The 144,179-nt window shown below is 41.4% G+C and overlaps 1 protein-coding gene across 2 annotated transcripts; it reads left to right on the top strand.

Moving 5' to 3' along the window:
* Positions 1-24,903: 24,903 nt before the first annotated feature.
* cd2ap (CD2-associated protein) lies at positions 24,904-143,314 on the top strand. 2 transcript variants are annotated; one of them, XM_060917367.1, is made up of 19 exons: positions 24,904-25,185; positions 48,980-49,140; positions 73,104-73,272; positions 74,311-74,411; positions 75,230-75,350; positions 81,721-81,887; positions 91,654-91,735; positions 93,676-93,770; positions 95,103-95,201; positions 98,103-98,156; positions 100,264-100,300; positions 108,117-108,179; positions 116,267-116,420; positions 116,531-116,640; positions 124,076-124,191; positions 133,035-133,115; positions 141,097-141,266; positions 141,651-141,714; positions 141,959-143,314. In XM_060917367.1, exons 1-19 carry the CDS (start codon positions 25,182-25,184, stop codon positions 141,998-142,000), a joined length of 1,890 nt encoding a protein of 629 aa, XP_060773350.1. In that variant the 5' UTR covers positions 24,904-25,181; the 3' UTR covers positions 142,001-143,314. The 2 variants fall into 2 exon arrangements, with proteins under 2 accessions (XP_060773350.1, XP_060773349.1); XM_060917366.1 differs by having other exon boundaries at positions 91,654-91,741.
* Positions 143,315-144,179: the final 865 nt, after the last annotated feature.

Raw genomic sequence — 144,179 nt, 5'->3', positions numbered from 1 at the left:
TCCATTAATTATCTTCACATTAAATAAATTAATAATATGCATAACTATTGTCTCTGTATTTAGTTATGGCTACAATAGGATCAACATTTATTTTACTAATGTCAAATTTAGCAAGAAATTTTTTCTTTCATAGGAAAAATCCTTCTTTTTTAATGTGGAAGGATCTATCCCACTGAATGGTTTCTATATCCACTTCTTTTGAGTGTACTTCTTGGTTTTAATAACTTGCTTGTTTGCTGTACACAAAGATGGCAATAAGTTATTGTGTTAATTGATTAGACTCCACTTTTGGATCATTAATCCCTTTTGATTGAGAATGCCCTGTATGCATGGTTTGGCTTCTGGCACATCCATACAGTTAATACAATATCTACAATTTAAAACAGTTTATTTTTACTGCATTTATTTAATTCCTGGGGTTCCATCTGTAACAAGGACCAATGTTGTGTTCCATTAATACACTTTATAATAGATTATTAGATTCTAATAGACTAGATGAGCCAAAAATAATTGGGGGCCTTTTTTAATGGGCCCCGAATTGTTACAAGTATGAATAGGTGGGCCTCAAAGTAGAAAAGGTTGAGAACCCCTGCTCTATAACGTTACCATTTAGGTTGAGCCTATAACTAAGTATCATCGAGAGACTCTTTCCAGAATGATACTGAGGAAAGTTGAGAGATTTAGGTGAGAGGGAGATAAAGATGAAGAGAGGGGTCACAACATTTAGAAGTAAAAGTGGTCTACATGCATGTACTGTTCATTGTTTAATGTGGCACAGGTGTTATTTATGTCACACATAAAACATACCTATATACACTTAAGCCAGGGTGCCGGACATAGCAGGTAATCTTAGGGTCCTAGGCAAGCACAGGTTCTCAAAGATAATTATCCATGCAGGAGCTAATGATATACGCCTTCGTCAGTCTGAGGTTCTAAGAGTAACTTTGTAGAGGTGTTTAAATTAGCGAAGGCGATGTCCGATGCTGTAGTATGCTCTGGCCCCATCCCAATGTGGCGTGGCAATGTAGCTTACACAGGTTATGGTCACTGAACTGCTGGTCGTCCAGGTGGTGCTCTGAAAACAGTGTGGGCTTTATAGATAATTGGGCTAATTTTGAGGGCACTGCTGGCCTGTTAGGGCGGGACGGTATCCATCCCACTCGGGAAGGTGCTGCTCTCATTTCCTGCAGCATAGGTCATAGTCTCAGAACAGGCCTAGTTCATTTCTGACAATCCAGAGCCAAGGCCAGGGAGCAGATGAACAGGCTAAACCGACTGTCTGCTAGCTGCATAGAGTCATCACTCAGGGTCCACTACATTGAGACTGTCTGTTCCCTAAGCTCAACAAAAAAGTAGAAATATTCAGAGAGTTTGTTCCAGTAACCTAATCAATATAAAATTAGATCATACTGACTGTACAGCCACTGCCAGCACCTTTGATCTAAAGGTGGGGCTGTTAAATATTAGATCTCTTACATCTAAAGCGCTAATGGTTAATGAACTCAGTACTGATCAGGAATTTAATGTACTTTGTTTAACTGAAACATGGATTAAGCCAAATGAATATATAGCATTAAATGAAGCTAGTCCTCCTGGATACAGTTATATACACCAGCCTCGTCTAACTGGTAGAGGAGGAGGCGTCGCGGTTATTTATAATGATTATCTAGGTGCACGGGCGCAGATAGAGGGGGGGAAGGGGGGATTCGTCCCACCCAGATTTAAATTCACCTCGTTCGGTCCCCCCCACTAATAGGGAGGAAAAAACGTCTATGCTGTCTTTCTTTGCATAAGGCAAACCTCACGGAAAAATCAAAAGACTAATTGCCATTCGGTTTATTGAGGTGCACAGCAGTGTATACATAGTTGCAACTGCGCAGACTGCACAGGTTGCGAGCTCGAGCTTGGTTGCTATGGTTACAAGTTTGACAGGCATATCGGGGACAGCGCCTCCTAGTTCAGGACCCCAACACGGCATGATGAAGGGTGCCAAAAGGCAGAAAACGATTGCATCGTTTTTTCAAAAAAAAAAAAAAAAACGACTGTAAGTAAACTGTGCCTTACTTTATCATATCACCTTGCAATTTTTTGATAGTCTGTTCAAAGTAATGTCGTAGTGAAAGTAAAATCGTACGGAGTAGAGAAGCCTTTCTGGTAGCCTCCTTCTTTCGGTGGTAGCTCAGAAGGCAGTTTTAATGTTTAATCTGGCGTTCCCTGCCATAATTTCAGCGAGCATATTGCTTCATAAGGAAACTTTGCGAAGAGTTGTTGGCTGACTGCCGCTCACGCAACACACAGGCATAGTTAGAAAGTCAGGATGCACTGGTTTACACTTTACACACACACACGTAGCCCAGCCTCTCGCTATGTTTAACAGTTGGAACTTAGCGGTTTTAAAACTAGTTTTGCAGTTTTGCAATTTCTGTGCGTGATGATAATGTGTAAACTTTGGATTTCCATAGGCTATGTTAAAATGTTATCATTGTCCTGGCCTGCAGGTAGTTCCTGGTGATGGCAGTGAGGGAGGTGAAATAACATGTATACACACTACCGTTCAAAAGTTTGGGGTCACCCAGACAATTTTGTGTTTTCCATGAAAAGTCACACTTTTATTTACCACCATAAGTTGTAAAATGAATAGAAAATATAGTCAAGACATTTTTTCTGGCCATTTTGAGTATTTTGAGCACCCCACAAATGTGATGCTCCAGAAACTCAATCTGCTCAAAGGAAGGTCAGTTTTATAGCTTCTCTAAAGAGCTCAACTGTTTTCAGCTGTGCTAACATGATTGTACAAGGGTTTTCTAATCATCCATTAGCCTTCTGAGGCAATGAGCAAACACATTGTACCATTAGAACACTGGAGTGAGAGTTGCTGGAAATGGGCCTCTATACACCTATGGAGATATTGCACCAAAAACCAGACATTTGCAGCTAGAATAGTCATTTACCACATTAGCAATGTATAGAGTGGATTTCTGATTAGTTTAAAGTGATCTTCATTGAAAAGAACAGTGCTTTTCTTTCAAAAATAAGGACATTTCAAAGTGACCCCAAACTTTTGAACGGTGGTGTATATATATATATATATATATATATATATATATATATATATATATATATACACACACACACACACATATATATATATATATATATATATATATATATATATATATATATATATATATATACACACATACACAAAATGGAATCATTTGCTGACAGCTCAGTCCCCCCCAGTTCAAAAATCCTATCTGCGCCCCTGTCTAGGTGTAACACAAAGACCTGGTTATAAATTTAATACATTTGAAGTTCTTCATACTCATATAATGTATGTAGCCTCAAAAAACAGGTCTACCCAGTTAATTCCATTACTTACTATTTACAGGCCCCCGGGGCCATATTCTGAGTTACTTTCTGAATTTGCAGATTTTATCTCAGATCTGGTTATTTCCTTAGACAAAGCTGTAGTTGTCGTAGATTTTAATATTCACTTTGATAACCCAGAAGACCCTTTGAAAACAGTGTTTGTGTCCATTTTAGATTCAGTAGGAATTAATCAGAATGTCATAGGACCGACCCATAATGGTGGTCACACTCTCGATCTAATACTAACATCCAGGTTAAACATAGAAAATATAGTCATACTTCCACAGTCTGACGTTATCTCAGATCATTATCTCATCTCATTCAAAATATGTCTGAGTAATAATATATGCACCTCACCACGCTACTGTATTAAACATATATTCATGTCAACTACTGCACAGAGCTTTATAAATGATCTCCCAGAGTTATCAACTTTGACTGGGTCACTGTCAGCCCCTGCAGAACTTGATCAGGCAACTGAATGCTTAGAGTCAACGTTCCACCATACTTTAGATAATGTAGCTCCTCTTAAATGGAAAATGGTCAGAGACAAAAAATTACCACCCTGGTATAATGATGACACTCGCACTTTAAAACAGACCACTCAAAAATTGGAATGTAAATGGTGTCAAACAAAATTGGTAGTGTTCAAATTAGCATGGAAGGAGAGCTTCCTGAAGTATAGAAAAGCTCTTAGTGCTGCGAGATCAACATATCTCTCCTCCCTAATAGAAGATAACAAAAATAATCCTAGATTCCTATTTAATACTGTAGCAAAATTAACCAGGAATAAGTCCACTATAGACACATGCACACCTGTAGTATGTAGTAGCAACGACTTCATGAATTTTTTTAATGATAAAATTGAGAATATCCGACAAAAAGTTCAAACTACTAATTTAAGGTCAGACAATGTAAGTGACCCTGTAGTTAACAATATAACTGTACCAGATCAGCAATTAGAATGTTTTACTCCCCTTAGAGAAACTGAATTACTTTCATTAATCTCGGCATCAAAAGCCTCAACTTGTGTACTAGATCCCTTACCTACACGTCTATTCAAACAGATAATACCTGAAGTAATTGAACTGCTTCTAAAAATAATAAATTATTCTCTTATGATTGGCTATGTACCCAAATCCTTTAAACTAGCAGTTATCAAACCCCTGATTAAAAAACCTGACCTTGATCCCTGTCAGCTGTCCAATTATTGGCCAATATCAAACCTCCCCTTTATCTCCAAGATCCTTGAAAAAGCTGTGGCACAGCAGTTATGCTTATATTTACATAGGAATAACATCCATGAAATGTATCAGTCAGGATTTAGACCTCATCATAGCACGGAGACAGCTCTGGTTAAAGTAGGAAACGACCTACTGTTGGCGTCTGATCAGGGCTGTGTCTCGCTGCTTGTGTTGCTTGACCTTAGTGCAGCATTTGATACAATTGATCATTCCATTCTTCTGAATAGACTAGAAAATGTTGTGGGAGTTAAAGGAATGGCCCTCTCCTGGCTCAGGTCTTATTTAACTGATCGCTATCAGTATGTTGATGTAAATGGTGATTTTTCTAGACATACTGAATGAATGAATGAATGAGTGAACCCTTTATTATCACTAGTCACAAGTACCAGTGAAATTGACCATCAACCTGTCCTTACATACACACATACACACAATTGACAGAGGGGGAGTAGACAGGACAGGAAGGCAGGGATGAAAAGAAAAAATACAGAGTAACATGAGGAGAGGGGAGGAGAAAAAAAGCAACCCCCACGCTATGCTCCTGTGAGGAGTACAGTGTGGGAACATTAAAAAAACACCTCAGCACATAAGCACAAAAAAACACAAGTACACTTTACAACATGAAGACTTGGGACTTGAGGGGGAGAGGGGGGTGGGGGGGCGAACAGGGGTGGGGTAAGGGGGGAGGGGAGGAGGTAGAGGTAACCCAGCGCAAGCAAGCAGCCTTCCGCTCCTGCAGCCATGATGGCACTGGTCACGCACCCGCTTGTCACACTGGGGGTAAAAGCGGCGACTGCAGGAAGAGGGGGGAGGAATACGAGAGCGTCTCACAGCAGTGACCTTCAGGGGGAGATGTCCCAGCAACGGCCTTGGCCGAGGCCAGTGCTGTCTAAGGGAGCCGAAAGCAGATAAGATTGATATTGTTTGGTCTGGCAAGCAGACTCATTCTTTTACATGACCACTCTGTCTGTCCATTCTGTCCATTCTGGTCTCCGAATCACTCCATTTCCTTTGCAAAGCCGAAAGCTTCTCCATGATGTTATCCATGTTGTGGTTCAAGTTCTGAAAAGCCACAGTCTGAGTGCCGACAGCTCTGCCCACCGCTTCAATCATGTCGGGCAGCTTTATGGGGCTTTGAACAGCTGTCACCATGTCCTGATTTCCTCGATAAACCAGGGCAATGCCTAATCCAATCAGCAAAAGTCCTGTAATCATGGTTCCGAATAGGTAGATGTCTTCAATGTCCTCCACAGAAAGAACCGCCAGGCACACGACCCGCCACCATTCCCACGCATCCATCGTGTAGCCAGCCGCGAATGTTCCAGCAGGACAGGCGGGTTCCCCCGAACCCAGGCTTCTCGTCGAGAAGACTGTGTCAATTTTGGTAGGAGACCAGTTTATCAATTCCATGATTTTTAGTTTAGAGAGCAGTGCGGAGAGAGTCTCTCAAAAGTATAGACAGACAGACGAGACGAGACAAAGGTGCACAAGCAGGGAAAATAAGGGAGAGGAGAGGAGAGGAGAGGAGAGGAGAGCAAAGAAATGCGACCGCCTTCCGTGAAAGCATGGGGGGAAAAAAAAAAGTAAAGTTTGGTGTTTCACAAGGTTCTGTCTTGGGTCCACTGCTTTTTTCTTTATATATGTTCCCCCTGGGTGATATTATTCATAAACATTGTATTAGTTTTCACTGTTATGCTGATGACACACAGTTGTATGTTTCTGCAAAACCTGATGAGAGACACCAGCTTAATAGAATTGAGGAATGTGTGAAGGACATTAGACACTGGATGCTTATTAACTTCCTTCTGCTTAACTCTGACAAGACTGAAGTACTTGTACTAGGACCACATGCAGCTAGAAGTAAGTTTTCTGATTACACAGTAACTCTGGATGGCCTTTCTGTTTCTTCATATGCAACAGTAAAACACCTTGGAGTGATTATTGACCCCAGTCTTTCATTCAAAACTCACATTGAAAACATTACCCGGATAGCTTTCTTTCATCTCAGAAATATTGCTAAGATAAGAAATGTAATGTCACTACATGATGCGGAAAAACTAGTTCATGCTTTCGTTACGTCCAGGTTGGATTATTGTAATGTCTTACTGTCTGGATGTTCCAATAAGTGCATAAACAAGCTCCAGTTATTTCAAAATGCAGCAGCAAGAGTCCTTACTAGAACTAGAAAATATGACCACATCACCCCTGTCTTATCCACACTGCATTGGCTCCCAATCAAATTTCGTATTGATTGTAAAATACTACTATTGACCTTTAAAGCACTGAATGGTCTCATGCCACAGTACCTGAGTGAACTTCTGGTCCTCTATGACCCGCCACGCCTACTTAGATCAAAAAGTGCAAGCTATCTGCTGGTACCTCGTATAGTGAAGGCTACATCAGGGGGCAGAGCCTTTTCTTACAAAGCCCCACAGTTATGGAACAGCCTTCCAAGTAATGTAAGGGAATCAGACACAGTCTCAGCATTTAAGTCTAGGCTGAAAACATATCTCTTTAGTCAAGCCTTTTGTTAATGGTGTTTATGAGGTAAAGGTGTAGATCTGGAGGGTCCTCAGACATAGAGTGTTTTGGTAAACTGGGATGTTAGTCCCCCACTCGCTTGCTCACTCTAGTTTGTTGATGGTGTAGTGGCTGGCTGCTTTATGTCCCGGGGCTTCCTCATGCCTGTGTTATCTTCTGGCTCTCCCCTTTTAGTTATGCTGTCATAGTTAGTTGCCGGAGTCCCTGCTTGTAGTCAGTGCAATATGTATACTTTTCCTACTTATTCAGGTGACATTTGGCATACCTAACAACCTGTGTTCTCTCTCTCTCTCTCTCTCTCTCTCTCTCTTTCTCCCCCCCCAAATCTGTCCCTCTGAGTTACATGTCGGTCCTGAGGATCGAGATGCTGACCTCTTCTGCTCCTCGGACCTGCCTGATCACACCTGGAGGACACTCTGGACACTTACAGTAATGGCTGAGGACTACAGTTGACTTGCTAACTTTAGGACTGCAGCTGTCATGAACAGTTTTGCACTCAAGTTTCCATCAATGAAGAGTGTGGTAATTTCCCTGTGGGTGGGTGGAGCACAGAGGACGGCAGGACAGAGATCAGGTGAAACAAGGCTTTTATTGCCACACTTTTCAGTTTTAGCAATATGTGTCGGACGCACAGAGACCCACACATCAGCGTCTCGTCCAAGGGTGAGCTCCTTCCGCTCTCGCTCTCCCTCCTGATATAGGGCGCGGTCACTGAGAAGACACACAAACGCAGGTTAATTGCTCTCAGGTGTCGTGATTCTGCCACTTACCTTCCCTGACTCCGCCCTCCTGTCACAGACCGGCGCTTGACCACGCCCCCGCTGCCACATACCCCCACCGCCCGACTCAGGCCAGGCGGCCTGGCGGCCGTCCGGCCTGCAGCCGACTCCCCCCCCCCTTGACGGGAGAGGAAGTCCGCCACGACCATCTGCGCCCCCGGCCTGTGGACCACCTTGAAATTAAAGGGTTGGAGCGCCAGATACCAACGGGTGATCCACGCGTTGGCATCTTTCATGTGGTGGAGCCACTGGAGGGGCGCGTGGTCCGAACAGAGGGTGAAAGGGCGCCCCAGCAGGTAGTACCGGAGGGCGAGAACCGCCCACTTGATGGCCAGACACTCTTTCTCTATGGTGCTGTAGCGCCCCTCACGCACCGACAGCTTCCTGCTGATATACAGGACAGGGCGGTCCTCCCCCTCCACCTCCTGGGACAAAACCGCCCCCAGCCCTCTGTCCGATGCATCGGTCTGCAACATAAAGGGGAGAGAAAAGTCAGGGGAGTGTAGAAGTGGCCCCCCACACAGTGCAGCCTTTACCTCTGAGAAAGCCCGCTGGCACTGCTCCGTCCTCTGGACCGGATCTGGTGCCCCCTTTTTAGTGAGATCAGTCAGCGGGCTGGTGACGTCCGAATAATTAGGTATAAACCTACGATAATAGCCAGCCAGCCCCAGGAACTGTCTCACCCCCTTTTTGGTCTTGGGCCTCGGGCAGGCCGCAATTGCTGCCGTCTTATTAATTTGGGGACGCACCTGCCCATTGCCCAAGTGGAAGCCCAGGTACCGTACTTCCACCCGCCCAATCGCGCACTTCTTTGGGTTGGCTGTGAGCCCCGCTCGCCTCAGCGACCTAAGGACGGCCCTCAGATGTTCGAGGTGCCGCTGCCAGTCATTGCTATAGATGATTATATCATCTAAATACGCTGCCGCATATGTGGTGTGAGGGCGGAGGACTCTGTCCATCAGCTGCTGAAACGTCGTGGGCGCCCCAAACAGCCCAAATGGAAGGGTGACGAATTGGTGTAAACCAAACGGTGTGGAAAAGGCCGTTTTTTCTCGGGATAGTGGAGTCAAGGGGATCTGCCAATATCCCTTCATCAAATCCAGTGTCGAATAAAAGCGAGCAGTGCCGAGTCGATCGAGCAACTCATCAATACGAGGCATTGGGTACGCGTCGAATTTAGACACCGCGTTGACTTTCCTATAGTCCACACAGAACCGGACCGACCTGTCGGCCTTGGGTACCAAGACCACCGGGCTGCTCCAGTCACTGTGGGACTCCTCGACGATGCCCATTTCGAGCATGGTCTGAAGTTCTTCCCGAACCACCTTTTTTTTGTGTTCGGGTAGCCTGTAAGGGCGGCTACGCACTACCACCCCCGGGGGCGTCTCTATGTGGTGCTCTATGAGGTTAGTGCAACCGGGCAGGGGCGAGAACACATCCGAAAACTCGGTCTGCAACTGGGCGACCTCCGTGAGTTGGGTCGGGGAGAGGTGGTCTCCATAGGGGACTGGAGAGGTACGTGATGCCAATGTTCCTTTTTGAACCTCGGGCCCCAGCTCCGCCTTCTCCGGAACTACCGACACCAACGCCACGGGGACCTCCTCGTTCCAGAGTTTAAGCAGATTGAGGTGGTAAATCTGTAGCGCCCCACCCCTGTCCGTTCGCCTCACCTCATAGTCGACATCCCCGACTCGCCGTGTGACCTCAAAGGGTCCTTGCCACTTGGCGATCAATTTGGAGCTCGACGTGGGCAACAGTATGAGTACCTTATCTCCCGGAGTGAACTCTCTAAGGCGCGTACCCTTGTTGTACAGGCGGGCTTGCCATTCCTGGGCCTGCCGCAAATTCTCCTGAGTTAGGTGGGTGAGCGTGTGGAGTTTTGCGCGCAGGTCCATAACGTACTGAATTTCATTCTTACTTTGTGAAGGTCCCTCCTCCCACTTTTCCCGCAGCACGTCCAGGATGCCGCGCAGTTTATGCCCATATAATAATTTGAACGGGGAGAACCCCGTGGAGGCTTGGGGGACCTCTCGCACTGAGAACAGCAAGGGTTCGAGCCACTTATCCCAATTACGTGCGTCCTCACTTATGAATTTCTTAATAATATTTTTGAGGGTGCGGTTGAATCGTTCTACTAAACCGTCCGTTTGTGGGTGATACACGCTGGTGCGGATCGGTTTAATCCCCAATAACCCATACAGTTCGCGCAGTGTTCGTGACATAAACGTAGTGCCTTGATCAGTCAGAATCTCTTTCGGGATTCCAACTCGGGAGATGACGTGGAAGAGTGCCTCTGCAATACTGCGTGCTGAGATATTGCGCAGAGGCACGGCTTCCGGGTATCGCGTTGCATAGTCCACCAGAACTAATATAAAGCGGTACCCTCGTGCTGACCGATCTAATGGCCCGACGAGATCCATCCCAATTCTCTCAAACGGGGTCTCGATTAACGGTAGAGGGCGCAAAGGCGCTTTTGGAATGGCCGCTGGGTTTACTAACTGGCATTCGCGGCATGCCGTACACCACCTACGGACATCGCCACGAATCCCCGGCCAATAGAATCGGGCCATTATTCGGGCTAGTGTTTTATCCTGCCCCAAGTGTCCAGCCATGGGATTAAAGTGAGCCGCCTGGAATACCAATTCCCGGCGGCTTTTCGGAATTAAAAGCTGCGTGACTCGCTCTTTAGTTTGAGTGTCCTGCATCACTCGGTATAATCTATCCTTCATAATCGCGAAGTAGGGGAAGGACGGGGTGGCGTTCGGCTGGAGCGTTTGACCATCGATTACTCTCACTTGGTCAAACGCATGCCGCAGAGTCTCGTCTCACGACTGCTCTAATGGGAAATCCGCGAGGGATTCCCCAATAGAGAGAGGAGGAGCTGGCGGCTCCTCACTCTGACGCGGAGATGACGTAGACGGCTCTGTGACAGCTGCTCCCGCCAAAGCGACACCGGGACCTCCCCCTGTCAAATGGCAGGACCCACTCTCTACTAGGTGTGTCATTACACCCCGAAATCCCAGCCAATCAGTCCCCAAAATTAACGAGTGGGTAAGGCGAGGATTAACCGCCGCCTTCACTATAAATTTTTCCCCTCTGAAAATAATGTGGACCGACACCAAAGGGTAGCTGTGAACATCCCCGTGCACACACAACACCTTCATCCCTTGTGCTCCCCCCAATGCCTCGTTTTGAACCAGGCTTTGGCGAATTGAGGTCTGATTACAACCAGAATCCACCAACGCCTGATATGTAGCCCCTTGGATACTCACCGGTATGCGATACGCTCCGGCCCGATCGAGGGTGGCCTCTGGCGCGTCGGGGATCCGAACCACCGCGCCCACTTCCATTGCTGTGCACTGCTGTTGAAGGTGGCCCGGCTCCCCGCAGCGCCAGCAAACCGGCCCGGGCTTTCCCTCTGCACCGGTGATCTGGGGCTCACTCACCTGAGGTGGGGGAGAGACAGACACAGAAGGGAGAAACGGGAGGGCACCGCGGGTGCGGCGGGCCGGCTGGGGTGGTGCCGGCCCCCGCCTCCGCGGTGGGGGAATGGGGCGAGGACGGGACACAGGAGGAGAGGGAGAGAGAGAGAGAGAAGAGGAGAGAAGAGACGATGCCATCTGCTGTCCTGCCGCCGGGACAGCCGCCAGATGATCCTCCGCCAGCTCAACTGCCTGATCCAGCGACGCCGGGCGGTGGCACTGGACCCACTCCGCGGTTCCGGCTGGTAAGCGAGCAATGAACTGTTCCAGTACCACCTGGTCGACTATTCCCTCGGCGTCGCGATTGTTGGCCCTCAGCCACCGCCAGCAGGCGTCCCAGAGCTGCTGGCCGAACGCGAACGGCCGGCCGACTTCCTCCAGTCGCAGCGCGCGGAAGCGCTGGCGCTGTTGCTCCGGTGTGCGCCCCACGCGCTGGAGGACGGCCCAGCGGAGGTCCGCGTCGGCGGTCCGGCGGTCGGCGGGGAGCTGTAGCGCGGCCAGCTGTGCCTCTCCCGTGAGCAGGGGGAGGAGGCGCGCCGCGCGCTGCTCCATCGGCCACCCCGAGGCTTCGGCGACCTGTTCAAACAACGTGATGAATGCCTCGGGGTCTTCCTGCGGGCCCATCTTGGTGACAATGAGGGGAGACGGGCCCGCGGCCGGAGCGCTGGTGGACCCCGCCGACGCGAGGAGATGCCGGAACGCCTCGCGATCTTCCTGCTGGGCCAGCACCAGGGCTTCGAAGCGCCGCTCCTGCTCCTTTCGGAGCGTGACGAGCGCCTGGTGCTGGCTTTGCTGAGCCGTGGTGAGGGCGTGGACCAGATCGGCGAACGGGGAGGATTCCATGGGGCTGCTGGTTTGGTGCTCCACTGTCCCGGGTTTCGGCACCACTGTGGTAATTTCCCTGTGGGTGGGTGGAGCACAGAGGACGGCAGGACAGAGATCAGGTGAAACAAGGCTTTTATTGCCACACTTTTCAGTTTTAGCAATATGTGTCGGACGCACAGAGACACACACATCAGCGTCTCGTCCAAGGGTGAGCTCCTTCCGCTCTCGCTCTCCCTCCTGATATAGGGCGCGGTCACTGGGAAGACACACAAACACAGGTTAATTGCTCTCAGGTGTCGTGATTCTGCCACTTACCTTCCCTGACTCCGCCCTCCTGTCACAGACCGGCGCTTGACCACGCCCCCGCTGCCACAAAGAGTTTATAACATCAACGAAACTGACTTCATGTTAAAACTGTTAATGTTATAGTCAGGCTGTCTGTTGTTGCCCAAATGAGGATGGGTTCTCTTTTGAGTCTGGTTCCTCTTGAGGTTTCTTTCTCATGTCGTCTGAGGGAGTTTTTCCTTGCCACCATCGCCACAGGCTTGCTCATTGGGGATAGATTAGGGATAAAATTAGCTCATGTTTTAAGTCATTCAAATTCTGTCAAGCTGCTTTGCGACAATGTTTATTGTTAAAAGTGCTATACAAATAAACTTGACTTGACTTGACTTAACTACTGTGTAGTTACAATACTTTATACACTATATCTCAATATATCTGTACACCTGACCATCCCGCCCATATGTGGTTCTTCCCCAAATTGTTTTCACAAAGTTGAAAGCACAGAATTGCATAGAATGTCTTTGTATGCTGTAGCTTTATAATTTCCCTTCAGTGTAACTAAGAGGCCCGAACATGGTCCAGCATGACAATGCCCCTGTGCACAAAATGAGCTCCATGAAGACATGGTGTCTTAAGGTTTGACTGTAAGAACTTGAGTGTCCTTCCCAGAGCCCTAACCTCAACCCCACTGAACACCTTTGGGATGAACTGGAACACCAGTTGCACCCTAGGCTTCCTCACCCAACATCAGTGCCTGACCTCACTAATGTTCTTGTAGCTGAATGAAAACTCTCCACAGCAATGCTCCAAAATCTAATGAAAAGCCTTCCCAGAAGATTGTATGTTATTGGAGATTTGAGCAAAGAGAGACGAAATCTGGAATGGGATGTACAAGAAGCATATGGGTCTGATGGTCAGGTGTCCACATATAGTGGCCATATAGGTGGCTATATAATGTACCTTTACCTTTTAAGGATCTCTTCAGAGGATCTCCCAAAGACCCAGGACACCCCTTAAGTCTAGAACACATGGACATCACCAAATGGTGAGTTGCTTTGCAAGGACTTTACTGCAGCCACCTTCAGTCGCTGCTTGTTTGTGGGTCTTTCTGTCTTCATTTTTGTCTTCAGTAAGTGAAAATGCTCAATTGGGTTGACTCACATGGCCAATTAATAATATTCCTTGGTTGTTTTCATGTTATGTTATCCATCCTTATCCATCTGTATTGTGAAGCACCATCCTGTCAGTTTTGTAACATTTTACTGATGCTGAGCAAAAAGTATAGTTCTGTACACTTCAGACTTCATCCTGCTACTTCTGTCAATAGTCACACCATCAATAAACACCAGTGACCCAGTTCCATTGGCAGCCATATATGCCCTTTTCAACCATGTGTGACAGATGATGTGATATGGTTTGGATCATGAGCCCTTCCTTTCTTTCTCCATACTCTTCTCTTCCTGTCATTCTGGTATAAGTTAATCTTTGTTTCATCTGTCCAAAGAATTTTGTTCCAGGCTTTCTAGCAAAGTCTAAAAAGGCCTTTTTGTTCTTGAGTGTTAACAGTGGTTCCCATCTTGAAGTAAACTCTGTATTTACATTCATGAAGGCAACTCTTGATTGTAGTCTTTGAGAAGCCAAGCCAAGAAGCCTTTATTTGTCACATGTACACTCAAGCACAGACTTAAGCACACAGTGAAATTTAGCCACTGCATTTAACCCATCTGAGGCAGTGAACACACACATGCACACACAAGTGAGCAATGAGCACACACATACCCAGAGTAGTGGGCAGCTATGCTACAGCACCCAGGAAGCAGTTGCTCAAGGGCACTTCAGCCCAACCTCAGGCCATAGCTGCCCCATCTTCACCTAACTGCATGTCTTTGAAATGTGGAGGAAATCGGAGCACCCACACTATAAAAAATGTCCGTAGAATTAACAGTGAATTTATGTAAAATCATGACATAAAAAAAACTGTAAATACAAAAACAATGAAGCAGTGTGTAATTTACATCAATATACTGTAAAACTCCTAACCAAATACCACTGTTAATTTAATAGTAAGAATATGTTGAATTGATCATATTTTTTTGTAGAATTTACAAATTGTTGTAGTTTAAACACAGACAAACTGTAATACTAAAACAGAATGTGATAGTTAAAATTACATCATTGCCCTGTTAAAAAAATTTAAAAATGTCAGTAGAGGCTCTCCGGCACATTTCGTAAAACTCTAAATCAAATAAAATATCTGTCTAGTAGATCATTGCTTGTAACCATAATTTTACATTGAATCCCGGTGAAATGTTCATGCAATCATTGTTTATTGTACAATGAATATTCGTAAAATTAACAGTTATGTATTGATTATTGTACATTGAATACCTGTAAAATTTACATTTAGTTATCATTAATTGTACATGGAATCCCAGTGAAATGTACAAGTTATTCTGTAATGTTGTTTACATTTCACTGTATTTTTAACAGGATTATTCTGGCAACCACAGCTGCCAGATAATTTTCCCCAGTATTTTTCCGTAAAAATAAGGGATTTTTTTTTTTTTTTTTACAGTGCAGAGGAAACCCACACAGACATGGAGAGAACATGCAAACTCCACACAGAAAGGACACTGGGCTCGAACCCAGAACTGGCCAAATTGTTGATTTGGCCACTCCTAAAGTTTCTGCTATCTCTCTTATAGGTCTGGGGGGGGTCAGCCTAATGATGGCCTACTTCACTTGATACGTCTTTAGACAGCATATCGAGAGTTTTCATGAACAGCTGCCAAATGTAAATTAGAAGAGAGCCATGGGACTGCAAAGACCTGGAGGGGCTTGATCCACCTGTATTACAAGGCAGTCTGCTTTGAAGTGTCCTGACTCCTTGCAGCCCCAACAGACCTGCTCAGATCTGGGGACCAGCCATGACACCCTGAGTAAGAGAGTAGAGAAGAGAAAGAGACTGGTTAGAAGGAGAGGGGATAAGGATTTTGGCATTGTCAGAAAACAGCATGCAGAGGATCTTCTCAGCTCTGGTGATCACCTCCCCTACTTCCCTATTTTGTCCTGGGGACAGGAAGAACTGTGTGTTCTGGTTCAATCAATTTCAGAAATATGGTCATCAGCCAGCTGGATGACTCCAGCCAAAGTGTTGGTTTGGTGGCACTGGACCCGTTCAGATGTACTGGCCAGACGCTGGGTGACAAACTGCTCCTCCATGCCACCATTTCAATGACCTCTGACTGCTGTGCGTAAGGTATCAACCAACACTTCTGCATGAATGTGTATGGCCAGTCCCCTTCCTCCAACACCATCAAGCGGAATTATCTGTGTAGCATATCCAGGGACAAACCGATCTGCTTGAGCTCTTCTGACAGCCAGATAATCCAGCTGACTCTTTCTTGGGCAGCGAGCTGCCAGCTGTACCTCTCCAGTGAGAAGAGCTTGGATGCTGCACTTCAACTCACTTTGGCCAAGCACATGCCGAGACTGTGCATTCAAATATACCAAGGTATGCCTCAGGATCATCCTGAGTGTCAATCTGGCAGGGGAAATGGAACTTATTGGTGGAGGAGTGGGAGAAGAGGAAGGCATCAATACTAGCTTCTTTAAGATGATGCAATTCATGGCATTTCTGTAGAGAGTCACTTCAAAATGAGCAGAAAAAAAATCACATTCTGTTCTACTTAAATTTTACGTTGCAATACAGCAAGGTACTGTAATTGTATTTACTTTGGACATTATTTACAATATACCGATTTTCATTGGACCAGTCAAAATTGGAGGGAAAACATTAATTAAACACCAATATGCTGTTATACATCCATGTTCAGGAGAGAAGGGTCACGTCTTTGTGGTAGTGATGGGCACCATCTGGTGGACACGTGCACTAAGGAGCTTAAGCAAAGAAACAGGGCAAAGCCCTCACATGCAACATGACCTTCTGCTGAGGGAAATCCTTGTAAATGGGTTAGTGACTCAGTGGAGAACAGATTAGTTAACTCAAGCTGAAATTCTGCCATTTTACATCTTTAAATAAACTGGTTAAGAGAAGAACTTCTATATTCTTAATCAATTGGATGCAGTATGTTGTACAGTGATTTGAGGTTATATTGGCTATATTTGCTATATTGGAAAATGGGCTTACTGAGTAGTAGCTGACGTATGCTAATGGATGTTTTGTACTATGCATAAGTCAGTGTTTACTTCCATCACTTGAAGAGTATATCTGTTTATCAATCATTCATTAAGTATAGTGAATATACAGAAACTGGAGTTTTATTAAATTGTAAATGTTTTGTATCATATTATGTCCATGTCCTGTGGCTGCGTATTATCATTTATACTTTGTATTTTGGACAATAATGTATGCTTGAATTTATAGGTTTGTAGTTCCTTTTTGCATGTTCATGATTTTCATCTCTTTATTCATTCTACAATAAAAGACCTGAATACTGATAAGCCAAATGGACAAATGCTACTTAACAGAAATAGTGACCTCTGCTGGAGAACAATTTGCTTGGACCCTCCTTCTAACAAAAACTGGATTATCTTAATTATAGGATGATATAATTTTAAAAGCATGAATATGATGTGGGGGCGGCACGGTGGTGTAATGGTTAGTGCTATCGCCTCACAGCAAGAAGGTCCGGGTTCGAGCCCCGTGGCCGGCGAAGGCCTTTCTGTGTGGAGTTTGCATGTTCTCCCCGTGTCCGCGTGGGTTTCCTCCGGGTGCTCCGGTTTCCCCCACAGTCCAAAGACATGCAGGTTAGGTTAACTGGTGACTCTAAATTGACCGTAGGTGTGAAAGTGAGTGTGAATGGTTGTCTGTGTCTATGTGTCAGCCCTGTGATGACCTGGCGACTTGTCCAGGGTGTACCCCGCCTTTCGCCCGTAGTCAGCTGGGATAGGCTCCAGCTTGCCTGCGACCCTGTAGAAGGATAAAGCGGCTAGAGATAATGAGATGAGATGAGATGAGAATATGATGTGACATCATCATCAAAGTCATTATCATACGCCTGTCATCAATGAAGTGCTTCTGATTAACTCCAAATAAACACCAAGAGACCTACAGCAACCTACAGCAAAAGGGCATCAGAAATATTTGGAAGTACTGGTCACTCCCTGCATGTGTAACATCTCTTACTGTATATTCTTCAGATGTCTGGGCTATGGAGTAGGGGGGCTAGATAGAACCCTTTCTCACAAGAAAATATCCAGGCCTGCCTAAATCACCCTATAAACCCTGTGGCAAAATATGTTACAGTCTGATGAGACCAATTAGAACATTTTAGGCAGATTTCAAAAAGATATGTTTGATATAAAAACAAGACTCATAGAACACCATACTCATGGTGAAGCATGGGGTGGCACCATTATGCTATGGAGCTGCTTCTTTTCAGCGGGGACTGGGGCTCTAGTCAAGACAGAGGTAATCATTGCCCTTCATACAGTTTTACGGCACAAATCCTGCAGGTCTCTGTTAGACAGCTGAAGATGAAAAATTTCACCTTCCAGCATGATAATGACCCAAAGGATCTGACATGATTTGTCTTGGTTTAATTTTTTTTTTTTTACATCACAAAAACTGGCTATTTTAACAGGAGTGCGTAGACTTTTTTTTAACATCCACTGTATATAATATCTATAATGGATGACTCATGACTCCGGCAAGGAGTTCTTATAGGGAACTGAATATTAACACCTCTGATGCATCAGTGAGAATATTTATTGCAGAGGTTAAACACTAACTGTGTAAGAGCATTGATTCATTCAGACAACACAGCTACTCACTTTTCTTTACTAAGAGCCTCCAGGCCCTGTCATTTCTTCAGATGACTTGCATATACTACACATTCAGGTTCGCCCCATTAGTGGCTCAGGGTTGTTGACCTTCATACTCTGTTCACGTAGAAGTGGATTTCACTCTCACTCATTGGACAGTACTGTTGTAAAAGCTAAAATTAATTTTTTAAAATAATGTTTTTTCAACCCTGAACCTAAGAAAACATTCGTTTACATTTAACCAATCAATAAATGTGTAACCTTTTTTTCGCAACTTCACTCACCGGCCACTTTATTAGGAACAGCTAAACACGCTGTTTTATGCAGTTATCCAATCAGTCAATCCCTTGACAGCAGCACAATGCATAAAGTCATGCAGATACAGTGGTGCTTGAAAGTTTGTGAACCCTTTAGAATTTTCTTTATTTCTGCATAAATATGACCTAGGGCGGCACGGTGGTGTAGTGGTTAGCGCTGTCGCCTCACAGCAAGAAGGTCCTGGGTTCGAGCCCCGGGGCCGGCGAGGGCCTTTCTGTGTAGAGTTTGCATGTTCTCCCTGTGTCCGCGTGGGTTTCCTCCGGGTGCTCCGGTTTCCCCCACAGTCCAAAGACATGCAGGTTAGGTTAACTGGTGACTCTAAATTGACCGTGAGTGTGAATGGTTGTCTATGTGTCAGCCCTGTGATGACCTGGCGACTTGTCCAGGGTGTACCCCGCCTTTTGCCCGTAGTCAGCTGGGATAGGCTCCAGCTTGCCTGCGACCCTGTAGAAGGATAAAGCGGCTAGAGATAATGAGATGAGATGAAATATGACCTAAAGCATCATCAGATTTTCACACGAGTCCTAAAAGTAGATAAAGAGAACCCAGTTAAACAAATGAGACAAAAATATTATCCTTGGTCATTTATTTATTGAGGAAAATGATCCAATATTGCATATCTGTGAGTGGCAAAAGTATGTGAACTTTTGCTTTCAGTATCTGGTGTGACCCCCTTGTGCAGCAATAACTGCAACTAAACGTTTCCGGTAACTGTTGATCAGTCCTGCACACTGGCTTGGAGGAATTTTAGCCCATTCCTCCATACAGAACAGCTTCAACTCTGGGATGTTGGTGAGTTTCCTCACATGAACTGCTCACTTCAGGTCCTTCCACAACATTTCAACTGGATTAAGGTCAGGACTTTGACTTGGCCATTCCAAAACATTAACTTTATTCTTCTTTAACCATTCTTTGGTAGAACGACTTGTGTGCTTAGGGTCGTTGTCTTGCTGCATGATCCACCTTCTCTTGAGATTCAGTTCATGGACAGATGTCCTGACATTTTCCTTTAGAATTCACTGGTATAATTCAGAATTCATTGTTCCATCAATGATGGCAAGCCGTCCTGGCCCAGATGCAGGAAAACAGGACCAAACCATGATACTACCATCACCATGTTTCACAGATGGGATGAGGTTCTTATGCTGGCATACAGTGTTTTCCTTTCTCCAAACATAATGCTTCTCATTGAAACCAAAAAGTTCTATTTTGGTCTCATCCATCCAAAAACATTTTTCCAATAGCCTTCTGGCTTGTCCATGTGATCTTTAGCAAACTACAGACAAGCAGCAATGTTCTTTTTGGAGAGCAGTGGCTTTCTCCTTGCAACCCTGCCATGCACACCATTGTTGTTCAGTGTTCTCCTGATGGTGGACTCATGAAAATTAACATTAGCCAATGTGAGAGAGGCCTTCAGTCGCTTAGAAGTTACCCTGGGGTCCTTTGTGACCTCACCGACTATTACACGCCTTGCTCTTGGAGTGATCTTTGTTGGTCGACCACTCCTGGGGAGGGGAACAATGGTCTTGAATTTCCTCCATTTGTACACAATCTTTCTGACTGTGGATTGGTGGAGTCCAAACTCTTTAGAAATGGTTTTGTGACCTTTTCCAGCCTGATGCGCATCAACAATGCTTTTTCTGAGGGCCTCAGAAATCTCCTTTGTTCGTGCCATTATACACTTCCACAAACATGTGTTGTGAAGATCAGACTTTGATAGATCCCTGTTCTTTAAATAAAACAGGGTGCCCACTCACACCTGATTGTCATCCAATTGATTGAAAACACCTGACTCTAATTTCACCTTCAAATTAACTGCTAATCCTAGAGGTTCACATACTTTTGCCACTCACAGATATGTAATATTGGATAATTTTCCTCAATAAATAAATGACCAAGTATAATATTTTTGTCTCGTTTTTTTAACTGGGTTCTCTTTATCTACTTTTAGGACTTGTGTGAAAATCTGATGATGTTTTAGTTCATATTTATGCAGAAATATAGACAATTCTAAAGGGTTCACAAACTTTCAAGCACCACTGTACAAATCAAGAGCTTCAGTTAATGTTCACTTCAAATATCAGAATGGGAAAAATTGTGATCTCCGTGACTTTCACTGTGGCAGGGTGTTGGTGCCAGATGGACTGGTTTGAGTATTTCAGAAACTGCTCATCTCCTGGGGTTTTCACACAACAGTCATGACTTTACACAGAACGGTGCAAAAAGAGTGAGCAACACTTCTGTGGGTGGAAAGACCTTGTTGATAAGAGAGGTCAGAGGAAAATGGCCAGATTGGTTTGAGCTGCCAGGAAGGATACAGCAACTCATAGCAAGTCTTTACAACCTTGGTGGGCAGAAAAGTGTCTCAGTATGCAACAGCAGAAGACCACTTTGGGTTCCACTCCTGCAACCAAGAACAGGGATCTTAGAATTAACAAGAAGTTCCTATTAAAGTGGCCAGTGAGTGTAATTAGTACATACACAAAATTTGGTTAAATAGTATCTGTGCTAAAGAGTTCCTTAAAATATTTTAAATTAATAATTAATGCAGGCGGCACGGTGGTGTAGTGGTTAGCGCTGTCGCCTCACAACAAGAAGTTCCGGGTTCGAGCCCCATGGCCGGCGAGGGCCTTTCTGTGTGGAGTTTGCATGTTCTCCCTGTGTCTGTGTGGGTTTCCTCCGGGTGCTCCAGTTTCCCCCACAGTCCAAAAACATGCAGGTCAGGTTAACTGGTGACTCTAAATTGACCGTAGGTGTGAATGTGAGTGTGAATGGTTGTCTGTGTCTATGTGTCGACCCTGTGATGACCTGGCGACTTGTCCAGGGTGTACCCCGCCTTTCGCCCATAGTCAGCTGGGATAGGCTCCAGCTTGCCTGCGACCCTGTAGAACAGGATAAAGCGGCTAGAGATAATGAGATGAGATGAATTAATGCCCAAACTATAGTTTGGGTAACACGGTGATACTTTCAAAGCCATGTCATCAGTCAGTACCAACAGGTCGCTGAAAGTACAGAAAAAAGAAACACAAAAAACTTGTCTTCTTCCCAAGATCTTCAGGAAATTCAGATGCTGCAACTTCCTGTTGAACATATGAGATGTAGAATATTCAACACACTGTATTTCATGATGTTTGTCCTTCGGGGTCAAAGATGACCATGACTTCAATTTGGTGGTCCTTTTCTAGCCCCTTCTTCCATAGAGGTGAGCAGAGCAAATCCTAAACAGGGCTGCTCAGACACCCAGGGGGCTGCCGAACTCCGGTGCTACTTCGTTCCAGCAGAGAGTGACCCTATGCCCTGGGCCGCCTGTATGCAGGTTCGTGACTACAGCTTTCACTGTTTCTGTACCTGCTGCTTCGCCACTTGCCCATTGCCTCAGGACTTGAATTTGAAGTCATGACTTGCGCGTGACTTGGATTAGAGTGAGGGAGAGTTATGCAGCCATCAGCCTCACTCTCTCATCTCGATCTAACTGGGTCCAGGGACAAGACAGAATCAAGACAGCTGGAACTAGGTTGGGATACAGTGGATGGCCAACAGTGCTCTACGTGTTGCACTGTGCCTTGATCGCGCTCCATGAACGCTTTGCTGGGTCTGCCTTTCTGCCCATTGAACCACCTCCAGTGGTCTCCTCCGCACAGTCTGCCAAGTCCAGTCTTTGGTAGTAACCCTGACCAGGGGGAGTGAGGGGTTGCTAGTGCTTGCTCAAGGCACCACCCTGGGCTAGGAGGGAAGGAAACACCTTACTACTCTATTGTTTGGCAGTCAAGGACTGTATTTCATCGGGTTAGTGTGTTCGGATAACCTATAATGGATGACTTATGATGAAGCACTGGATGTTGAATGGATTCACACTTGAATGCAAAAATAAGATATTTTGATGATTATACTGTATTTCAAGGTAAAGTGTAGTTATAGTGGGCTGAGATGGGTAAAAACAATTCTATATGCTGAAGATATTTTTCAAATAATGCTTTAAATTGTTTATTTGAAACATGTCTACAGGTTGTTGTGAAGTTATACACTGTATCTTAGCTTAAATGTAAATGTAATTGCAGTGGGATATCCACTGATGCACCATCAGCACAACCCTCCACAGATTCAATACAGTAGAAAGAGGATGTTACTTGAATTACTAAGGTCATGCCCTCTGAATGTCAAAATTAATGAACTGCACAGTTCCTCGAAGCAAATGAAAAAAAAGCTGTTTCATCACAATGCAGGCGGCACGGTGGTGTAGTGGTTAGCACTGTTGTCTCACAGCAAGAAGGTCCGGGTTCGAGCCCCGTGGCCGCCAAGGGCCTTTCTGTGCGGAGTTTGCATGTTCTCCCCGTGTCCGCGTGGGTTTCCTCCGGGTGCTCCGGTTTCCCCCACGGTCCAAAGACATGCAGGTTAGGTTAACTGGTGACTCTAAATTGACCGTAGGTGTGAATGTGAGTGTGAATGGTTGTCTGTGTCTATGTGTCAGCCCTGTGATGACCTGGCGACTTGTCCAGGGTGTACCCCGCCTTTCGCCCGTAGTCAGCTGGGATAGGCTCCAGCTCGCCTGCGACCCTGTAGAACAGGATAAAGCGGCTAGAGATAATGAGAATGAGATGAGATCACAATGCAAGTGAAATTGTTCTAAACGTCACTGCAAACTGTTTAAGGAAGAGTGCAAGTCCTAGAACACATTTTGATTGGAGCAATTTCAGAATACTGTCAACAGCTTGAAACTCAAATTACATGCAAAGCAGTTTAGCTGCACAGAGAGGAGGAGTTCTGCATGCAGCAATCCTGCCATTTCACAGGGCACATTTTAGATCTGCTTCAACTACTGCTGTTTAGTATTTTTACGCTGATTACTGTCAATCATTCACACAATTACAAGCACACGGGTGAAAAGAAAGGTTTATTACAAATGTATATGAAATAATTTTTTTTCACATTTCTGTAGAGTTTGATGGTAGATGGACATGGCGTAAATAAACGGTCTCTTCAGGGGAATCAGAAAGTACATCCATCTATTTATCTATCTTTTTGTCTCTTTGAAAAATGATGTGGGAAAGACGCTACATGAAAATACTACCTCAGGCTTCAGGGTTTGTTTATTTATTTACTTATTGACTTACTCAGGGGCGGCACGGTGGTGTAGTGGTTAGCGCTGCCGCCTCACAGCAAGAAGGTCTGGGTTCGAGCCCCGTGGCCGCCGAGGGCCTTTCTGTGTGGAGTTTGCATGTTCTCCCCGTGTCCGCGTGGGTTTCCTCCGGGTGCCCCGGTTTCCCCCACAGTCCAAAGACATGCAGGTTAGGTTAACTGGTGACTCTAAATTGAGCGTAGGTGTGAAAGTGAGTGTGAATGGTTGTCTGTGTCTATGTGTCAGCCCTGTGATGACCTGGCGACTTGTCCAGGGTGTACCCCGCCTTTCGCCCGTAGTCAGCTGGGATAGGCTCCAGCTTGCCTGCGACCCTGTAGAAGGATAAAGCGGCTAGAGATAATGAGGATGAGAATGAGACTTACTCAGGGGCGGCACGGTGGTGTAGTGGTTAGCGCTGTCGCCTCACAGCAAGAAGGTCTGGGTTCGAGCCCCGTGGCCGGCGAGGGCCTTTCTGTGCGGAGTTTGCATGTTCTCCCCGTGTCCGCGTGGGTTTCCCCCACAGTCCAAAGACATGCAGGTTAGGCTAACTGGTGACTCTAAATTGAGCGTAGGTGTGAATGTGAGTGTGAATGGTTGTCTGTGTCTATGTGTCAGCCCTGGGATGACCTGGCGACTTGTCCAGGGTGTACCCCGCCTTTCGCCCGTAGTCAGCTGGGATAGGCTCCAGCTTGCCTGCGACCCTGTAGAACAGGATAAAGCGGCTAGAGATAATGAGATGAGATGAAGTAAAGCACTGTTTGGGAGGCAAAATATTATATGTCTATTTTTTTTCCTTTTAAAAAGAAACAGATGTGGAACATTGTACACTAACAACACCTAATGCAATTACAATGCTGCTGAAACATACAATCTGCTTCTGGTGGTGTTTGTTGGTTGGTTGGTTTGTTTGTTTTGTAGCCTGTATTTAGCTTCACCTGGTCTTAATTTGTTTGAATTGTTTACATTGCTGCCTATATATATATATATATGATATCCAATTATTATATATTTTTTTTGTTGCTATTTGTAGGAGGCTCCATGGCATTCCAGTGTGTGTATGCGCGCGCGTCTTAGTCTCAGTCTCGCGTGATTCCACAGCTGAAATATCGCGAAGTTTTCTTGCTGTTGTGGCTCCGCCACTAGTTTCAGGGAAATCCAAGAAAGGTGGAGACTTCGGGATAACTTCCTGTACTGTACACGTAAAGCAGAAAAAAGGACCCCAGCTCGGAAACAACTCCTAAGTCGTTTTGAAGGGCAAAAACTGAATGGATTTATTTCGCGAATAACAACAATAATCAAAAGAAATCCACGCAAGCGCAACTCCACACAGTTGAGGTACACGGATAGAGAAATAACACACACTGCTAGCATCCGAGTTGCTAGCTAACGTCGGCTTAAAGGACGTGAAGACGCTCGTGCATCAAAGGGCAGTATGGGTAAGTTGAACTGTGGACTCAGCGTCAGTGTTCCAGTGCATTGTTGTGTTTTGTTGCAGTATAATGAGACTTTAAAATAGTAACAGACTGGGCTGGACTGTTCCATTACATGCTGGATGTTATATATTTATTTAGTACAGAACGTCAGTGTACATACTGTGTGTGTGTGTATGGATATAATGAGAGAGAGGGAGAGGGAGCACAGACTGGCTAGTTCCTGACTGGAACATTCCACCTGGTGTTACTGCAGGGATAAAGGGCTGTTTGGGGGGAGGAAAGTGTGCATACATTTTACAGAAAAATGTTTGACATTCACATAAATAGTGGAAACCCCCCTCATCTCAACTCATTATCTGTAGCCGCTTTATCCTGTTCTACAGGGTCGCAGGCAAGCTGGAGCCTATCCCAGCTGACTACGGGCGAAAGGCGGGGTACACCCTGGACAAGTCGCCAGGTCATCACAGGGCTGACACATAGACACAGACAACCATTCACACCTACGGTCAATTTAGAGTCACCAGTTAACCTGACCTGCATGTCTTTGGACTGTGGGGGAAACCGGAGCACCCGGAGGAAACCCACGGGGAGAACATGCAAACTCCGCACGGAAAGGCCCTCGCCGGCCACGGGGCTCGAACCCGGACCTTCTTGTTGTGAGGCGACAGCGCTAACCACTACACCACTGTGCCGCCCTCTCTCTCTCTCTCTGCATCCAGAAGATAATTCAGGTAAACATACAAATAGTGCTAGAGTCCAAATTAATAGCGGATTTAACTTTACAGCCTCGTAATATGAAATGATTTGTTTTTTCTCTTCCCTTCACGCTGTCTGCTTTGTCCTCCTGCAGAATATTGGATTTATTATATGGACTGTCAGTGTTAATTCGGTGTTCCTCTGTGTAGAGGGACGGATTATTAAACACGCCAAAGTTCACTTTGGCCTCGAAACACCTTGACTTTCAGTTAACTTCCATTTGATTCTGTCACAAAGCAGCTTTGCAGAAATCTGACAGCGGAGAGGAGGAAAAAACAAAACAAAACCCTGAGACGATGTGACCATAAGGCGGATCTCAAACTGTTTGCATCCGGAGACCTGTTTAAATGTAAAACAAGTTCCACAGACCCCCTCCGTTTTTAAATAGGGTGTTTTTGAGTGATTTGAGCTTTCCACTGATAGAACACATTTAGATTAAGTCCAAGTTGATGCTAGTGCTTGGACCCCTAAATATGATTAGTAAAGTAGGTTGTGATTTCCACTACTACAACACACACAACACCACTGACCCCTTGGCTATGTTTCACAGACCCCACAATCGTATCCCTTGTAGTCAGTCCGTACCAAGTGTGTTGAAAGAAGGTTCATTGTGATCATTTATGATTCCAGCAGGATTTTTTAGGTAGTCTACAGTACGAAGGTGAGATCATCTGCTGAAGAAAAGGGTCTATTTGAGAAGTGCAAATTTCAGCAGCAGAGAGTGAGATTCATGCGTAGACACTGCTGATTTCAGTTTGCTGGAAGATCAGGGTTTGAGGTTTACCAAGCATAACACATGTAATAATTATAACAGGAAAGCATATAACATGGAATTGAGTGACATTCCATCTCAGGGCACCATTTACATGTATTCACACACCAAGTGGCAAGTTAATAGGCATAGCTACTTTGCGTACCGCCATGTTTTTGGGGGGTGGGAGGAAACCCACATGGATATATACACAGAAACGCTACAAAGGCAGGAATCTGAGCTCGGGTTCGAACTAGCGACCATGGAGCTGTCAACCTATTGAAACAGTTAAACAGTGTTTTTAAGTAGAGTTGGGAATCCTGAGGTCCCCTCATGATGATTGTCCCATTATGTGATTATCTTAATGCACCTCAGTTCTATACATGATGGATTTTGCTGTACTTCAGCTCCAGTGTGTAGAAGCCAAGAGTTTTCAACAGTGGCCGACAGGTGCAGATCTTTTGGCATGGAACTGCAGTTGTAATTGATCAAGGATTCCCTTTTTTTTAAATCATTTTGCTTGAAGTGTGCCTGTTTTGTCTCACTGTCATTTTCAAAGCTGAGGGCACAGGTACGAGTTTGTCCATCTTCACATCCTCTAGCTAGCTTAGATTGTTTCTAGTGTCGCACACTAGCCTACATCTTTGTTTCACCAACCAAATGGTTTATAGTGGCAAAAATGAAGCTTTATTTCCTTATAGCTCCCCTGCATGTTTTACTTAACAATAAAACTTTATCATGACAGTTTATCCATTTTAAAAGTTGTGCTATTGCTAAAAATGGGCTTACCTGGGTGCGGCCATTTGTACTGAAACCGTATATCTGCTTGTGATGTTGCTTGCACGCTAGCACACCATTTACCTTAGTAACACAGAGCCGTCGACTCGAAATTTTCAGTCCTTTTTTTTTTTTTGCAGTGCAAACGTAGAAAATGTTCCTGAACAAAAAGCAATTCAACCGTGTACGTTTGATTCAGAGTATGAGCCCGGGGAGGAAGATACTGTGAAAGTGTTTCCAATGATACCGATAAAATGCAGTCATTTTGCTGCTTGCTCCTTCAAAGTAATATCCTTTATCAAATTGGGGATGGCAAAACACGATTTCCCTTTGAGATGTTTGAGCTTATTTTTATATCCAAACACTTGGCATCTTCATGGTTGTTTACAACAATTTAAAAGCGATGTAGAAGCAATGTGTCCACTAGATCTCAGCCTCGCTAAGTCATGTGGTGTGTAAGTTATGTCACAATCTCCGATTCTCTCGTGTAATTTGCACTCGGAGCACGATATTTGAACCTTGGAGAAAGTAAGATGGCAGTGCTCAGGGAATTTTTATTTTAAAATGAAAAGCAATCTGTACACAATATACAGGTACAAATATGAACAAGTGAACACTTGAACATGTCTTGCATGAATATTATCTGTCAGTATAAAGGCGTTTTATTTTTTGGGTTTTGTTTGCCATTAACAGAGATGCCTCCATCACCCACAAGTCTAGTTCTTCTTGTTCCAAATTTGTTTGCCTCAAATACCATTAGATTGTACCATGACCATGTTTGGATCAAAGCCAAAATGTAATCAGTTTATCTTGCGGTAGCAAGGGTAAGTCCATACAAATCCTACATTTAACAGTTTTATTTTTCCGCTATTGCACAAACTAGAGTTTCCTCCCGATGAACTGACGGATGGAGCATTGGCAAAAATCTTTGAATACGATACAAATCTTTGATAAGACATGCTAACTAGAATCTTGCGTTGCGATTTCATAACTTGACTCAGTTGTAGACTAAGGCTGGGCAGACACTGTGTGATTATTATTATTATTTTTTTTTTCCAATCACGGTATTTAGCTGCTGCTCACACTGTACGAGTGAATCGCAGGGGTAAACAGCACGCAGCTTACGATTCCTGTTCTCACACTATACGATCTGATGCTCGGATGCGATCTGACTGCTCACGCTGTACTTCCATACTTCCAGATTCTTGTATCCGGAACTGCAACGTGATATAGTGTTGTGACGTTTGCGAACGAACCGATTCTTTTGAACGGCTCCTAGGCATGAACGATGAGAACCGAGTCTCGAGCTGGGGGAACCGTTCTTTCTATCGTTCTTTTTCTGTACTGTGTTTCAGATAGTTTATAATGTTGTGTGATATTAATGATAATATTGTGGGAAAACTACTTTGCACGGACGTTCATTTAATTTATTCTATCGTCATTTTGTTTGTTCTATTTTTGTGTATTTTATTTATTTATCTGTTTTGTATCTCAGACTTAAATATTTTTGTAAAACAAGTGTTTTTCTATAAAATATTCTTGCGTTCTTGATAAATACTGTATGTTCTTGAGTGGGTTCTTTTTTTTTTTTTTACAGAAAAGCCGTTCTGCATGGACATTCATTGAAGCCCTCATTGTTTTTTTTAATGGTTATTTATGAGCGTTTAGGGGTTACAATAATGTAAGTCTAGGTTGCATTATATAAAAGGTATGTCCAGAAATATTGATGTCACTGTCTAAGCAGAGGGATCTGGCTTCTTTAGATGCTGTCTTCTTAAAACTGAATAAATATTTAAAAAAAGAGCCAAATGAGCCAGTCTTTTGAACGGCTCTTTTCAAAGAACGGATCACAAAGATGCGGATCCCATCAAAGAGCCATAAATTCCATCTACGTGAAGAAGAGGAGGAGACCGGAAGTGCTGCTCAGTGTTTGTTTTCTCTTCCGTATCTGTGTTCGTGCATGTGTAGTGTGACAGGTTGAGGTAAATCGGCTCGTGACACTGCTTCAGCAGTGCGATAGCCTCACGAGGGGCGATCAGGATTTCAAACGTTTGATTTTCATCCGATCGATCGGGAGGAGGTCGTGAGGTGTTAATCGCTTGTCATTACCCCATGTATACTACACGATCCGAGACGCACGATTGAGCCAAAAATCGGCCCGATCTCCAAAATAGTCGCACGAGTGAAAATCGTGTCAAAATCGGGCTTCCACAGTGTCTGCCCAGCCTAACCTACATGTTTGCCTGTGGGCCCAGAAAGGATCCAAGCATGATGCCTTCATCACATTGCCCAGACATGACACAGGGCTGATTTTAACAGAAAAATCCGATGTGCAGTATGGGGCTATAGTACTGTAATGAGTGCTGTCGGATGTACATTTTTTTTTTTTAAATATACCATCTTCCAGTACAGTAAAACCTGTAAAAACAGTAAAGCTTGCACAGCTGCATGGTTTCCTCCTTTTCCTGTGATCTTGAAGCACCGTCACTTGCACTCTAGAGTCTGGGTAAAGGTGTGCGCTGCAAGTTCAATTCATTATCACAACGTCCAAGTAATGACATTCTTTCTCTTCATTTTTTAAAATCCTTTCAGGAATTTTAGAGCTATAGTATCTTTATTTTGAAGAAAGCTTGGAGCATGTCTACTTCCGTACTTTCCTCACCATTCACAAATTACAGCTCCTATAAAAAGCCAGACTGACCTACACATGCACTGAAAGCAGGAGCTCGGGTTTTTATATCTGGTGTAAAATGGGCTTAATCCGACTTTTGGAATAACGAGCAATCACCAGTCGTTTATGCTGCGTTTAAATGACCTCAGTGGGAAGTTGGAGCTCGGAACGATTTTTATGACCTCCACGCATTCAAGGTGTGGTGTGGTGTGGTGGTGATGCCCCCATATTGGTCTTTTGTTAATAACATACTAACAAATGTAAGATTTAACAAACTTGCTTGTTACCTTGGGTTTGTCCAGCTATACTTTTTAATCCTCTTTCTAATGTTGCACATCATGTTTGACTTCAATCAAAAAGGCAGTAGGCATTTATTTGGCTCCTTTTCATCAGCATTCTCACATCCCTGAGTGATGTAATCATGCGTATTAATCTGCATAGTAAAATTTGTGCTACTGACAGTCTTATCAGCCTCAGATGGTGGTGTACAGGAGCGCCAGCTGTAGTTACGCCACTGTTCCCTGCATTACAGAACGGTATTCCTCCCATCATTAAAATAAAAGTGTATTGAAGCTGTTCTGGATGCTCGTGATGACCCAACACCTTATTAAGACACTTTATTATATGGCTTTTCCTTTAATTTGTCACCTGTCTGTATATGAAACCTACTAGAGTGTTACACTGTGAATGTGTGACTTTACTGGTGAGCAGAGCCAGTGTTGGAAAGGAAAGTGGCCCATGTCGAGATATAATCCACATGTGGGAAATTGGGGGCTGTCTGGAAGCATTTTTGCACTTCGAGCAGTGTCTCGTGGCACTTGTTCTCATCTCATTATCTGTAGCCGCTTTATCCTGTCCTACAGGGTCGCAGGCAAGCTGGAGCCTATCCCAGCTGACTACGGGCGAAAGGCAGGGTACACCCTGGACAAGTCGCCAGGTCATCACAGGGCTGACACATAGACACAGACAACCATTCGCACTCACATTCACACCTACGGTCAATTTAGAGTCACCAGTTAACCTAACCTGCATGTCTTTGGACTGTGGGGGAAACCGGAGCACCCGGAGGAAACCCACGCGGACACGGGGAGAACATGCAAACTCCACACAGAAAGGCCCTCGCCGGCCACGGGGCTCGAACCCGGACCTTCTTGCTGTGAGGCGACAGCGCTAACCACTACACCACCGTGCGTGGCACTTGTTAATTCAAGATTTAAAAAAAATCAGAACACTATGTAAAATCGCTGCCTTTTTTTTAAATTATTCTTTTTTTTTAAGCTATGAGCAAAATTTTAGGGATTTCTGACATGAATAAAACCCACCACAGGAAAAGAGAGAATAATTTGGATGTATAATTGGTCGAAATACCTGACAAGGAAAACATCTGGTTTGGTTTGTATGTGGTTGGTTTAGTGACACAGTAGGTACTGTTCTATCTATCAAGTACTTCTACAGGACTTGTCTGATTTAGCAAATACACCCAAGCTCATATTCTCTACGTAAATAAATGACATCACAACAAGCTGTGATAATCTGTTAAGGACTAGGATTGTGGATTGGCTTGTTTTTTATTTATTTATTTTTTTCTTATTTGGTTTAAGCTTTTACATAGCTAACTGAGGGCACAAAGCCAGCCCTCCGCTTTTTAACACTCCTTCTGCGTGATGTCCAATGGAATGTGAAAAATTTGCGATGCCTCTCCCTGCGTGTCACCTGTGCTTCTCCCAACCTTTGTTTTCTTAAAGGTCAAGTTTACATTAGACCGTATCTGTCTCGTTTTCTTCGCGGATGCACTGTCCGTTTACATTAAACTGCCTGGAAACGGGAATCCGTCAGGGTCCACGTGTTCAATCTAGATCGTGTCAGCTCCGGTGCTGTGTAAACATTGAGATACGCGGATACGCTGTGCTGAGCTCTAGCTGGCGTCGTCATTGGACAACGTCACTGTGACATCCACCTTCCTGATTCGCTGGCGTTGGTCATGTGACGCGACTGCTGAAAAACGGTGCGGACTTCCGCCTTGTATCACCTTTCATTAAAGAGTATAAAAGTATGAAAATACTGCAAATACTGATGCAAATACTGCCCATTGTGTAGTTATGATTGTCTTTAGGCTTGCCATCCTTCCATTTGCCAGTGGTAAGTGATATGCGCTGGGATCACACACACAGCGGCTCAGTCCCGAATCACAGCTTGTGCACTTCACTCGCGCGCTGTGAGCTGCGCAAGGCCGGAGTGCGCACCCTCCAGAGGGCACTCGCTGTTCAGGGCGGAGTGATTTGGAGCGCAGGATGCCTGCGGAGCCGAGCGCAGCGCTCGAAACTAACGGTGTCCCGACGTCCCGGGGACCATAAAAAATGTCATCGGGACACAAAATTATCATATCTGGGACAATCCCGGGACAATGGAAAAAAATAGATCTAGAAAAAAAGTTCTACATTAATATTATTTACAAAGCCGTAACACATACGTAGACATTCACCTAATTTGTCAATTTTAATTTTAAAACGTTAACAGCGAAAAATACATAGTAGCTACACTTTCGATGCACCTGCATCCGTAGGCTACAGAGCAGCGCATTCTGTTCTAGAATCTTCGGCCGGAGTCCGCATTATATGGGCTTGGAATGGAATTGCTACCGCACACGCTGCGCCGACTCTTGCCAGAACAAAAATGCTTAAGTGATTGAAGCGGACCGACCGCGGGGAAGAAACTGAAAGCCCAGACATAACGTCTCCGGGACCTTCAGGATCCAAAGTGTCATCGCCTGGTCTGCAGGCAACGCGAGCAACTGAATGAACTTAATGAACACTGTTAGACACGTTATAAAATACAACAGGAATGATGTGGATGATATTGACGGAAGATAGCGTTCAACAGAATAAGTGAGTTTTCTTGGTGTCTTTCTAGTTCAGAAAGTTTAGTCAGTCAGCAGCACAACTAGGCTCGGACCTGCCACTATGCTGATGTTGCTAACATTTGCACCCACGCTTCGGCAGCGAAAGTTCATAAAAATGGATAACGGTAATGGATAACGGAAAGTTCATAAAAATGGATAACGGTAATGGTGAAAATGATAAGTTGGCCTTATAAGTGCCAACAGATATTCAAGGTATAAGTAGATGAAATGAACATAAAAGGGGTCTTATTTTCAACTAAAGTGTACTGCAGATGTAGTGAGTTGAAACATTTTCTGAATGAGCTAGTTGGCCCCTTTAAATAAACGGGTATCTATTCATACAGTGAGATCGCCAAAGTTTAATAAACTGAAAATGCAATAACTGTAATTTTGAAGTAGATGATGTATAGGACATGTGTCGCTTGTGACTTATTGTAAAAATGATATAAAGGGTTCAAAATCGCATAGTTACAAATATAATAGTAACTTCATATGATGATATTAACCACTGGTTATTTCAGAGAGGAAAAAAATGGGGACACTATTGCTTCCATTCGGGACAATACAACACAGAATTCGGGACCACTGGGGGACACAAAGAAACAAAGTTAAATTCGAGCCCTGGCCGAGCGTATCCGTGTATTGGCGTTGCTGTGTGCACGCAAATCGTGTATTGGTGTTGCTGTGTGCACGCGAATCGTTTTTAAAACGTTAATCTGATGATCTGCTGATACGGTCTAATGTAAACATGGGCTAAAGGTCTCGGGTTGTGACGAGCCGTCTTTGGCTCATTATTACAAAAATCAGTGTCTGACCATGAACTTTCTTTTACTGTATCATTAATTAAGTTCTTAGTGTCTTATCTTAAATGGATAAAATGGCTTCCAGCTCAACAGGACTTTTATAAGCTGACTTGTTGTCTGTAGGACGCAAAAAGAGTTTCTATATTTACTGCAGTTATATTATTTGGCGAAAGGTGTGCCTTTTAAGATGCCTGTGATTAACCCCACCCTAGGCAGAATCGAACTTGACTCCTTTCCAAGCACTTCATACTTCCCTATGATGTGAGAATTGCAAGGCTTGTGAGTGTGTATATTCTTCCAAGTGGGCATTTAAAACGGACAATGATTTTATGTATATCCACTGGATGGTTTTTTTTTTTTTTGGCCTGTAGGGTTTTTAGGACAGTGGCTTAACGCTCCCCCCCCCCCCCCCAGGTTTCACCCAGTACTGACTGGTACATTTGTGTGCATGTAAACAAACACAAACCTGTTCCTCCATATAACTACACTTCACAAACATTGTACTGGTGACTGGTACAACACACTGTAGGTCCATGTGCTCAGACACAGAGTAGGCAAGCTGCCTGCAAACAAGATCAACTATTGCTAGTGTTGGTGAGCACTACATGATGTGTGAAATATACAGTTATGCCTAATGTGTCTGCGTATGCAGTAATGTACATAAAATTACATTTGTATCTCATCTCTTCTGTGATGAGGGTAATATGATTGGCTGGAGTGGAGAACACACCTGATGATGTACTTTGAATCACATTTGTGAATTGGAGCCTGGCTGGACAGTCTCAAAAACCACACACAAATGCCAGGGTCCAGCAAGTGCAGGTGTGTGTGTTAGGGGTGCATGATAAAATCAGCATACCAGTTTGTATCGATACAAAATTCAAATCAATACATATCACGATACGTTGAATGAAAACCGGTATATTGACATGCATTCGGAAAGCTTCATTTAGCATTCGGAAAACTTCGTTTACTTCCGTAATTGCATCGGAAGTCATGCGTGCGTGCATGGAAAACAAAAATAGCGATGGCAGATTTCACTTTCGGGCCGAACACACGATCTAAGTCAAGTGTATGGCAGCATTTTGGACTAAAGAAATTAACCAGGGATGGGAGAGTGGACAGAAATTTATCAGTTTGCAAACTTTGTAGCACAGAGGTAAAATTCTCAGGAGAAACATCAAATCTGACAAGTCTCATGTGCGGAGACATCATCAGACGTTCCTGTCAAAAACAAAATTCTCAATGTCAGTCAGTGTGTCCACAGTCAAAACCACCTGAAAAACTCTGTCCGTCGTCACCAGAGAAAAAAAACGCACACATCAAGCAGATTGACTTGTGCTAACGGGATACTTTGGTGGAAAATATAAATCCGAATCCGCACAGGCACAGTTCTTGACTAACAAAGTTGCAAGGTTTATAATTAAAGATCTTCGGCCTTACAGGATCGTTGACTCTGCTGAATTTTGATGCAGAGATTTTATATATATAATATATATATCTGCGGGCGGCACGGTGGTGTAGTGGTTAGCACTGTCGCCTCACAGCAAGAAGGTCCGGGTTCGAGCCCCGTGGCCGGCGAGGGCCTTTCCGTGTGGAGTTTGCATGTTCTCCCCGTGGGTTTCCTCCGGGTGCTCCGGTTTCCCCCACAGTCCAAAGACATGCAGGTTAGGTTAACTGGTGACTCTAAATTGACCGTAGGTGTGAATGTGAGTGTGAATGGTTGTCTGTGTCTATGTGTCAGCCCTGTGATGACCTGGCGACTTGTCCAGGGTGTACCCCGCCTTTCGCCCGTAGTCAGCTGGGATAGGCTCCAGCTTGCCTGCGACCCTGTAGAAGGATAAAGCGGCTAGAGATAATGAGATGAATAAGATGAGATATATCTCTGCATTTTTGAGAGTATTTTTTGACAACGGTTTGAAATTTTTGTTTTCTTTTTCAAGATCAAGGAGATTTCTCTTACCTGTTCAGCAGATTTGAGATGATGTCCATTTTGGTCTCGCAGTACATGCGTGGTATTATTTCTGAGAATTGTTTCCTCCTTGGCATTTGATATTTACAATCCAATTCATTGACAAGGCCTCGGGTGTGTATGTATATATACGTGTGTGTGTGTGTGTGTGTGTGTCTATATATAAGATGACTCTTTCCCTTTTATATTTTAAGCAAAAACAATTTTTAATTTTCATCTTTTACATTTTATAAATGATAAAAAAGGAAAAGGGTCCGAAGCAAAAGTTTGGGCACCCTGCATGATTAGTACCTAGTAACACACCCTTTGGCAAGTATCACAGCTTATAAACACTTTTTTTTTTTTTTTTTTTGTAGCCAGCTAATAATCTTTCAGTTCTTACCTGGGGGATTTTCACACATTCGTCCTTGCAAAAGGCTTCCAGTTCTACAAGTTTCTTGGGCTGTCTTGCATGCACTGCTCTTTTGAGATCTATCCACAGATTTTCAATGGTGTTTAGGTCAGGGGACTGTGAGGGCCAGGGCAAAACCTTCAGCTTGGGCCTCTTGAGGTATTCCATTGCAGATTTTGAGGTGTGTTTTGGATCATCGTCTTATTGTAGGCCCCGTCCTCTTTTTAACTTCAACTTTTTTACAGATGGTGTGATGTTTGCTTCCAGAGTTTACTGGTATTTATTCGAATCCATGCTTCCCTCAACCAATGAAATGTGCCCTGTGCCACTGGCCGCAACACAACCCCAAAGCATGATCGATCCACACCCATGCTTCAGAGTTGGAGAGGTGTTCTTTTCCTGGAATTTGGCATCCTTTTTTCTCCAAACATACCTTTGCACATTGTGGCCAAAAAGTTCTATTTTGAGTTCATCAGTCCACAGGACTTGTTTCCAAAATGCATCAGGCTTATTTAGATGTTCATTTGCAAACTTCAGACGCTGAATTTTGTGGCTAGGATGCAGGAAAGGTTTTCTTCTGATGGCTCTTCCATGAAGGTCATATTTGTTCAGGTGTCGCTGCATAGTAGAACAGTGCACCACCACTCCAGGGTCTGCTAAATCTTTCTGAAGGTCTTTTGCAGTCAAACAGGGGTTTTTATTTGCCTTTCTAGCACTCCAACGAGCAGTTCTTTCAGAAAATTTTCTTCATCTTCCAGACCTCACCTTGAGCTCCACTGTTTCTGTTAACTGCCATTTCTTAATAACATTACAATCTGAGGAAACAGCTACCTGAAAACACTTTGCTACGTTCTTGTAGCCTTCTCCTGCTTTGTGAGCATCAATTATTTTATTATTCAGAATGCGAGGGAGTTGCTTAGAGGAGCCCATGGCTGTTGATTTTAGGGACAAGTTTGAGGAGTCAGAGAATTTATACAGCTTTGAAATCTGCATCATCTGACCTTTCCTAACGAAGAATTTGAACAAGCCACAGCTCAATAAGCTAATTAAGGTCTGGAACCTTGGTAAAAGTTACCTGAGAACTCAAATGTATTGGGGTGCCCAAACTTTCGTATGGTGTTCCTTTTCTTTTTTTTCACTCTCCAATTGTATAAAACAAAAATAATACACAAAGCTTGCAGAAAATGCTGAAAAGAAATGTCGTCTTTACCTTTTATGCCTTTTGGTGATCAGTTCATCTTCTGCTCACTTAACTATTCACAGTAACCGACATTTTCAGTAAGGGTGCCCAAACTTTTGCATGCCACTATGTATGTATGTATGTGTGTATGTGTGTGATTTTATATATATATATTTTTTTCTTCTTTCCTTAATAATGAGACCTACCTGTTGTTGAACAAATATAAACACTTAAGTTAGGTATTGTTACTAGTATTTTAATATTTACAGTTGTGTTCTGTTCTCAACTTTACTTGTTCCAAGTTGCTAAAGTGGTATTACTTGTATTGTTGTCAGTGTTGTGATTTCAATATTTTTATTTATAAACTATTTTTTAAGAAATTAAGAAAAGGTTCCTTTATTGGGTTTCAAACCTGTTGGAACCTGAAAGTAGTTCAGGAGAGGTTGCATATTACTGTGTGCAAGGATTCCCCACAACGATATTTTTTGAGAACGGGTTCCCGAGTGGAAAAATCTGGCAACGGCGTCGTTGCGAAGTCGTCTGGATGAGTAGAACGGATTTGTTTACGATGACGTCACAACCACATGACTAGAACAAGCAGCACTCTCGCTGTTTTGTATGAACCACTGCATTGCATTCACTTTTGTATACAGCTTTTCTTTTAAATAAACAAGTAACTGAACCATTTCTTGAATTTTTTTTTTACTGGATAAGACTGCTTTTCAAAATGTTCACACACAATATAAAAAGTTATATAAATTATATAAAAATGCTTTTCAAAATGTTCACACACAATAAGAAAATTAAGTTGTATAAAACTATGCACACTAATAAAACTAATTTGTACACACAGAAGGCACGATTTCCTCGCGTAGTCGCAGCCATCTTGTTGTGTGCTTGTTCCTGTGAGTGCTTCACACTGGGTAGAAGAAGGGGTTTATGCACATGTTTCTACTTCTTCTATTGTCCTGGTGTCTCTGATGGGACCGTCTTACAGCGCACGTAGAGGTGTGGCATGTGTATTACATCGTTTTCAGCAAGCGTTGCGTTGCCATATGTACCTGATATTTTACTGATTCGTTGCCCATGTGGACGTGATATTTTTTTTAAAATAAAATCTCGTTGGCGTTGTCGTGCGGATGTAGCCTCAGTCTCACTGCCTTTTATGCGATTTACAAGTAGCTAGTTAGCTACAGATTACTGACTGTTATGTTGATTCACAACACAAAGTTTATTTTTACACTCTGTTTTGAGTATCTTTCATTGAATTTGAAAAAATATCACCAATGTCGTTGTGTTTGACAAGTTAATCATAAAATGTAAAACAGACTTCAACACCACATGCTTTTCCTTTACTATCTTAGTTTTTCTGTGGCTGTAACGTAAAAACGGGACTCTTGGAATATATTGCAATACATATCGCAATACACAACAAAGTATTGCAATATATCGCAATATGAAAATTCTCTGCAGTACCCAACCCTAGTGTGCGCGCGCACGTGCTCGCCTTCGTTTTCTGTTTTCAATTGATTACGCTTCAATATTATGAAAATACACTCACTAAAACGTTATAATATCAGTGTTTGTGGTCCATTCAGACTCTAGTCAGCATATAATGAAATGCAAGCTGTATATTAGAATGTAGCACTCGGGGATCGAAACGGGCGGTCGCCCACTTGCCAATGCGAGTTGGAAAGGGTACGGGCGACTAGTGACAACATGTACTCGACCGAGTGGGCGACTGGCTCACCATGCTATATATACCAAACTACTCACTGCCTCGATGGTTTCTATCAACGATTCTCGCCCATTTTAAGCAGAACTTGGTCTATTTTACCGTTTTTTATGATAATTTCAATAGATTTTGTGAGACATTTGTCAAGTTGGCATAGACGCGGGCACTGCCATATTGTTTACATGCGCAGTGTACACTGCTACATGCAGCATGGCTGCGCGAAGTTTTGTTTCTTCCTGTTCATTTTCGTTGCTGCCCGTGAAGACAAATGTAATTTGAACCGCTATTGGTCAGATAGATTAGACCCCCGCGAAGTTTAAAAGTCCTTGGCTTGACGTTTCTGACAGCTATCAAAACAAACGGATATCGCTCAACAAGTATGATGAGCCAGAGCAGCCTGCAGGTGATGAGAGGGAGTATGTGGCAGGAGATGTAGAGCCCCAGGAGAGACAGAATGAGGAGGTGGAAGATGACGAGGAGGCGCAGCATGATGTGGTGTATAACCCGATAGATGATGATGATGATGATCTGGATGAGGGTTTCGAAGATTGTGATGATAATGAGATGACTGAGGAAGAAGTTTATAGACAGTTGAAATTGATCACTCATGTATAATATGGTTGTATTATATGAATAAATATATAAAATCGGCTTGAAATTTGTAATTATAAATACGGACCAGTGCTACTCCATTTGGACCAGTACCTCTGAGAGGCACTGGTCCAAATGGACCAGTGCTCCCAAATTCCCGTTTCGATCCCTGAGCACAATTCAACGTTACTGTGACGTAAGGGGTGTGTCTGAAGTAGGGATCGACCGATATGGTTTTTTTTCAGGGCCGATACGATACCAATTATTATGGAATTGGGATGCCGATAACCGATATGTGTAAACATTATAATTCACATGAAATTAAACATAGCACACACTGACACAGACCTTCATATCCATGAAATGTATGTTTAATTGTAAAACTGAACATGAAATTTTGTGCAGGGAGATGCCAGCAGCATTTGTACAATAAAGTCAAACATTAGTTAGAATAAAATGAGAAATAAAATAAAATATTCACCAATAAAAAAATAAATCACTCCCTACTATATTACAGCTCACCATTTTCAGTGGAAAATAAATGAAAATACACTCTGGATTCTTTTACACTAAGAACTAAGTAAGACTTACCAACTTTCAAGTAGTTTTTAAATAACAAATCAAGTGTAGGGAGCTGCCTGCAGCATTTTTTAAAAAGTAAAATCAAACATAAAGTAGGCTATCACTCCCTATTATGTAACAACTTAACAAGTAACCACCTACATTCTAATGCTTTTAATGCCCAAGCCTAATATTCCCAATTTAGGAGGATTATATTGTAGTGAAGGAAGCATTACATGTAGTTTCAGTGAGACTAGTTGGTTGTAGGCTAATTCAAGTGCTTCCTTCCGTAAGCTAAGTTTGCCTGGCTACGCAGATGCAAATGGACAATTTTAACGAGTAGTAGATGAAGAATGTAAACATATAATGATGATGTGCTTTTGCAACTTGTGTGTTTGTGACTTATTGCGGCAAAAGCAGCGTGTCCTTACCTTGAAGTGGGATCTGCTTCTGCCCGAGTGCCCATACAGCCGCCTTGAAACAGTTCACAGCGTTTAGCTACGCGTGCTGATTGGCTGTATCCCTTGTGCCGCTTCTGCCCGAGTGCCTGTACAGCTGCCTTGAAACAGTTCACAGCGTTTAGCTACACGTGTCGATTGGCTATATCTCTTGTGCCAAACAAATCAGATGTTGTGGTGGGCGGGAGCGTGTTCTTGAACTCAGAGAGGCGAGTGCAGGAAAGGACGTGCAGTGACAGTCGCGTTAGGAACGAAATGGCTGCAAAAAGGCATGTTATCGGCATATCGGTGGAAATTATGGCCGATACCGATAACCCTAAAAATGCAGAATATCGGCCCGATATATCGGCCAGGCCGATTATCGGTCGACCCCTAGTCTGAAGCATAGAGCTTTTGCCATTCTGCTGTTAGCTTGTGCTGAAATAGGCTGATGCATGGGTGATGTGTCTGTAATGTCCAGAGAAGCCTTACAGCACACCTTAAAAATTTGGTGCAGACCATAGCCTGCTAACATATTAGCTTGTGAAAAAAAGCATACTAAGGAGAACTGTAAAAACCCATTGCCTCTCCTCCTTCGAGACAAAGAGGAGGTCAGAGGAGAACAGCAAGACTGGTTCGAGCCTATAGGAAGGCTACGCTAACTCAAATAACTAGTCTTTACAGCCATGGTAAGCAGAAAAGCATCTCGGAACACAAAACACTTGAATGGAGGGGCTACAACAGCAGAAAACCACATTAGTTTTACTTCCATCAGCAGTATTGGTTTGTTCTCAGTATAGCGGTACACAGCACAGAAACAAACCTAGCTTGAGTTTCACAACTAGACGCTTTAGTATTCGGAATGCCTCCGTATGTACATCCAAAGAGTTGTCTTGTGCCCCCCCCGACTATCAGTTAAAATGCCTAACCATACTGGATAGAATATTCACTGTCAATGCTCATTCATTTGATGAGCAACTATAGTGTTTTTTTTTGTTTTGTTTTTTTTTAATTCAACTTTCAGTGCATCTCCGGTCATATTGTCATGAGGTGTTAGATAATTTTCATGAAATGAAATTAAGCTCACACAAGTTTGAGCATTATTTACTTTGGGTAAATTCCAGAAAGCAGGTTTAACAAACCCTCAGTTTGAACTTGAACTCTGAACTGAGTGAGCTTGACATTTCCAGTCAGGATTGTGTTCAAGTGCATTCTGAAAATAGATTGGGGCAAAAGAAGTTTAGTATCCTGTAAATTAAGAAAAAAACACTCCTCTCCTACTCATGCTCCAGTCAATTATGACAAAAGAAATACTACTAATAAGCTGATTTTCATATGACCACGTTTCATGTGATTTACTTTACGATTTATAATTAAATGATTCCATATTTCTGTAAGAATAAAAGTGAGTCATCATAATTTCCACTTCTGTTAATCAGGCTTTACTCTGATCGATCGTTTCATGCTCCTAGTTCTCTGTACGCTTGAACTCTTTTAATGGAGTTTTGCGGGCGTCAGTACATACAAATGAGCTGTGTCGTGCACACGGTTACTAATTTCTGGGTGATTAGCATTATCCACATACAAGTACAAAGAAAATCTTTTTTGAAATCCTTTGATATTTTCACAGAGAACACTGCACAGTAGGGTGCATCAGTTGCCCTCACTTTCATAAAATCTGATGCATTTTTGTTTGGGTGTTCCTTTTCACCAATAAAGACATCCTGTAAAATTTTTTGACCATATTCGAAAGTCTAATGGTGGCACCATGAGGTTCATTTTTTGCCAAAAAAACGCTTATTTTATGTTTTCGCGTAAGGTTTGAATCACAATGTTGGACTCCCATTTATTGATTTCTTGTGAGCCAGAGATCATGTTAAGAACCTTTGCAAGGGATTGAGAAGCATTAATGTGATTCATAATACATTTGTATTGTTTAAAAGTAGTTGAACAATGATTCAATGAGCAGCTAAAACTCAAACTGTGCTTGATAATATATTTAGAATATGTACTAAAAACATGTGTCTAAGATATTTGGTATACTCTATAAGGTGCCATAATGTTTCATGAGAAGTGATCAAAATTTTGTCATAAAAGTCATAAAATAGCAGCTTTTTCCATAACTTTGAGCTCCTGGTGCCACCATTAAACTTTTGAATTTTGTCAAAATCTTTCACCCAGTGTGTTTTCTTACCAAAAGGAACATAAAAACAAAAATGCATCATGATCGGAGGAACTTTTCATTTTTAGGGGGCAACTGATGCACCCTACTGTACAGTCTACTTTGTTTTGATTGACATCAGTGCCTTTAGTAATCATTAAATACCTCCATGAGAAAATGTGCATGGTATCGGGCCCATGCTGATATCTCTCGTGGTAGATGTTTAATCATGTCTAATCTAGGTTAGCTCTGTTTCTGTCGCAGCTAATCCAGAGTCTGTGTAATCTCAGTTTCTGGAATCGAAAATGCTGGGGTTGTGGTTTGTTTGTTTTATTTATTTATTTTTAAAATAAGCCCTCATCTTCCCTTATTGTTTATGTGAGAAGAGGAAATACGGAAAAGCACAATCTTTATGTAGGGATTGATTTAAGCCTATATTTTGAATTGCACTTTAATTCTGTTCAGCGTTCTAGTAAGCAGTTTGTACTTTGGGGGGATCTTTGAAATGGCATCACTCATTCCTCGTTCATTGTTATGAACCAACAAGCTGCAGCTGGTTGCAGGTGGATTTGACCAGGATGGGAGAACAGAAGCAAGCATGACTCACTGTGTAACTCTTCCTCGTTCCTTCTTTCTTTACTCAGCAGATAAGACTTCCATGAGAGTTTGAAAAAGGCGGCTCCAGCTGAGGATTTATGTTTACATGGGCAGTTCAGTCATTTACTCAGTGCTAATCGTAGTACCACACTAACAGGCTGGTACTTTTCCCCGCACACAATGTACAGTGGTGCTTGACAGCTTGTGAACCCTTCAGAGTGTTCGATATTTCGACATAAAGAAGACCTAAAACAACATCAGATTTTCACATAAGTCCTAAAAGTAAATAAAGAAAACCCAATTAACATTATACTTGGTCATTTATTGAGGAAAATGATCCAGTATTACAGATCTGTGAGTGGCAAAAATATGTGAACCCTTGCTTTCACTATCTGGTGTGACAACCTTGTGTAGCAATAACTGCAACTAATGGTGCTTTTCCACTACCAACACGGCTGAGTTGGGCTGAGCCGTGCCGTGCTGAGTCGAGCTGAGCGGGGCTGTTAGCGTTGCGTTTCGACTACAACCGCGCTGAACCGTGCTGGCTGGAAGTGGGTGGACACATTGGGTGGAGTTAGCGAAAGTGGGTGGACGTCACGTGATGTCGTTAGGCACCGCAAACAGTGACATCAGTGACCTTTTAAGTGGTAGTCTCACGACCCGGATAGTAAACAATAAACATGGAGGACATGGAGTCGTTAGTGTTGCTGGTCTTGGTGCTGTGGCTTGTTGTCACCGACAACGCCAACAGATACTGGCAAGAGCGTATAGATGAGGCGAGGCGCATAATTTGTCGTAATTCTTCTTCTTCCGGGTTTACGGTGTTTACAGATGGTGGTTCCCAGCATGCTCGCGGGGCGTGTGTGGGCATGTGAGGACACGCCTCCTCACCAATCAGTGCACAGGGGAGTGTCTCCTCACGCCCCTAGCCCCACTCGGCACGGTTTGGCTCAGTTCAGCCCCACTGCAAAACGGTGCGAGTTTTGGGTGCCGAGTAAGGCTGAAGTGAGCTGAGTCGTGCTGCTCTGAGGTAGTCGAAACGCGAGCCGTGTTGGGCTGAAGTGAGCTGAAAAAGGGTAGTGGAAAAGGGCCATAAACGTTTTATGGTAACTATTGATCACAAGATCCTGCTCATCAGCTTGGAGTCATTTTAGCTAATTCCTCTGTACAGAACAGCTTCAACTCTGGGATTTTGGTGGGTTTCCTCACGTGAACCGCTTGCACAGCATTTTCTATTGGATTCCAAAAGGTCAGGACTTTCTTTAACCATTTGTTGGTAGAATAACGTGTGCTTAGGGTCGCTGTCTTGCTGCATGACCCACCTTCTCTTGAGATTCAGTTCACGGACAGATGTCCTGCTATTTTCCTTTAGAATTCGTTGGAATAATTCAGATTTCATTGTTCCATCAGTGATGGCAAGTTGTCCTGGCCCACATGCAGCAAAACAAGCCCAAACCATGATACTACCACCACCATGTTCCACAAATGGCATAAGCTTCTTATGCTGGAATGCAGCATTTTCCTTTCTCCAAACATAACACTTCTCATTTCATCAAAAAAGTTCTATTTTGGTTTCATATGTCCATGCAAGGGCTGCACGGTGGTGTAGTGGTTAGCGCTGTCGCCTCACAGCAAGAAGGTCTGGGTTCAAGCCCCGTGGCCGGCGAGGGCCTTTCTGTGCGGAGTTTGCATGTTCTCCCCGTGTCCGCGTGGGTTTCCTCCGGGTGCTCCGGTTTCCCCCACAGCCCAAAGACATGCAGGTTAGGTTAACTGGTGACTCTAAATTGACCGTAGGTGTGAATGTGAATGTGAATGGTTGTCTGTGTCTATGTGTCAGCCCTGTGATGACCTGGCGACTTGTCCAGGGTGTACCCCGCCTCTCGCCCGTAGTCAGCTGGGATAGGCTCCAGCTTGCCTGCGACCATGTAGACAGGATAAAGCGGCTAGAGGTAATGAGATGAGATGTCCATGCATTTTTTTCCAATAGCCTTCTGGCTTGTGCACACGATCTTCAGCAATCTGCAGCAATGTTGTTTTTGGAGTGCACTAACTCTTCCTTTGCAACGCTGCATTGTTGTTCTGTGTTCTCCTGATGGTGGACTCATGAACGTTAACATTAAGTGTGAGCAAGGCCTGTAGTTACTTAGAAGTTACCCTGGGTAGGGCTTGACATTAATGCTAGTCTGACTGGACGGGACAACGAAATGTTTGATCCGGACAAGTCAGATCTGCTTGAATTATTCCCAGTTCTCCCGGAAGTTCTAGGAGTCTCTTGCATAGTGGCTCCCTGATGCCCACAAACTAGATGCAATATCCCGGGGGAGAGAGAGAGAGAGAGAGAGAGAGAGAGAGCGTGCATATCCTGATTGCTCAGTCTCGCTAAGTACACCAATCAGTGTTCTGTGTGGGTGGGCTTTATGTATTCTCTCTCATCTTCGACTCGTTCAGTATCATGCTAGCTGAATGGAATACATCTGATAGACCACAAAAAAAACTTGTACCATTTTTATTGTTAGAACTTTGGATTGACAGAACATTGAATTACATTCGATCAGAATCAGCATTCAATACTGGCAAGTTAACCCAACCCCCCCGTTCTTAACGTTTTGTAATATCTATAATTGTTCCATCAAATGGGTATGAATAATAATAATTAATAATATTGGTTGGCTTTTTTTCATGGTGTATCAGATATATTCCATTCAGCTAGCATGATATTGAATGAGTCAAAAACGAGTTCAATATCATGCTAGCTGAATGGAATATATCTGATACACCATGAAAAAAGCCAGTCAATATTATTTAAATATTTCGTGGGAATTTTACAACCGTGCCGAACTCGCTTACAGTTTGGTTTTTGTTCATAACTTGATTCTGTCACCCTTATCATGTCCAACTCGTTTTATTTCTTTAAATTAATTTATACTTCACCTTTTACTGGATTCATCAAGATTTGACTTTATTTCCTCCAGAAGCTATATATTTGAGTGAGTTTAACTCTTAAAATTGGACATCAGGTAATGGGTTCTAACAACACGTGCACCATAATGGGACATTGGATAGTTTTTGTTTCTTGTTACAGTTAAAGTTTGAGTTTTATTGAAAAATAATAAATCATGAAAGCGTAATGATTATCGAAAAGCAAGTATAATTATGATTCACTTTCCTTTCATTGAACTAGTAAATAAATGGTAATAAAAAGGTTATGGTCAGGGCAAGTGAAAAATCTTGCTGCTTGTCTGACTGGACAAGTGAATTCAAAAGTTAATGTCAAGCCCTGCCTGGGTTCCTATAAGTCCTCGTGGACCATTACACGCCTTGCTCTTGGAGAGATCTTTGTTGCTTGTCTACTCCTGGGGAGGGTCTCGGTGATCTTGAATTTCCTCCATCTGTCTGATTGTGGCTTGGTGGAGTCCAAATTCTTTAGAAATGGTTTTGTAACCTTTTCTCGCCTGATGAGACTCAACAACACTTTTTTCTGTAGGTCCTCAGAAATCTCCTTTGTTTGTGCCATAATATACTTCCACAAACATATGTTGTAAAGATTAGATTTTGATAGATCTCTGTTCTTTAAGGCTACATCCACACGACAGTGGCAACGAGATTTTATAAAAAAAAATATCGCATCCACATGGGCAATGGTTCAGTAAAATATCAGGTACATATGGCAACGCAACGCTTGCTGAAAACGATGCAATACACATGCCACACCTCTACGTGCGCTGTAAGACGGTCCCATTGGAGACACCAGAACAACAGAAGTAGGACGCATGCGCATAAACCCCTTCTTCTACCCTGCGTGAAGCACTCACAGGAACAAACACACAACAACAAGAAGATGGCTGCGACTACGCGAGGAAATCGTGCCTTCTGTGTGTAAAAAAATTAGTTTTATTAGTGTGCATAGTTTTATATAACTTAATTTTCTTATTGTGTGTGAACATTTTGAAAAGCATTTTTATATAATTTATATAAATCAAATCAAGTTTATTTGTACAGCGCTTTTAACAATAAACATTGTTGCAAAGCAGCTTTACAGAATTTGAACGACTTAAAACATGAGCTAATTTTATCCCTAATCTATCCCCAATGAGCAAGCCTGTGACGACGGTGGCAAGGAAAAACTCCCTCAGACGACATGAGGAAGAAACCTCGAGAGGAACCAGACTCAAAAGGGAACCCATCCTCATTTGGGCAACAACAGACAGCCTGACTATAATATTAACAGTTTTAACAGGTATAACCCTCAACTGTCCTCATGGGGCCGTCCTTCACAGGAGTGGGGCGATAAAACTCCGACCAGACACAGGGCACCAGGATGGATCAAGCAGGTCCGAGGGGCAGAAGAGGCCAGCATCTCAATCCCAGGATCAACATATAACTTTTTATATTGTGTGTGAACATTTTGAAAAGCAGTCTTATCCAATAAAAAAAGAAATTCAAGAAATGGTTCAGTTACTTGTTTATTTAAAAGAAAAGCTGTATACAAAAGTGAATGCAATGCAGTGGTTCATACGAAACAGCGAGAGTGCTGCTTGTTCTAGTCATGTGGTTGTGATGTCATCGTAAACAAATCCATTCTACTCATCCAGACGACTTCGCAACGGCGCCGTTGCCAGATTTTTCCACTCTGGAACCCGTTCTCGTTTTGGGGCACCCAAAACGCCGGTGCCGTGTGGACGCCAGGCCGAAACGATAAACAATTTTTTATCAAATTCACCTGAATCCGTTGCCGTGTGGACAGCCTCTAAGTGAACAGGTGCCCATTCAACGCCCATCGATTGAAAACACCTGACTTTAATTCCACCTTCAAACTAACTGCTAATCCTAGAGGTTCACATACTTTTGCCACTCATTCATGTATTATTGAATCATTTTCTTCAGTAAATAAATGACCGAGTATAATATAATAATTTTGTCTCATTTGTTTAATTTGGTTCTCTTTATCTACTTTTAGGACTTGTGTGAAAATCTAATGATGTTTCAAGTCATGTTTTTTGGAACAGCAAAAATCAAAACCCATCTTGATTCCTGACAGCACACAGTATAAAAATAGCCACGGTTTTGCACTGTACCTCCAGTTCTCTTTGTAGAACAGACAACCCTCACCACGTGCGTCTCACCAACCAATATTTTCTCATTTCTCTATTTTTCTTGTTTCTATACAAAATGTGAAAAGCCACCTGATAGGCAGCTCTTGTATTTATTTTCGTATGAAAGCGAGATTTGTGGCTCAGGTTCACTTTGGCAGGGATCTTAGCAGGTTAAAAACTCGTGGGAATGTTCACTGACAGTCACACTGAAATGTTCCATGTTCATTTCTTCTCATTATCGACTGCAGTTATCATGTCGGATAAAATTGATATTGACTTAATTATTTGGTGGTGTTATGGAGCAGCAGTCCTTGGTTACATTTTCGAATTGAAGAGTTCTCATTTAACATGACATCATTTAAAAACGTATACCTAACGTGCTAAAAAAAAAGTCTGTCTCTCTCTCTCTCTCTCTACTATAGTTGAAGTGGTGGTGGAGTATGAATATGAAGCTGCACACGAAGATGAACTGACCCTTCGACTAGGAGATGTAATCAAAAATGTGCGACGAATAGAGGAAGATGGATGGATGGAAGGTGACCTAAATGGACGAAGAGGCCTTTTCCCAGACAACTTTGTTAAGGTGAATGTTTTCCACAAGCACCTTTCAGTGAATGTCTGCAGTACTTTTAACCTATTAAACACACATGCTGAGTTTAGTTTAGAGCTGGACCAGAATCTGCTTCACTGATGCCCCTTTTCCACCAGATCAGTTCCAGGGCTGGTTCGGGGCCAGTGCTAGTGCTGGTTCACAACTCATTCAACTTGTGAGCCAGCTGAGAACCAGTTTGCTTTTCCATAGCTCGGGGTGCTAAGCGGAGCCACGTCATTACGTCGCTGTATACGTCAGTTACGTCGCTGCGTTTGCATAAACCTTGGCGCGAACATCGAAGCAACAACAACAATAATGGCTGACTTCGCGTTTGTACAGCTGCTGCTTCTCGTCGCTTAAAAATGGCGACCTTTCGCGGTCTTGCTATTGTTGTCGGTCTTAACAACTCCGCCCCCCACTGACGTAAGCGGTTCTTTCCTCTGGCCCAGCAGAGAGTTTGTGCTAGCCTGGAACTGGTTTTTCTGGCCCCAGAGCCAGTTATTTGTCAGTGGAAACAGAAAACCCGGTTCCAAACTAAGCACTGGCCCCGAACCAGCCCTGGAACTGCTTTGGTGGAAAAGGGGCAAGAGAGACATTCATTAATTCATATTTCCTTCATTCTGTCAAATGACATAACACTGCAGCTGTAATGAAACTAGTTTATTTCATGCTTAGGGAAGCTGCCCAAATAGTTTTTAGATGCATTTGGTAAGATGATTCTTACTCTTCAATAGTTTAACAAAGTTAACACAGGGCAGCACGGTGGTGTAGTGGTTAGCACAGTTGCCTCACAGCAAGAAGGTTCTGGGTTTGAACCCAGCGGCCGGCGAGGGCCTTTCTGTGTGGAGTTTGCATGTTCTCCCCGTGTCTGCGTGGGTTTCCTCCGAGTGCTCTGGTTTCCCCCACAATCCAAAGACCTGCAGTTAGGTTGGCGTGGGGCGGCCTTGGGTTGAGGTGCCCTTGAGCAAGGTACTGAACCCCTGACTGCTCCCTGGGCGCTCTGGTGTGGCTGCCCACTGCTCTGAGTGTGTGTGCGTGTGTTCACTGCTTCAGATGGGTTAAATGCAGAGGATGAATTTCACTGTGCTTGAAGTGTGCATGTGACGAATAAAGGTTTCTTCTTCTTCTTGAAAAGCCGTCTCTAATATTTTTAAAGTCTTGAGGCATATTTTGAGACCTGTGGCAACCCAAAGCAGATTTTACACTGCAATTCCAGCACTCTTTTCGATTATTACTTGTCACACTGTTTAACATCTCATTTCATTATCTCTAGCCGCTTTATCCTGTTCTACAGGGTCGCAGGCAAGCTGGAGCCTATCCCAGCTGACTACGGGCGAAAGGCGGGGCACACCCTGGACAAGTCGCCAGGTCATCACAGGGCTGACACATAGACACAGACAACCATTCACACTCACATTCACACCTACGGTCAATTTAGAGTCACCAGTTAACCTAACCTGCATGTCTTTGGACTGTGGGGGAAACCGGAGCACCCGGAGGAAACCCATGCGGACACTGGGAGAACATGCAAACTCCACACAGAAAGGCCCTCGCCGGCCACGGGGCTCGAACCCAGACCTTCTTGCTGTGAGGCGACAGCGCTAACCACTACACCACCGTGCTGCCCACTGTTTAACATGATTCCAATAAAATTCTATAACGGACTGTGCGATAATATGTTTTTTGTGCCAGATTATACAATAAAAATCCTAGACTTTAAGGGGTGTCACTGCCACACTGTACTCTTCACTTTGTATATGGGAAGTTTTACAGTCACAGGAACAAAAGTGTCTCACAGGCTAAAAATTAAAAATGTAATTTTTGTGTGGGTTTTTTTTTTTCCCAGCAAAAAAAATGAACGTACATGTTCCAAAACAGAAAAAGACAGGTTTCACCATTTTTAAAATGTTTATGCAGCAAGTTAGTCCCCATTAAAATTCTGAATCTCACAAATTCAAATATATTTATATCTTGATTGCAAATGTAAATTCCACCTTCCAGATTTTTTCAAAATGAGACTACAAAATGCAGACATTTTGGCCTTTAAATTTACACTGCATGACACTGGGAAAGATCAACACAATGGAAAGGACATAATTTGATGGAAATTTGGACATGGTTTACTTCAGGCTGTGTAGTTTGTTTTTCACAGGGGAAATTGTGCACTTTGATCTAAGTCAATACTAATACTTTTTCAAAATGATCAATAAGTATTATAAAACTAAAGTGGGTTTTGAAAGATTCAAGCCTGAACTTGGTATCGGAAAAAAACTTTTTTTGTGTGTGTGTGTGACAGAAATGTCATGCAATTTTTAGAGCTTTGATGTCTGCAGTATTGCTCCAGCAAGAAAGTTAGCCTGAATACATATGATGACATGATCCATTTACATGGTAAATGTACTTTTATTGCAGATGTAACTTCCACCTTACACATTTTTATTCATAAAATTTTAAATACAATTTTTGTAAAAGGAGACACAAAATGCATAAATTTTGGCCTTTAAATTTACACTGGGAAAATATTTCTGTTCCGTTTCAATTTCAGTCTCCTTTTACCTCACTGCCTCAAAGACACCTGTGAAATTTAATTGTATCATTTTGTTTTAATTTTTGAGAGAGCTGAGAGTACGGAAATTGTAGTGGTTCCCATGGCTGTAAAACTGCCAATATTTCCCTGTGTGGGTTTTTTTTTTTGGTCCTTTGACAATCACATGCCTGACTGGTGTCTGGTGGTAGGCAGATCCTCCAAGGGCTGGAAAAGCTCATCTTGTGGGCAAGGATAAGTTATTTGGATGGCACTGCAATTACCTCTGCAGTTGCCTGGGTCTGCTGTGAAGACCAAGTAGTGCAGCACTGTATGGGAGGAGCAACAAACTCCAGCTCCCCATTAGCAGCCTCAGTGAGGGGTTTAGGGTTTCCCACACAAGAAAGGCAATGCTCTTTCAGGACTCCAGGGATGCTAGAATGGCTTCAGCAGGCATTTTGGTGTTGAAAGTTAGTAAGCGGAGAGCCCAGGAAGGTCTGGAGATAGTCTTGGCTGAGACGCAGAGCTTTGGTGAGCACAGTGGCAACTGGATGGGCAGGGCTGGGAGCCATCCTACAACCTTGATATGATAAGGCCCATGGCAGTGACATGCCCTCTGGTCCTTGATGAGGTGTGGGCATGTGTCAAGATGGAACAGACTACCAGGATGGTAGGTATGTGCCAGCATGGAGCCTGGACAAGGTGGGAGGATGCGCTGGAGAGGAAGATCTCCTGGACTGATATCTGGCAGGTGGAACCCCAGCAGATCAAGTTAATGGTTCAAGCTATTTATGATGTCCTACATAGTCCAGTAAATTGCCATATCTCCATGTAGCCTGGTGATTCTCCAGTATGTTCTCTGTGCCCTCTGTGGAAAGATTCGCTCGATGCACATCCTCAGCAACTGCCCAACAGCCCTGGGGAAGAGCCGCTACAGCTGGCAACATTACTAGGTGCTGAAGACATTTACAGAGGTCTTCTCCAAACCATTTCCTACCACAAACATGTCCATGACCAGAAGAACATTGACTTTGTTATTGTCTGTGCTGGTGAGCAAACTCTGTCATAGCCTAGATCATCAGTCCATCTGTTCACCTCTGTATCAGACTTAATCAGCTTGGGGATGCAGGTTCATTAAGGCCAGACATGGTGCCAGACATCAGCCTTGTCAAAGTAGACACTCCTTATAGAGCTGACAGTTCCCTGGGAGGACTGTGCGTAAGAGGCAAATGAGCAGAAGTGGTCCAAGTACCAGGAGCTAGTGGACCTGTACCAGAGGAGAGGCTGGAAGGCATGCTGTGAGCCCATTTGAAGTGAAGTGTAGCGACTTCGCTGGTTGTGCAATGTGCAAGGTCTACACTCTATTTGGCATCGCTGGGACTGCAAAAAAGGAAAGCCATTATGTCCACCATGGAGGCTGCAGAGAGAGACCCTCCAGATGGCTTTAGATTAGGAAGAGTGATCCATGCTGTTGGGACACAAACCACTGTCTGATCAACCCTGGCTGGGTCGTCTGAGTGAGGGTGTATGATGTTGAAGGGTTCAAAACCCATCATGTGTCCTAGTACATCCTAAGCTGTATCTTTTGAATCAGTTGTGCAACAAATCCGTAAGGAACCAGAGGCACCGAGCATGCATTAACTGCACCAGTGGATCTTGTCGCAGCCTTAGTCACTGGGCTGGCCAGTATGGCTCTGGAAACACCACTGATGTGTCCCAGTGCATCTTAAGATGTATCTTTTTGAATCATGGATGTGGTTATATTCTTCACCTGGAAAACCAAATGGACATCATTATCATTATTGAAGTTTGGCTTCGAACTGCAGCAGATTACTCAAGTGTTTCTTTGCAGTTTTGTTTGAATCTTTCTCATTTATTTTCACTTGTCAGACCATCTTTTCAGGATATGAGTGATGAAGCAAATGTTTTTGACTTGAGAGGATTTTTAAAAAGCATTGCCTGAACATACAGTGGGGCAAAAAAGTATTTAGTCAGTCACCAATTGTGCAAGCTTTCCCACTTAAAGAGATGAGAGAGGCCTGTAATTTTCATCATAGGTACACTTCAACTATGAGAGACAAAATGAGAAAAAAAAAATCCAGAAAATCACATTGTCTGTCTGATTTTTAAAGAATTTATTTGCAAATTATGGTGGAAAATAAGTATTTGGTCAATAACAGAAGTTAATCTCAATACTTTATATACCCTTTGTTGGCAATGACAGAGGTCAAACATTTTCTGTAAGTCTTCACAAGGTTTTCACACACTGTTGCTGGTATTTTGGCCCATTCCTCCATGCAGATCTCCTCTAGAGCAGTGATGTTTTGGGGCTGTCGCTGGGCAACACGGACTTTCAACTCCCTCCAAAGATTTTCTATGGGGTTGAGATCTGGAGACTGGCTAGGCCACTCCAGGACCTTGAAATGCTTCTTACGAAGCCACTCCTTCGTTGCCCGGGCGGTGTGTTTGGGATCATTGGCATGCTGAAAGACCCAGCCAAGTTTCATCTTCAATGCCCTTGCTGATGGAAGGAGGTTTTCACTCAAAATCTCACGATACATGGCCCCATTCATTCTTTCCTTTACACAGATCAGTCGTCCTGGTCCCTTTGCAGAAAAACAGCCCCAAAGCATGATGTTTCCACCCCCATGCTTCACAGTAGGTATGGTGTTCTTTGGATGCAACTCAGCATTCTTTCTCCTCCAAACACGACAAGTTGAGTTGAGTTTTTACCAAAAAGTTCTATTTTGGTTTCATCTGACCATATGACATTCTCCCAATCCTCTTCTGGATCATCCAAATGCTCTCTAGCAAACTTCAGATGGGCCTGGACATGTACTGGCTTAAGCAGGGGGACACGTCTGGCACTGCAGGATTTGAGTCCCTGGTGGTGTAGTGTGTTACTGATGGTAGCCTTTGTTACTTTGGTCTCAGCTCTCTGCAGGTGATTCACTAGGTCCCCCCGTGTAGTTCTGGGGTTTTTGCTCACCGTTCTTGTGATCATTTTGACCCCACGGGGTGAGATCTTGCGTGGAGCCCCAGATCGAGGGAGATTATCAGTGGTCTTGTATGTCTTCCATTTTCTAATAATTGCTCCCACAGTTGATTTCTTCACACCAAGCTGCTTACCTATTGCAGATTCAGTCTTCCCAGCCTGGTGCAGGTCTACAATTTTGTTTCTGGTGTCCTTTGACAGCTCTTTGGTCTTGGCCATAGTGGAGTTTGGAGTGTGACTGTTTGAGGTTGTGGACAGGTGTCTTTTATACTGATAACGAGTTCAAACAGGTGCCATTAATACAGGTAACGAGTGGAGGACAGAGGAGCCTCTTAAAGAAGTTGTTACAGGTCTGTGAGAGCCAGAAATCTTGCTTGTTTGTAGGTGACCAAATACTTATTTTACCGAGGAATTTACCAATTAATTCATTAAAAATCCTACAATGTGATTTCCTGGATTCTTTCCCCCCATTCTGTCTCTCATAGTTGAAGTGTACCTATGATGAAAATTACAGGCCTCTCTCATCTTTTTAAGTGGGAGAACTTGCACAATTGGTGGCTGACTAAATACTTTTTTGCCCCACTGTACGTCATAGGTGATGAGGTGTGTAGCTGCCTGGTTGTGCACTGAGTCATCAAGCTCACATGAATTGGGCTTCTTTGGACTGAAGGTTTTAACTCATAATTACCTCTGACCAGGAAAAAAAAAACAAATGAAATGCCCCCTCAACTCAAAATTCCTCCTCAGGAATCAAGGTAATCTTCTCGATACACATTTACTCTGGGTTCAAGAAGTGTTGTGTTGTAAAATCAACATGGCTGCTCACAGCAAGCTGTATTACAGTGGTTCTCAACTGGTTTTGCTTCAGGACCCACGTTTTTATGTTGGACATAATGTCGTGACCTAAAATTACACCAAAGTTGTTTATTTTATGGAAGCAAACAAAGAAATGCGTATTCATTGTGCACAATACTGTATTGTGCAAATATTTTGCCTGTGCAAATCAATGGGAAACCTGCAAGTGTGATTTTCTTTAAGTGTCTCATCAGGATTGTGTGATCAGGTACATCTGTTGATTTTAGTTTGAGTGCACAATAGTTACTTGCCTTAATGTGTGTTACCATCTGCTGCTTTGTCCTCATATGATCATTTCTTGTGTTTATCCTCCATACAGTGTCATTGGAGATCGAGACTTTTCCAACAGTTTTGTGCCGAGGGTCTTTTTGCATTTTGAAATGCAATGAGTGAGTTTGTATGATATGCAAAGTGATTGCTCCTGAACACTGCATATGTTTTTGATCATTAAGATGTGTCCATATCCCATCACTTTCTTTTGAAGGGAAAAAAAAAAGTCATCAGGCTTGTCTTTATGACTTGAGTGTTTTGTCTTGAAATACTTGATGGTTTCATGCTTTCCGCAGCCTATAACTCGCCACACACTGGTCTACACAATCCATGCCCGTCATATTTAACTTGCATAGTGCCCCCTCCCCCCCAGCTTTTTATAGGAGGAAGGAATTTCACTCCATTTATCAATGTTAGCATGAATAATTTACAGATGAATGAAAGCCAAAATTGGCAGCATTTGATTAGACACACAGCATGATATGACCAAATATTTTTTTTCTGGCTATAACAACAGCTATGGGGGTGGCAGTGGCCCCCACCATTTGAGAAACACTGCTGTGATTAGAATTAAGCTGTTATCTTTAACTTTGATTATTTTTGACCTTAAGCAAATTTTCTATTAGTGTATTGGCGTTTGTCATGAGTGGAGGACTATGAGCTCATGCAGGGGGAGGGGCTTATTTCATTCCCGTACTGTCAGAACACATCTTTCTGCTGGTCTATATGACACACAAGCCCCTAAATGTATCATTGTAATGGCTGGGTACAGATGAGAGGTGAAACAATTCAAAATCCAAACAAATTTTTCAATCTTGTTTCTACCGTGGTAGTGAAAAACAACAAATTCCTTTTTTTATATAAAATGTGTGTGCGCCCCCCCCAACAGTTATGGTACTGGGCTGCTGATTGGAAGGATGAGGGTTTCAGCCCTGGTGCCCCTAGGTAGGTGACACTGTTGGTCCCTGCCTGTTCAACCCTATCCACATCGACCCCACATAGGTGGGAAAAAGCTGTAAATAACCAACCAACTAATATTTTGAAAAATTTGAATAGTAATTTTGTCTGAAATGCCTCACTTTGGTGGCTTTCAAGCTTATTTAAAGCACAATGCAGGAGTAAAATTAAGTAAGGAATAATACCTGACAGAGTGCGGTTATAGTTATATTATAAATAATTTAGTGCATTTACATTTATACCATTTGGGAGATGCCCTTCTCCATAGCAACGAAGTGCGATCAGTCTGATATAAGGTTAGTATAGTATGAAACGGCACGGTGGTGTAGTGGTTAGCACGGTCGCCTCACAGCAAGAAGGTTCCGGGTTTGAACCCAGCGGCCGGCGAGGGCCTTTCTGTGTGGAGTTTGCATGTTCTCCCCGTGTCTGCGTGGGTTTCCTCCGAGTGCTCCAGTTTCCCCCACAATCCAAAGACCTGCAGTTAGGTTGACGTGGGGCGGCCTTGGGCTGAGGTGCTCTTGAGCTAGGTACCTGACCCCTGACTGCTCCCTGGGCGCTCTGGTGTGGCTGCCCACTGCTCTGAGTGTGTGTGCGTGTGTTCACTGCTTCAGATGGGTTAAATGCAGAGGATGAATTTCACTGTGCTTGAAGTGTGCATGTGACAAATAAGGTTTCTTTCTTCAACCGCACAAGACAAAAGAATAGAAAAGGAAAAAATAAACAACGTGCTAATTTAAGTACCTCATGAAGAGAGAGGTTTTTAGTCATTGTTGGAAGTCAGCCAGTGACTTCAGCTGTTCGAACAGCTCGGGGAAGTTCATTCCACCATCTGGTGCCAGAACAGAGAAGTAATGTTTATTTTCATTGTACCCTGAGAGATGGTGGGGCCTGTCGAGCAATGCTAGAGGATCAGAAGGAGTGTGGTACAGTGCAGGGTGTACTAAGTGCTTTTAAGGTAGGCAAGCATCAGTGTTTTTAAACCTGATGGGTGCAGCTTCAGGAAGCCAGTGGAGGGAACATAGCAATGGGGTGCTATGGGAGAACTTGGGAAGGTTGAAAACAAGTAGTGTAGCTGTGATCTGGATCAGTTGCAGAGGCCAAATGGCTGTCAGAGCAGCCCTCCAAGTTCGTTTTTTTCCCCCAAGGGAGCCACATGGCTCCTATTTGTCAAAATTTTAGGGGCCAAAATCAATTTTCTGGGAATCAGAACCATTTTTCAAGGAACCAGAACCTAATCTTAACTTTTTTTAAAAATAAAGCAAAACAGTTTCTGAAGTTTAAGTTTAATCAAACTTCAACAAGTTACAATTGCTCAGATCCACTTTTAAAACCATCATGACTGGAACAGTAATAATCAACAGAGTAACTTTTCAAGTTTCTTCAAGATAACATCTATAATGCATGTAGATGAAGAACTGACACTAACAGCCTTGGGTAGCTGAGCTGCAGGGGCTTAGCCAGGATTGGGAAGGTTGGGAGTGTTTTTCTGAAAGTAGGGAGTATAACTTGGTCGCGACTGAAATTTCATCTTTTTTGGTGCAATCTGGTGACTTCTGGAGCTGTAATTGAGCCTTAAAAGGAAATGAAAGAAAGCATTAATTTTAAGTGTGAATTGTATTTTATTAGGCATTTAACACACAATATATTTACTAACTTAAAGGTTATAAAAGTTTAAATTTAGTTTCTTTTTCATTAACCAGAACTTTACAAACCACTGTATCAATAAAATCTTCTACAAATTCCTGTAATAAAAGCAGAAACCTTAAATTATAATTTCTGGTGCACTTAAGACAAAAAAAAAAAATACAAATTGCTGCAATCAAGTCCTATTACACAGAATACATCTTTATACAACAAAGATAACAAATGAGATTCAGCCAACTCTGAAGATTAATGTTATGAAATGTATACAACTGAAAATAAGATACCTTTAACAAGTTTTGATTTTACGAAATGTACATAATGCAAATCTTACATCACAAAATGTTAGGAATCCTTTTGATTCTGTTAAGTGCAATAAACAGGAGTTAAAAATAAGTGAAATTAAGTTACAAATGAAAGGAAATTTTCCTATAGTTACTAGTTAATTGAAATGTAAATACTGTAAACAATACAAAAAATTCAATAATAATGGTAGTTTATGAAAGTACTATTTTAAGATAATGGAAGTCTTGGCGAAAGAGAAACCAATCGAAACCGAAAGAGTGAAAGTCGTTATCATGCCGTTACCATGTGAACAGTCTTTTGTGACTCAGTACGTTTACATGCACGTCCAAATCGAGCTGCTGTCGGTAATCGAGCAAAGGGTCCCAGCAGGGGTGCCAGAGAAATCCAATCCTACATGCACAAGTGAAATCGGGCTATTGTGCAAGGTGCATTGTGCACCCGAGCCACACATGGCGCTACACGCCCCATCGTGTTGGTACACTTCCGGTTGTTGTCATGAAGAAGAGCTATAGTGTTGCCAGATACTGCTGACGTATTCCAGCCCAAAACATGTTCAAATCCGCTAAAATGCACTTAAAACCCCCAATCTGGCAACACTGGCAGTTCCGTGTTCAAGTTGTTAGGCTTGCTCTAACAGACTGTATGGCTACAAACTGTCCGGCGCAGACCACTGTTTTGTAAGACAACTTATTTTGCACAATATTTTTCTAAAGTCCATTTTTTGCTTACAAAAAAAATATATATTTTTTGCTTACAATTTAACTTGTGTCTTAATAAACACACAAAAAGTTCAATTGTTTTGCTTTTATTGACATTCTTCAGATGTTGGAGATATATATATATACACACACAAATACAGTGACTTGTTTATATACACAATTCACAGCTATGCAACAGATGTATTTGGTGATACAGTAAGTGAGCTAAATTTTAACAGTGCAAACAATGCCACAAAAAGAAAAGATTCATGCCGTTGTCATGATTCGTTGTCATGCCGACCGAGGCTGTTGTGTTTCCCTTGTGGTCTCGTCACTCCCGGAAGGGGCAGTGCTGAAGTAAGTAGCTCGAATACGTAGCTCAATAGGGTTTACATGCACTAAGTAGCTCGGCAGAAATCGCATAATCTAGGTCGTGTAGCGCGATTCTGAGAAATCAAGTTCGGTTCAATTTCAGCCGAATGAAGGTGTATACATGGCATTTTGAACTTCGATTTCAGTCGAGCAACGGCAGAAATTCGATTCTCTCTATGTGCATGTTAACGCACTGACTGAGAAGGTGACAAGTTTTATCTTTCATCTAATTTAGGTCATTTGCAAACTAATAATATTTGGTAGTGGGCACAAAGGTAAGTGTAAAGTATAAAGTTTTCAATATGTTTATCATGCTTGTATGATAAACTCGAAGATATTTATCTAAATACATTACCTACTCGTTCTAAACCTGCCGCGCGTCGCTGGCGAAGCTCTCAAAACTCATAGTATTTTGCTTCCATTCAAGCCTTGTTTCGAAGCCTGACCAATAAGAATGCTACATTTTTGGCGGTAAATTCGATTTTCTAGATTTAACTTCCATATATGGAAAGCACACGCACCGGGCACGCCTTGGGAAACTGCTGACTGTCAACAGAAATGTCCATAGAAATGCACAAGATTACTTCACAAAACAACAAAATTTTGGTTAGCACGGGCTAGTATAAAATCTAGCTATCGGATCCTGCTGCATATTTTGCTTGTTTACTAGATTATTATTAGTATGTTAGTAATGTAGTGCCAGCATAATTGCCCAACACAACAACCTGAAATCATAATTACAATGAAATTCTTTATTTCCTAAAAATTAAATCAAATTTATTCCAGTATCATGTTTAATAAATTACTGTAATGCCAAACTACAATTATTTCTTCAACATTCCCTTGAGGAATTGACTTGATGATAAAGAAATTACAAACCTGTGTGGTAAACACCAAATGCCAATAATCCATGGACAGTCAACATTCAACTTTCCCCTCACTCCACCTTTTAATCCATGATTGACGTTTGCACAAAATGAAACTAGATCCTCCTTGAAATCATGTTTACCAATGTCAGCAAATTGCGAAGATATTGCCTCAATGCCATCCGCATGTGCGTGTTTCAACTCAACTAGACCAAGAAGTTTGTTGACGAGTTTTCCATCAGTGTCCAAGTAATGCACAATTAGAGCTTCAGTTTCTTTAATAGCACAGTCAATGGCACTGTCAAACATTACTGCTATGTATCTACTGTTGTTAATTGCAGAAGCAATGTCTGATTTAAATTCACTCGCGATAGTGGATTTTGTCTGCGTTAGTGGCTTCCAAATGCTGAAAACAATCATCTAGCGGTTTCCTGTGTGATTGCCGATTTAGGCAGATGTCTCTACACCGCATGTGTCTCTGACTGGCATTGTGTTTTGCGGGAGATTCCACCTTAAAACTCCCATACTTTTCCTGTAACGAAGTCCTTTTTCCAGCAACCAAGGGGTTTTCAGTACAACACGCACACATGATCTTTTCTTCGTTTTTGTCATATTGTAGGCATGTGTATGTGGATAGCCACTCATTACGAAACTTGTTTTACATTGGAACTGACTGTATTACTTTTGGTGGCCTTGCGTTTTGTGCTGGTTTCCTTTTGCTTTTTACGACTGCCTAAATAAGTAGAAACCACGAGGTGACAAATTGCCCTCCGCCATTTTGCAAAGCGGAAATGTGAGCGTTACCATGACCATGCTTTCTCCTTTTACATTATGGAAAAGGACAAGTAGTTACGAATAGACGGTGAAGAATTTTGATTGGATAGCGAAATATAATTTGGACACATTCGTTAATATTCGGAACTAGTAAACAGTAGACGCAACACCATTAGGCCTAGCTGTATTACTGTTGTTCTTTCAGAACTATTGAAACATAAGTTGCCAGTGGACTGGAAGTGTTAGGAGCCATCATGAGACTAGCAGTATAATTTAGGGTGCCAATCACAAAATTTGGTCGCATTAGCAACTGAATTGCACTACGTTCACACTGCAGGCTGAAGTGACTCAAATCCGATTTTTTCGCCCATATGTGACCTGTATCCGATCTTTTATTGACAATATGAACGACACAGATCCAATTTTTTTCAAATCCGACCCAGGCCGTTTGGATATGTGGTCCTAATTCCGATTCCTATCCAATCTTTTCATATGCGACTTCAGTCTGAACCGCCAGGTCGCATTCATCCGACTTACACGTCATCAACAAGCCACAAACGTCACTATTCTGCGCTGAAGTAGGCGGCGGGTCTCTCAAAGTTACAACAACATGGCGCATGACATCAATGCGACTCTGCACCCACACGTTCCTTTGAACGGAGGTTGCAGTCACTACCCCGCAGAACACCTGAGCCAAAACACTTGCCCTCTTCCTTCTCAACCTCCTCCTTAACATCAGGCTATTGTGCATGTTCTGGCTCCGTCGCAACAACAACTGCATCATCGCCAGGTACTCCATGCTGGCTACTGTCATACACAGGAAACTTTAGGTTACTTCCGTAAACACTGGCCATGCTCACTGCGTGTGACGTCGTCGTATCCTGCAATGCGCATGTGGAACACTTTTAGGTCGCTTTTCGTTCATACTGAGGATCACATACAAGTCGCATGTATTTGTTAATGTGAACGACCTCACAAAAAAATCGGATTTCACAAAAAAATCGGAATTGAGCATTAAGCCTTGCAGTGTGAACGTAGTGTTGGTCGCCACTTAGAGGGCGGTCTCAGAGGCAGACCTACCAGGAGCGAGTTTCAGTAGTCCAGCCTTGAAATGACAAGGGGCTGAACAAACACTGGAGTGGCCTGTGTGAATAGGAATTGGCAAATCCTTCTGATGTTGTAAAGGAGAAATTGGCATGAGTGTGTCAGATTAGCAATGCAAGAGGGAAAAGACAGCTGATTGTCCCTGGTTACCCCAAGGTTGTGTGCAGTGACGGAAGGTGAGATAAAGTTTTCCTGGAAGATCACAAGATCCTGGTGTGGGGATGACTCACCTGGGATAAACAGCAGTTCAGTTTTGCAGGGATTATGTTTTAGCTGTCAGACGTGATAAGGGAGGAATGGAGAGGATAAACTGTCATCCGCATAGCAGTGGTATGAAAAACTCTTGTGAGGATATTGACCTTGCGAAGAGATCAAGTATAGAGGGAGAACAGAAGAGGACCAAGTACAGAGGCTTGCGGGACACTGGTGGAGATTCTATGTGGAGCCAGTGGTGTGATACAGCACAGTGCAAAGCAGAGGTTGCTGTTACCACCCAGGAGTGGATTATTTTCATACACTCCAGCCCTGGCGGTTATGTTATTCCTCTTAATCCACAGTAGTGTACCAAGGATCACAAAGATTTAATTTATTAATGAATGACACGATGCACATTTTAATGGTGTATAGTCAGATTTAATGAGGGACAAGTGAGTTCCTGTTCTGACTTACACCCTCATAAACAGTCATTCTTCACCCCTCTCTCTCCTCTCTCTCATTTTCCTTTTTTCCCCACCCTGGGAAGCAGTATGACTTTTACAAAGCACTGACATTCTAGATTCCGTCCATAAACCTTAAATAAACGTCTCCTAAAAAGTCACCACATTTGTTTTTCATGGTTAAAAACACATTTTTAAAATCATGTTTTTTATTGGTCTTAGATTATGTGGAATGTCTGACGTACAAGTCCCTGTGTATGAGTATATTAAAATAAACTATTTATATTACATTGCTGTTTGTACCACATTGTTGTACAATAATGCAGGCTTTCGTCTAAACGGGGGAACAGGGGCGCTGCGCCCTCTTACTCTCGGCGTGCGCCCCCTTACCGACTCCGTGAAAACATCCCAGCAACACTACGTGACAATGTGTCTGATCATCAAATACATTATAATTGCTCCAAAAATATTCCAATCATAGTAGATACACCGCCAGACGATGCAAAAACAATCCGAATTGGAGTTTTTCAGACTGAGGCGCCATGTTGTTTAGTTGTTTACTTGTCGCGGATGCTCTCGCAAGATTTGACGTGGGTTACATACAAGGTCAGCTGACTTGTAGAGCGAGAGTTCTCGAGACTGAATGACCTTTCACCCACCGGCGCGGGAGCTTTTGACAGAAATAGTTCGCGAGTTGTTTTTGTTGACACTTGGGCATTTAAAGATGTCATCCCGCAGCACGGAACGGAAGAAAGCCAAAGACTGTCCGGGGCAGAAGAAGATTACTTCTTTCTTTTTCAATGTTGACAGACAATTTGTTACAATTTCCCTCTCAGATAGCCTCAGAATATCCCATTGGAGCATTTTTCAAAGGCTTTGCATGGCGGGGGGGGACAACCGGCACCATCCCCCCCCCCCCCCCCCGCTTCGCTCCCTCGCCATGGTGAGCGCCCTCATACTAAATTTTTCTAGAAAAAACCCTGATAATGCACACCTTCTGACCAATCGGAGCCTAGAAATCAGCTGTGCTGTGGTAATCTGTTTTATATAGACAGCTCTGCATTTCTATTTATTTATTTATTTATTTATTTAAATTTTTTTTTTTGGAGGGTATTTTATGTTAAAGATCCTGTGTAGACGGTTAGTAAATTAATTTGCACATTTTTGTTTAAGTGTTACCAAGTTTGCATGCGTGTTTTACAAATGCAAAACTTTAGTAAACGAGAGTCTAAGTGTTGGCAGTTAGTGTTTGCAGTGCTTTTTTTTTTTTTTTGCTTTTGCTCTTGGGTTCCTTTTAGAACAAAATGATCCAAGTTTGACAATATATAGTTGGGTCCATAAGTATTTGGACAGCAATTTATTTTATTTTTATTTTTTTTTTGTAATTTTGCCTCTGCACTCCAGCACAATGGAGTTGAAGTTAAGCAACCAATTCAGACAGTTTAACAACAATATTGCATTAACTGTTTAGGAATTACAACCATTTTTTACATAGCCTTAAATTTTTCACAGGCTCAAACTAATTGGGCAGACTAACATTATTGTAAATATAAAGATTATTTTTAATACTTGGATGCAAATCCTTTGCAGTTAATGACTACCTGAAGTCTGGAACCCATGATCATCACCGGATGCTGAGTTTTCTCTCTTGAGATTCTTTGCCAGGCCTTTACTGCAGCTGCTTTCAGTTGCTGTTTGGTTGTGGGGGTTTTTGTGTTCAGTTTTGTCTTCACGAAGTGAAAAGTATCTCAATTGGGTTGACTGACGTGGCCATTTAAGAACATTCCACTACTTTGCCTTAAGAAGCTCTTGGGAACAACATTTGACTGAATCTTAGCAGAAAGTATAGCTCTATACATTTGGAATTTATTCATATTTCTATCAGCAGTCACATCAATAAGCACCAGTGACCCAGTTCCATTGGCAGCCATACATGACCATGTCCACCATGTTTGACAGATGATGTGATATGCTTTGGGTCATGAGTGCTTCCTTTTCTTCTCCATATTCTTCTCTTACCATCATTCTGGTACAAGTTAAACTTGGTTTCATCTGTTCAAAGAATCTTGTCCCAGAACTAGGCAGACTTTCTGTTCTTGAGTGTTACCAGTGGTTTGCATATTGAGGTAAACTCTCTGTATTTACATTCATGATTGTTGATTGTATTGTATTGAATTCACATCTCCTGACTGGACACTTTGACAGGCCTACCTCCTTGAGAATGTTCTTGACTTGGGTAGATGGTGTGTAGGGGATTATCTTTACCAAAGAAAGAATTCTACGATTATCCACTTTAGTTGTCTCTGGTGGTCTTCCATGTCTTTTGCTGTTGCTGATCTCGCCAGTGTTTTTGTGTTCTGTTTATGAATGTACCAGATTGTTGATTTGGCCTCTACTATCTCTCTTATAGGTCTGTTGTTTTTTCAGCCTAATGATGGCCTACATCACTTTCACCGACACCTCTTTTGGTCCACATATTGAGTTTCCATGAACAGCTACGAATTGCAAATTCAACATATGGAATCAACTCCACACCTTTTATCTCATTATGAAATAATGAGGAAACGGGCCACACCTAGCCATGAAACTGCTTCAGTCAATTGTCCAATTACTCTAGAGTCTGTAAAAATGGAGGCATGATGTAAAAATGGCTGTAATTCCTAAATGGGTAATGCAGTATCTTTTTGTTTAACCCCTCAAATTAAAGCTGAAAGTCTGAACTTCAATCACATCTTGATTGCTTCATTTCAAATCCTTATGGACCAATACTAATTTGTGTGTGTGTGTGTGTGTGTATATATATATATATACACACACACACTAGTGCATCTCAAAAAATTAGAATATTATGGAAAAGTTCAATATTTTCCATCAGTTATTTAAGAAAGTGAAAAGTTATATATTATAGACTCATTACACATTAAACTAAAATGTTTCATTTTTCTATTTTAATCAGTATGGCATACAGTACAAAAACACACAAAAAAAAACCTCATCTCAAAATATTAGAATATTTCATTTCGAGTTTGAGTAAAACAGTATGCACACAGTGTATCTCTCGGTCTAGTTCAGTACACACAACCACAATCATGGGGAAGACTGCTGACTTGACTGTTGTCCAGAAGATGATCACTGATGGCCTCCACAAGGAGGGTAAGCCACAAAAGGTCATTGCTGAAAAGGGTGGCTGGAAAAGGTGCACAAGCAACAGGGATGGCTGCAGTCTTGAGAGGATTGTCAAGAAAAGTTGATTCAAGAACTTGGGAGAGCTTCACAAGGAGTGGACTGAGGCTGGTGTCAGTGTATCAAGACCAATCACGAACAGACATCTTCAAGAAAGGGGATACAACTTTCACATTCCTAATATCAAGCTACTCCTGAGCCAGAGACAATGTCAGAAGTGTCTTATCTGGGCTAAGGAGAGAAAGAAATGGACTGTTGCTCAGTGGTCCAAAGTCCTCTTTTCAGATGAAAGTACATTTTGCATTTAATTTTGAAATCACGGCTCTAGAGTCTGGAGGAAGAGTGGAGAGGCACAGAATCCAAGGTGTTTGAATCCCAGTGTGAAGTTTCCACAGTCTGTGATGATTTGGGGTGCCATGTCATCTGCTGGTGTTGGTCCACTGTATTTTATCAAGTCCAAGAGATTTTAGAGCACTTCATGCTTCCATCTGCTGACAAGCTTTTTGGAGATGCTGATTTCCTTTTCCAGCAGGACTTAGCACCTACCCACAGTGCCAAAACTACTACCAAATGATTTGCTGACCATGATATTACTGTGTTTGATTGGCCAGCCAACTTGCCTGACCTGAACCCCATAGAGAATCTATGGGATATTGTCAAGAGGAAGATGAGAAACACCCGACCCAAAAATACAGATATGCTGAAGGCCACTCTCAAAGCAACCTGGGCTTCAATAACACCTCAGCAGTGCCACAGACTGATCACCTCCATGCCACACCGCACTGATAGTAATTCATGGTAAAGGAGCCCCAACCAAGTATTGAGTGTATAAATGAATATACTTTTCAGAAGTTGGACATTTCTGTATTGTAAATCCTTTTTTTGATTGATCTTGGGGAATATTCTAATTTGAGATACTGGATTTCTGATTTTCATGAGCTATAAGCCATAATCATCAAAATTAAAACAAAAAAGGCTTTAAATATTTCACTTTACATGTAATGAATATAGAATATATGAAAGTTTACCTTTTTGAATAAAATTATGAAAAAAAGGAACTTTTTCATGGTATTCTAATTTGAGATGCATGTGTGTGTGTGTGTGTGTGTGTGTGTGTAATTAGTGTGCACATGTATGTATGTATGTATGTATGTATGTAATGTGTGTGTGGGTGTACCCCTCCTTTCGTCCGTAGTCAGCTGGGATAGGCTCCAGCTTGCCTGCGACCCTGTAGAACAGGATAAAGCGGCTAGAGATGATGAGATGAGATATAATATATAGCCCTGTGATGACCTGGCGACTTGTCCAGGGTGTACCCCGCCTTTCGCCCGTAGTCAGCTGGGATATATATATATGTGTATGTGTGTGTGTGGTATAGTTGTTGTCATCTGTGATTTTATATTTATTTATTTTTTCTTCCAAAAGTTGTTTGGTTTCGGGCCAAATTTTAACCGCTGTTGGCCGTGGACAACGGAAGCTCACTGACCCAAGATAAATTACCTTGACTTATTTTTCAAGGTCACAGAGCATATTTTATGTGATTTTTGTTGAAAATGTCATTTCATTTATTACAGTATCTACTAAAGATGTAAAGATTTCCCCCTAGATTTTATATCAACACGTGCTCATTTCCTGTGCAAAAAGCTTCGATGCCAGTCAAGTGGAAAGTGAGGCGTTCTGGACCACGGTCGAAAGCAGTTTGTTTCCTAAATAGCCAAAACCACATGTTCAAAAACACCAATGGTGCCAAAAGTTGTCATTTGCTGTGGGCTTGTGCAGGTTCTTCTTTGCTAAACAATTTATCAGTTTTTGAAAAAATTGAATTTAATGTATTTTGCGCATGCGCAAAAATGGTCAAAATAGCCATTTCACCATAAAATATTGATTTTGGCTTTATAATATGCTACAGTAAACTACCCCAAACATGGACCCATTCTACCAGCATCAAGCATCAAATTTGATCTTTGACCTACTTTTAGAGGTGAAAAAGGCCATTTTCTGTTTCTGACTGTACTATTTTCAAAAAAAATCATAAAAATAGCTTAATATTTACATACAGTGATCTTGCATGTTTTTCCTTGAGTGCATATTCTAGATTATTGATATTGAGAATATTGTAGCTTATTGACAAATTGATATTTTATCAAAATCTATGTATAAAAATTACAAAAATTCCCAATTAAAACTTTGCATTTTTTTTTTTTTTTTACTTTTAGCTGAAACTATTACCTCTACATAAATTATTCACTGTATATAATTTACATATGGGTCCGTCTCAGAAACTGGTCTCTCATTTGGGACGTTTATGGTCAAAAAATAAATTTTCTAATTTTACTATTTTTTTTTTGCATTTACCTAACAATGTTTCTTTTGTCATGTTTAATAAGAATAAAGATGGTATCTTGCTTTATCTGGCCTCCACTGTGAAGTTTTTTTTTTATTACAATTCAAATGCTTTTGTAAAATTGATTTACATATAAAATAACTACATCATGAAGAATTAAAGCCCCTCCTTCACAGATGAGTGAAAATATTGAATAAATTTCCTTTTTTTGATTGCTTGGGTTAAAAATGCCAAATTATGATGACTGAATTGATTATTCACTTAAATATGACTAATATGATACATTTTGGGTATTTGATATGGCGGAATAAGACACAATGGAAAAATCAAGAACACACCGGAAAGATGAGAATAACGGCGCTGGTAAAAGAACAGCGGCTGAAGGTCGCGCGGGTCTCTGCTGCGGCACGCGAGCAATGGGACGTCACTACCGCACCGGATGGAGTGGGGGCGGGGCAAAATGACTGGCCGTAGATTCTATCAAAAGTTCAATCTAAATTGACCATGGTTGCAGAATATTGGCCAAAAATACGCAAACACTACGAAATATGAAAGTAAGATGAAAAAGAAACATTATATTGTCTTATACTGCAAGACTAAAACAAAATAAAACCGTCAACTCACCTTTTCAGTGATAACGTCCGAACAGATCACTCGTGTAACAGAAAGACCGCAAATGGAAGCACGATCAACTTCTAACTGTTGAAGTGGAAAACTCCATTCTACACATGCAAATTGTTAATGTGTGTCCTTCCCCGCACACAAATAACACGCTATGGTAAAAAATAGACCACAACTCATTTTATAGCTCAGAAATTCATACAAGACCAGCTACCATCGTAACATATTCTGTAAGAAACACATTCTATACCTAACTTTCAGCTTTTGTTTTAAAAAACAAAATCACAAATTTATAACTAAATTTTTATATGGCGTAGTGATTTTAAGTTACTACTTTTGGTGAGGTCGTGACCTTGACCCTGAGGCTTTCCGTTTAGATCAAAACACACGATCGTATTGGTTTTGGGTCTGTGGAAAATGGAGTTACAGCGGTGATCAAATATTTTGCATGATGTTTTATTACGGTTATGATTATTCTGTGAGCGCACCAATCCTTAGGTGTATAAAGTTACAACTTAAAATACAATTAGTGATAACTGTAGACTTTTTTCAGTGGACTACAACCTTTTTAAGGGAATGCAATGTAGTCAACCATTTCTCGTGTCCCAGATCAAGCTGCCATTTTTCCACAAATTTGCAGAATTTTTGCCAAATTCTGAATATTCACATCAAAGATTTAGTTTTATCTGTATTATTTCTTTCATCATTTTACTTCAAATTAAAACCAACATCACCATTCAAAACCGTATAGTTTATTGACTGTGAGTATATTTTGTGGGGGACCCCCACAGCACCCAGATTCTGAGACAGACCCATCTGCTCTTTTTCTATTCGTACTGTCAAATTGCATGTTTCTCTAATATTTTCAGGTCTAGGTCAAAAGTCTGAAAAATTGTCAAGAGAGACAAAAATGTAGTTTTAAACCATGAAATAATGTTTTTGGCTAATAACATGCTATAATAAACTACCCCAACCCGCTCTACCTGCATAAACTGTCGGATTTGACCTACTTTCCGAGGTCAGATAGGTAATTTTCAGTTTTTTATGCACTAATTTCGTAAATTGTTTACATGTACAGATTCTTTAGGGAGTAAACATAATCTTCAGTGCATATTGTAATGGAAATAAATGGCAAACAGATGGAGTTTCTATAAAACTGATACATGACAAGAAAGTTCTCTTTAAAAGAGAACTGTATCAGATTTGATTGTCAGTATGTAAGAAGAGAAATTGTCAGGCTTTTAAAAAGTGTAACTAGTAAATAGTGCAGTGAAAGTGTAGGTTGGATGTAGTCTAAGGCCCTGTCCACACGACAACGGATTCAGGTGAATCTGATAAAATTGTTTATCGTTTCGGCCTGGCGTCCACACGGCACCGGCGTTTTGGGTGTCCCAAAACGAAATCTTTTGAGAACAGGTTCCAGAGTGAAAAAATCTGTCAACGGAGCCGTTGCGAAGTCGTCTGGATGAGTAGAACGGATTTGTTTACGATGACGTCACAACCACATGACTGTCAGTGCTTCACGCCGGGTAGAAGTGTAACGAACTCGATGTGAGTTGTCAACAAATCCTATAACTTGGTTCATGAAACGCGCTTACAAAATATTTTCACTGTGAATATTTATTGTGTAATGGTGCAAAGTGAGAGAGAGAGAGTGAGAGAATAGCCCTTAGGGCAGAGTCAATCCCGCCAGCAAAAATAGGGGAAAAAAAAGGAGCGATCTCGCCTCTTCAGATGTTTATTCCGGACCATTAAAGAATTCTGGAGGATATCAGAATGTTGGCGTACCGGCTTCCATCTACCCCCATTCATTCCTCTTTCCACGTCTCCATTCAAAAACCGAGCACGTGATTTAAAGGGACTGTATCCATAGGATAGGGAGTGAGAAGATGTGTGCGTGTGACAGTGACAGGGATACTGTGCGCATGCGTCTACTTCTATTGTTCTGGTGTCTCCGATGGGACCGTCTTACAGCGCACGTAGTGGTGTGGCATGTGTATTGCATCGTTTTCAGCAAGCGTTGCGTTGCCATATGAACCTGATATTTTACTGATCCGTTGCCCATGTGGACGCGATATTTAAAAAAAAAATCTCGTTGCCGTTGTCATGTGGATGTAGCCTAATGCCGCTTTTCCACTACAAACGCGGCTGAGTCGGGCTGAGCCGTGCCGTGCTGAGTCGGGCTGAGCGGGGCTGTTGGAGTTGCATTTCGACTACAACCGCGCTGAACCGTGCTGGCTGGAAGTGGGTGGACACATTGGGTGGAGTTAGCGAAAGTGGGTGGACGTCACGTGATGTCGTTAGGCGGCGCAGACAGTGACATCAGTGACCTTTTAAGCAGTAGTCTCACGACCCGGATAGTAAACAATAAACATGGAGGACATGGAGTCGTTAGTGTTGCTGGTCTTGGTGCTGTGGCTTGTTGTCACCGACAACGCGGACAGATACTGGCAAGAGCGTATAGATGAGGCGAGGCGCATAAGGCTTCAGAAATTCTCGCAATTCGTAATTCTTCTCCTTCCGGGTTTACGGTGTTTACAGATCCCAAAGTGCTCGCGGGGCGTGTGAGGACACTCCTCCTCACCAATCAGTGCACAGGGGAGTGTCTCCTCACGCCCCTAGCCTCACTCGGCTCGCTTTGGCTCGCTTCAGCCCCACTCCAAAACGGTGCGAGTTTTAGGGGCTAAGCAGGGCTGAAACGAGCGGAGTCGTGCTGGTTTTTGGTAGTCGAAACGCGAGCTGTGTCGGGCTGAAGTGAGCTGAAGCGAGCTGAAAAAGGGTAGTGGAAAAGGGCCATAAATGTATTGTAAGAAGAGTAACATTACAGAACTGTTTGTGGAGTGATTCGCTAGGTGTTTGTCGCTTGGTGCGAGGTGATTCAAATCCTTAGACAGCTTTAGGTGCTAGATGAATGTTGCGAGGCAGTTGTCGCTTGGCATGAGACTGTTAATGTTGTCTGTTTACGTTCGAAATGGAGGAACACTTGAAATTGTCACTGACAATTTCAGATCTCTTGTTGTTTTCTGATCCATGAGCACACCTGCCTGTGTGTTATCCTGTGCACTGTATAATAGTTTACTTGTTTGTCTTTCTCCATTATATTGACATCATCTTTGACTGCTTGGCAGTACAAAGGACTGGTGGTGGTGGTGGTGTTTTTTTTTTTTTTTTTTAAAGGAAATTAAGGAATTATTCCTCTGTACTGTATTTTAATCAATACAAAATGCAGTACAATATAGTATCCCGATGGCGAGCTTGCGTACAATTTGTGGGTTGTGAAGTGAGTTGGAAAAACTGTGACCAGTGTCTTTCCCATAGTAAATTATTGCCTCTTACGCCTCATTACCAGTTCTTTTCATAGCACCATATTGCCCTTTGCTCCCGGATAAAGCCTGTGATTTTTATTATCAGTGCCAGGGTAGAGTTTCCCACAGGAATGAATAACACGGAGGCAAGTTGCTTTAAACTTTCTTTCCATGTTATAGAGTAGACATGTGTTTGTTTGAATATGTGGCTCACGAGCCACCTTTTTATGTTGCTGTCCACTTGTGAATGGATTTATTTATTTATTTATTTTAAACATCAGTTTCCTCGTTTTATAATTTAAGAGGCTTTCACGTTAATCAACCTTCTCGACTATTTTAATGACCGAAGTAAAGTTTGACTTCCTGGAGCTGGAGTTCAAACTTAGCAGGATGTAGGAGGGAATGGATGTGTTTTTTTTACATCGAGTCCACTGACCCAAATTCTTTACATTGCTTTAATATGGTGCCTTCCTCTGTGTTCAGGAGTTGAGGAAAGAATCAAAAGAGGAAACAAAAGAAGCAAAGGAAGTGAAGGTGGATGCACAGCCACAGCGAAGGTCATCAGGAAACGTGGCCAGTCTGGTGCAGAGAATCAGCACTTATGGCATTCCAGCAGGAGGCCTGGGCTTCCAGCCACGAACGTCCAAAAAGAGTAAGTCTTTCCATCGTCTCTCTCAATCTTCTCACCAATGATGACCTCTGTAGTACAAATGAAGAAAGTGGTGAAATTTTGTCTTGGGTGAGGTACTCCTGTAACCCTGGTTATAATGACGGAACTGGTCTTAAATCGTGGTGTTAAAAGCTCTCACGGCTCATGAGTGAAATAAATATAGTACAAGCCTTCTCTTTCCGTATCTAGATCATAAATAATAAAAGCTGTGCAAAAATTGCAACAGCATACTTGGTCCAAAAGATTGTTATTGTGTTATGACACAATCTGGAGTGCGTTATTCCTCATATATCAGAACAATTTACCAATATTTCATCAGTTTGTAGTTCGATTTAATGTTGCAGAATGTCAGAGACAAGTTAGGTCCTGTTCTCATGTATGGTATTGCTGCGATAAACAGTCTCGCCCTCTCTCTCTCTCTCTCTCTCTCTCTCTCTCTCTCTCTCTCTCTCTCTCTCTCTCTTTGTCAATAAAATATAAAGTTCATCTTGTTTGTGTCATGTTTAAACATGGTGAGCTACTTTGTATAGCAATATGTCATAATGATCATTAGAAATAATGGGTTATACAGAAACCTATCTGCAAACTTAAAAAAAAAATAAATTTTATTAGTAAGATTTATTTCTGAGCAAAAATAAAATTGAGAAAAATGCAGCACAAATCCTCCTGTGTGTGTGTGTGTGTGTGTGTGTGTGTAGTGATTCTTTAAGGGGTTCAGAGGGTTACTATCCAGCTTATTGGAAACACTGTAGCTGATGCACTTGGGTACAAAAAAAGACTATAGTATGCTTTATATCAAAATCTGGAAGAAGTGTCTGAAAATAGTAATGTCACGCTGAGTTCAACTGCTCCCCCCCAGGCATTGTGAGCCGTATGAAAAAATGTGCTCCGACTGGTTGTGTGTTAGTACTTTGATAACCAGCTTTCTGAGCATTAGTCAGGGAGGATCAATTCAAAACATACTTTATTGCAGGTTGATTAAGCTGTTCTAGCCAGATCCTCTGTGTGTGTTTGCTGCAGAACCGAAAAAACGTCAGTGTAAAGTTCTGTTCGAGTACGTGCCACAGAATGAGGATGAGCTTGAGCTGAAAGTGGGCGATATCATCGACATCTCTGAGGAGGTAAGGGACTGTTCAGCCTTTGCAACTCAACCATTCGCCACCATGCGTGTGCTCCACTATGTATTGAACTTGGTTCATGCACATGCATACCATGGAGAATGTAACTGTGCAACTCAACCTGCTTATGGATTATATATTTGATGTGATCACCAGTCATGGTGAAATGTGTGTTTAGCATATATGTGTCGCATTTCTTTAAATGAACAGTCCACCGTACTTCCATAATGAAATATGTTCTTTTCTGAATTGAGACGAGCTGCTCCGTACCTCTCCGAGCTTTGCGCGACCTCCCAGTCAGTCAGACGCGCTGTTACTCCTGTTTACTCCTGTTAGCAATGTAGCTAGGCTCAGCATGGCCAACGGTATTTTTTGGGGCTGTAGTTAGATGCGACCAAACTCTTCCGCGTTTTTCCTGTTTACATAGGTTTATATGACCAGTGATATGAAACAAGTTCAGTTACACAAATTGAAACGTAGCGATTTTCTATGCTATGGAAAGTCCGCACTATAATGACAGGCGTACTAACACCTTCTGCACGCTTCGACAGCGCATTGATACCTTCACTCATGAGTGAAAAAAATACCATTGGCCATACTGAGCCTAGCTACATTGCTAACAGGGGTAAACAGGAGTAACAGCGTGTCTGACTGACTGGGAGGCCGCGCAAAGCTTGGAGAGGTACAGATCAGCTCGTCTCAATTCAGAAAAGAGCATATTTCATTATGGAAGTACGGTGGACTGTTCCTTTAATAGAATACAAGTAAGCAAGTAGTAGTTCTCTCTCTGTGTGTGTGTGTGTGTGTGTGTCTGTGTTTAGGTGGAGGAAGGCTGGTGGAGTGGGGTCATGAACGGGAAGGCTGGCCTCTTCCCCTCCAATTTTGTCAAAGAAATCGAGATAAGTGAAGATGATGAGAACAACGATGTGCCCAGTGAGCCAGGTACTGCTCGCTTATCTGTGTGAAATTTTGACTTTTACTCCGTTCAGGCATGTCGTAACAGGCCTCACAGGAGGCTCTTGGTATTTTTCTTGGGGCGTGTTCATGTTTTATACTCTTGTGCGCACACATGCGCGTGCACACACTGTTTAGTCTTATATATGACTCGGTGATTCAGTTGGAATCACTTCCCAGGAGGTTTGACTGTTGTAGTGTTGCTGTTGAGTGATTTTCATGCATGAAAGCTCTGTTTAAAGTGTTCAAAGAGCACCGAGTGCTGGTGGTTTTTTTTTTTTTCTTCCCCCCCCAGCAGTTGTGTTGTAGTCAAGACCACCTAAACTGAGACCAAGTCATAACCAAGACCAAAATATATCAAGATCAAGTCAGGACCAGACCAGTGTGTGTGAAGGGGGTGGGGTGACAACTGTTAACAGGAAGAAAAATTTCAAATTGACAGAGTCATGTTATTGATCACATTTGAAGCAGGAAATTTTACATCCAATCACAGCAATGATGTGAACAAATAAATCGGACAATGCACAGGCAATTTGGTGAAATCTCTACAGTTGTGGTCTTGACCAGTCTTGAAATAAAATCCCGAGCCTCTGTGTCTGAGTAAAAATGTGGTCGATTTCGAGATAAGACCTTCAAAAAGTGGTCTTGAGACCAGTCTCAAGTACTATAACACTGACGAGCAGAAAGGACAATTAGTAAGATGATGATATTTATCAATCTTTTAGTAACATTGGTGAAAAACTCCATAAAAGGTAAAGCACACAAAGGACTGGAAACATGAAATGACTATTAAATGGTGAAAGGAAAGGCAAAAATGGACATTATTTTGACTCCCTTCTATGCCAATAAAATTATTTGGCAGCGTAACAGCAACTGAAAATTTTTAAATCTAGAGAGAAATTACAGAAAAGGTGAATTAGGCGTAAATGAAGTGAGGTGAAAAGTAAAAGGTGTGACATGAAAACGGAGGAAGAAAAAAAAGATCTACACTTCTCAGGTAATCATGGACACCAAGCACGTCACAGGGAATCTACTACATTACAATGTTTTGAGTTTGGATCAAAAGTGGTGCACAGCATTTTATTTTATTTATTTATTTTGCATATAGCCATGACACAATCATTTGAGTTAAAGTAAAATTGAGCAAATCGATGGAGAAGAATGAGGAACTCTCTAAACTGTAACTCTTCTTTTCATTTAAAGCATTCCCAGATGGTTCGATGGACAAGGGTGTCATAGTTTGCAGAGGTGTCGTGTCAAATTTATACACCACAGAAGTACGACATCTTTAACTTATCATTTAAAAATGACACACATCAGTGTGAAAACCGCTATAGTGAGTCATGGAGCATAGCAGGCTTCAGCAGCACTGACCGGGTGATTGCCGGATGTCGTTTAGCAAACAAAACTGTCGGTGATTTCATGGCTGAGTGCAAATGCTGCAGAAAGCATGCTATTCTTGAATTGCACTGAGGAACCAACCTAGATTGCGATTTTAATGAGTCTTGGTACAGCCTTAAGTTTAGTTTGGTTTAATTTGTTTAACATGGAACCAAAAGAGAAAATGTCACTGGTCAATAAATATGGACATTCTGAAACTGAAGGAACATCACATTATATAATCACAATATATCGTGATTTTATATATGGCATGATTGTTGGTGCAATAAAGAAAAAACATCCAGTGAATGGCAGTTCTGTGGATGGAAACACCTTGTTGATGAGTGAGGTTGGAGGAGAATGAGCAGACTGGTTGGAGCTGACAAAAAGGTTACAGTAACCACTCTGTACAGTTGTGGTGAGCAGAAAAGCATATCGGAATGCACACCACTTCAAGCAGCAGAAGACCATGTGTTGGGTTCCACTTCTGTCAGCCAAGAACAGAAAGCTGAGGGCACAGGCTCACCAAAACTGGACCATTTTGAAAATGAAAAATGTAGCCTGGTCTGATTAACCTCCATTTCTACTGAGGCACAACGGATGGTGAGGTCAGATTCTGGCACCAACAGCATGAATCTGTGGTTCCAACCTGCTTTGTGTAACAGTCCAGGCTGGTGGGGGTGGTGTAGTGGTATGGGGGAATATTTTCTTGGCACACTTTAGTATCCAATCCCAAGCCCAATCAATGCCACAGCTTATTTGAGTATTGATGCTAATGTGCATCCCTTTATTACCATGATTTACCATCTTCTAATGGCCATTTCCAGCATGATAATGCAGCAGTGGCCTTCAGTGGTCTTCCCAGTAATCTGATCTGAATCCAGTAGAACACCTTTGAGATGTGGTAGAACAGGAGATTCACAGCATGAAAGTCGTCCTCTTATTCTACTTTTGGCTGCTCCCGATTTGGGGTCACCACAGCGGATCTTTCGTCTCCATTGCTCCCTGTCTTCAGCATCCTTCTCTACCACACCTGCCACTTTCATGTCCTCTCTCACCACATCCATGTATCTCCTCTTTGGCCTTCCTTGTTTTCGTTTGCCTGGCAGCTCCATCCTCAACATTCTCCTTCCCACATGCTCTGTATCTCTTCTCAGGATGTGCCCATACCATCTCAGTCTCATCTCTCTTAGCTTAATTCCCAAGCTCTCCACATGTGCTGTCCCTCTGATGTGTTCGTTCCTTATCCTGTCCAACCTCGTCACTCCCATCGCAAACCTTAACATCCTCAACTCCACCACCTCCAACTTTGCCTCCTGTCTCTTCGTTAAGGGTACGGTCTCCAATCCATACATCATAGCTGGTCTCACTACTGTCTTATACAGCTTACCTTTCACTTTTGCTGGGACTTTCCGATCACAAATGACTCCCGAAATCCTTCTCCAACTGCTCCACCCTGCCTGCACTCTCTTTCTCACCTCACTATCGCAGCCCCCATTTTCCTGCACAGTTGACCCCAGGTACTTGAATTCACCAACTTTCTTTACGTCTACTCCTTGCATCTTCACTACACTCTCATCCCCGTTCTCATTGATGCACATGTATTCTGTTTTGCTCCTGCTCACCTTCATTCCTCTTCGTTCCAATGCATCCCTCCATCTCTCCAAACCCAACTCAACCTCCTTTCACCACATATCACAATATTATCCGCAAACATCATGTTCCATGGCGACTCTTGCCTCACTTCGTCCATCAAGCTATCCATCACTATGGCAAACAAGAAAGGACTCAAAGCAGATCCTTGATGGAGTCCCACCTTCACCTTGAACCATTCAGTCATTCCAACTGCACACCTCACTGCTGTTTCACTGTTCTCATACATGTCTTGCATTCACTCCACTCTTTCTCATACAGTACCATAACTCCTCTCTTGGCACTCTATCATATGCCTTCTCCAGGTCTACAAACACACAATGTAGCTTTCTCTGGCCTTCTCTGTACTTCTCCATTAACATTCTTGAAGCAAAAATTGCATCTGACGTGTCTTCCTTGGCATAAACCTGTACTGCTGTTCACAGATTGCTACCTCTCTTCTCAATCTCGCCTCCAATACCCTTTCCCATAGCTTCATGGTGTGGGTCATCAGTTTTATTCCTCTGTAATTACTGCAGCTCTGTACATCTCCCTTATTCTTGTATATTGGGACTAGCACCCTCTTTCTCCATTCATTTGGCATTTTCTCATTCTCTAGGATCTTATTAAACAATCTCATTAGGAACTCCACAGCCGTCTCACCCAAACATCTCCAAGCCTCAATTGGGATACTATCTGGTCCGACTGCTTTCCCAGTCTTCATTCTTTTCATGGCTGCCCTCACCTCATCCTTACTAACCAACTCTGCTTCCTGATTTGCTGTCTCCAATGAATCTGACCTTTTCTCTCTTGGATTCTCCTCATTTAATAAATCCTCAAAGTACTCTTTCCACCTTCTTAATACACTCTCTTTGTTTGTCAGCACATTTCCATTTACATCTTTCATCACTCTTACCTGCTGTACATCCCTCGCTTCCCTGTTTCTCTGCCTAGCTAGTCTGTACAGGTCTTTCTCTCCTTTGGTCTCCAGTCTTTTGTACAACTCTTGGTATGCATCTGCTTTCGCCTTTGCTACCGCTCTTTTTGCCTTCTGTCTCGTCTCTCCTGTATAACTGCCTGCTTTCCTCGTCTCTCTGATTGTCCCAATTCTTCTTTGCTAGCCTCTTCTTTTATAATTTCCTGCACTTCTTTGTTCCACCACCATGTCTCCTTGTCTTCCTTCCTCCCACCCTAGCACCTTTCTTGCTGCCTCTCTTACCTAGTACAGCAGTAGTATTCCAATCTTCTGGCAGACTTCCATGACCACGCAATGCTCGTCTCATTTCTTCCCTAAACTCCTTCTGATGTTCAACCTCTTTTAGTTTCCACCACTTAATCTTAAGCTCCATTATTTCCCACTTCCTCTTTTTCACTTTCAAGCTCATCCTGCACACGACCACTTGATGTTGTCTAGCTACTGTACACTCTCCCCTGCCATCACTTTACAGTCTCCAATCTCCTTCAGGTTACCCCTTCTGCAGAGTATGTAGTCCGTCTGTGTAGCTCTTCATCCACTCTTAAACGTCACCCTGTGCTGCTCTTTCTTCTCGAAGTATGTATTGACTATTGCCAAATTCATCCTCTTTGAAAAATCAACCACATTTCTCTTTCTTACACCAAATCTGCCCATCACGTCCTCATCTCCTCTGTTTCCCTCGCCAACATGTCCGTTGAAATCTGCTCCTATCAGCATGCGCTCCTCCCTTGGTATACTTTCTACCACTTCATCCATCTTTTCCCAAAAAGACTCTTTCTCTTCATTCTCACATCCAACCTGTGGGGCATATGCACACACAACATTGATTACCACTCCTTGAATCTCCAACTTCATGTCTATCACTCTATCTGACACCCTCTTCACATCAATCACACTGTTGACCAACTCTCCCCTCAAAACAATACCAACACCACTTCTCTTTCCATCCACTCCATAATAAAACAACTTACATCCATCTCCACTGTTCTTGGCCTTGCTTCCTTTCCACCTCATCTCCTGCACACACAAAATGTCCAACTTCCGTCTTTCCATCATACCTGCTAACTCTCTCGCTCTGCTAGTCAGTGTTCCCACATTCAGTGTTCTTACCCTCAATTCTATGCTCCTTCCCTTCCATCTTTAACGCTGTCTCCTAACATGCCTCCCCCCTCTCTTTCTCCTTTTCCGTTTTGGCGCAACAGTAGCACACTTTCCACTGGCACCCTGTTGACCAAGAGTACCGGAGGCGGTCGTTGTTAACCCGGGCCCCGACCGAGCCGGTATGGTATTTCTCTCTTCATTCCGCATGTTAGATTTGGCACAGTTTTACGCCGGATACCCTTCCTGACGCAACCCTCTCCAATTTATCCGGGCTTGGGACCAGCATCAAGAGTATGCTTATGCACCCCCAGTGGCTGGATTATTCACAGCATGAAAGTGCGCCTGAAAAATTTGCAGGAATTCCGTGATGAAATCATGACATACCAGAATCTCAAGGGAATGTTTCCAACATCTTGTACAATTCATACCATGAAGAATTGAGCAAAGAGGGGTCCTACCCGGTATTGGTGTAGTGTTCCTAATAAAGTGCTTTGAGTGTATACTGATCCCTTGATCATTTGAGACTATAGCATGATGTAATGTGTTCTCCATACTGCCCCCTACATATGAAACTGTGTGTTTTGTATATATTTGTTATGGAAGCCGAGAGAGGCCCTTCATATAATCCTTTTTTTTTTTTTTTTTTTATTCACCTTGTTGTCCCGAGATAACGACGTAATTAATTCAGGATCTCGAGAAAACAAAACCGTTATTTCGAGATCTCGAGAAAACAAAACCGTTATTTCGAGATCTCGAGAAAACAAAACAATTATTCTGTGATCTCGAGTAAACAAAACAATTATTTCATGATCTCGAGTAAACAGCTGAGAAATGGTTCATTCAGGTATGCCAAGAGACTTGTGATATGCTGACTTTGGGGCTATTTCTCATTCTGTATAGACGCAACTTTGGTCATTAGAATGTCTGGAATAATCGATCACCTAATAAGGCAATATTTTGATCAGGGGTTAAAAAGCCATTTCTGCTCTGTTACATGTCCGCCAATTTCTAAGTCTTCGTTGTCTGACCCACAGGGGGCGCAGCTCTGCTAGAAATCTCAGCTGTTTTCTTGAGATCACGAAATAATTGTTTTGTTTTCTTGAGATCTCGACTTAGTTGTGTTGTTTTCTCGAGATCCTGAATTAATTATGTCGTTATCTCGGGATAACAAGGTGAATAAAAAAAGATTATATGAAGGGCCTCTCGCGGCTTCCGTAGTTTGTTTATAAGTGTATGCTAACAAGGTTTTGTTTGTGTATGCATGTGTAGACAGTAAAGAGGAGGTCACAAGTCCAACTTCCCCTCACGCTGGAAACGGGGTCATCGCACAGCCTAAAAAGATCAAAGGTGTTGGGTTTGGCAACATTTTCCGTGAAGGCTCAGTGAAGCTCAAACCTCGCTTGTTGTCATCTGAATCCGAGGAAAAGAAAGAAAAAGTAAGTTTGCTTTAACTTTGCAGCAGTATGTACATTTGTTCTCAGAGCTAGAACTAAACTGGATTACAACTAATGAAAGCAGATGTTCTTGTTTTTATTGACAATTGAAGGCACTTCCCACTATACATTGTTGCTAAAATATACAGATTAGCTTCATTTCTGGTCAAAAAAAGAATATTTCATGGTTCAGTCATTGATTACTATTCGCTGTAGTAATTAGCAGTCATTCAGTCTTGCGCATTGGCATGCTGCATAGTCAGTGTGTCTGTTTGGATTAAGGGGGCCAGCTCGCCCTTCCCAGAATCCAGTTCGTTGTTTTTGTTTTGAAAGCACATGACTGCTACCTGCTAGCTCTCCGTGCAGCAAAACCTCCACAAATTCACTCTTTACTAATTCACTAATCCCTTTGAAACCCATCTCAAATTTTTCTTCATCTGTATATGTTTATATTTATCTGTGGATCCAACCTGCTTTGTGTAACAGCCCAGGATGGTGGGGGTGGTGTAGTGGTATAGGGAATGGGAAAACTTTTAACACAATATACCATATCTTTTCTTTCCTTCGTGGCCACTGGTTAGGGTCCATTACAAAAGAATAACCATATGAAAACAGAGTGGATCAATTGAAAGAATTTGAAATCTAACTACTTAAAGGAGATACACAGAGACTTTATTTTTAAATAAATTTCTGAGTGGATAGTATCGCCATCCTTGACTCTTGTATGCTGCATAAATGGGAATAAAAAAATATATTTTTGAGAGTTAAAATCGACCTCAAAGTTGGCATTCGAGCTGCCCCGCTGAGCCAGTCAGCCCTGAGTGCGTGATATCACAGCGGTAACCGGTTTTAAGGCGGAGACCTTTTACAGCTATAGACCAAAGTCATATAAATAAAAATTGATGGTGAAAGTAAGAAATGCCATTACCGACTTGCTCAACTAAGACTGATTTGACTTAACTGATTGTGGGTTGACTCTCATTAAAACAGGATAGGTGTTATAACTTATGCAACATACATGTACATGCATGCATTTTCACTGATAAAACACAAAAGTCAAATTAAATAATCTTATACCGGTAACTTAAACCAGTGTTTCCCAATCACTGTGCTGCGGCACATTAGTGTGCCGTGAGAGATCATCAGGTATACCGTGGGACATTATCCAATTTCACTTAATTGTTCTGAAAATGTATTTATTTACTGCAAACAATTTGTCTTCGTTCGTCTATGCCAGCGACGTATAGTGACCGGCAGAACAATTAAATACTCTTCCAATAGATGGCAGCAGGTAGCTAATTAACCTGTGTATCTACCTGTTGCCATTCAAACAATAGAATTAGTAATGCTTCAGGTGTGACAGCGGTGATAGCAGGGATGAGAGTTTTCTGCTTTTCGGCGGATTTCCACTTTTTCTGAGTAAAAATCGACCTTTTTATATTATGCCAAATCCGTTGATTTTTTTTTTTCATTTATTGAGGGGGATTGGGGTATGTTCCTTTGTGATACTCAAGCGTAATTCATTCCTACGACAATGTTGCATGTTTACATTTTCGCTATCTTTAGTCTCGCTAAGTCTCGTGGTAGAATACGTGTTCTCTACAATGCAATTGGCCAAAACATCGATGGCGAGAGCATGATAGCCAATCATAACAGTTCTTACGAAAGAGAGGACTGACCAGCTTTTGTCTTTGGCCAAAAAGCTGAAGAAGTCGAAATGATCAAATGAAAATGAGAAGTGACTGTGAACTATAAATAATTGTCTAAAGTGTACACAGACATTATCCCATAAACTTAGCATTCGTTTGATTTAATACATTGAACATGTATATGATGGTCAGTAAATCTGAATTAATGCTGACAGTTTTGAAAACTTAAATATTTCAAAAGACTTCTTGAAGAAATCATATGCAACTAATGAGGACATAGGGAGAAAAGGTCAGTCACCCTAAGAAATTTTATTTAATATATGAACATTTTGGTAATTAATAGAACTTAAGTTTAATGTGAATTTAGTTTGTCATTTTTGTTGATCATAAATTATAACCATACCCTTGAATGTAGAATGTGATTTTATTTTGAATTCAAACAATACTCCTATTGCAGGGATGAGAATTTTCCGCCGATTGGCGGATTTCCGACTTTTTCAGACCAAAATGATCGTTTTTGAGATCGATGTAAATCCGTTGAGAAATTTTTTTTTTTGGGGGGGGGTATGATTAATGATCTGTGGTCACCTTATAACGCAGACATCCCAAGTCTCCCGGAAGTTCCGGGAGTCTCCTGCACATTGATAGAAGCAAGCAAGAGCGTGCGCGCACATCTTAGAATGTGCGCGCGCGAGGGGGTGCGCGAGGGAGACTATATGCAGTGTTGCCAGATACTGCTGACATTTTCCAGCCCAAAATATGTTCAAAACCCTGTCAAAATGCACTTAAAAGCACCCAATCTGGCAACACTGCCTGTGTGCCTGTTCATGTAGTGCATGCCAGACAAAGAGCATCTTGCTTTGGGTTACTCAGCAAAATAAGCCAATCAGCTTTCAGTGTGGGCGGGCTTTTATCTCTTTTCTCGAGGACCGGAGTTTGAGTCAGTGCAGCCTACAGGCATGGCAGGGAGAGAGCGCGCGCCCCAAAAAATATATATCAATTACACGTCATATATAAGTGTGTATCTTTTATAAATGGGGTTAGCTTATCTAATGTAGCATGTTGGGGAGAATCATAGTATCATATCTATATTTCTGATAAAATTTTAGGTATGACGGCGTGTATAACTCTCCTACTTATTGCTCATTTCATAGGGGGAATTGCTGGCACATGCTGCGCGGGAGCTTCTGCCCAAATTTTTTAGGCCGAGATGAACTTATAGTTTTTGATTTAAAAAAAACATTTCCAGTATGTAATGCCCATTGTACATGCCTGTTCTTTAACTCAAAATCACCATCTCGATCTTCAAATTGACCATATGGTATCTGTATTACATTACACAACATCCTGTCCAGATAAAACCTAGTTAGTACACACAACAGTTGAAAGGGAAGTGATAAGTGATGTTGAATGTTGCCTGCTTAAAGTGCCATTCCACCATTGGATGTATTTTTTTGGCATAAAATACAATATATTTTATGACAACATGACTAGACAGAGAAATCTTTTAGCTTCAAAATGATATATCAAACATAATTTTTTGACAACAACAAGTATATTAATTTTGCGACCAAAGTCACCTACCCTTTTAATTTCCGCGCGGTAGTGAAACGTGATGTCATCGGCAGGTTCCCCTTCTTGTGTACCACATGTCGGTCTATTTTTAGACCAGGAAACCCCCAAAGTGAGTCTCATTTCTCCTCGTATATGGGGGCCAAAAAAATTGCGAAAAATTGAGTTAATCTTTCAGTTAGCTAGATTTATTGGTATTAGCTAGATTTATTGGTATTATTTTTATCGCGTTCTATCCACCATTGCTGATAATCTGTGCCACGTCACACGTGACGTGGTACACAAGAAGGGGAACCTGCCGATGACATCACGTTTCACTACCACACGGAAATTAAAAGGGTAGGTGACTTTGGTCGCAAAATTAATATACTTGTCGTTGTCAAATTGTTTGATATATCATTTTGAAGCTAAAAGATTTCTCTGTCTAGTCATGTTGTCATAAAATATATTGTATTTTATGCCAAAAAAATACATCCAATGGTGGAATGCCACTTTAATATGCAAGACCTCCTGCTACCACGATAACATCAGAAGAAAGCTTAAGAGAATTATATGATAGAACTTTTTTCTGGTTTGCACTTCATTGTAAAGGATTGGAGTATTCAAAGATGAATCACAAAAATGGAGAAATATAATACTGTCGAGCTCGTTTATATTAAAAGGTGCATTGATTTTTTGAAATAATCAAATGTGAATTGATTAAAAACAAGTCTCTTGTACCATATTAATCATTTTCACCTGGGAGTCCACCAAGAAGGGGAATTTATTTCCAAATAAATTGCAAATTTTTGCTGATAAAATTAATGGTTTTGGGGTAAAAAAAAAAAATAGCCAAAAATAATTAGCCCCATGGGCCCCGCCCCCCGTGCCCCACCCCGGTTTTTTCAGACTTTTAAAATATTTTTCATTCTCATCCCTGCTATTGATTTGAAGCATATTTTCATGTAAATATATAAAAAAGACAACAGATTTTTTTTTTATCTACTACAGCTCAGATTGCAGGAAAAGTGGTTTGTAAGGCCTTATTTTTCAAAATTTTCCTGGGGGGGGGTATCCCTTCCAGGGAATATATATATTACACACTACCGTTCAAAAGTTTGGGGTCACCCAGACAATTTTGTGTTTTCCTTGAAAAGTCACATTTTTATTTACCACCATAAGTAGTAAAATGAATAGAAAATATAGTCAAGACATTTTTCTGGCTATTTTGAGCATTTAATCGACCCCACAAATGTGATGCTCCAGAAACTCAGGCTACGTTTACATTAGACCGTATCTGTCTCGTTTTCTTCGTGGACGCGCTGTCCGTTTACATTAAACCCCCTGGAAAAGCCAGGAAACGGGAATCCGCCAGCGTCCACGTATTCAATCCAGATCGTGTCAGCTCCGGTGCTGTGTAAACATTCAGAATACGCGAATACGCTGTGCTGAGCTCTAGCTGGCGTCTCATTGGACAACGTCACTGTGACATCCACCTTCCTGATTCGCTGGCGTTGGTCATGTGACGCAACTGCTGAAAAACGGCGCGGACTTCCGCCTTGTATCACCTTTCATTAAAGAGTATAAAAGTATGAAAATACTGCAAATACTGATGCAAATACTGCCCATTGTGTAGTTATGATTGTCTTTAGGCTTGCCATCCTTCCACTTGCAAGTGGTAAGTGATATGCGCTGGGATCACACACACAGCGGCTCAGTCCCGAATCGCGGCTTGTGCACTTCATTCGCGCGCTGTGTGAGCTGCGCAGGGCCGGAGTGCGCACCCTCCAGAGGGCACTCGCTGTTCAGGGTGGAGTGATTTGGAGCGCAGGATGCCTGCGGAGCCGAGCGTATCCGCGTATTGCTGTTGCTGTGTGCACGGCTAACGGTTTTAGTGTAAACGCGAATCGTTTTAAGAACATTAATCTGATGATCCGCTGATTCGACGTAATGTAAACGTAGCCTTAATCTGCTCAAAGGAAGGTCAGTTTTATAGCTTCTCTAAAGAGCTCAACTGTTTTCAGCTGTGCTAACATGATTGTACAAGGGTTTTCTAATCATCCATTAGCCTTCTGAGGCAATGAGCAAACACATTGTACCATTAGAACACTGGAGTGAGAGTTGCTGGAAATGGGCCTCTATACACCTATGGAGATATTGCACCAAAAAACAGACATTTGCAGCTAGAATAGTCATTTACCACATTAGCAATGTATAGAGTGGATTTCTGATTAGTTTAAAGTGATCTTCATTGAAAAGAACAGTGCTTTTCTTTCAAAAATAAGGACATTTCAAAGTGACCCCAAACTTTTGAACGGTAATGTGTGTATGTATAATTTTTTTTTTTTTTGGTGATATTTTTGTTTGGTGGTGTGCAGTGGGATTTTTCAAATGTAAAATATGTGCCGTGGCTCAAGAAAGGTTGGGAAACACTGACTTAAATACACAATACAAGTTACATGTATTAATCTAAATGCAGGTAAATAACGTTTTTTTTTTGTTTTTTTTTAATTCAAATGAGAGTCGGGGGGCGGCACGGTGGTGTAGTGGTTAGCGCTGTCGCCTCACAGCAAGAAGGTCCAGGTTCGAGCCCCGTGGCTGGCGAGGGCCTTTCTGTGTGGAGTTTGCATGTTCTCCCCGTGTCTGCCTGGGTTTCCTCCGGGTGCTCCGGTTTCCCCCACAGTCCAAAGACATGCAGGTTAGGTTAACTGGTGGCGCTAAATTGAGCGTAGGTGTGAATGTGAGTGTGAATGGTTGTCTGTGTCTATGTGTCAGCCCTGTGATGACCTGGCGACTTGTCCAGGGTGTACCCCGCCTTTCGCCCATAGTCAGCTGGGATAGGCTCCAGCTCGCCTGCGACCATGTAGAACAGGATAAAGCGGCTAGAGATAATGAGATGAGATGCACTAAAAACGAATTATTTTCTCTTGGTGTATTACATGAAATTACAAGACAAACAAGCTCTGTGGTTTGCTGTCATTAAAACACTATTTGGCCAAAAGTACGTGTACCCCATCAATCACATCCGTGTGCTTCTTCCCCAAACTGTTGCTACAAAGTCAGAAGCGCACAATTTTGTATAGAATGTCTCTGTATGCTGTAGCTTTATAATTTCCCTTCAGTGTAACTAAGAGGTCCAAACCTGTTCTATCATGGTAATACTCCTGTGCACAAAGCAAGCTCCATGAAGACATGGTGTGTTAATGTTGGAATGGAAGAACTCAAGGGTCATTCCGTGCCAACTCACCTAAGGGTCCCCACATCACCGTCTCAGATTTTGCTCAAAAAATTCTATAATCAAGAATCATATGTTTGTACCACACATGCAAAATATTAGCTCCCAATTCATTGTAGTTTTGGAACTACTGGCCTTTGAAATTTTGATGTCAAAATACCACATGACGAAATGGCTCTTTCCCCAACTTCAGAGACCCATAACTTTTTATTGCAGCTATCTAGACAGTTGTGTGTGCAGATTCTTACTGAATGATACCCACTCTTTTCAAATCTGTTGTCAGAAAGCCTCTGAAGGACATACGTTTTGCATAATGGGAAGCCAAAAATGACGTTTTGGCCAAAATCACATAAAATTCATTAAAACTCTAGGGGGCATAGTAGAAATATGAAGCTAGTTAGATTTTTTTCCTCACTACATAGTATTTGTAGGGTTGTTATCTGTTCACAGAAACATATTTTGCCATGAAATTTCAATTCCTGAATTTACAAAAAAATTTTTAACATCTTACGTCCTTTCCGAGGGGGCTAAAATAGGGCATTTTCGCCATCTTATTTGGTCATGTGGCTAGGGGTTTAGGATCTTCAAATTTTTTGTGAAGATGCTCTCATATAAGATGTAACTACTCCCTGATTTTTTTTAACAAACGCCCCTTGCTTCATATTTTAATAATTTTTTTTGTACATGGACAGCTTCATCATTTTTCACTTTTTTCCACATTCAGAACTCTGTAACTCTAAATTGGAAGATTCCTACTAGCAGCTATTTCAGATTTACATACACTGACACACAAATTTTCATATTTTAGTAGTTGTATGCCCAAGAAATTCATATTTTTCTTTCTATTGGGACCTAAAAACAGCTATTTGGCCAAAAATGACAAAAACGCTGGGCAGCTTTTAATAAACAAGGGAATAATAAAGGGGTGTTTTGCACACAAATTAAGGCTTATAAGAACCTAATCTAGGCATACACATTTCCTGAACAACTTTTTCTGTATTGTATATTATTTTTTGCAATTAGAAAATTTTAGGTATAATTGCAATTTTTGTTGAATATCCTTGGAAAATATAGAAAAATAACAACAAAATTCTGGAGTAGTATTTTTTATATACTTCAAGGTTGTGTAAGCACAAAACATTTAGCAATGAGGTTTTATTTACATATTAACACATTCAATGATCCATGATCATGATGTTGAAAAACATCACAAGATTTGTACATAATTTAAAGTCAAATATGGGCATCCGTGATAATGGGTAATTCATTCACAGGCAGTACAGTTTCATGTGATGTGCTAAGACACTCATAAACTGTCATCTAGTAGTACATAAGTTAAAACTTAAGTCTTTCACAAGTTTGAAGTCATCCTCTGTTAGTTGGTAATGGCGTCCCCCACTTTTTATGTTTGGGGCCTCTACCACACAAAGGACATGAAGCAAAGGCACCCAACATTCATCTTTCCTGCTTTGTGGTGGCCATGAGAATGTGTTGCCTCGTCCTTGTCTCATGAAATTGACATATGATTTCAAATAACAGGAATGTAAGACACATTTTTCAATTAAAAATCAGCATTTACTAAGGATATCATTGCTTATATATATATATATATATATATATATATATATATATATATATATGGATAGAAAAAGTCACCACATCTTTAATTTATGAGGAAAATAGCCCATTCCCTCCAGAACTTGAAAAATATCAAGTCAACATTTTTGTCATTTTTGGCCAAATAGCTATTTTTAGGTCCCAATAGAAAGAAAAATATGAATTTCTTGGGCAGACTACTACTAAAATATGAAAATTTGTATGTCAGTGTATGCAAATCTGAAATAGCTGCTAGTAGGAATTTTCCAATTTAGAGTTACAGAGTTCTGAATGTGGAAAAAAGTGAAAAATGATGAAACTGTCCATGTACAAAAAAAAATTATTAAAGTATGAAGCAAGGGGTGTTTGTTAAAAAAAAATCAGGGAGTAGTTACATCTTATATGAGAGCATCTTCACAAAAAACTAGAAGATCCTAAACCCCTAGCCACATTAACAAATAAGATGGCAAAAATGCCCTATTTTAGCCCCCTCGGAAAGGACGTAAGATGTTAAAAAAAATTTTAAAAATTCAGGAATATAATTTTCATCGCAAAATATGTTTCTGTGAACAGATAACAACCCTACAATTACTATGTAATGAGGAAAAAAATCTAACTAGTTTCATATTTCTACTAGGCCCCTTTGAGTTTTAATGAATTTTAAGCGATTTTGGCCAAAATGCCATTTTTGGCTTCCTATTACGCAAAAAGTATGTCCTTCAGAGGCTTTCTGGCAACAGATTTGAAAAGAGTGGGTATCATTCAGTAAGAATCTGCACACACAACTTTCTAGATAGCTGCAATAAAAAGTTATGGGTCTCTGAAGTTGGGGAAAGAGCCATTTTCGACATGTGGTGTTTTGACATCAATATTTCAAAGGCCTGTAGTTCCAAAACTACAACATAATTGGGGGCTAATATTTTGCATGTGTGGTACAAACATATGATTCTTGATTAGAGAATTTTTTGAGTAAAATCTGAGACGGTGATGTGGGGGAGTTCCTGAAATTTAGGTGAGTTGGCACGGAATGACCCTCAAGTGTCCTGCACAGAGCCCTGACTGAACTCAACCCCACTGAACACCTTTGAGATGAACTAGAACTGGAGCCTCCTCACCCAGCATCAGTGCCTGATCTCACTAATGCTCTTGTGGCTGAATGAACACAAATCCCCATAACGACACCCCAAAATCTAGTGGAAAGCCTTCCCAGAAGAGTGGCGCTTATTATTACAGCAGAAGGTGAACCAACTCTGATCAGAATAAAGTCTGTGCCAATAACAGGTGATGATATGATTAAGATCGAACAGTTTAGTCTTGTCTGAATGAAACTGCTGTTCCTCCACGTCTTCCTTTGCTTCTATGCAGAGTGTTGCTTGCATCTCAGCACGTGAGTGCTGCATCATGGAGCAGTAATTATAACTGTCTGTGCTTTTAAAGAAACTCTGCCAGTGTTTGCTCAAGTCCCATGTGTCGTTCCTTTTGCTTTGCAGACATTTGATCATGAACCACTTTTTATGTGTTGGATTTCTGTTGCACTTCTAGTTTTTAGTTTGTTTTTATGTATGCATCAGACAGACAACTAGCGGTGTGAGGTTTTGTCTCATTAAAGTGGGTCTGCATTTAATGACTGGGATCGTAGCTTAGAATTGACAATTCTAAGAAGAGAGAGAGAGAGAGAGAAACATTCAGCTCATTTACCATTCTCAAGCAATAAATAATTGTTCATGTTTTATTTCAGCCCATCCCATCATTACCGTCAGCCCATAAGCCTTTAAACACGGTAGATGCTCACAAAATGGAGAAAGATGGAGACAGCAAAGGTAAAGGTGAGCATCTGGCCATTGCCCATACTGCAACTTAGACTAATGTGTTCATGGTTTTGGATTGAATTCATTTATAAGTTGCAGCATTTAATATAAATAAAAATGTGTTTTAGTTGGTGGTGTAGGCCTATCAAAGCATGTTCGATATAAACCAATTTGACAGACCAAAAAACCCAAACAAATAGCCTGGCAAGCCAGACTAAATGTGAATATTTAGTCTGGCCTCACTCGTAGACATTTCCGAAGGGTGTGGGAGGAACAACCCGCTGTCTTTCAAACCGTCTCTGTGCGTATAGGCCAACGCTCTGACCAATCAGCGGAACAGTGACTGTGACATAGTCAGAGCGACAGAAAGCAGTGGGGGAGACCTTGAAATAAATAATTTTTCAAAATGCGTATTAATTAATAAACAGGTTCTAGATATTAAGAAGTTTGGAGATAATGACCACAAGTTTGGAGTCTGTACCACATACTTAACATACACTTTTTTTTTTTTCAAGGGTTTGCTTAAACTGTTTGAGAGTTTTTATTTAGTGGTGTTTGGTGAAATAATTTCCCTTAAATTTAAAATAACAGGAAAATAAGAAACAATCAAAAAGTAATGTTTCAAAGCTGTTTATTAATTCTTCGTACTGCACAAACTAGCCCCATCCTTTTGGCTACGAGCGGAGCCAGCTGGTAGATCAGACTTTTGCCATAGCCGGTCGGCAAAACAGCGAAAACGTCCTTCTTGAAAAGGAATGAGCGGAGAGCCTCTTCCTGCTCATGTTTCAACGAAAACTCCAAGTCTAATTCTTCTAAAACTGATTCCAAAGCGGAGTCAAACGCGCGCTGTTCACTAGCCGTAGCCATCTTTCCTGTTGTGCTTTCTCCAGCGTCGCGCAGCCTTGTCGTCACTCCTGCAAAAGCCCGCCCAAAGAATCCAAACAAAAACCTTGCGTTGTGACTGGCGGGCACGATTTGATGCCCGGGGTGTTTTGTTGATGTGGTGCGAGGCTAGACCCACTTGTAGGCAAAAATATTTTTGGCCGCTAGGCGGGTGGGTCTAGTTTACTAGGCTACCAAACAAACACAATAATGCATCGTAATAATCTAGTGGGTTTGTTTGTTTGTTTGTTTGTTTGTTTTTTCCTTTCCTTGTTCCCCACTCATTTAGTGGTCGAGATATTTTGCTGGCTTCGTCAGGAGGAGAAATCACCATATATCTTGTTGTTTGTAAGACGTAACGCTAGTCAACCGTTTTTGTCAAATCTATTCATACAGTCAATAGCACGACAGCGCTTTCCCATTTTAGAGGGACTTCCACATATGTCACTTGCATACTCTCTAGCTAAGAGACGATATGATTGGCCACACAGTGTAGATACTGTAAATGCTGATAATGCAGTGTAATTTTGAATCTACTACAGCTTGTGCTGATAAAACAACAAACTCTAATGCCAGCAAATTTTAAAGTTGTGTAAGCTCTATTTTAAGGTGCTTACATGCTATTTCAGAAATGTTGAAGGTGTATAAATTCCGTTTACATGCATTTAGCCTCCAATACAGCCCTGTTTACTATGCATTGTAATGATGCGATATTCTTTCCTAATATATAAAATACTATTTTGACATAATGTGGGATTGAATTCCTTAACTGCAGCATTTATTTGTTAAGAGAATGTAAGGATCAAATATTCACCAGAATTCGGTCATTTGAAAAACTATTTTTCTGACATTGTGTCCTGAAAGAGTCTCGAGTTGATGATTAGATCAGTATATTTGGTTTTCAAGGTGCATAGAACTGTGCAGATTAATCTCTCACGTTTAGATGGGGCTGCTTTCCAAACCACATAATGTGCAGTAAATAGTAATAATACTAATGATGTCCTTACAGACTGTTAAGTACAGTTATGTGTTCTGTGTGGTGTTCATGTGATTTTTGTTTCTGTTCACAGTAAAGGAATACTGTAAGGCCACTTTTAGTTATGAAGCTACGAACCAAGATGAGCTAGACATTAAGGAAGGTGACATTGTTCATCTCCTCAGCAAGGTGAGCCTGACCAGTTGACGGAGTTCTTAAAACTTGTGCTTAATTTTTATCCCCCAGTTGATACTGGATTATATAAAAAAAAAAAATTTTTTTTTTTAATTATTAGTCTGCCAGCCCTCTTATTTTCATTAATGGTCGTCTTCTTCCGCTTAAATGGTTTGTGAAGAACAAATCATAATTGCATATTAGTTTATCATTTTAACCATTTTGCTCTGCCCAAATAGATTTTTACCTAATTTGCATAATGTGCAGAACATTCTTTTGCAAACAATTTTTTAGCATATGGTCACAAAATTGTTGTAAGGTACTCGGGCAGAATATCTCTCATCTCATTATCTGTAGCCGCTTTATCCTGTTCTACAGGGTCGCAGGCAAGCTGGAGCCTATCCCAGCTGACTACGGGTGAAAGGCGGGGTACACCCTGGACAAGTCGCCAGGTCATCACAGGGCTGACACATAGACACAGACAACCATTCACACTCACATTCACACCTACGGTCAATTTAGAGTCACCAGTTAACCTAACCTGCATGTCTTTGGACTGTGGGGGAAACCGGAGCACCCGGAGGAAACCCAGGCAGACACGGGGAGAACATGCAAACTCCACACAGAAAGGCCCTCGCCGGCCACGGGACTCAAACCCGGACCTTCTTGCTGTGAGGCGACAGCGCTAACCACTACACCACCGTGCTGCCGGTCTGAATATCAATGATCAAAAACATGTTGTGATTTGTAAACACCACATGTCGGCCAAGTCTAGCAGGGTGGCGCTTCATTTACTCAACTCAAGTAAACCAGCATTCAGAAACCAGGTTGGGGGGGAATAAGTACACCCTATAATTCAGTAACGTACAGAACCATGTTTAGGAACAAAAACTTGAAGTGAATGTTAAACCCCTATAGAAAACAGTCTCTCACATTGTTTGGAGAACTTTTGGCCCAGTCTTCTTTACAAACTTGCTTCAGTCCATTGATGTTTGAGGGCATTTGTTTATGCACAGCTTTCTTAAGATCTCACCACAGCACATCTCAACAGGGTTGAGGTCTGGACTTTGATTTATTGTGCAAGTCATATTTTTACTACACTTTTAATATCAAACCAATATTACAAGAACCCGAGTGTCTAGTATGAGAGACTGAGTTCAAAGAATGACTAAATAAAACTCCTCCCAGAAATGGATGGTTTAATAATTTAATCAGTGTTTTTGTTTCTGTATGCTGTAATATAGCATTGACACAGTTCCAGATAATTAACAGTTGATCCAGTCCTACTGAGAAGAACTGATTGATTAAACTGAGGTCTGTTGTTATAGTGTGTGCTGTGTGTTTTAGGATACAGGGGAGCCGGGTTGGTGGAGAGGAGAGCTGAATGGCAGAGAGGGGGTGTTTCCTGACAACTTTGTGGTGCTCATTTCCGAGTCAGAAAAAGAGGTAAAGTTTCCAACCTTCCATTTGTCATAAAGATACTTGAAAAGGTACCTGCTGTGCTGCTAGATTACTGACACAGACCAAGAAATTCCTATATCACTCTGAGCTCAGTAACGTTGAGGTAAATTAAAAAAAAGTTTCCTTTCCCACACAGGTTAATGAGGTTCACCATGAACTGTTAGCTTCATACACAAACTCTTATTTCAGATCCTATTCATTTTATGTTTAAAAGTTCCTTTGATTGCTTGGCAAAGTGACCTTGGGTCTGTCTGTGAAAGTTACTAGCTAGCTAGTAACTAGTCCACGTATAGAGATCTTGCAGTCACGTGACCGGAATGTAAACAGCCACCATCTTGTCGGTAAAAAACACAGCTGAATACTGCTGCACTCGTATACAAAATGGATCAATTTCAACCAATGGACTACACGGCTCATTTTTCTAATGAACAGATAATTAGATATATGTGGCAGATCACAGAATCCAGGGACACATGTCTGCCCGGGGGCATTTTGAGTTATTGACAGATTCAGAAAGTACAGTTTCTAAGCTTTCCAATGATGCCTTCCATGTGGAGATCTGACAGTATTTGAAGAATGTGTGGCCTTTTGAAAGTGTATACTTCTTAAAACAGAAAAGGGAGAAAATCGCCCTCAAAGTTTTCCATCTCAGCTACTCTGGGTGCAGGGCGGGCACATAATGGTGCTCATTTGCATGACATTAAGGAAAGCCCTACCCCCTACTAGCTAGCACGATGCTACTTTCATGTAAACAAAGATCACCACGTCAATTTTCCTTCCATGCAAAGTATGCCCAACACAATTATGAAGTACAAAAATAAGTCCTAAAGTATACTTTAACGTTTTGTGGTTGAAAAATTACTCACACCGTAAGAAAGATAGATAGCACGATGATGACACAACTAAAACAACACTAGTTTCATGTAAAGCCTCGGTCACAACCGGCCGTATGTGCTCCTACAGCCGGTCTACATGCAAAAAACGCAAGAAACGCACGAGAGCGCGCGTGTGAAAAGCACGAGAGCGCGCGTGTGACGTGTTGATTTTCGAGCCGCAGACCGGCCGCAGAGGTTCTTTGTCATGTCAAACAAACTCTACGGGTGCTTACGTTTTTTTCAGGTTGCAAGACAAACTTACGGCCAACGCGCGTCTTTCTCCATGAACAAAAAAAAAAACTGCAGCGATTTGGGAAACGCCAAAAATCACACGGCCAAAAAATCGTACGTCTGGTTGTGACCTAGGCTTAACCAAACCACAACACTCTCTGTTACATGCAAAAATAACCACACAGACTTAGATTAATAAACTTACCCCATCAGAAAGAGAAACGGCGCCTTGCACACACCAATGCCTCCGATGGAATGTAATCCTAGAACGGTCCGTGTATCATCCGATCATTCAAGTATTCCATTCAATCTGGAAAACGAGGTTGCGTTTGTTTTTTTTTTTTTGCTAGAAATGGTTATCTCTGATGTAAATACCGAGTGTCTGTTTGCTTCGCGGTTTTCAGCTCCTCTGCGCTCTGTTTAGTAACTCATTCCATAGTGAAATCACACGCCTGTATGCAGTTAAGTAGCCATGCGCTCAGCTCGGATCATACAGCTGATTCGCGGAAAAAAAAACAAAAGACTTAAATCATCATGTGAATGGCCCATATGGTAATTTACCCACACCCCCCAGCAGGCTACAGTCCTGACAAAAACGAGACAATTTGCAACAAAAAATGTATGCTTTTCCAACAAAACAATCTATTATCTGAAATACTGATTGCATTCTTCAAGATCTCAACTTGTACATGATGGAAAAAAACAAAAATCACAAATTTTGAAAAAAAAAAATGCTTCTTTTGCGATTATCTCGGATTCGTTTCGGCCGACATGTGTCCCTGGATCCGGTGAGGGGTCACATATGTCTAAAATAAACGACCTACAGATTAGTGACCCTTATCGCTTACCGGACGTAGTTTTCACGACCGTGTCAGTGGATATTGAACTGCCAGAGGTGGAATACCCAGACGTGTATAATTACCTCATTAACTTTCCCTCGCTGTTCAGTGGTGAAGCACTGCATGCTTATAAATCTCTGGACAGTTATCTTTACAGAAATTCAGGATTTGTCAGCCGCCCTCAGATGTGGCATCTTGTAAACAAGAAAATAACAATCCTCATTGGACGGGTAAGTCACTTAAGTATTACTAGTACTGATACTAGATATATCAGTAGTATCTAGTATAGCACTGACCAGCCGATAATAGAATAAGGTAATTCCAGCTGTAATTCCAAATTGTCCGTCTTGTTTACCATGGATCTGGCGTTGGAGAGGTAGAGGCTTGGCAGTGGAGATTTGAGTGGCTGTTTTCTGAGCTTAGTCAACAGGCCGGCTCTGCCTGCAGCCTCGCTTTTGCTTCCGCTCCCGACACCGCCTCCTTCGCCTGCCAGACCCGATAACAATCCACGGAGACCCCGCTGGTCTTGCTATCTCGTCCGGAATGTTGTGTATGCGATGGAAATCACTACAAACCGTCATTTTCTGCTGGAAACCAATGTCCAATAAGTCCATACGGTTGTAGTGGATATTGAAGTCCGGTACAGACGAACAACACGCAAAAATACACACAAAAAACATAAAAAACGTGCACAGGTAGGGAGAGCTTGTAGCCACAGCCGTTGTAGTAGAATTGTATATAGTAGGGTTTTCCAGAAGAAAAGGTAGAAGTAGAAGGCGGAAATATGGCGTTTGACCGACAAGATGGCGTCTGTTACAATCTGGATCGGCTGTGACGTCACATGCAAGATCTCTATTGTACTTTTATTCATGTCTTGTCTTTTTATGGTATCCATTATATCAGAATATTTTGAACAAATATCTTCTCTTTAATGTTTTTAGACACTCGTATCCAGAGGCTCGTTTAAGCAGACTCAAAAACAAGAACCAGAAGAGGTAAGGAGACTTGTGTCTCATATTGAGTGGAATATATAACACCACTTTCCTTAACTTCTTAACATCATGCTTGGCCTGTGAAACTGTGATGGTCCATTTGACATGAGCTGAAACCAGTCGACTGTGTTACCCAGCATCAAGCTTAACCAAAATGCGAACATTACCATAAATTTCCATTCATATTTGTCACTGGAGTGAAGCAGTATTTCTCTAGTCTCTTGGAGCAGTCATGGCATTATTCGTCCCTTGGTGCAAGGTTAAGTTCTAATCAGCCTCAAAAGGCCCAGAGAAACTTTTTAAACCCTTGAATAAATGCCTCTGATGACTTGCTGTCATTCTTTATATGTTGCATAATAAGGTTTCCTAATGTGATCATTTCAAACAGGCTAGCTTGGTTCCTTGCTTGTATCTGAATAGCTCAATTGAGTTGTTTGAGAGAATTGTTTTGCTAGGGATGCTTGAGTGATGATTCACTAGTCGGTGATTGGCTAACGCATGTGGTGTGGCTATTTGTAGCTCTCCTTTAGTTACTGTATATTTTAGGTGGTATATAATAACGCTTTTAAAAATTGAAAATATCTAGAAGTAGCAGAGACCGAAACTCAGCTGCTTGTTCACGTCATGGACACTTTGGCTTTAAACCATTTTGCATGACCTTGATTTGGTAATTGCACATAAATGTAGAAATATAACATGCACATCATGCTTTATTTAATCTTCTTTACACTGAATAAGCCTGCTCCTGAGCAGCTCCGAGTCGTCTTGGTAACGGGTCCGACAACAGCTTAGAAGAACAGATCGTGTCAAATTGTGACCAATCCAATCATGCTAACCGAGTAATCTCCATACGAAGAACAGACCTCCGGGTGTATCTGTACTGGAGAGCATGTCGGTTTTTCACCATGCACTTATCCTTTTGAAAATGGCGTGACATGCATTTTCTGAACAAACAATATGAAGTGATGCATGTATGAATAAAGTATTAAAATTAACACGTAAGACAATTGAATGCTTTTTGTTTGTTTTATTGCTTTTGCCTTGAAGCTTCTTGCTAATTATACGAGTAGAAAATGTGGACATATGAAGAATGTCAGAGCAAAAAGCTATATTACAGTAATTTCATTTGTATTTTCATTTTCTATACTAGCGAAAAAATAAAACTAAACTTATATAAATTTTGCTGCTTCATTTTCTTCAACTCAGAATAGCAAAACTAATAGGAAATCTTATTCATCTCATTATCTCTAGCCGCTTTATCCTGTTCTACAGGGTCGCAGGCAAGCTGGAGCCTATCCCAGCTGACTACGGGCGAAAGGCGGGGTACACCCTGGACAAGTCACCAGGTCATCACAGGGCTGACACGTAGATACAGACAACCATTCACACTCACATTCACACCTACGGTCAATTTAGAGTCACCAGTTAACCTAACCTGCATGTCTTTGGACTGTGGGGGAAACCGGAGCACCCGGAGGAAACCCACGCGGACACGGGGAGAACATGCAAACTCCGCACAGAAAGGCCCTCGCCAGCCACGGGGCTCAAACCCGGGCCTTCTTGCTGTGAGGCGACAGCGCTAACCACTACACCACCGTGCTGCCCCTCTAATAGGAAATTTAAAAAAAAATTCAAAGGTTTCTTTCATATAATGCACAATAAAAATGTAGTTTTGGTCTGTTCTTTTCCACAGCAGTAAGAAAAATAAAACATTTATTTAAGTTTCTATACATTTTTCACATTGGACACATCATGGTGTCAAAGAAAAAAGAAAATTGCTGAAATTTTGTGCTCTGAAAAAATTAGCAATGGGTGTGGTTTGTATCGGCTTGGACAGAAACATTTAAATTCAAGTAACAATTATGTTGTTGTGTAAAAGTCATCATAACAAATACAGACTGTTATTAAATGTTTGCAACATGGGATTGAAACATGCCCCCACAATCACATTCTATAGAAATGGCTCAGACGGAGGAACCTGATTGAATGATGACCTGCACTTATTTAAATGTTTTTATTTGATACCTCAATAAGCAGTATAAGGATTCTGGTAGTGAAATGAGTCAGATGCATCACTGTAAAATACAGTACTGTCTCTGTTTCTCGACAGAAGCCAAAGAAGCCACCGCCACCATCCAAATCTGCAGGTATTATAGAACTGTTTCTCCTGTGACTTTTGCATTTACATTTGATCAAAGCCATTGAAATCACATTTTCCCTCATTCTGAGCTTACAGTGGTGCTTGAAAGTTTGTGAACCCTTTAGAATGTTCTATATTTCTGCATAAATATGACCTAAAACATCATCAGATTTTCACACAAGTCCTAAAGTAGATAAAGAGAACCCAGTTAAACAATTGAGACAAAAAATATTATACTTGGTCATTTATTTATTGAGGAAAATGATCCAATATTATATATCTGTGAGTGGCAAAAGTATGTGAACCTCTAGGATTAGCAGTTAATTTGAAGGTGAAATTAGAGTCAGGTGTTTTCAATCATTGGGATGACAAATCAGGTGTGAGTGGGCACCCTGTTTTATTTAAAAAACAGGGATCTATCAAAGTCTGACCTTCACAACACGTTTGTGGAAGTGTATCATGGCACGACCAAAGGAGATTTCTGAGGACCTCAGAAAAAGCATTGTTGATGCTCATCAGGCTGGAAAAGGCTACAAAACCATCTCTAAAGAGTTTGGACTCCACCAATCCACAGTCAGACAGATTGTTGTAGGTACAGTCGCCACTTACGGTCTAAGAACTACAACAGCCCGTCTCTCTAAGAACTACAGATCCCATCAACCAAGTTCCGTGTTGACCTACGTCACGCCTGGGCGGGATCACCTACGTCACATCCTCCATGAAGCCATAAGTAACTGAGCAAACTTCCGTTCCTTCTCTTCTGGCACCGTGTGAGCATCACACGGACACAAAGAGATCCGCTCCGCTGAGCATCCAAGATAAAGACGTCTTCCCCCGAGAAAAACGATTCAGCGCGGTTTTTGTTTACCATTGGCCACGGTAGAACTACTTAAATCGTGCTATCTCTCTCTTTCGGTTGAGCTACAGCCGGTTTGTTTGTCTATTATCAGTAACGTTACAAGACTGCCGCCCAAGCAGTTTAATTAAAAGTTAGAAGCGACCGTATTCCTTCTAACTAAAAGCGCTGTGCACATTGTTTGATCAGAGACGACTTCTCCACAAACTACGAAGCGTTCGGACCAAGAAATCCTCTGCTTTCACGGAAGCGACTCACGTGCTCCTGTAGACTCCAAAAGTCTCGGAACACCTCTATAATCTTGCACTGGAAGCAAGATACTGAAGTAAGGCTGGCATTTTTGGGCAGAAACTAGTCTTAGGAATTAGCTTTATGAAGTATTGTGAATTTAAACTCAGGAATTGTTTAATTGTGCACACTGGTTTTGTGTTCTACATTGTTCTTCGTTCTCCCAGTTGTTTTAAAAGATAAGTTGTGCATGCTCTCTTCTATCCTTACTAACATCCTTGATCTCCTTATTGCACATATTTTGACCTCATCAAGGTTTCAGTGGATTTAGGAATGTTATAAGCTAGTGAATTAGCAAATCTGAGCTAATCCTTTGTTCTCAAACCCCACGTGGTGACACCCCCCCCTTTGTTCTCCTCAAATCCCACGTGGTGACCCCCACACCTCAGATAACACACACACACACACACACACACACACACACACACACCTCAGATAAGATTCCAATCACTCACACATCTCTCTCACACACACACACACACACACACACACACACACACACACACACACCGTTTATGCTTGCTTATATGTATATATCTGCTGACTTTATTGAATGTACATCATTGTATAATAAATTAAATTATTCTGTTAAACTGTGTCTGTTGTTGTACCGATATTTTTGAAGTCACACAATCTCAAAGAATTCCAAGGTGTATGAGTGCCATTGGCTGTAGCCTGGTAAGTGGTACATTATTGTTGCATTGGTAGTGACCATAATAATTTGGAATATACCATAATTTAGCTGTTTGATAATTTATTATTAAGCACCAAAATTAAAGGTATTATTTAATGAGGCTGATTTAATGAGACTGATTTAGTGAGATTGATCTAATGATTTAATGAGACTGATTTAATGAGATTGATCACTTAATTACAAATTGCACCTACATTGTGTACAAATGGAGGAAATTCAAGACCATTGTTACCCTCCCCAGGAGTGGTCGGCCAACAAAGATCACTCCAAGAGCAAGGCGTGTAATAGTCGGTGAGGTTACAAAGGACCCCAAGGTAACTTCTAAGCAACTGAAGGCCTCTCTCACATTGGCTAATGTTCATGAGTCCACCATCAGGAGAACACTGAACAACAATGGTGTGCATGGCAAGGTTGCAAGGAGAAAGCTACTGCTCTCCAAAAAGAACATTGCTGCTCGTCTGCGGTTTGCTAAAGATCACATGGACAAGCCAGAAGGCTATTGGAAAAATGTTTTGTGGACGGATGAGACCAAAATAGAACTTTTTGGTTTAAATGAGAAGCGTTATGTTTGGAGAAAGGAAAACACTGCATTCCAGCATAAGAACCTTATCCCATCTGTGAAACATGGTCGTGGTAGTATCATGGTTTGAGCCTGTTTTGTTGCATCTGGGCCAGGATGGCTTGCCATCACTGATGGAACAATGAATTCTGAATTATACCAGCAAATTCTAAAGGAAAATGTCAGGACATCTGTCCATGAACTGAATCTCAAGAGAAGGTGGGTCATGCAGCAAGACAACGACCCTAAGCACACAAGTCGTTCTACCAAAGAATGGTTAAAGAAGAATAAAGTTAATGTTTTGGAATGGCCAAGTCAAAGTCCTGACCTTAATCCAATTGAAATGTTGTGGAAGGACCTGAAGCGAGCAGTTCATGTGAGGAAACCCACCAACATCCCAGAGTTGAAACTGTTCTGTACGGAGGAATGGGCTAAAATTCCTCCAAGCCGGTGTGCAGGACTGATCAACAGTTACCGGAAACATTTAGTTGCAGTTATTGCTGCACAAGGGGGTCACACCAGATACTGAAAGTAAAGGTTCACATACTTTTGCCACTCACAGATATGTAATATTGGATCATTTTCCTTCATAAATAAATGATCAAGTCTAATATTTTTGGCTCATTTGTTTAACTGGGTTCTCTTTATCTACTTTTAGGACTTTTTTTGTGAAAATCTGATGATGTTTAAAGTCATATTTATGCAGAAATAAAGAAAATTCTAAAGGGTTCACAAACTTTCAAGCACCACTGTATATCTGAAGCACTTGTCTTGTATCTGTATGATTTGATGCATTGTGCTGCTGCCAGTCAGATGATTGGCTGATTTTAGATATCTACATGAATGAGCAGTGTAGGTATTCCTATTAAAGTGGCCGTCTTCCTGTTTGGGACATGCTACTAATCCAACCCTAAATTTCTATTTAATATGCTTTACTTGTTTTTCATAGCTTTCAGGTTAACCCACACACTGGGAATTAGAGCAAATGGACCCAAAATATATAGTGGACATCAAAACTGGAGAACGATTTATAAATACTTGATTTATTCTGACATATTGTTAATCTTCATTGCTCAGAATTTGAAGGAATATCAGCTGTGGTTATACCACTGTTGTACTAGCATGTGTTTTTATTTATTTATTTATTTATTTATTTATTAAATAGCCAAGGTACTTCAACAAAAAACCTTTTATTTTGTGTGAAACATAATGATCAAAATTGTAGCAGAAGAGAAGATTAAAATTTGAGGGCTACAGGATTCAAAACTTAATAGGAAGTGTAGAGACCCTGGCTTTGATTGACTTCAGCACATCTGCACCCACAGGACATCACTGATTTCTCACACTGCTCTGGTTTAATCTTGGTCTACTCTTGTAGTCTCTTCCTCAATTCAGTAACTGTAGCGGGTTTCTTAGCCATTACTTTGTTGCCAAGGATTTTCCAGAGATTCTCTATAGGGTTTAGATCTGGACTCTGGGCTGGCAATTTCATTGTTTCAGTGTTCTTGGCTTCAAGGAACTGTTTTACCCATTTTGCAGTGTGACAGGGGGCATTGTCTTGCATGAAAACTGCAGGCTGATTGGGAGACGCTTGCAGTGAAGGAATTGCATGTTGCCGAAGGAAGTTCTGATTAACACTTGCATTCATCCTGCCATACAAGAGGTCCAACTCCTGTTGCAGAAAACATCCCCCAAACCATGATGCTTCCTCCTCTAAATTTAACTGACTTCTTTACACACTTTAGGTTCAGTCTTTCTCCAGTTCGATGCCAAACATGATGTTTCCCATCAGACCCAAACACATTGAACTTGCTCTCATCACCGAAGTGAACTTTGGACCAGTTCTCCTCTGTCCACACAACATGCTCCTCAGCAAAGGCTAGTCTAGCCTTTTTATTGTCCCCCACTGGCCGAAAGGCCCGAAGGGGGATTGTCGTGGCAATGTCTGTCTGTCCGTCCGTCCATCCCAGGAAGGGTGCTCACCTTCTGAAATCAACTCCTCTCACAATTTTTGGAGGAATTTCACAAAACCTGCCAGGATTCTTTGTTATATGTCGATACTACACATATTGTAATTTCGTGAAATTCGGTCACATTTTACCAGAGTAACAGCCCTTGATTAACAAAATTATACTTTGACAATTTCATGAGTGTGTTTCCCTTCTGAAATCAACTCCTCTCACAATTTTTGGAGGACTTTCACAAAACTTGGCAAAAGTCATTATTTTATGTCGGTAGTACGCATATTGTTACTTTGTTCAATTCGGTCGTGTTTTACAAGAGTTGTGGCCCTTGATTAACAACCTTGTACTTTCACAATTTCATGAAGGTGTGCTCGCCTTCTGACATCAACTCCTCTCGCAATGTTTGGACTGATTTCTTGAAGCTTGGCAAAAGGCCTTGTTATATGACGGTAATACGCATATTGCAGTTTAATTTAGTTTGTGAAAATGTTACCAGGGTTTTGACCCTTGATTAAATAACTTGTACTTGGACAATTTCATGAGGGCGTACGTTCTTCTGAAATCAACTCCTCCCACAATTTGTGGAGAAATTTCACCAAACTTGGCAAAAGGCTTTGTTATATAACGATTATACACACATTGAAATTGGGCAAATTTTACCGGAGTTATGCCCTTGATTGTTAATTAACAAACTTGTACTTTGGCAATTTCATCAAGGTGTGCTTGCTTTCTGAAATCAACTTCCCTCACAAGTTTTATCCCCCGCTGGCCAGAAGGCCCGAAGGAAGATTATGTTGTGGCGATGTCTGTCTGTCTGTCCGTCCGTCCATCCCGGGAAGGGTACTCCCCTTCTGAAATCAACTCTTCTCACAATTTTTTTTTTTTGAAGAATTACACGAAACTTGACAGGATTCTTTGTTATATGTCAATGATACGCATATTGCAATTTTGTTCAATTCAGTCACATTTAACCAGGGTTATGGCATAGTTGCCAGCGAGGGATATTATGCTCTCAGAGCACTCTTGTTCTTTCTACTTGTGAGAGGTTTGGTCACTGCAGAGTAGGCTTTCAGTCCGAATTGTCTTAAACGGTGAGACACTATGCCAAGACAGATCCTTGCCCTGTTCAGCACTGAACTGGCAAGCAATTCCAGCTGCAGTGTTGAACCGATTCCCCATTGAGAGTCTCTGCATGATCCTGTCCTCTCGTGCATTTGTCTTGCGTGGATGATCAGCCTTTTTGGGGGACTTGAATGAATTAGTGTCATTATAAAGCTTCAATATTCTAGAAATCACAGACTTGGAATGCCCAACTTCTCTTGCAATGGCTGAGAGGGTCATCTCTTTGGCCTTCATCTGGACAACCTGCTGTCGCAGGGTTTCAGTCGCCTTAGAGCGGCTTGCCATCTTGCAAAGTACATAGGAGGGTTGCCAGATAAGTAGGGCTTGTCGAATAATCAAGGAAATTGTCACCAGGTGCCAAATTAACACCAATAATTGGGCGGTATCTGAAAGTGTTCTCTAATTTTGATCAGATTTGTTCTTCAAATTTCTTATTTAAGGTTGTTTTCAAAAAATTTTATATTATTTGAGATGTAAATATCCTAGAAACTACATAGTCTAGGCAGATGAAACTGAACAGGCTTAATGTTGAGCAATATAAGATTTATTCCTCAACATTTGAATGAGAAATTCAAAGGTATGTGGATTCCATGAACGATTTCACACATTTTTGATATGCGCTGCCTGAGACACAGTCACACACAGACAGCCTTCCTCTTTGAACTTTTTGTGCCGTGTCCAAATCTGCATTGCAGTCGATGCATTTTTAGAGAATTCGCTCATAAATGCCCGCTGCAGTCTTGTTCGACTGTGTTTGAGCGTACTCTAACACGCAAAATGCCTTTTCTTTTCCAGTGAATGGCATTTCTATACCTAAAAAGATAAAAACAAAACGCATCAAGCATAAAATTTTGACCTGTTTCCACACATGCTGTTTAAAGTTGAGGTCAATTGAACGAGAATTGGCAAAGTTATTAGATTGTGAAATGATATCAGATTTTTTGAAACACCCTGTATTGTGCTCTAGAATATACTTCAATTATGAAATATGCTCAAAAACCTGCCCTTCTATTCTTGTTAGGATAACTTCAAATATGTATAAGCAGTGACTCTGAAATTTAGCAAATTGTAGGTTGTTCTCTAATTTTGATCTCCATTGTATAGCAGCAGTTCTTCCACGAGTTGCTCACAATTGCATTTTTCTACCAGAGGGGGTGAATTTCTGAAATCCAACAGCTCTAATTAGCGAATAGCAAAAGTAGTATTAGCTATATAGCCATAAATACCTGTAAATGGACCTTGTACATAGCGTAGGTTTGGCCAGTGCATGTACTTGCTCATCACGAGACTGAAAGCTTTTAATGATTTCTAAATTATTAACTACAGGAAGGATTGGCAGAGTGGCGGAGCTCGAAAGTGACATTTTGATCAGAAGAGAGCACACTATTAGACAATTGTTGCCACAAGTTTATCGATTCAACAGCATTTAACTAATGTAATCTGCATTTTATTAATTGGGGCTGTCTACATTATGCCTGTCAAGACCTATTGAAATTCTAATATATGGATCAGATTGTATGATTGCCTCATATTTAACAATTAGCTCACATCACAATATTAAATTTCAATAACTTCATCAGTAACTACGCAACCTCTCATCATGGTTTATGATGTTATGACGTATTGGTAGAAAGTGGTCAATAAAATGTTCACTAAATACTAGAGTGGCTGTTTTTATTTTTTACTTTTAATCATTTTGGTAAGGACAACAATGGTATGACTGAATCGAATGGAATGGAACATAATAATGGCATTGCCTTCTCCAGGAAAGATGCATACAATGCTCTTTTCAGATTCGATCAAAATAAGGAACTTTTAGAAGTGTCCTTACGCAGCCCTGACTTGAAACAAAGGGCTAGTTACATTTCTCTTAAACATCTGTGATCACATCATGCCCACTGAGCATTGTCTTTCATTTCCTGTACTGTTCCTGATTTGCATAATTTTTTTTTCTAGGTTTTTGTGTATTTATTTACTTCCCTCCACATTGTTCTGAAAATAGCATCTGAGGCTTTGCTGCTGGGAGAGTTGGTTTTTATTTATTTATTTATTCCTATTTATTTATTTATTTATTTATTTAAGCATACTGGCATTTACATTTGATATATTTGAAGTGTGACATAATTTCAGCTGTACTGTAAACCTAGCAAGAGGCTTGATTAGATTTCTGGTTCATTTTCTCTTCCCCCACAGGAAACTGAATCAGCGCTTGCATTTGCAGCATATCTGTTTCTTGCATGTGGTTTTGCTCTTTTGTTTGTTGTCTGTGTGCACTGGCTGTATAGTGTTAAGCAGGAGACAGGGAGAGGGCCAGCTAACGCACCATGTTTCGTTTTTCAGCACTGAAGCCAGACGTACCGAGTGCTGACAAGAAACTTGCACAGTCACGACCTGAGGATAAAGGTGAGCAGGATCAGCCTTTATTGTCAAAAACTTTCCAAAAACAAAACATCATTGAAAACCCTGTGAGCAATGCCTGCCTTTAACGCAATTCATCAAACATGCATTTCTCATGATTTTTCATGTTCAGGATATTTTGATTAGTCAGGATCATAGTATGTAATTGTGAAACTTCAGAATTGTGTGAGTGGGTTTTATTTTATTTAATTTATTTATTTTAAAGAAATGCAGGCATTTTAGAAAGCTACATTACCAGTACTACATGATATTCTGTTACTATTAGTATTAGGAGTCTTCAGACAGTAAATATGACCTACATAAACACTTCAAAAGTCCTAGAGTGCAAGTAAACCTAAAGTTCTCAATGAGTTATAGACTTAAAATGACAGGTTATTTTTAATAGTCTGTTATGTGGTATAATGTATGTAATGAATTAAATGTTGCATCAAATATGACCATTTGTTATGTTATGAAAGTTAAAGCCAAAATCTAACTTTAACCAAAATTAAATGACGACTTTGCCCCCCAATTTACTTTAAATGTAATTGGACATGTTTATTGTCCCACGTTCGCTTCATTTTTACATTTTGTCTACGATAGTCATATAGCTAACAAGTAAGGGAAGATTATTGCCTCCACTTCATCTCAGAAGTTATTGCTCGGTTGCCTCTTAGTGTGTATGAAAATGGTTCAGTAAAATAAGAGAATATGTCTATATTAAAATTGGAGCTATATCTTTTAAATTAATTCTAATATTGCTTATCAGGAAACATTTATTTCGCTGTTGACTTTATATAGTTTCAGTTACTGGAGAGCCTACTGGGAGAAGTAGCTTAAATTGTATATTTACTAATTAATTAATTGATCTATTTATTTATTATATACAATTCTGTCTTAAACCTTTAGAAACCTGAAAGTTACCCCTCCTGGTAGGATTTCTGGTAACTGAAACTACTTAATGCAAATATGAAGTCAATATATAAATATCTGTTTCCTAATCAGTGTTTAGTGAGGATGTTAAAAATAAGAATGCAGTGCCCAGGTTTTGTGCTTGTGGTAATACAGGCCTGTTTTAAAGTAGAACGTGTATGCAGTTATCCTGAGGAATGAAATTTTATGATATTGCTTTCTTTAGATGCAAACATTTCACAAAACGCACCAAAATGGGGTGACACACTGAAAGATTGGTAAAGTTCCCTCAAGTATATAACTTAACTACAGTTTAATATCTTTATTGTTCTCTAGAATTCTGTAGTGCAGTAGCTCACCTTTCACCCTTAGTGTTCTGGCAGATTTTACACTTTAACATAGTGTCACTACTTCTTCAGTGTGTGTGTGTGTGTGTGTGTATACACGTACCACTGCTTAGGCCTTTTAACAAACAAGTGACATTTCTGCAGTAAATGTTGTCATACAAGCCATCTTCCCTTTCTTCTTCTTGCCTTGTGCATTTGGAGCTAAAGGTTTTCACTGTGAAGTAAACAAAAGTAATAACCTTCATTTTAGTGTTGTGGCTTGTGGGGTTGTTGTTTTTGTTGCTTTAACTGTTTCCACACCCTCACACTTCTTATGCACTGCTAGCGCGGTTGAACCTTGTTCTCTGCACTTTAGATCGGATTTTCCCTTTTTAATTTTTTTTTCCATGTTACACTGAGTAGTTGTATAGTGCCAAGATAAACACAGCCAGTGTCTCTTCCTTTTATCACTAAATTTTTTGTTTACCCACCAAATTAACAAATCTGAAGTTTGAGCCCTCTCTCTTTCAAATAGTTTCTGAATTATGTTTTTTTTTTTTTGGGGGGGGAGGCAGGACAGTGGCAGAAGGGTGGTCCCAAAATGGCGGCCATGAAATTTGACACCACGTTCAGAGTTTATTATTGAATTAAATAATTAATCCAGAAACCTGAACTTTTCTATGGCTCTAGACTAACAAGTGGAGATCACAAATACAGCAAAATATTATTCTGATATATAAAACCTAACATTACAGGGCTCATGCAAGGTGTGAGGAAACTTTGGTCTACCCTTCAACATGGCCATGTTTGGAAGCCCAAAAATCATGCTTAAAGGAGATATGCAGAACCTTTTATTTTTAAATACAGTGGATAGTGTCTCCATTCTTGACTCTTGTATGCTGCATAAACGGGAATAAAAATATATATATTTTTGAGAATTAAAATCGACCGCAAAGTTGGCATTTGAGCTGCCCCGCTGAGCCAGCCAGCCCTGAGTGAGTGACGTCACAGCAGGAACCGGTTTTAAGGCCGAGGCCTTTGACAGCTATAGACCAAAGCCAGACTCGGCAGATGAGAGTGGGTGCAGTGACCTCTTCGTTCAGATTTATTGGACATTCTTCGGATTCCTCGGATAGTAATACATCTGACTGTGATAGTCCTCAAATTGAAGCGTGTGTACATGCTACTGCTATACACGTAGAAACGTATCAGTTAAAAACCATTGGAAAGAGAATCCGATAGTAACACGTCGGCCACGGAGGCCCCCACCTTACGCAATAAAGCCAGAGAACAAAGCCGTCTAGAGAATTGGATGGACTTGAACTGACAGTCTCATGTGACTCCCATTAAAACAGGATAGGCATTATAACTTATGCAACATGCATGTACATGCATGCATTTTCACTGATAAAATGTAAAAGGCTAATTAAATAATCAGATTAATTGAGACAATCCCATTCTGAAGCAAATTAAATAATCTCATACTGGTAACTTAAATACACAATACAAGTTACATTTATTAATCTAAATGCAGGTAAACAACGAGTGGTGGTGTTATGTAACCAAATGAGAGTCGGCGCTTACCTGTCCGTGTTCTCGCTTCTTGAAGGCCGATCTTGTGGCCGATTGTTTTGAAGTAATCTGACTTTCAGTTCTTCATTCATTCACTTCTTCCACGTAAGGGCGAGATATTGCTGCTGAGGCAAGCATATCCAGCGGAGAAACCTGACGACTGGTCCACTCATTCTCCATTTTCTCCATGCTGAGTACTCCGCCATTACTGCTTGGCTCACACTCCGGGAGAACTGGTGCAACTGAACTTGCTTTCCTTTACTTGTAGTTTTCTTTTCCTTTTAATTGTTGGTACTGCACCCTCTTTCAATACGGGCTTATAGCCAACGCTCCTCAACAGATCAGAGGTTTCGTACAAGTCATCAGTAAAATATGCCCGTGAATTTCTCGCAAAATGCGTCCAAATCCTTGCAGTTTGAACATTCTTGGGCCATGAATGCAACATAAATCCATCTTCTGTCGTGTTGCTGCACCCGCCAGCCATGCCAACACATGGCATGGCGATAAATTAGCTCAAAATGGAGGATCGGAGTTGCAGTCAGCTCTGTGTTTTAGTATAGCGGAAATGGCAGTGAGACCGATAGACTTCCTGCTGTGATGTCACAGATGTCAAGGTCATTCACTCAGACCGCTACCTATATGAATCATTTTAATCGGAAAATGACTATTAGATTTATTGTGAATGCTTAAAACTATTCCTATGCCATTCTTGAGGTCTCAAGGCATTTATAAACAAAAAGTGAGGCCATGGTTCTGCATATCTCCTTTAAATTAACTGCAAGCTCACAATATATTTTCTGCTGAAAGTCCACCCTAGTGGCTTTGCTCGTTGCCAAGTAGACAGCCTGACAACAATTTGTTGTTGAACTAAAGCCCTTCTAATTTGAGAGAAAGTGATTTGAGGGTGATTATACAGAGGAACACATTATTCCGGAACACAATATGAGCATAAAATATTGAATATTTTAGTGGTTTCATTTTCAAATGCTTAAAGTGATGCCGACACGAACAGTGTCATTTTATAGATTTTAACACAGACTTTCAATTTTCGATGTAATCGCAAGTTGTGGAGATGAAAACTCAACAAAATAAAACATTTAAACCTCCCGCCACGAAGCAATGCCTGGAAATCCCTTCCCTTCCACTGAGAATGGCCCAGACTGGAAATGACAGATTGGTGAACCCCTGCCTGGAAGGCACGCCGACAGAACATATTGTCATTACAGAACATTAGCTGTGAGCCATGAGCTGTGTCTGAAATAACTCACTCATTCACTACTCCCTACTCACTATCTAGGGAATTCTATGTAGAGGACTATATAGTGAGCTCATTGGTAAAATGGAAAAACACTACTCTGCCCCACCGTTATTTTCATTACTGTCGCACAATTAAAATGTGCCAGATCAGTCGGCTGGTGGGTTTTCAAAATGGTAAATGCATGCATGTGTTTTTGTGATAAATACATATTATACTGAGTGTATTTCCCACATTAATAAATACAAAATACTTTGTGTCTGTTGCGTCTTTCAGTTCTTTTAAATCAAGGCTGAATACTTTTTTCTTCTTTTCTGCTGCCTTTTTATTAAATCAAATTTGAGGCTTTTGATTAATTTTTCACTCTGCACTGTAACTTTTTCTTGTATTTTATCGATCTTATTTTAGCTTATTTTGTATTCTTTTACTATTTTTAATTAAGTATTCTCTTGTTGCTGCACTGGGTCCTCCTCTCTGTCGTAATAATTCTCACTATACAGTTAGACAGCACTCCAAAATGGTGAACTCACTATATAGTCCACTATATGAGTGATTTAGGACACAGTGCGTGTCTTGTATGATGGGGATGAAGAGGAGTTAGTTGGAGAACAGGAGAGGGAGAATGTAGGGCTCGGGATAGAGCCCGACCGGTTTTAGCCTTACCAGAATGGTCACACTGACGACCACAATGAGGTGAGTGACTGCCACTGAGATCTCCGCAAGCTGACAAGCGGACATGGTGGAGGGATGATTGTAACAGACCACCTGTTTTTGTTTACATTAATAATTACCAATACCAGCTGTTGTTACAATCTTTTCCTGACGTAATTGTTAGTATAATAGTAATTCCTGTCAGTAAGTTAGAACTCAGGCCAAGATAAAATAATTGTTTTTGTTCCAATTGGGCAGTTGCCTACCAAATACGGACCTCCCAGAAACAGTGTGGCACGGAGATGCCAGTGTAGATAACTGTAGTAGAAAGTAGTCATTAGACTGCAGCCAGTGTAGCAGAACAGAGCTAGTGTAGATCTAGTCTACTTATTTTACTACCTGAAGGCTAAAATAAAATATTTTCCCAGCTACTTAAGGGTACCTACCCACTGTTCAAGCCTGTGTTTTCTCATTGTTTTCAAGCATTTTCAATACTCTGGAGTATATGTGCAATAGAGTGCGCCGTCTGCCAGATTGCTTTATTTTCACAAAGTCCTAGAGAAGAGTGAGATTATTTAGGTGTCAGTATTATTTTAAAACCTTTTCAGTGTTGTAAAGTACCACAAAGGAATACTGCATTAATACCATAATATTTCTAAATAAACTGCCATGTTATGATGTGGCTGGGCTTGTCTGTATTCCTTTGGTAGTGATGGAAAATGATGTTTAAAAGTCCTGGCTTCAGATGCTGTGCGCGCACTTCCGGTTTCTGAAGATTTGCCGATCTACATCACAACAAAGTGCCGCAGTTCCTGTCTGCTCAATCATGCTGCTTTGATGTTTTCACTTTTTTTTTTTTAATCATCAAAGGCTTATTATTCACAATTGCATTGTGAGTGAAAATGATCATAACTATCTTTATTTTTCAATAGGGAAGAGTGAATTTATTTAGGTGTCTGTATTACTTTAATATGTAGTTTGTGTCTACCAAATATTGTGATCTGTTCAAAACTCCTTCAAGGTGAAATATTTTAACTATATTGTGCTTTAAACTCACCAGTGACTTTCAGGCAATACCTCAGAATATGCTTATTGGAGTATGCGTCTTCAGTTTCGTGCACTGGGTGTTGTATGACTGAAGTCAACCCTTGTCCTGTGACTGTTTGTCTCTGTGTTGCCTAAAACCCTCTATGTTGCACTCTTTCTCAAATTACACTAAGGTGATTTTCAAAAATTCATAGAAATTCAGGAATTAGATTGACCACCCCAACATGTAGACTCAAATGAATTATTACTAACCGATTTATACGTTTATTCCATAGTTTTTACCTTTGGAAGAGGCAGATTTTATATCCCATATTATAAAATAATGATTAAACTACTGAAAGTGCAAAAAAGCCTTGCCACAAAGAGATGGAAAAAAAATGCTGGTCAAAAGGATCTCGGGCAATGAGCCATCAGAGATCCTGTTAGGTCAGGGGTGGGCAATTATTTTTTCCATGGGGCCACATGAGAAACAGAAAATTTTGTGGAGGGCCGGACCAAAAGGCTGAACTAAATTCTGCATTATATTAATTGTATTTCTTTATATAAAGCAATAAATAACATTGTTTTTACAAGCTGCTAAGACTGGTAAGAGTATGGAAGAAACGAGGTTGCCTTACAAAAAATGTCATTTATTCAATCAAATTTCCCAAAACAATGGTTAACAAAATGTGAACATTTGTACCATTTTTTTTTTCAGTCACATTCACCCCAAAACACAATAAAGACATCACAATATTGTCTTTCTACTCCAAATATCAAGCAAGATACATCATATTATAATAATGATGTCCACATTTGTAGTCTAATCACCTCATTTGGTGTTTTTCAGTTTTTTTATTTGTTCAGTGAGAGAAATCTAGTCTCTGTTGGTCTTTAACGAGTGCATCAGAGTCAGGTTGAATGTCTGAGGTGGAGATGCGAAGCACAGCTGATAGATGATCATCAGTCGATTCGGTGTAGGAATCAGATCTTTTATTTTTTTTTTATTAAATTCAGACATAAACAGAATTATTTTATATTACAACATAAAATCACACCTCCTCTGAAAATATAATCTAAAAAGAAAACTTATCAAATACATAATATATGTAAAATGGAAAAAAAAACGAGGGGTTTATGAAAGGTTAACTTCTGCTATGAATGTGTACAGTATATTTGCATGGGGATTGTTTATATATTTCAGACATTTTTGTAACAAGGACAGTTCATTCTTAAGAGCAGGCCATGAAGGGGGGATTTGGCATATCGACACTTGTGTATGTAATATTTTGCAAAAATAATGAGATTATTCACCAAAAAGTAGGAATCAGATCTACAGATTGGCTCGGGCTCCGGCGCCTGCTGGTGATGTCACACTATGTGATTGGCTGGACCGTTTGAAGGATGACGTACAAGTTTGTGGTTGGTCTGGACAAATTACGGAAGTAGTTATCGCAGGATTAGGTTTCGTGGGATTTCATGTCATGTTCATGTCGCATGCATTGCGTTTTTGTTGAACACAACTTCAAAATAAAAGCAATGCACATTCAGTCCATGAATGAGGTAAAATTAGAAAATACTTTTATTTTGTAATTTCTAATTAACCTTACGCGGGCCGGTCAGAATGAACCAAAGGGCCGGATGCGGCCCGCGGGCCGTAAAATGCCCAGGTCTGTGTTAGGTAATAGTCTGAACAGCTTTCTTGGACTCACACTAGGAAAATTCAACTGAAAATACCACACTTGTTGCAGCTACCATGCAATGCATGCAATTTAACTGTAGTCTAGAACTATAGCGCACACAACTGTATGAATCCTGTATGATCACTTGTGTTTGAATGCACATGAACTGGCATTGGTAGAATAACAATGTTTGTGTCCAAATTTGAAAATTAACTTCAGTCATACACCTAGTGCAAAAACTGTGCGAGAAGCACATCCTGAAGTATTGCCTGAAAGCCATGGGGGGTCGAGTTGTAATCAAGTTGCCAGGGGGCTTTAAATCAATTTAGAGAAAAAAAGGTTTTGACATTTTTCTTCATATAGCAGCCTAGACATCAGAACAAATCCCTTAACTGACTCCCCGTCTCTCTTTCTCTCTTTCTGTCTATTGATTTTAAGGTTCTTTTGTTGGTGTTGAAATGCCTTCCTGGTCTTGCCCTCTCTACCTGAATCAGTTGTTTTTCACATTGTCCTCATTCCTGAAACCTGATGTAGCCAGTAGCTATAGCTATTTGCTCTGTAAATCATTACTTGAACACCTGTGAGCAGTTGATTCTCTAAGCACTTGTTTGTTTATCACTTAACGCCTTATTAATAATCATCTTATTTACTGGTCTTTTCAATTAAAAGTTGACAGGGCTCTACCAGATAAACCTCTCAAGCCAGCTGCTCCTGTTGTACCCCCTAAAAAGCCTGTTCCCCTGCCGGGAAAAGGACTGCCGCGTCCAGGGGCACTACACCCAAAACGACCTGAAAAACCTCTTGCTCCAACTCCAGTAGCGAAGTGAGTGATTTTTCAAAATATTATTTATGTAGCTTTGTTTCTGATCTTGCTAAATTGCTCTACTAGGAAGTAATATTATTCATTCAACACTATTCTTTGTTTCTTCACAGGCATAATGGGGAGGTGTCACACATACGACCAAAGTCAGACTTCGAGCCATTGTTACCCGGCAAACCAAAAACGCTGTCTGGGGATTGGGCTGAGAAGACCACCAACTTGGGTGTGTAACATAAATGAAGAGGCAGATAAAATAAATGAGTAAAGAATTTAAAAACACTGTTTTTAGAAGCATAATGAGCTGGGTCTTCATCGCTTAGCACAGGAGTGTTTAACAGTTTTTGGTTACTGACAGCACTTTAAGGATCCAACTTTTTTTGTGACCTCAACTTTTTTAAAGGGGAAAAAAAATTAATACACACATACGAGGATAAGTCAAAAAGTTCTAAGACAGATGTTATAATTTCAAAAAAAGGAGTACAAAGAAGGAATTCTCCAATGGAAACATCGCTTGCAGAAGTCTTTAGACTTAAATGGAGGATATGTAGAGAAATAGCTTTATTTTCATAAATAAAGATTTTTTTCAATTTGTCTTAGAACTTTTTGACTTACCCTCGTGTGTGTGTGTGTACAACCCCGATTCCAAAAAAGTTGGGACAAAGTACAAATTGTAAATAAAAATGGAATGCAGTGATGTGGAAGTTTCAAAATTCCATATTTTATTCAGAATAGAACATAGATGACATATCAAATGTTTAAACTGAGAAAATGAATCATTTAAAGAGAAAAATTAGGTGATTTTAAATTTCATGACAACAACACATCTCAAAGTTGGGACAAGGCCATGTTTACCACTGTGAGACATCCCCTTTTCTCTTTACAACAGTCTGTAAACGTCTGGGGACTGAGGAGACAAGTTGCTCAAGTTTAGGGATAGGAATGTTAACCCATTCTTGTCTAATGTAGGATTCTAGTTGCTCAACTGTCTTAGGTCTTTTTTGTCGTATCTTCCGTTTTATGATGCGCATCTGCACTTCTGGATCATGTTTAGATACGGCTTCTTCTTTGAACTATAGAGTTTTAGCTGGCAACGCCGGATGGCACGGTGAATTGTGTTCACAGATAATGTTCTCTGGAAATATTCCTGAACCCATTTTGTGATTTCCAATACAGAAGCATGCCTGTATGTGATGCAGTGCCGTCTAAGGGCCTGAAGATCACGGGCACCCAGTATGGTTTTCCAGCCTTGACCCTTATGCACAGAGATTCTTCCAGATTCTCTGAATCTTTTGATGATATTATGCACTGTAGATGATGATATGTTCAAACTCTTTGCAATTTTACACTGTCGACCTCCTTTCTGATATTGCTCCACTATTTGTCGGTGCAGAATTAGGGGGATTGGTGATCCTCTTCTCATCTTTATTTCTGAGAGCCACTGCCACTCCAAGATGCTCTTTTTTTACCCAGTCATGTTAATGACCTATTGCCAATTGACTTAATGAGTTGCAATTTGGTCCTCCAGCTGTTCCTTTTTTGTACCTTTAACTTTTCCAGCCTCTTATTGCCCCGTCCCAACTTTTTTGAGATGTGTTGCTGTCATGAAATTTCAAATGAGCCAGTATTTGGCATGAAATTTCAAAATGTCTCACTTTCGACATTTGATATGTTGTCTATGTTCTATTGTGAACAGGGCTTTGAACCGGTTCAAGGAACGAAAACAAAAACCGGGAAGTTTTTCTATTTTACATGGAACAGAAACGAAACCAGAAACTTTATTTTTTATGTTCCGGAACAGAAACGCTTATTAAAAATAATGGTAACCGGTTAATACCGGTTTTTATTTCGTTCCTCAAAGTTTCTGTAGCCTACAAATAGTCATTCTTCTCCTGCGCAAGTTTCTATGACCCGCTGGGGTTCACTTCCTGTGTGACGTTCGCTGATTGAATGGAGAGCGCGGGAAGGTGGACTGCTAGTGAGTAAGTGCATTACTGAGTGTCTGAGCAAAGAAGAGCCTGAACGATGCAACCTCCCTATTGGCTGTTTATTGGCTGTTTGTAAAAATGTATCAGTTGTTGCCCTTTCCACGGGAATCATCGCGGGCTCGAGAGACGAGACCTGACGAGTTAGTTCGTTGGTAGCAGAACAAAATGTCTGGACACAAATCGGGTTTTCAGAAAAGGAAAGAAAATAAACGGAGGGTTGAAAATACAAAAAAGGAGGCAGAAAATGCAAAACGAGTTTTAAGGTAGGACAAATGGTTACTTTTCTGAGGCAGCCCGCCGTGGCTGCCTGCAGGCTTATTTATTATAGCCCATTTAGTTAAAATAGTTGATATAAAATGTTTATAGTTATAGTTATGTGATGGTTGTCCTGATTTAGACTGGTGTTTTTTTGGGGGGGGGGGGGGGGTTGCACGATGTTGCACCCGGGTCCAGATTAGGGCAGAACCGGCCCTGGCTACATTTCAGGTGTAGTTTGTTATGCATGTATGTACTTGCATAGATGTGTACTTCCAATATGGCGCCTAACAAAATCTCGCGGCGCGGTGACGTCATGCGGTAGCCCTCTATAGGGTCTGACTAGCCTTTGGTAACACACTAAACGAATTCTCTTTCATTTTTGGCACTTTTTCTGTTTGTGTAGATGGGAAGACATACTGAGAATCCAAATCGCCAACATTTGAAATAATAATTGTTTTGAATTATTTCTTGTCTTATTTAATGAAGGTTGTAATAGAATTAGCCTACATTTGGCTTAAGCTGGATGAGACAGAGATGTAATTTTATAGCCATTTGTTAAACAGCTGACAGGGAACGTAATTAACCGTTCCGGGAACGAAATTTTTTTGTTCTAACCGGTTCGGGAACGTCTATTTAATGGTGGACCCCAAAACCGGAAACGTTAAAATTCCGTTTCTGTTCGGAACGAACCAATAGGAAAAAAATTCCGGTTCAAAGCCCTGATTGTGAATACAGTATCAGTTTTTGAGATTTGTAAATTATTGCATTCTGTTTTTATTTACAATTTGTACTTTGTCCCAACTTTTTTGGAATCGGGGTTTTGTGTGTGTGTGTGTGTGTGTGTGTGTATCAGGGCTTTACATATATCAGGGCTTTACATTAGCACCCGCCCCCCCGCCAAATGCGGGTAAAATTTGGCTTTGGCGGGTAATGACTGTAGTCTCACTAGCCACTTTGGTGGGTGGTTTATCCTGTGGTATGACAATATATTTTAATTGTAGTTTTCTCTGAAGGCATCTGATATTATAAACACATTGCAATGTAATATTATGCACCTACAACTCCCATGAGCACCTGCATAAACATTCTGACAACATGTTAGAATTGTTTAGAACGTTCGTTAATGTCTCAAATCAAATCAATGATACAGTAACCTGCGGTTAATGAACGAAGCGACAAAGTTGCTGACGACTGACAAGTGCAATATGTGGTGGCGTATAGCTAGAGTTTCAAACCCTGCTGCTCAGGGAAAAAGGGGCAGAGATGATCAGGGCCAGAGCAGCATTTTAAAATCACTGAGGTCCGTGATGTGCAAAGTGTGCACCGAAAAATTTTCGCCATATTTAAATGAGAGGGGTGAATTACACATCACACAAGAGATCTATTCCTGAAATTACTTTTAATGGTGTTTGAACTGAATATCATCAGTTTTGAAAATAAAATCATGTATGTGGCAAGAGTAAGAATAATTTAAGCTTGTTTAATGGTTTGATCTGCCCCAAGTAATGAGGACAAAAGATACCCTAACCATGTAGCCTATGGAACTAAGGTACATGAACAATCTGGCATCCATTTCACCTACACACACAAAAAATTCTGGGAAAAAAAAAATCAGTATACACCACCATGTTTTAGGCAAAGTTATCCAAGGCAAACATAAGTTGAAACTTTCCACTCTGTTGTTTTGGCTTTTCGAATGATTTATTTTTAAAGTCACAAACAAGGCAGGCTACAACTGCGCTGCTTCAAAAATGTAAATTTAACAGCTTGATGAAAGTGTGCTGATGGTTACCATGGAAACCCTGCGTCTGCTGCACTGCGTTCCTCCGCTGAGTCACGCACTCATTCGCTTTTGTGTTCTTGGTCTCAGAGCCGCACGCACGAAACAGACACAGAAGACAGAATCCGCGTTTAACATAATTAACATGCACTTTTTACAGAGACGTTTTAATGTTATTCTTTATTTTTTTTATCCGGTTGAATATTTAGCGTACAAATGTATTTTCAGCTCTTAAAATTGACCGAGGTCTGGACCGCGGGGGCCTCAGAGCTGGCTGCGGCCATGGAAATGAACAAAACGCTAATAGGAAGATAAGACAGTTCAATGACAAATGGAAGTTCAGGCGAGATTGGCTAGTTCATAGCAAAACTGAAAATACCATGTAATGCGAAGACTGTAGAAAGTCTGGCAAAGACGAGCACCAGTAATTTTAAACTCGAAACTATAAAGGACCACGAAAAGTCAAATGCACACATCGGTACTGTAACATCAAAACCAGCGAAGACGGCTGGTTCACTACAGGACAGCATTGCTTTGTCCCTGGCTGTCATGAAGTCGGCTGAGTTGGAGAGGATGGAGCTGCTGTTTAGAAACGTTCACGCGATTGGAAAGAAGTTGATCCCGCCCCAGCTATCAACTTATGGCCTGCTGGAAGCCTCAGGTCACGAAGACCATTTTTCATGGACCATTCAGACTCATCTGATGATGGATGTAATGAGGACATTTAATGTCTCTCTCTACACATGTTCTCTCTCTCTCTCACACACACACACACACACACACACACACACACACACACACACACACACACACTCTCGATAATACATCTCATCTCATCATCTGTAGCCGCTTTATCCTGTCCTACAGGGTCACAGGCAAGCTGGAGCCTATCCCAGCTGACTACGGGCGAAAGGCGGGGTACACCCTGGACAAGTCACCAGGTCATCACAGGGCTGACACATAGACACAGACAACCATCACACTCACATTCACACCTACGGTCAATTTAGAGTCACCAGTTAACCTAACCTGCATGTCTTTGGACTGTGGGGGAAACCGGAGCACCCGGAGGAAACCCACGCGGACACGGGGAGAACATGCAAACTCCACACAGAAAGGCTCTCGCCGGCTACAGGGCTCGAACCCAGACCTTCTTGCTGTGAGGTGACAGCGCTAACCACTACACCACCATGCCGCCTAGATAATACATAATATACATAATACTTGATAATACACACAATACTTGCATATCAAAACATCAAATGTTTTTCAATGATAAATGTTTTGAATTGGACTTTTAATATTAGAATCAGTTCAGTTGTACTGAATGTTATTTTTCATATTATACGATATTTCATATTGTAAGGGGCTTGAATTTGAGTTCAGTAAACAGAATACTCTGTTTATATTTTTGTCTGAATTGGTCGCATGTTTTCATATAGGGAGCTACCTTAACAGCACTGAATACTTGAGTGCTACTGTAGAGATACATTATACGCTGCCATTCATAATTAAGTCTGGATCTTCCTAACTTTAACGTATCATGGTGAAGAAAAAACTGCAATTTCCTGGCAACAAAATTGTGGCTAGTGAAAAGGCTGAATGGCTTGTGACTCGGGAAAACCACTAGCCACAGTGGCCGGTGAGCAAAAAAGTTAATGTAAAGCCCTGATATATACACACACGTTTTTATATATATATATAAAAAAGTGTGTATGTATGTCGCGCCACGGGATTTTTGTACCAGATGCTCTGTTTACAGAATGCGTAGAAATGGCATTGAAAAGTGTGAAATTTTGCACCGTTTTTGCTGGCTGACCCTGTAACTATCAACGAATAATCGCCTCAGTAGTACATTTACCACTTTTAACATCATTCACGACTGAGACAAGTATAGATCTTCCTTCTGCCATAAAAATCGGCAAATGATGTTTTGATTTGTAGTGAAAATGCGTCGGTCATGCGAGCGCAGTTTTTGCGCAACATTTGCTTGGTGGTGCTAATAGTTCACCACATGTTTTCTTGACCTTCTGAGCAGTATTTTGTGGCCTGTTGTTCAACAAATCTGTGAAATTCGCCAATAATCTACAGCTGAGATAGTCTCCTGATGGATTTACAAGGTTCTGTATCATCTGTAGTCAGTGCCTGGAAAATGGACCATTTTGGGTTACATGTGCATGATTTCATGTCAGATTTACACTAACTTCCCTTGGTCCAATTTCACTTTGGTTTGTATTTCCTGCTTATGGAGGCTTGGTAGTGTAATGCAGCAGGTATAACTCAAAATCCATACTCTGAGTATCTGGTATGAAAATCTGGTGGACTGGCACACACAACTTAAACAAACAAACAAAAAATAAATATATATAAAATGTTCTTATTTAAAACTTATAATTGGGCTCCCAAGTGGCATGATGGAAAGCTAAATCCTAATGATGCCACGGTTATCTGTGGTCGAGAAAGCAAAATTGGTCATGCTTTCAGGGAGGGAGGGGTGGCATATTCTGTTCTCTGTCAATCACAATGACACTCGCCAATCTTGGGTTACTTTGAGCTCATGCATGTGGAAGTGGTCTGAGTGTGTTACGCCTCACTCTGCTGCAAGCAGGAATTTGAAAAGGTGTGGTTGACTGGCTTCATGTGCCTCGGAGCAAGCTTGTGACAACCTTCACCCTCCCTGTTTGGTCATGTGATAGGGGATAGCCGTCTGATGGGTGGGAATAGGCCATGACTAAATTAGGGAGAAAGTTGGGGGGGGACAATAACAAAACAGCCTTAAAATCGATTTTAAGGTGACCTTGAAATCTGATCACCGCTATTACATTCACCCAAGATCTGATTTGATGCACAAATCAGCTGGATGGTTAAGTTTGGCAGTTTAGATTGTGCACCATGCTGGTCTGTGGTGTCAAAGACTTGGAGTAATCTGGTATTATCCATGTCTAATATCACACATAATATCCTGTATTTAGTCCTATTTAAACATTAAAACCACTGTCAAGTGAAGCTATAATAATATCTCGTTTAATTGGCACCTGTGAAGAAGTGGGATATAGTAGGATATTAGGCAGCAAGAGAACAGTTGGTTCTCAAAGTTGATGTGTTGGAAGCAGGAAAAATGGGCAAGTGTAAGGAACTGAGTGCCTTTGACGAGGGCCAAACTATGATGGCTTTTTGACTGGGTCTGCGCGTCTCCAAAACGATAGGTCTTGTTTTATGTTTCTGGATTGTGTTCCTGGTGGTTAGTACCTAACAAAAGTGGTCCAAAAGAGTACAAGTGGTGACAGCGTCATGGGCATCCAAGGCTCACTGATGCGTGTACATTGCGAAGGCTAGCCCATCTGGTCCGATCTCTCACAAGAGCTATTGCGAACCTGCAGTGGTGTATTTAGTCTGTTTTGACAATTTTAGTGAGCTGGTAGGTTGGGATGCAGTCAATGACAGAAAATGTTACAACTAATGTATGTGTATTTGTCAAATGTAATGAGTCTTTGTGAAAAGAGATTTACTTATTTGTTTGGGTGGGAAACTGATTTGTGGTCTAGTAATGTTTAAACCATGCATTTGGTGTGTTTGGGTTTGTTTTTGATTTATTTATTTATTTATTTATTTATTTGGTCTTACTTATCCATTAGATCTTATGAGCTTTGATGATTTATCCTCTACCTCGGAAAAGTTGTCTCACCCGACAGCAAACAGACCAAAGATGCCTGGAAGGCGACTCCCAGCCCACTTCGGCGGGGGTCAATCTGTGAGTAAAACTGCAACATTTTGTATTTAATGCACATCAACCTGTAGGATAAATAAGGTCTAAAGTCTACTCCATACTAATAGAGGTACTTTTAAAAAAAAAAAAAAGCTGTTTTTATGTTTTGGTCACACTAGTGTTTTCACTGTGTTTCTCATCCACAATGAAATGTGAAAATGACCAACCATCTTATCATAAATTCTGTCGTTTTCATTTCTGTTGACAAGATGGCATAAAACATGCTTTCTTGCACATCCAAGCATTATTTTTATACTATGTCATTTACGTGGGATTAAAATATTGAATAGATAAAATCATTGTTTTTGTGGAATTGAAATTGTGGCGCTTATATTACAATTAAATGTCAACATTTCCTTATCCACACACTGACACACCAATTTTGTAGAACAGTATGCTTGAAAATGCCTTTTAATACAGATAGAATGGTGAAATAGATGGAAGAAAAGATGAGGTTTCCATTTAAAACTTAAAAATGCTACTTAAGTTTTTATCAAGTGTTAGGTCCACTTGGTACAACAAAAACAGAACAAGAACAGCCTAATGTTTCCATTCCACCTGAAGAGTGAGACAAATTGGTTGTGATGTGTTGAGATTCTGAAGGTTAATAATTTAAACAGAACAGTCAACCTTCACTGTTGGCTGCTTAAAAAAAAAAAACAGGAAGAACTTATTTTCTCACTCACCATTTTTCAGTGCCATTCATCATGTTAATGAGAACTTCAACGTCAAAGCAGTGGAGACAGCAAAGTTTGGAGATTGAGAGTGTAAGGCAGCTTATATGCCATAGTTGCACTGAGGCCAAGTTTACATTAGACCGTATCTGTCTCGTTTTCTTCGCGGATGCACTGTCCGTTCACATTAAAACGCCGGGAAACGGGAATCCGCCAGGGTCCACGTATTCAACCCAGTTCGTGTCTGATCCGGTGCTGTGTAAACATTGAGGATACACGTATACACTGTGCTGAGCTCTAGCTGACGTCGTCATTGGACAACGTCACTGTGACATCCACCTTCCTGATTCGCTGGCGTTGGTCATGTGACGCGACTGCTGAAAAACGGCGCGGACTTCCGCCTTGTATCACCTTTCATTAAAGAGTATAAAAGTATGAAAATACTGCAAATACTGATGCAAATACTGCCCATTGTGTAGTTATGATTGTCTTTAGGCTTGCCATCCTTCCACTTGCAAGTGGTAAGTGACTTGCGCATGCCCGATATACGCTGGGATCACACACACACAGCGGCTCAGTCCCGAATCACTGCTCGTGCGCTTCACTCGCACGCTCTGTGAGCTGCGCAGGGCCGGAGTGCGCACCCTCCAGAGGGCACTCGCTGTTCAGGGCAGAGTGATTTGGAGCGCAGGATGCCTGCGGAGCCGAGCCGCTGAGGAGAAATTTACACATTACACATTTACACATTTCAACTTACGTGCCGTCTAATTAGTCATGTGATTAGCGTATCCGTGTATTGGCGTTGCTGTGTGCACGCTAATCGTTTTTAAAAACGTTAATCTGATGAGCCGCTGATACGGTCTAATGTAAACCCCACCTGAGTTATGGGGTATGGCCGGCAACCAGCTTGGCTCGGCTAGTTAGCGATATATAAAAGAAGTACAGTGTCTTTTGATTATTCATTTTGATGAGGTGTGAGAGTTGGACAGGCTAAAAGATAAGACTGCTGCTCCTATTCCACAATTAGTGGGTAGTTGTGTGGGATTTGAGTGATGTTGGAAACCATGAACCAACATGAAAGTAGATGAACATGAACATGAGGAAGGAAGTTTATGCCAGAAATCTGTAGTATAAATATCCATGTTAACTTCCGTTATGGGCGGCACGGTGGTGTAGTGGTTAGCGCTGTTGCCTCACAGCAAGAAGGTCCTGGGTTCGAGCCCCGTGGCCGGCGAGGGCCTTTCTGTGTGGAGTTTGCATGTTCTCCCCGTGTCCGCGTGGGTTTCCTCCGGGTGCTCCGGTTTCCCCCACAGTCCAAAGACATGCAGGTTAGGTTAACTGGTGACTCTAAATTGACCGTAGGTGTGAATGTGAGTGTGAATGGTTGTCTGTGTCTATGTGTCAGCCCTGTGATGACCTGGCGACTTGTCCAGGGTGTACCCCGCCTTTCGCCCGTAGTCAGCTGGGATAGGCTCCAGCTTGCCTGCGACCCTGTAGAAGGATAAAGCGGCTAGAGATAATGAGATGAGATGAGAACTTCTGTTATGGTGGTGAGTTAGGGTACTTATACATGGGGGGGGGTAATATAATCAATGGAGAGATATAATTTATTTATTTATTTATTATTATTTTTTAATCCATTGATGTACAGATGTCTTACCACCTCATCATCTCTTTACTTGCCAAGTCCTGTGGCGATGGAGGAGTGGCGACGCATGCAGACGTAACAAGTTGGAAGTATGCAGTCACAAATCTGTACACAGGCAGCAGGAATCTTATCTTAACATCGCTATCCAGTCTACATTGACAGGGGCTGATTTTGGTGGAGATTCTTGTCTGAGCAGCCCTATTCAGGGAAAGCACTGCTCACCTAGATATCTGGGAAGGTGCTCGAAAAGGTGCACTAAAAATTGCCTGTCATCCTTAAGCTGGTCAGTTTACTGCAGCCAATGGCTGTTCACCAAAGCAGGAAAGATAATGAGATAAACGAGAAACATTATGCAAAGTTTCGTAAAATGTTAAACGCATGTTGTTGGAATGTTAGAACGTTACTTGGTTGTGAAACTTCTGGCTGGCCAGAAAGGAGAACAGCTCTTGTGACAAGAGAACTTCAACGATTGAATATTGATACTGCTGCTCTCTCAGAAACACAACTATCTGATGAGGATCAGTTAACTGAAATGAAATCTAACTTCACAATCTTATGGGTTGGGAAACCAAAAGGCGAAAAATGTGAAGGAGGAGTTGGTTTTGCAGTCCGTAAAACCTTAGTTGATCAAATTGAGTGCCCATGTAATATCAATGATTGTATTATGAAACTACGTATCCCTTTGTCATGTGGTCACCACGTGTCCATACTCTCCGTATATGCTCCAACTCTACAGGCAAATGAAGATACCATCATGTCTTTCTACAGAGCCCTTCGGGAAGCCATTACTTCCATCCCTAAGGAGGAAAAGTTGCTTATCACGGGTGACTTTTAATGCACGAGTTGGGAGACATGAGATATGGGATGCACTTGGTCACTATGGCATTGGCAAAATGAACAGCAATGGCTTGAACTTACTCCAACTCTGCTCAGAATTCAACCTAGCTATTTGTAACACCTTCTTCCATCATAAGCTTAAACACAAAGTGACATGGACTCATCCAAGATCAAAACACGGTCATATGATTGACTTTATCATCACCAGAAAAGATGATCTGAGGGATGTCTGCAATGTCCGTGTGCTACGCAGCGCTGAATGTGATACTGACCACAAGATGGTTCGTGGAAAATTGAAGTTACGAGTGCAGAAGAAGAGTCATATGGAAGGGGTAAAACTCCCCAAACGCATCAACATTTTAAAGTTGAACAATCCTGATGTATGTCAGCAGCTGTCTGATGAATTGGAAGAACTCAATTTTTATGGTACCTGGGATGACTTTAGAAATCAGGTATACTCAACTGGAGCTGATGTACTTGGATTGAATCAGAGGACGCATAGAGATTGGTTTGATGAGAATAATGCTGAAATTACTCAATTGATCGAAACGAAGCATTCTTTCTACCAATCCCTTCTAGACCCCAACCTGGCCAATTGAACTCAGTTTGAAAAGTCTTTCAAAGAACACAGCAAATCTGCAGCGTGATTTGAGAGAAATGAAAAACAGGTGGTGGTGTAACATCTCTGCCGAAGTTCAAAGTGCATATGCCCAACATGACTCAAAGCGACTTCATGGTCTTTTACGTCAGGTCTTCGGTCTGACATCATCCACTGTTGTTCCTGTCAAATCAAAAGATGGCTTAACCATAATCAAAGACTCTGAGGGAATCATGGGCCATTGGACAGAGCACTTCAGCAATTTATTCTTCAAATTCATCAGTTGTTGATGAAACAGCTATTGACAACTTACCACAGAAAGATATGATTCAGGAGTTAGATGCAGTTCCCACACGGGAAGAGACTGACCTTGCCATCCAACACTTAAATTCAGGTAAAGCACCTCGCTTAGATGGGATTCCAGTAGAATTGTTAAAAAAAAAAAAAAGGAGGTGAAAAAGTTAAATCAATTGTATACAGCTTGATCCGGAAAAGTTGGGAAGGTACACCAATACCTCAAGATTGGATTGATGGTATACTAGTATTACTCTTTAAAGGTAAAGGCTCTAAGTCCGTCTGTAAATTATCGTGGCATCACGCTTCTAGAAAAGTGTTATCCAGACTTCTTTTAAACAGAATGACAGATCATGTGTGTCCAGTCATGATAACAGAGTCACAGTCTGGTTTTCATTCAGGAAGAGGAACAATGGACATCTCTGCCAGACAACTGCAGGAGAAGTGTATCGAGCAGCGTATTCCCTTGTATCAAGTCTTTGTGGACTTAACTAAGGCTTTTGACACCGTGAACCGCGAGTCCTTGTGGAAGATTCTCGGAAAGCTCGGATGCCCTCCCATTTTTGTCAACATGGTAAAAGGGCTGCATCGCAATATGAAAGCACGTGTTACCTTCAGCGGATCACTTTCAGATGAAATTGCAGTTGATAATGGTGTAAAACGGTGATATTCTAGCACCAACCCTATTCTCCATCTACTTCGCTGTTGTACTTTGTGCATTCGGTGACTGCAATATCGGCATAAGTATCCATTTCAGGACCACTGGAAAAGTCTTCAATCTCAGAAGATTTAACACAAGATCCAAGACCTTCCATGCACTAATCTGTGGATTGCTGATGACATGGTTTTCGTTACAAACTCTGAGAAAGACATGCAGACTGTTATGGACAGGTTCTCTAGAGCAGCCACTGCATTTGGTCTTACCATCGGTTTGAAAAAGACCAAGGTTATGTTTACTCCGCCACCTGGTGGACCATACAGTGAATCTAACATCACAGTAAATGGCATCAGATTGGGTGTTGTAGATACGTTTGTATACCTAGGAAGTACCATATTGAGAGATGGTTCATTAGATGCTGAAATACATGCACGGATCCAGAAAGCCTCTGTTGCCTTTGGGAAGTTAGAGAAGCGCTTATGGTCAGATAGAGGAATAACCATTAAAACCAAAGTGAAACTTTACCAAGCATGCATCTTGACTGCCTTATTGTATTCCTCTGAAGCCTGGACAACACTCTGTTGTCACTTGAAGTGGCTTAAAAGATTTCACCAAAAATGCTTGAGACAAATCTTTAACATCAACTGGCAATCAATGATCCCAGATAATGTTGTCCTGGAAAACGAGGCTGTTCAAGCATTGAGGTGATTATTATCAACAATCAAATGAGGTGGACAGGACATGTTGTTCGTATGAAAAATTATAGAATCCCAGCTATTTTATGGCCAACTGGAAATTGGAAAGCACCCACAGCGCAAGCCAAAGATACGATATAAGGATTGCATCAAGAATAATCTAAGAGCCATTGGAATTGATGTCAATAACTGGGAATCTGAAGCTGAAAATTGTTCAGGGTGGAGGCACTCCGTGAAACACCGCTGTGAGAGTTTTGAGCAAAACCGTATCAAGCATGCAAAAATTAAACGTGCTGTTCATAAGGGAGAGGAGATAGAGCTGCCAGCTGCGACTAAGACATGGAAATGTGAAGTTTGTGATCGCATCATCTTGCTGTCAAAAGCTGGATATGTAAGCCATGTGAAAGTACATCAGAAGGAGCAGAAGCAATCTACTTGCGTTCATCATCTACCACCACAGCCTCAAGAGAACACCTGTACTGTTTGCAGCAAGGTGTGCAAGTTGATATCTGGACTGAAGCGACATATGAAAATATGCAAGAAAGAGATTCCACAGGTAGATATAATCAATCCTGTGAAGACAACACTTTATCTGCCATGCATGTATGAAGCCTTGCAAGTCTGCTGCTGGACTAAATTCGCACTTGAAAGCACATGGACGGAGGCAAGATGAAGAAATTGATGAAGAATTGAGGAGTGAGACGGCAATCATCTGACAAGATGCAGCAATCAACGTGTGTGTCAATGATCTACTTTAAAGTGCCATTCCACCATTGGATGTATTCTTTGGCATAAAATACAATATATTTTATGACAACATGACTAGACAGAGAAATCTTTTAGCTTCAAAATGATATATCAAACATAATTTTTTGACAATGACAAGTATATTAATTTTGCGACCAAAGTCACCTACCCTTTTAATTTCCGCGCGGTAGTGAAACGTGATGTCATCGGCAGGTTCCCCTTCTTGTGTACCACGTGTCGGTCTATTTTTAGACCAGGAAACCCCCAAAGTGAGGGAGTCATTTCTCCTCGTATATGGGGGCCAAAAAATTGTGAAAAATTTTGAGTTAATCTTTCAGTTAGCTAGATTTATTGGTATTAGCTAGATTTATTGGTATTATTTTTATCGCGTTCTATCCGCCATTGCTGATAATATGTGCCACGTCACACGTCACGTGGTACACAAGAAGCGGAACCTGCCGATGACATCACACGCAGAAATTAAAAGGGTAGGTGACTTTGGTCGCAAAATTAATATACTTGTCGTTGTCAAAAAATTATGTTTGATATATCATTTTGAAGCTAAAAGATTTCTCTATCTAGTGATACCATTTATATATGTTGTCAAAATATATTGTATTTTATGCCATAGAATACATCCAATGGTGGAATGGCACTTTAATAGTTTTGATGATTTGCAAAGACTTGACAAGATCCCTTCAAAACACTTCTGCAAATTTGGAGTTACATTTTATCAGCACTTAAACAGTCCCTTTGTAAATCTCCTCTATCCAGCCTTGAAAAGGGAATGCTAGATCATCTTCAAGATCGTGGCCAAGTTTCCCTTCTGTGTAAATTGATTGTAGACAAATCAATGAATCCTAGATCAACACCAGATTTAAACTGATATAGTTTTAATGGATCATGGGGGCTGCGATCGTGAGGTGAGAAAGAGAGTGCAGACAGGGTGGAGCACTTGGAGAAGGATTTCGGGAGTCATTTGTGATAGGAAAGTCCCAGCAAAAGTGAAAGATAAGATGTATAAGACAGTAGTGAGACCAGCTGTGATGTATGGATTGGAGACCGTACCCTTAACGAAGAGACAGGAGGCAAAGTTGGAGGTGGCGGAGTTGAGGATGTTAAAGTTTGCGATGGGAGTGACGAGGTTGGACAGGATAAGGAACGAGCACATCAGAGGGACAGCACATGTGGAGAGCTTGGGAATTAAGCTAAGAGAGATGAGACTGAGATGGTATGGGCACATCCTGAGAAGAGATGCAGAGCATGTGGGAAGGAGAATGTTGAGGATGGAGCTGCCAGGCAAACGAAAACAAGGAAGGCCAAAGAGGAGATACATGGATGTGGTGAGAGAGGACATGAAAGTGGCAGGTGTGGTAAAGAAGGATGCTGAAGACAGGGAGCAATGGAGACGAAAGATCCACTGTGGTGACCCCTAATCGGGAGCAGCCAAAAGTAGAATAAGACGACGACTTTCATGCTGTGAATCTCCTGTTCTACCACATCTCAAAGGTGTTCTACTGGATTCAGATCAGATTACTGGGAAGACCACTGCTGCATTATCATGCTGGAAATGGCCATTAGAAGATGGTAAATCATGGTAATAAAGGGATGCACATTAGCATCAATACTCAAATAAGCTGTGGCATTGATTGGGATGGGATTGGATACTAAAGTGTGCCAAGAAAATATTCCCCCATACCACTACACCACCCCCACCCGCCTGGACTGTTACACAAGGCAGGTTGGAACCACAGATTCATGCTGTTGGTGCTAGAATCTGACCCCACCATCCATGTGCCTCAGTAGAAATGGAGGTTAATCAGACCAGGCTACATTTTTCATTTTCAAAATGGTCCAGTTTTGGTGAGCCTGTGCCCTCAGCTTTCTTTTCTTGGCTGACAGAAGTGGAACCCAACACATGGTCTTCTGCTGCTTGAAGTGGTGTGCATTCCGATATGCTTTTCTGCTCACCACAACTGTACAGAGTGGTTACTGTAACCTTTTTGTCAGCTCCAACCAGTCTGCTCATTCTCCTCCAACCTCACTCATCAACAAGGTGTTTCCATCCACAGAACTGCCATTCACTGGATGTTTTTTCTTTATTGCACCAACAATCATGCCATATATAAAATCACGATATATTGTGATTATATAATGTGATGTTCCTTCAGTTTCAGAATGTCCATATTTATTGACCAGTGACATTTTCTCTTTTGGTTCCATGTTAAACAAATTAAACCAAACTAAACTTAAGGCTGAACCAAGACTCATTAAAATCGCAATCTAGGTTGGTTCCTCAGTGCAGTTCAAGAATAGCATGCTTTCTGCAGCATTTGCACTCAGCCATGAAATCACCGACAATTTTGTTTGCTAAACGACATCCGGCAATCACCCGGTCAGAGTTTTTCTTCAATAGCATCTTCCCAGTTTAAATTATATTTTAAGGGTATTTGTGCCATACAAATAGTAATAAGGCCTGAACCTGTTGGTGGCAGATGTCCTCATGCCTCAAGTTCTGTTTGTTCCTTTATCACCAACCAGTCATCCTCTGTCCTGATGTTGAGAAGCAGCTGATAAATAGGGAGTCTATGCTTCAGTGGCGTTTGCATGTATGGTCTTTTCTTATTGTTTCAAGATTTCTATACTTTGTGAAATGTGATTTATACATGTTTTACAGCCAAACAAAGAAGCCAGCGAGAAAGCTCCAAAAACAGAAGAAGAGGAAACTCCTAGACCAAAGTTATCTGAAATTTGCAAGGTAGGCTAATTTTCACTGGCTGATTCAAGCCATATTATTACAGCCATGTGTGACAGCCTGGGGAACACCCTTCATACTGTGTGATATTTTTGGCATTTGCTATTATATAATGTTCTGAAAATTACAGGTTTTTACAAACTGAAAGATGTTCTCTTTTGTGTGCATGTGTCTTTTTTTATATATATATATCATCCACTTTCACTGGATATGAGCAATTGCACGCTCTGATTGCCTGGTAGTAGAGTAGCCAATCAGGTCATATACTGTGAAAATGGTGGGGTGTGTTGCTGAACCAACCGAGAACGAAATAAAAACTGTACTCGAAAACAAACCCCCCCAAAAAGCAACAAAATATGGAATAAAAGTATTTGATTGTAAGAACACATTTTTGTTTTACTTTTCAATAATTATCACATTTTTCACAAATTGCTAGTCATTTCGCCGGTTTGTTTACATTTGAAGCAGAAATGATTTTGTCGGATGTTTTCTATAAAGTTTTTATTTATCCAATTTGCTCAAAATAAAAGTGCTCTGTTTCTCAAAATCCAGTGAATGTGGATATAATAAAACAGTTATTCCACTCAATCTCATCATACATGGCTTATAGCCGACTTGATGCTATGCACCTCGTCGGCTATCAGCTCATGTACGACACTATTTTGTGGAATAACTGTGTGTGTGTGTACACACATACATGTACATGCATACAGGGCTTTCCCCAAAATGCGGATACGTGGCGCTCCGTTGTGCTGTGTGATGTCAGTGCCGCATTGCTACTTACACGCCAAAAAAAAAAATCAACACCATAGATTGAACAATGCAGAGTACTTTCCGCACCTAAATCTCTCCTATTCCCCTCTGAAAATGAGTAATAACTATAGAAATAGGAACATATTGTAATATATAAGCCTAGACCTGGGTTATTCATTTGGTGGCCCTCAGGCTGGGTCCAGTACATGAGGCAATTTGTCAAAAAAAAAGTCCTTCCCACACCTTACAGTACCTGGTATTCCTAGGCAGTCTCCCACTCAAGTACTAATCAGGCCCAACCTGTATGGTGGCGCATCGGGCGGCACCGATCTCCGTTTCCATAGCCCTCGGCCTCTCGTCTATTACATAGCTAGGGTTACAGTGGGGGGCTAGTCCTCTGGTAACCACGAGAGTTTAACTCCCCATGCACATCTGTATTGCAGCGTGCCTTGCCAGATGGTAGTAGGTACCATTTTTATGATGGTCTTTGGTATGACCCGACCATGAATAGAACTCACGATCTCCCGATCGAGAGGCGGACACGCTACCACTAGGCCACTAGTCGGTCAAGAGGCAATTTGTACCATCCCTTTAATTAGACTAGTGTAAAATAAAAAAATAAAAATAAATAAATGTCCAGACGCATGCATTGCGCTCCACTCTCGTGGCTCCACTCTTAACTATGGCCCTGTTCTTGCTAGCACGTTAGTTAGACAAAATGTCTCTTTCTACTTTTAAAAAAGCGAAAAGTTGATGCAGAAAACAGGCAATTCAACTGTGAATGGACAGAAGTACTCTTTCTGTGTGGATGTTGATGGAGAGTTTGCATTGAAAGCAAAAGAGCTGGTAATGTCATTTAAATGAAGCGTCTTCACAACTTGAACTCCTCAACGTTCAGTCAGCAGATAACCTGCGACCGTCATTACAGCTGGCAGGTTCTGAAAAGCTTTGGACTCATGATGTCAGCCACAAGAAATTCCCTCATTCGAGGGGTCTTGCTCTTTTTATCCTCACAATGTTTAGCAATACTTACATGTGCAGAGGTGGACAGTAAAAAAAAAAAAAACATTTACTTGAGTACTGTACTTAAGTACACTTTTTGAGCATCTGTACTTTACTTGGTTATTTATTTATTTTGTTTTTTTTTGGAAACTTATGACTTTTTCACTACATTTGAAAAGCAAATATCGTACTTTTCACTCCACTACATTTCTATCAAGGTCCTTGTTACTATGAAGCGGCTTTGAAAGTGGATTTTTTTTTTCTTTTTTTTTTTCTCTAAAATGTGATTAGTTTTTTCGCAGGTGACACTGAGACAGCCTATCAATAATCACTAGGGTCATGTCATGTCCATAGACTGTATAAAATCAAGTTCAGTGATTTCTCAGTAGCATTATTTGAACATGATCAGTTGTTGGCAGAATGGAAGGAGGCGGTTCTTCTGGAGAATGCATGCCCCCATGGCCCATGAACCCATGTTTCAGTTTTCTGAAAGGATGAAAGATTCATTTCGTTTTAAATGTTTGCTTTGTTTGCCAAAAACGAACCACATCACGGCCTTCAAAAACTTGCCATCCAACCTGCAGAAGCATATTGCGGTATGTAAACGTTTTATTCTAAGAGAAAGCTTGCAACAAAGTTGTCTGTGCTTTAAGAGCTAGCAATAACATTGCAATAGCTATGCTGTCTGGTTAGTCAAATGACTTTCTTTGGATTTGCCCGCCAAGTTGCCATAGCCTTGTCCACAGCTAACATTAACACATAGCTAGTTAACTTGGACACTTGGTTAGCATGTAAAAATGGAGTTACGCTAATGTGAATAACGTTAACTTATCTGAAGTCCTTTCAGAAATATGTTTTAGCATAATCTTGCCAAATAAACAATGTACTGTAGAAATCTTTCTTTTCTCATAACGTTAGCTACCTAATGGTAACGGCATTAGGTTTTGTAAGCGTTGCAGCAATAATACTGTACATTGATGCGTTGACAGAAAATGTACTTTAAATACTTAAGTATTTTTAAAAGCAAGTAATTCAGTACTCAAGTAAAAATTTGACTGTACAACTTTCACTTGTATCGGAGTAACATTTGACCAGTGGGATCTGTACTTTGACTTAAGTTGGGTACTTTGTCCACCCCTGCACATGCGAATCATCATTCTCACACATGAATGCCATTAAAACTAATAATTGCGCCTCCCTCACTGCTCAGAATCTGCACCACTGGATGGGTATTGCCCTGACCATGTATACACCTGGCTTCACTGCTTTTGCTAAATCGAAAATGTCATTTCTCTCATTAGATGGCAAATGTTGGTTGTTTTTTGGAATGTCTGATGCAATTTCAGTAGAATTACTTTACCTTGATAAAACTCTGCACTGATATGTTGTCATATAATTCCCGAGAGGAAAAACATTTGCTCCTTACAACAGTTTTATCTTTGTCTTTCAGAAACAAATCAGCTCTTACATTAAGCTCTCTCTCTTGCTTTCTCTCTTCTTTTCTCTCTTTTTTTTTCCCCCTCCTGAGGGGGTTCGAGGAGAAATACAGTGGGGCAAAAAAGTATTTAGTCAGTCACCAATTGTGCAAGTTCTCCCACTTAAAAAGATGAGAGAGGCCTGTAATTTTCATCATAGGTACACTTCAACTATGAGAGACAGAATGAGAAAAAAAAAATCCAGAAAATCACATTGTCTGATTTTTAAAGAATTTATTTGCAAATTATGGTGGAAAATAAGTATTTGGTCAATAACAAAAGTTCATCTCAATACTTTGTTATATACCCTTTGTTGGCAATGACAGAGGTCAAACGTTTTCTGTAAGTCTTCACAAGGTTTTCACACACTGTTGCTGGTATTTTGGTCCATTCCTCCATGCAGATCTCCTCTAGAGCAGTGATGTTTTGGGGCTGTCGCTGGGCAACACGGACTTTCAACTCCCTCCAAAGATTTTCTATGGGGTTGAGATCTGGAGACTGGCTAGGCCACTCCAGGACCTTGAAATGCTTCTTACGAAGCCACTCCTTCGTTGCCCGGGCGGTGTGTTTGGGATCATTGGCATGCTGAAAGACCCAGCCACGTTTCATCTTCAATGCCCTTGCTGATGGAAGGAGGTTTTCACTCAAAATCTCATGATACATGGCCCCATTCATTCTTTCCTTTACACGGATCAGTCGTCCTGGTCCCTTTGCAGAAAAACAGCCCCAAAGCATGATGTTTCCACCCCCAAAGCATGATGTTTCCACCCCCATGCTTCACAGTAGGTATGGTGTTCTTTGGATGCAACTCAGCATTCTTTCTCCTCCAAACACGACAAGTTGAGTTTTTACCAAAAAATTCTATTTTGGTTTCATCTGACCATATGACATTCTCCCAATCCTCTTCTGGATCATCCAAATGCTCTCTAGCAAACTTCAGACGGGCCTGGACATGTACTGGCTTAAGCAGGAGGACACGTCTGGCACTGCAGGATTTGAGTCCCTGGTGGCGTAGTGTGTTACTGATGGTAGCCTTTGTTACTTTGGTACCAGCTCTCTGCAGGTCATTCACTAGGTCCCCCCGTATGGTTCTGGGATTTTCGCTCACCATTCTTGTGATCATTTTGACCCCACGGGGTGAGATCTTGTGTGGAGCCCCAGATCGAGGGAGATTATCAGTGGTCTTGTATGTCTTCCATTTTCTAATAATTGCTCCCACAGTTGATTTCTTCACACCAACCTGCTTACCTATTGCAGATTCAGTCTTCCCAGCCTGGTGCAGGCCTACAATTTTGTTTCTGGTGTCCTTTGACAGCTCTTTGGTCTTGGCCATAGTGGAGTTTGGAGTGTGACTGTTTGAGGTTGTGGACAGGTGTCTTTTATACTGATAACGAGTTCAAACAGGTGCCATTAATACAGGTAACGAGTGGAGGACAGAGGAGCCTCTTAAAGAAGTTGTTACAGGTGTGTGAGAGCCAGAAATCTTGCTTGTTTGTAGGTGACCAAATACTTATTTTATCGAGGAATTTACCAATTATCTCATTAAAAATCCTACAATGTGATTTCTGGTTTCTTTCCCCCCGTTCTGTTTCTCATAGTTGAAGTGTACCTATGATGAAAATTACAGGCCTCTCTCATCTTTTTAAGTGGGAGAACTTGCACAATTGGTGGCTAACTAAATACTTTTTTGCCCCACTGTAAGTCAGAATTCAGTAATGTCTGGCCAGTGTCTCATAACATTACTTCTTAATTTAAACTCTGAAGAAATAGTCTATTGTCAAAGCCCAATTAAGTTCACCGTAAGAACTTAAAATACTCTTCTGCTATTCTTTTGCTCCTAAAGGGATTTTAGGAGAAACAGATCAGAAGATCTTATTAGGATGCAGTGCTGCTGCACAGCAACCTATTGGCTCCCCTAGGGGAGCCCATAGGTTGCAGTGCAAAGCACTGCAACTATTGTTCTTCTATGTGTTTCTTCTTCTTATATTTATTATTCCTATGCAAATTTCGATTTCGAATAACTCAATAACCGTACGTCACACACAGACAAACAATATATCAAAACGTGCGGCTCGATCGGACTCGCTATGCTATTACTTGTCTCTACAGAATACGTCGCGAAAAAATCGCCCCAAAAAACCCCATTCATTTCTATGGAATAAATTGAAAAAAAAAAACACTTTTTCAAACATCCGCTGCTCTGGCATGCTTTCACCTAGAGACGTGATTCAAACTCTAAAACGTAGGAAAACTTCTCCTCTGTGGATCAGGCATTCAACTTTTCTGCTAGGTTCTACACTTTCGGATCAGTCCCGGCTCAAATGCCATGTGGGTTCCGGGAGAAAATCCGGCTTTTGAATGGGTGTCTATTGCGTTACACACCAGTGGAGCTCGTTTAGTTAGAGTGTAGAAAGCTTGAAAAAATAGCTCAAACTTTCTCGCTTAAACTGTGGTTTCAGCCACAAATTTCACTCTACAGACATAAATTTCTCAAAAGTAGTAGTAAAACTTGTCCTGATTCACACAATGTGTCTACCTAAACGATAGGATTTACAGTTTTTGAATGAGAAGCCTCAAACTGAGGAGAGTGCAGCCGAGAGGCCTCATTGACACCCATTATAAACGTGACAGAAAAGTCACTAATTTTTAACTCGCTCTAGTGTCCTCATTTGTAACACTACAGACAAAAAATTACATCAGTGTATTCAGGAGACCCTTCTAGCGCTCACTGTGAAAGAATTTTGTGAACAGCTGCTTTCGTTTTCGAGTTATTTGTCGTTGTTCGAGGCCTGCTCCTGAGCAAAAAACAGCAGAAAACTGACAAAATCTTGTGTGTCTTAACGCTCCTGCTCAGGCCTTTCGCCATGCCGACTGGGGCCAGTGAGGGAGCAGAGAGAGGGGGGGCTGCTGTCTCAAGCACACACATAAATCATGGCATTGTAGCTTCATAGCAGGTCACACATTCACGGCCAGCAAACATGCGTGACCGAATTGCTTCGCGCATTGCATCCTCTCACAGTTTCCCCCGGGGAATTGTCCGGTCTAGTTTATTTCTGTGAGACAAAGAAAAGACTGTTTTAAGCAGTAATATTTTCCTTTGGGCTATTCCATACTATGCACTTGTCTTTTTGTATTTTGTTGGTACAGTTGTGTGCAATTAAGTCTTAATTAAATGAGTGAAATTCTAAATGTGATTTATCTGGACTGATTTCCTAACATGCCATTTGAATGTAGAAAGGCTTGGGCCTTTGTCTGAAAACAAATCAATGCACCGATGTTATGCAGTTACAAAACGCGCGCGCACACAGACACATCAGAACTCCTGTTGTTATTTACTGTATCTGTAGCTGTTCATATGATTACTTATATTTCAAGCGGTATTTCTCAGGCCCCTCATTTGGGATACTTTTCATGAACTGGCCCTCATTACAAACTCATTGAATAGCCCTGGTCTAGACTATCCTGGTACTCAACCCAAAAGTGAAAAGGGTTTCGCTGCATGCACTGATTGCCATTTGCAGCCAAACATAAAACCACGTTCCAGGTGCTGGTCACTAGATGGCACTGTTGCATGATTTGACCTTGATTCTGTTACTGGCATCCTGGAATTAGAAAACAAAGAGGCGTACTATGAAGTGTTTTTTCATTTCAAATCTAGTTTTGCTCTTTAAATTTTGCTCCTTGCATATTTGACAAGGTAAAAAAAACAGCGAATTTAATAATGTTGAATTGTGCCTCAATCAGCCCTAGATGCCACCAGAATGCACCATTTGAAGTCTCTAATTTCAAGATTTTCATTCACTTTCAATCAGAAGAGAGGTTATTTACACAGTAGCCAAACCAGAGTTTTATATATACACACACACACACACACACACACACACACACACACACACACACACGCGCGTGTAAAACTCTGGTTTGGCTACTGTGTAAATAACCTCTCTTCTGATTGGATGATCAAGAGCTGCTTGATGGAAAAGACAATTTAAATATTTATTATTCACACAGCAGCGCTCCAAATTCCCCCTTGTTTTTGGCTCTTCTTTACTGAACCTTTAACTCTCTGGTTTGGTTTGAGTGACCTTCCCCCCCCCCCCCCCCCCCAGTGGGCACTCGCGTATAGCATCCTTACATGTTCACCATGTGGATGAATAATATTAGTTTTACTGTTCACTCCATGTCAAAGACAGCACTGACATCCCTGACAGTACACTAATACACTAATAATCCTTAAAGCTTTTGTTTATTTCTTGAAATATTTTAAAAATAGACTGATGCTAATTTTATTTGTACTGGCATGATGACTAGGTAGAATTAACAAATTGACTGTCAAGCTGGACGCTCCATTGAGAAAGATGCGTACTTCAGATAAAGCTGCCTCATATTCAGCATTCATACTGAAAAGTTTTGAATAAATAAACTATTAAAATGAAATGATAACTTCTTTTGTATCTGTTCTTGGGTCCAGAATAACTGGAAATGCTTGGTCCTCTTTTTAAATTTGGACTGAAATGCTCAGGGGCATCAGGAAAACAAACTTCAGCCACATCTTTTATAAGATTTTGATGTCCTTTGCAAGCAAATTCAGGGACACGTTTGTTTTCTGGCAGCCAGGAACAGCACCATGTGTGACATAAAGTGAACTTTTGTGAAATGAGCAGTTGGCTCCGAAATGTCTTTGTCCACCAAAAGTATGATTATTCTTCCCCCCACACTTGTTTAATTTCTCAATTTGACTTGTCTTTGTACAGCCTTCCCACTTAACCCCATCGTCCACTGTGCACAAGGCGGCGAATTTTTCCACTCCTGAGCCCAAAGTGAAAGCTGAGGTGGAGGAGGAGAAAGGCAAAGACCTGGATGAACTCAGGACTCAGATTAAGGAGCTGTTGCTCTCCATAGAGTTATTGAAGACGCAGCAAATGTAAGATGATGAGAGTCATGACGTCTCTTTCAGTCACTGACTTTTCCCAGCTGAGCCCCACAGACCACCACTGCTGTTATTTTTCTACATAATGTCATCTTTCTTTTCTTTCAGTTCAAGTCTTCCAGAACTTAACTTTTTTTTTTAAATATATAAAAAGGTTTTCAATGTTATATATGTTTTGCAAGCTGCCTTTTTCATCCAAAAGGTCTAGAGGGCCTTCCCCCTTACAAATTTAACCGTAAGCCGCAGGCTGCATATTTAATTCAGGACTACTGCATTGCGTGCTCATATTTGGCAGCATTAAGTTTTCTGCTTGATATGTTCTTATTAAGACATTGATCTGTTATAAATAATAATATAACACGTTTTTCATGACTGCAGGAGAGAGCTTGCAGACTTGAGAACTGAGCTGGATGAAGAGCGGTTGAAACGGGTGGCTCTGCAGGTACATAGAATTATTTTTGTTTGCTCTGTGCCTCTGTCTATCAGTTAGTATACAGGAAGTGATGATTCGTATAAATAAAAAAGAAACAGATTATTTATACATTATGGTGATCATTGAGCACTTTTTTTAAGCTGTAACATAAAGCTGTCATTTCATAAGACATGACTCTATAGATAACTGATATGGATTTGTGCTTTTCTTTTTGTCCAAGGAATTGTTATTAAAGCACGTTTCTCATTTCCAGATGGAGATCGAGAAATTAAAAAAGCAGGTACAATCAACATAAGGTGGGACTCCTGAGCTGCTAAAAGAAAGCCGTCACGACTCGATGCTAGTCCAGGAGCGGCAGATATCATTACCTTAATCCTTTGAGTCACTGACCGACTCCAGGAATTGTAAGATTTACATTTGCACATAATGAGCGTTTTTTTTTTTTTTAAATGGTATAGAATGGTGTAATTAAGACTGATTGTATATGTTTTTTTTTTCTTGCTGTCTTTTTTTCCTTTTTGTTTGCCAACAAAATTGAGGCCTTATTATATACTACTGTGCTGGATATGCAGGCTCAACAATCATGTGGGCAGATTTGCAGTTTAATACTACTGAAGCTGTATAAAGTCATGGATGGGATTCTTTTGTTTTCTTATTTTTATGTCATGAAGTAGGTTTTTGGGTTTTTTTTCCCCTAAGCTATTATGATTGCAGCAATAATCTTTCGATATTAGCCTTTTCAGATTACTATGGAATATATGTAATTTACTCTGCTGCTGTAGTTACTATGGATTCTGTCGCTTTGTCAAGAGGGAGCTTTCCTTAAAGGGTTCCTAACATTTTCATTCAGGGTGACACTATTGTGCCTGTTTTACAAGTGTTAATATTGGAAGCTCATTTATTGCTTAGCTTTGCAGCAAGATATATTTTTTATCAGCCATTGCAAAGAATGGGAATATATACGTACATGCGTATACACAGGTAGGGAAAGAAAAAAAACCTAAGGTAGGGAAATAAAGAATCTACATTTCTATGTTTCTAAATCCCTAAACACTGTGGATGGCCTATCAATAAAATGTCTTAGCAACCACCTCTATCTTAGGTTGTATCAATAGGAAGGTCGGTGCAGATTTACATATTAGATATATTTATGTAATGAATCATATATTTGTCTTAACATTGAAAGTTGTCCTTTGTTTGAGTACACTAGAAGTGTACCCTCTCTTCAGGCTTCTTTACTCCTGTGAGAAAGGGTTGTAAGTATTCCACTTCAAGGTGCGCTGTGTGTGTACGCACCTGTGTGTGTGTGCGTGCGCGCCTCTCGTTTTAATCCCTATAGCAATAAATAAACACACAACTATACAATGTCCAGTGAAATGAAATAAATATTCTAATGTTCTGTTATCGTTTTTCCAGCTTAAATTCTGTAGCGTGTAATTGGCATTAACATTCCATTTTTATTTAAAAATGTGGGGAAAACTGTTGTGCAGACATTTAGCACATATCTCCAAGTGAACCTGTTTACATGATTTTTGTAACTGAATTGCATGAACTGATTTTTTTTTTCCCCAAGCTAAATAAATGTCTTTTATGTATAGAAATCACACAACTCTAATATTGTCTAGTGCTTGTCTAGTACTGGAGAAACCCCTGTGGGGTTTCTACAACATAAAAATGCTGACATTCACAGTCAAGGTGAGTGCTTGGTTTACCTAAAGGACATGATGACCCACTTTGAAAGCTTACCAATACACTCTGCCTAATGAAAATGTGTTCATAATCACAAGGCTTACTGCATTACTACAGAATAACTATAACAAGAACAAAAAGCTTCTGTGAAATGTCGACACGGAGTAATTGCTCAGATGCAGGAATTGTGTTGTCATATGTATGTACAGATTTACCAATTCACTCCAACTACCTTTGCTGTCCTCCTTTCAGAAGCAAGAATTACTCCTCAGGTAACATAAGTAACTTCTCGTCAGCACATGCCCTTGCCTCAGGTATAATTCTTCAAGAAAGTTAGAACTGCCATTGAGCGTACTAATCAGCATCTCTCAGGGTTATCATGGAGAGAACATTCAGTGCTAGTACATATTAATAATAATGATTGTCAGTACAGACGTGCACTTTTGCCCTGGTGCAAAAAAGCATGGACATACAGTACATGCACCATGATTTGCCTCCATTGCATGCATGAGTCGCAACCTGAAAACGAACCCCAAAATGATTGCAGCATACCACATTTCTTTTGAGGTAAAATACCACACTGTAAAGGCCACACTGATTAACACGGACATATTAGATGTGGTGCTTGTGCGTTTGTATCTGAGCAAGCTGAGGATTCACAGATTCTCTGGCTCTTGCTGCATGTCACCCTAATGAAGATGTAAACTGAAAAGTTTTGTTGAGCATGTTGAAGGCATGTGGGCAGCCAGAAAGATCATGGCTGGTTGGTCTCCCTTGCATTGACT

The sequence above is a fragment of the Neoarius graeffei genome, chromosome 3 (genome assembly GCF_027579695.1).
Source record: "Neoarius graeffei isolate fNeoGra1 chromosome 3, fNeoGra1.pri, whole genome shotgun sequence".
Taxonomy (NCBI): Eukaryota; Metazoa; Chordata; class Actinopteri; order Siluriformes; family Ariidae; genus Neoarius; species Neoarius graeffei.
This window is presented reverse-complemented; position numbering and strand designations above follow the sequence as displayed.

Coding starts and splice junctions, on each gene's coding strand:
- cd2ap (XM_060917366.1), top strand. Junction 93,771..95,102: donor TTGTTCATCTCCTCAGCAAG/GTGAGCCTGACC, acceptor TGTGTGTTTTAG/GATACAGGGGAGCCGGGTTG. Junction 108,180..116,266: donor GTCACGACCTGAGGATAAAG/GTGAGCAGGATC, acceptor TTCAATTAAAAG/TTGACAGGGCTCTACCAGAT.